This window comes from Garra rufa, chromosome 6 (genome assembly GCF_049309525.1).
Source record: "Garra rufa chromosome 6, GarRuf1.0, whole genome shotgun sequence".
Classification (NCBI taxonomy): Eukaryota; Metazoa; Chordata; class Actinopteri; order Cypriniformes; family Cyprinidae; genus Garra; species Garra rufa.
In genome coordinates, this window is record NC_133366.1 from 38,710,123 (window position 1) to 38,832,697 (window position 122,575).

General features: G+C 39.0%; 1 protein-coding gene and 1 long non-coding RNA gene across 2 annotated transcripts; one reads left to right on the forward strand and one right to left on the reverse strand.

The window, feature by feature from the left end:
* The first annotated feature begins 54,229 nt into the window (after positions 1 to 54,229).
* Positions 54,230 to 58,555, forward strand: LOC141337533 (uncharacterized). Its single transcript, XR_012355768.1, has 2 exons — positions 54,230 to 54,353; positions 57,548 to 58,555. It is a non-coding gene; the product is annotated as an uncharacterized lncRNA (long non-coding RNA).
* Positions 58,556 to 71,879: 13,324 nt separating this feature from the next.
* prss12 (serine protease 12) lies at positions 71,880 to 121,144 on the reverse strand. The gene is made up of 13 exons (XM_073842796.1): positions 120,827 to 121,144; positions 117,117 to 117,255; positions 113,185 to 113,363; positions 110,553 to 110,703; positions 106,624 to 106,802; positions 104,960 to 105,101; positions 104,679 to 104,875; positions 93,852 to 93,993; positions 86,966 to 87,168; positions 83,922 to 84,000; positions 83,651 to 83,773; positions 75,784 to 76,082; positions 71,880 to 72,409 (listed from the first exon to the last, which is right to left on the reverse strand). Exons 1-13 carry the CDS (start codon positions 121,137 to 121,139, stop codon positions 72,102 to 72,104), a joined length of 2,454 nt encoding a protein of 817 aa, XP_073698897.1. The 5' UTR covers positions 121,140 to 121,144; the 3' UTR covers positions 71,880 to 72,101.
* Positions 121,145 to 122,575: the final 1,431 nt, after the last annotated feature.

Below are 122,575 nucleotides of genomic sequence, written 5' to 3' on the forward strand. Positions count from 1 at the left end.
CAGTAATTTTAAAATTGATTACTCCTGATTTTAATATTGATTGCTCCTGCCCTGAGAGCAGAACACAGTTCAGTAAAAATATCAGTAATTTTAAATATTGATTACTCCTGCCCTGAGAGCAGAACGCAGTTCAGTAAAAATATCAGTAATTTTAATATTGATTACTCCTGCCCTGAGAGCAGCACGCAGTTCAATAAAATATCAGTAATTTTAAAATTGATTACTCCTGATTTTAATATTGATTACTCCTGCCCTGAGAGCAGCACGCAGTTCAGTAAAAACATCAGTAATTTTAATATTGATTACTCCTGCCCTGAGAGCAGCACGCAGTTCAGTAAAAATATCAGTAATTTTAAAATTGATTACTCCTGCCCTGAGAGCAGCACGCAGTTCAGTAAAAATATCAGTAATTTTAATATTGATTACTCCTGCCCTGAGAGCAGCACGCAGTTCAGTAAAAATATCAGTAATTTTAATATTGACCTGCCCTGAGAGCAGCACGCAGTTCAGTAAAAATATCAGTAATTTTAATGTTGATTAAACCTGCCCTGAGAGCAGCACGCAGTTCAGTAAAAATATCAGTAATTTTAATATTGATTACTCCTGCCCTGAGAGCAGAACGCAGTTCAGTAAAAATATCAGTAATTTTAATATTGACCTGCCCTGAGAGCAGCACGCAGTTCAGTAAAAATATCAGTAATTTTAATGTTGATTAAACCTGCCGTGAGAGCAGCTCGCAGTTCAGTGAAAATATCAGTAATTTTAAAATTGATTACTCCTGTCCTGAGAGCAGCACGCAGTTCAGTAAAAATATCAGTAATTTTAATATTGATTACTCCTGCCCTGAGAGCAGCACGCAGTTCAGTAAAAATATCAGTAATTTTAAAATTGATTACTCCTGCCCTGAGAGCAGCACGCAGTTCAGTAAAAATATCAGTAATTTTAATATTGATTACTCCTGCCCTGAGAGCAGAACGCAGTTCAGTAAAAATATCAGTAATTTTAATGTTGATTAAACCTGCCGTGAGAGCAGCTCGCAGTTCAGTGAAAATATCAGTAATTTTAAAATTGATTACTCCTGTCCTGAGAGCAGCACGCAGTTCAGTAAAAATATCAGTAATTTTAAAATTGATTACTCCTGATTTTAATATTGATTACTCCTGCCCTGAGAGCAGAATACAGTTCTGTAAAAATATCAGTAATTTTAATATTGATTACTCCTGCCCTGAGAGCAGAATACAGTTCTGTAAAAATATCAGTAATTTTAATATTGATTACTCCTGCCCTGAGAGCAGAACGCAGTTCAGTAAAAATATCAGTGATTTTAATATTGATTACTCCTGCCCTGAGAGCAGCACGCAGTTCAGTAAAAATATCAGTAATTTTAAAATTGATTACTCCTGATTTTAATATTGATTACTCCTGCCCTGAGAGCAGCACGCAGTTCAGTAAAAGTATCAGTAATTTTAATATTGATTACACCTGCCCTGAGAGCAGCACGCAGTTCAGTAAAAATATCAGTAATTTTAATGTTGATTACTCCTGCCCTGAGAGCAGCACGCAGTTCAGTAAAAATATCAGTAATTTTGAAATGGATTACTCCTGCCCTGAGAGCAGCACGCAGTTCAGTAAAAATATCCGTAATTTTAAAATTGATTACTCCTGATTTTAATATTGATTACTCCTGCTCTGAGAGCAGCACACAGTTCAGTAAAAATATTAGCAATTTTAAAATTGATTACTCCTGATTTTAATATTGATTACTCCTGCCCTGAGAGCAGAACGCAGTTCAGTAAAAATATCAGTAATTTTAATATTGATTACTCCTGCCCTGAGAGCAGAACGCAGTTCAGTAAAAATATCAGTAATTTTAATATTGATTACTCCTGCCCTGAGAGCAGAATGCAGTTCTGTAAAAATATCAGTAATTTTAATATTGATTACTCCTGCCCTGAGAGCAGAATACAGTTCAGTAAAAATATCAGTAATTTTAAAATTGATTACTCCTGATTTTAATATTGATTACTCCTGCCCTGAGAGCAGAACGCAGTTCAGTAAAAATATCAGTAATTTTAATATTGACCTGCCCTGAGAGCAGCACGCAGTTCAGTAAAAATATCAGTAATTTTAATGTTGATTAAACCTGCCGTGAGAGCAGCTCGCAGTTCAGTGAAAATATCAGTAATTTTAAAATTGATTACTCCTGTCCTGAGAGCAGCACGCAGTTCAGTAAAAATATCAGTAATTTTAAAATTGATTACTCCTGATTTTAATATTGATTACTCCTGCCCTGAGAGCAGAATACAGTTCTGTAAAAATATCAGTAATTTTAATATTGATTACTCCTGCCCTGAGAGCAGCACGCAGTTCAGTAAAAATATCAGTAATTTTAAAATTGATTACTCCTGCCCTGAGAGCAGAATACAGTTCTGTAAAAATATCAGTAATTTTAATATTGATTACTCCTGCCCTGAGAGCAGAATACAGTTCTGTAAAAATATCAGTAATTTTAATATTGATTACTCCTGCCCTGAGAGCAGAACGCAGTTCAGTAAAAATATCAGTGATTTTAATATTGATTACTCCTGCCCTGAGAGCAGCACGCAGTTCAGTAAAAGTATCAGTAATTTTAATATTGATTACACCTGCCCTGAGAGCAGCACGCAGTTCAGTAAAAATATCAGTAATTTTAATGTTGATTAAACCTGCTCTGAGAGCAGCTCGCAGTTCAGTAAAAATATCAGTAATTTTAATATTGATTACTCCTGCCCTGAGAGCAGAATGCAGTTCTGTAAAAATATCAGTAATTTTAATATTGATTACTCCTGCCCTGAGAGCAGAACGTAGTTCATTAAAAATATCAGTGATTTTAATATTGATTACTCCTGCCCTGAGAGCAGAACGCAGTTCAGTAAAAATATCAGTAATGTTAATATTGATTACTCCTGCCCTGAGAGCAGAACGCAGTTCAGTAAAAATATCAGTAATTTTAATATTGATTACTCCTGCCCTGAGAGCAGCATGCAGTTCAGTAAAAATATCAGTAATTTTAAAAATGATTACTCCTGATTTTAATATTGATTGCTCCTGCCCTGAGAGCAGAACACAGTTCAGTAAAAATATCAGTAATTTTAATATTGATTACTCCTGCCCTGAGAGCAGAACGCAATTCAGTAAAAATATCAGTAATTTTAATATTGATTACTCCTGCCCTGAGAGCAGCACGCAGTTCAATAAAATATCAGTAATTTTAAAATTGATTACTCCTGATTTTAATATTGATTACTCCTGCCCTGAGAGCAGCACGCAGTTCAGTAAAAACATCAGTAATTTTAATATTGATTACTCCTGCCCTGAGAGCAGCACGCAGTTCAGTAAAAATATCAGTAATTTTAAAATTGATTACTCCTGCCGTGAGAGCAGCTCGCAGTTCAGTGAAAATATCAGTAATTTTAAAATTGATTACTCCTGTCCTGAGAGCAGCACGCAGTTCAGTAAAAATATCAGTAATTTTAATATTGATTACTCCTGCCCTGAGAGCAGCACGCAGTTCAGTAAAAATATCAGTAATTTTAAAATTGATTACTCCTGCCCTGAGAGCAGCACGCAGTTCAGTAAAAATATCAGTAATTTTAATATTGATTACTCCTGCCCTGAGAGCAGAACGCAGTTCAGTAAAAATATCAGTAATTTTAATATTGACCTGCCCTGAGAGCAGCACGCAGTTCAGTAAAAATATCAGTAATTTTAATGTTGATTAAACCTGCCGTGAGAGCAGCTCGCAGTTCAGTGAAAATATCAGTAATTTTAAAATTGATTACTCCTGTCCTGAGAGCAGCACGCAGTTCAGTAAAAATATCAGTAATTTTAAAATTGATTACTCCTGATTTTAATATTGATTACTCCTGCCCTGAGAGCAGAATACAGTTCTGTAAAAATATCAGTAATTTTAATATTGATTACTCCTGCCCTGAGAGCAGCACGCAGTTCAGTAAAAATATCAGTAATTTTAATATTGATTACTCCTGCCCTGAGAGCAGAACGCAGTTCAGTAAAAATATCAGTGATTTTAATATTGATTACTCCTGCCCTGAGAGCAGCACGCAGTTCAGTAAAAATATCAGTAATTTTAAAATTGATTACTCCTGATTTTAATATTGATTACTCCTGCCCTGAGAGCAGCACGCAGTTCAGTAAAAGTATCAGTAATTTTAATATTGATTACACCTGCCCTGAGAGCAGCACGCAGTTCAGTAAAAATATCAGTAATTTTAATGTTGATTACTCCTGCCCTGAGAGCAGCACGCAGTTCAGTAAAAATATCAGTAATTTTGAAATGGATTACTCCTGCCCTGAGAGCAGCACGCAGTTCAGTAAAAATATCCGTAATTTTAAAATTGATTACTCCTGATTTTAATATTGATTACTCCTGCTCTGAGAGCAGCACACAGTTCAGTAAAAATATTAGCAATTTTAAAATTGATTACTCCTGATTTTAATATTGATTACTCCTGCCCTGAGAGCAGAACGCAGTTCAGTAAAAATATCAGTAATTTTAATATTGATTACTCCTGCCCTGAGAGCAGAACGCAGTTCAGTAAAAATATCAGTAATTTTAATATTGATTACTCCTGCCCTGAGAGCAGAATGCAGTTCTGTAAAAATATCAGTAATTTTAATATTGATTACTCCTGCCCTGAGAGCAGAATACAGTTCAGTAAAAATATCAGTAATTTTAAAATTGATTACTCCTGATTTTAATATTGATTACTCCTGCCCTGAGAGCAGAACGCAGTTCAGTAAAAATATCAGTAATTTTAATATTGACCTGCCCTGAGAGCAGCACGCAGTTCAGTAAAAATATCAGTAATTTTAATGTTGATTAAACCTGCCGTGAGAGCAGCTCGCAGTTCAGTGAAAATATCAGTAATTTTAAAATTGATTACTCCTGTCCTGAGAGCAGCACGCAGTTCAGTAAAAATATCAGTAATTTTAAAATTGATTACTCCTGATTTTAATATTGATTACTCCTGCCCTGAGAGCAGAATACAGTTCTGTAAAAATATCAGTAATTTTAATATTGATTACTCCTGCCCTGAGAGCAGAACGCAGTTCAGTAAAAATATCAGTGATTTTAATATTGATTACTCCTGCCCTGAGAGCAGCACGCAGTTCAGTAAAAATATCAGTAATTTTAAAATTGATTACTCCTGATTTTAATATTGATTACTCCTGCCCTGAGAGCAGCACGCAGTTCAGTAAAAGTATCAGTAATTTTAATATTGATTACACCTGCCCTGAGAGCAGCACGCAGTTCAGTAAAAATATCAGTAATTTTAATGTTGATTAAACCTGCTCTGAGAGCAGCTCGCAGTTCAGTAAAAATATCAGTAATTTTAATATTGATTACTCCTGCTCTGAGAGCAGAATGCAGTTCTGTAAAAATATCAGTAATTTTAATATTGATTACTCCTGCCCTGAGAGCAGAACGTAGTTCATTAAAAATATCAGTGATTTTAATATTGATTACTCCTGCCCTGAGAGCAGAACGCAGTTCAGTAAAAATATCAGTAATGTTAATATTGATTACTCCTGCCCTGAGAGCAGAACGCAGTTCAGTAAAAATATCAGTAATTTTAATATTGATTACTCCTGCCCTGAGAGCAGCATGCAGTTCAGTAAAAATATCAGTAATTTTAAAATTGATTACTCCTGATTTTAATATTGATTGCTCCTGCCCTGAGAGCAGAACACAGTTCAGTAAAAATATCAGTAATTTTAATATTGATTACTCCTGCCCTGAGAGCAGAACGCAGTTCAGTAAAAATATCAGTAATTTTAATATTGATTACTCCTGCCCTGAGAGCAGCACGCAGTTCAATAAAATATCAGTAATTTTAAAATTGATTACTCCTGATTTTAATATTGATTACTCCTGCCCTGAGAGCAGCACGCAGTTCAGTAAAAACATCAGTAATTTTAATATTGATTACTCCTGCCCTGAGAGCAGCACGCAGTTCAGTAAAAATATCAGTAATTTTAAAATTGATTACTCCTGCCCTGAGAGCAGCACGCAGTTCAGTAAAAATATCAGTAATTTTAATATTGATTACTCCTGCCCTGAGAGCAGCACGCAGTTCAGTAAAAATATCAGTAATTTTAATATTGACCTGCCCTGAGAGCAGCACGCAGTTCAGTAAAAATATCAGTAATTTTAATGTTGATTAAACCTGCCGTGAGAGCAGCTCGCAGTTCAGTGAAAATATCAGTAATTTTAAAATTGATTACTCCTGTCCTGAGAGCAGCACGCAGTTCAGTAAAAATATCAGTAATTTTAATATTGATTACTCCTGCCCTGAGAGCAGCACGCAGTTCAGTAAAAATATCAGTAATTTTAAAATTGATTACTCCTGCCCTGAGAGCAGCACGCAGTTCAGTAAAAATATCAGTAATTTTAATATTGATTACTCCTGCCCTGAGAGCAGAACGCAGTTCAGTAAAAATATCAGTAATTTTAATGTTGATTAAACCTGCCGTGAGAGCAGCTCGCAGTTCAGTGAAAATATCAGTAATTTTAAAATTGATTACTCCTGTCCTGAGAGCAGCACGCAGTTCAGTAAAAATATCAGTAATTTTAAAATTGATTACTCCTGATTTTAATATTGATTACTCCTGCCCTGAGAGCAGAATACAGTTCTGTAAAAATATCAGTAATTTTAATATTGATTACTCCTGCCCTGAGAGCAGCACGCAGTTCAGTAAAAATATCAGTAATTTTAAAATTGATTACTCCTGCCCTGAGAGCAGAATACAGTTCTGTAAAAATATCAGTAATTTTAATATTGATTACTCCTGCCCTGAGAGCAGAATACAGTTCTGTAAAAATATCAGTAATTTTAATATTGATTACTCCTGCCCTGAGAGCAGAACGCAGTTCAGTAAAAATATCAGTGATTTTAATATTGATTACTCCTGCCCTGAGAGCAGCACGCAGTTCAGTAAAAATATCAGTAATTTTAAAATTGATTACTCCTGATTTTAATATTGATTACTCCTGCCCTGAGAGCAGCACGCAGTTCAGTAAAAGTATCAGTAATTTTAATATTGATTACACCTGCCCTGAGAGCAGCACGCAGTTCAGTAAAAATATCAGTAATTTTAATGTTGATTACTCCTGCCCTGAGAGCAGCACGCAGTTCAGTAAAAATATCAGTAATTTTGAAATGGATTACTCCTGCCCTGAGAGCAGCACGCAGTTCAGTAAAAATATCCGTAATTTTAAAATTGATTACTCCTGATTTTAATATTGATTACTCCTGCTCTGAGAGCAGCACACAGTTCAGTAAAAATATTAGCAATTTTAAAATTGATTACTCCTGATTTTAATATTGATTACTCCTGCCCTGAGAGCAGAACGCAGTTCAGTAAAAATATCAGTAATTTTAATATTGATTACTCCTGCCCTGAGAGCAGAACGCAGTTCAGTAAAAATATCAGTAATTTTAATATTGATTACTCCTGCCCTGAGAGCAGAATGCAGTTCTGTAAAAATATCAGTAATTTTAATATTGATTACTCCTGCCCTGAGAGCAGAATACAGTTCAGTAAAAATATCAGTAATTTTAAAATTGATTACTCCTGATTTTAATATTGATTACTCCTGCCCTGAGAGCAGAACGCAGTTCAGTAAAAATATCAGTAATTTTAATATTGACCTGCCCTGAGAGCAGCACGCAGTTCAGTAAAAATATCAGTAATTTTAATGTTGATTAAACCTGCCGTGAGAGCAGCTCGCAGTTCAGTGAAAATATCAGTAATTTTAAAATTGATTACTCCTGTCCTGAGAGCAGCACGCAGTTCAGTAAAAATATCAGTAATTTTAAAATTGATTACTCCTGATTTTAATATTGATTACTCCTGCCCTGAGAGCAGAATACAGTTCTGTAAAAATATCAGTAATTTTAATATTGATTACTCCTGCCCTGAGAGCAGCACGCAGTTCAGTAAAAATATCAGTAATTTTAAAATTGATTACTCCTGCCCTGAGAGCAGAATACAGTTCTGTAAAAATATCAGTAATTTTAATATTGATTACTCCTGCCCTGAGAGCAGAATACAGTTCTGTAAAAATATCAGTAATTTTAATATTGATTACTCCTGCCCTGAGAGCAGAACGCAGTTCAGTAAAAATATCAGTGATTTTAATATTGATTACTCCTGCCCTGAGAGCAGCACGCAGTTCAGTAAAAATATCAGTAATTTTAAAATTGATTACTCCTGATTTTAATATTGATTACTCCTGCCCTGAGAGCAGCACGCAGTTCAGTAAAAGTATCAGTAATTTTAATATTGATTACACCTGCCCTGAGAGCAGCACGCAGTTCAGTAAAAATATCAGTAATTTTAATGTTGATTAAACCTGCTCTGAGAGCAGCTCGCAGTTCAGTAAAAATATCAGTAATTTTAATATTGATTACTCCTGCCCTGAGAGCAGAATGCAGTTCTGTAATAATATCAGTAATTTTAATATTGATTACTCCTGCCCTGAGAGCAGAACGTAGTTCATTAAAAATATCAGTGATTTTAATATTGATTACTCCTGCCCTGAGAGCAGAACGCAGTTCAGTAAAAATATCAGTAATGTTAATATTGATTACTACTGCCCTGAGAGCAGAACGCAGTTCAGTAAAAATATCAGTAATTTTAATATTGATTACTCCTGCCCTGAGAGCAGCATGCAGTTCAGTAAAAATATCAGTAATTTTAAAAATGATTACTCCTGATTTTAATATTGATTGCTCCTGCCCTGAGAGCAGAACACAGTTCAGTAAAAATATCAGTAATTTTAATATTGATTACTCCTGCCCTGAGAGCAGAACGCAATTCAGTAAAAATATCAGTAATTTTAATATTGATTACTCCTGCCCTGAGAGCAGCACGCAGTTCAATAAAATATCAGTAATTTTAAAATTGATTACTCCTGATTTTAATATTGATTACTCCTGCCCTGAGAGCAGCACGCAGTTCAGTAAAAACATCAGTAATTTTAATATTGATTACTCCTGCCCTGAGAGCAGCACGCAGTTCAGTAAAAATATCAGTAATTTTAAAATTGATTACTCCTGCCGTGAGAGCAGCTCGCAGTTCAGTGAAAATATCAGTAATTTTAAAATTGATTACTCCTGTCCTGAGAGCAGCACGCAGTTCAGTAAAAATATCAGTAATTTTAATATTGATTACTCCTGCCCTGAGAGCAGCACGCAGTTCAGTAAAAATATCAGTAATTTTAAAATTGATTACTCCTGCCCTGAGAGCAGCACGCAGTTCAGTAAAAATATCAGTAATTTTAATATTGATTACTCCTGCCCTGAGAGCAGAACGCAGTTCAGTAAAAATATCAGTAATTTTAATATTGACCTGCCCTGAGAGCAGCACGCAGTTCAGTAAAAATATCAGTAATTTTAATGTTGATTAAACCTGCCGTGAGAGCAGCTCGCAGTTCAGTGAAAATATCAGTAATTTTAAAATTGATTACTCCTGTCCTGAGAGCAGCACGCAGTTCAGTAAAAATATCAGTAATTTTAAAATTGATTACTCCTGATTTTAATATTGATTACTCCTGCCCTGAGAGCAGAATACAGTTCTGTAAAAATATCAGTAATTTTAATATTGATTACTCCTGCCCTGAGAGCAGCACGCAGTTCAGTAAAAATATCAGTAATTTTAATATTGATTACTCCTGCCCTGAGAGCAGAACGCAGTTCAGTAAAAATATCAGTGATTTTAATATTGATTACTCCTGCCCTGAGAGCAGCACGCAGTTCAGTAAAAATATCAGTAATTTTAAAATTGATTACTCCTGATTTTAATATTGATTACTCCTGCCCTGAGAGCAGCACGCAGTTCAGTAAAAGTATCAGTAATTTTAATATTGATTACACCTGCCCTGAGAGCAGCACGCAGTTCAGTAAAAATATCAGTAATTTTAATGTTGATTACTCCTGCCCTGAGAGCAGCACGCAGTTCAGTAAAAATATCAGTAATTTTGAAATGGATTACTCCTGCCCTGAGAGCAGCACGCAGTTCAGTAAAAATATCCGTAATTTTAAAATTGATTACTCCTGATTTTAATATTGATTACTCCTGCTCTGAGAGCAGCACACAGTTCAGTAAAAATATTAGCAATTTTAAAATTGATTACTCCTGATTTTAATATTGATTACTCCTGCCCTGAGAGCAGAACGCAGTTCAGTAAAAATATCAGTAATTTTAATATTGATTACTCCTGCCCTGAGAGCAGAACGCAGTTCAGTAAAAATATCAGTAATTTTAATATTGATTACTCCTGCCCTGAGAGCAGAATGCAGTTCTGTAAAAATATCAGTAATTTTAATATTGATTACTCCTGCCCTGAGAGCAGAATACAGTTCAGTAAAAATATCAGTAATTTTAATATTGACCTGCCCTGAGAGCAGCACGCAGTTCAGTAAAAATATCAGTAATTTTAATGTTGATTAAACCTGCCGTGAGAGCAGCTCGCAGTTCAGTGAAAATATCAGTAATTTTAAAATTGATTACTCCTGTCCTGAGAGCAGCACGCAGTTCAGTAAAAATATCAGTAATTTTAAAATTGATTACTCCTGATTTTAATATTGATTACTCCTGCCCTGAGAGCAGAATACAGTTCTGTAAAAATATCAGTAATTTTAATATTGATTACTCCTGCCCTGAGAGCAGAACGCAGTTCAGTAAAAATATCAGTGATTTTAATATTGATTACTCCTGCCCTGAGAGCAGCACGCAGTTCAGTAAAAATATCAGTAATTTTAAAATTGATTACTCCTGATTTTAATATTGATTACTCCTGCCCTGAGAGCAGCACGCAGTTCAGTAAAAGTATCAGTAATTTTAATATTGATTACACCTGCCCTGAGAGCAGCACGCAGTTCAGTAAAAATATCAGTAATTTTAATGTTGATTAAACCTGCTCTGAGAGCAGCTCGCAGTTCAGTAAAAATATCAGTAATTTTAATATTGATTACTCCTGCTCTGAGAGCAGAATGCAGTTCTGTAAAAATATCAGTAATTTTAATATTGATTACTCCTGCCCTGAGAGCAGAACGTAGTTCATTAAAAATATCAGTGATTTTAATATTGATTACTCCTGCCCTGAGAGCAGAACGCAGTTCAGTAAAAATATCAGTAATGTTAATATTGATTACTCCTGCCCTGAGAGCAGAACGCAGTTCAGTAAAAATATCAGTAATTTTAATATTGATTACTCCTGCCCTGAGAGCAGCATGCAGTTCAGTAAAAATATCAGTAATTTTAAAATTGATTACTCCTGATTTTAATATTGATTGCTCCTGCCCTGAGAGCAGAACACAGTTCAGTAAAAATATCAGTAATTTTAATATTGATTACTCCTGCCCTGAGAGCAGAACGCAGTTCAGTAAAAATATCAGTAATTTTAATATTGATTACTCCTGCCCTGAGAGCAGCACGCAGTTCAATAAAATATCAGTAATTTTAAAATTGATTACTCCTGATTTTAATATTGATTACTCCTGCCCTGAGAGCAGCACGCAGTTCAGTAAAAACATCAGTAATTTTAATATTGATTACTCCTGCCCTGAGAGCAGCACGCAGTTCAGTAAAAATATCAGTAATTTTAAAATTGATTACTCCTGCCCTGAGAGCAGCACGCAGTTCAGTAAAAATATCAGTAATTTTAATATTGATTACTCCTGCCCTGAGAGCAGCACGCAGTTCAGTAAAAATATCAGTAATTTTAATATTGACCTGCCCTGAGAGCAGCACGCAGTTCAGTAAAAATATCAGTAATTTTAATGTTGATTAAACCTGCCGTGAGAGCAGCTCGCAGTTCAGTGAAAATATCAGTAATTTTAAAATTGATTACTCCTGTCCTGAGAGCAGCACGCAGTTCAGTAAAAATATCAGTAATTTTAATATTGATTACTCCTGCCCTGAGAGCAGCACGCAGTTCAGTAAAAATATCAGTAATTTTAAAATTGATTACTCCTGCCCTGAGAGCAGCACGCAGTTCAGTAAAAATATCAGTAATTTTAATATTGATTACTCCTGCCCTGAGAGCAGAACGCAGTTCAGTAAAAATATCAGTAATTTTAATGTTGATTAAACCTGCCGTGAGAGCAGCTCGCAGTTCAGTGAAAATATCAGTAATTTTAAAATTGATTACTCCTGTCCTGAGAGCAGCACGCAGTTCAGTAAAAATATCAGTAATTTTAAAATTGATTACTCCTGATTTTAATATTGATTACTCCTGCCCTGAGAGCAGAATACAGTTCTGTAAAAATATCAGTAATTTTAATATTGATTACTCCTGCCCTGAGAGCAGCACGCAGTTCAGTAAAAATATCAGTAATTTTAAAATTGATTACTCCTGCCCTGAGAGCAGAATACAGTTCTGTAAAAATATCAGTAATTTTAATATTGATTACTCCTGCCCTGAGAGCAGAATACAGTTCTGTAAAAATATCAGTAATTTTAATATTGATTACTCCTGCCCTGAGAGCAGAACGCAGTTCAGTAAAAATATCAGTGATTTTAATATTGATTACTCCTGCCCTGAGAGCAGCACGCAGTTCAGTAAAAATATCAGTAATTTTAAAATTGATTACTCCTGATTTTAATATTGATTACTCCTGCCCTGAGAGCAGCACGCAGTTCAGTAAAAGTATCAGTAATTTTAATATTGATTACACCTGCCCTGAGAGCAGCACGCAGTTCAGTAAAAATATCAGTAATTTTAATGTTGATTACTCCTGCCCTGAGAGCAGCACGCAGTTCAGTAAAAATATCAGTAATTTTGAAATGGATTACTCCTGCCCTGAGAGCAGCACGCAGTTCAGTAAAAATATCCGTAATTTTAAAATTGATTACTCCTGATTTTAATATTGATTACTCCTGCTCTGAGAGCAGCACACAGTTCAGTAAAAATATTAGCAATTTTAAAATTGATTACTCCTGATTTTAATATTGATTACTCCTGCCCTGAGAGCAGAACGCAGTTCAGTAAAAATATCAGTAATTTTAATATTGATTACTCCTGCCCTGAGAGCAGAACGCAGTTCAGTAAAAATATCAGTAATTTTAATATTGATTACTCCTGCCCTGAGAGCAGAATGCAGTTCTGTAAAAATATCAGTAATTTTAATATTGATTACTCCTGCCCTGAGAGCAGAATACAGTTCAGTAAAAATATCAGTAATTTTAAAATTGATTACTCCTGATTTTAATATTGATTACTCCTGCCCTGAGAGCAGAACGCAGTTCAGTAAAAATATCAGTAATTTTAATATTGACCTGCCCTGAGAGCAGCACGCAGTTCAGTAAAAATATCAGTAATTTTAATGTTGATTAAACCTGCCGTGAGAGCAGCTCGCAGTTCAGTGAAAATATCAGTAATTTTAAAATTGATTACTCCTGTCCTGAGAGCAGCACGCAGTTCAGTAAAAATATCAGTAATTTTAAAATTGATTACTCCTGATTTTAATATTGATTACTCCTGCCCTGAGAGCAGAATACAGTTCTGTAAAAATATCAGTAATTTTAATATTGATTACTCCTGCCCTGAGAGCAGCACGCAGTTCAGTAAAAATATCAGTAATTTTAAAATTGATTACTCCTGCCCTGAAAGCAGAATACAGTTCTGTAAAAATATCAGTAATTTTAATATTGATTACTCCTGCCCTGAGAGCAGAATACAGTTCTGTAAAAATATCAGTAATTTTAATATTGATTACTCCTGCCCTGAGAGCAGAACGCAGTTCAGTAAAAATATCAGTGATTTTAATATTGATTACTCCTGCCCTGAGAGCAGCACGCAGTTCAGTAAAAATATCAGTAATTTTAAAATTGATTACTCCTGATTTTAATATTGATTACTCCTGCCCTGAGAGCAGCACGCAGTTCAGTAAAAGTATCAGTAATTTTAATATTGATTACACCTGCCCTGAGAGCAGCACGCAGTTCAGTAAAAATATCAGTAATTTTAATGTTGATTAAACCTGCTCTGAGAGCAGCTCGCAGTTCAGTAAAAATATCAGTAATTTTAATATTGATTACTCCTGCCCTGAGAGCAGAATGCAGTTCTGTAATAATATCAGTAATTTTAATATTGATTACTCCTGCCCTGAGAGCAGAACGTAGTTCATTAAAAATATCAGTGATTTTAATATTGATTACTCCTGCCCTGAGAGCAGAACGCAGTTCAGTAAAAATATCAGTAATGTTAATATTGATTACTCCTGCCCTGAGAGCAGAACGCAGTTCAGTAAAAATATCAGTAATTTTAATATTGATTACTCCTGCCCTGAGAGCAGCATGCAGTTCAGTAAAAATATCAGTAATTTTAAAAATGATTACTCCTGATTTTAATATTGATTGCTCCTGCCCTGAGAGCAGAACACAGTTCAGTAAAAATATCAGTAATTTTAATATTGATTACTCCTGCCCTGAGAGCAGAACGCAATTCAGTAAAAATATCAGTAATTTTAATATTGATTACTCCTGCCCTGAGAGCAGCACGCAGTTCAATAAAATATCAGTAATTTTAAAATTGATTACTCCTGATTTTAATATTGATTACTCCTGCCCTGAGAGCAGCACGCAGTTCAGTAAAAACATCAGTAATTTTAATATTGATTACTCCTGCCCTGAGAGCAGCACGCAGTTCAGTAAAAATATCAGTAATTTTAAAATTGATTACTCCTGCCGTGAGAGCAGCTCGCAGTTCAGTGAAAATATCAGTAATTTTAAAATTGATTACTCCTGTCCTGAGAGCAGCACGCAGTTCAGTAAAAATATCAGTAATTTTAATATTGATTACTCCTGCCCTGAGAGCAGCACGCAGTTCAGTAAAAATATCAGTAATTTTAAAATTGATTACTCCTGCCCTGAGAGCAGCACGCAGTTCAGTAAAAATATCAGTAATTTTAATATTGATTACTCCTGCCCTGAGAGCAGAACGCAGTTCAGTAAAAATATCAGTAATTTTAATATTGACCTGCCCTGAGAGCAGCACGCAGTTCAGTAAAAATATCAGTAATTTTAATGTTGATTAAACCTGCCGTGAGAGCAGCTCGCAGTTCAGTGAAAATATCAGTAATTTTAAAATTGATTACTCCTGTCCTGAGAGCAGCACGCAGTTCAGTAAAAATATCAGTAATTTTAAAATTGATTACTCCTGATTTTAATATTGATTACTCCTGCCCTGAGAGCAGAATACAGTTCTGTAAAAATATCAGTAATTTTAATATTGATTACTCCTGCCCTGAGAGCAGCACGCAGTTCAGTAAAAATATCAGTAATTTTAATATTGATTACTCCTGCCCTGAGAGCAGAACGCAGTTCAGTAAAAATATCAGTGATTTTAATATTGATTACTCCTGCCCTGAGAGCAGCACGCAGTTCAGTAAAAATATCAGTAATTTTAAAATTGATTACTCCTGATTTTAATATTGATTACTCCTGCCCTGAGAGCAGCACGCAGTTCAGTAAAAGTATCAGTAATTTTAATATTGATTACACCTGCCCTGAGAGCAGCACGCAGTTCAGTAAAAATATCAGTAATTTTAATGTTGATTACTCCTGCCCTGAGAGCAGCACGCAGTTCAGTAAAAATATCAGTAATTTTGAAATGGATTACTCCTGCCCTGAGAGCAGCACGCAGTTCAGTAAAAATATCCGTAATTTTAAAATTGATTACTCCTGATTTTAATATTGATTACTCCTGCTCTGAGAGCAGCACACAGTTCAGTAAAAATATTAGCAATTTTAAAATTGATTACTCCTGATTTTAATATTGATTACTCCTGCCCTGAGAGCAGAACGCAGTTCAGTAAAAATATCAGTAATTTTAATATTGATTACTCCTGCCCTGAGAGCAGAACGCAGTTCAGTAAAAATATCAGTAATTTTAATATTGATTACTCCTGCCCTGAGAGCAGAATGCAGTTCTGTAAAAATATCAGTAATTTTAATATTGATTACTCCTGCCCTGAGAGCAGAATACAGTTCAGTAAAAATATCAGTAATTTTAAAATTGATTACTCCTGATTTTAATATTGATTACTCCTGCCCTGAGAGCAGAACGCAGTTCAGTAAAAATATCAGTAATTTTAATATTGACCTGCCCTGAGAGCAGCACGCAGTTCAGTAAAAATATCAGTAATTTTAATGTTGATTAAACCTGCCGTGAGAGCAGCTCGCAGTTCAGTGAAAATATCAGTAATTTTAAAATTGATTACTCCTGTCCTGAGAGCAGCACACAGTTCAGTAAAAATATCAGTAATTTTAAAATTGATTACTCCTGATTTTAATATTGATTACTCCTGCCCTGAGAGCAGAATACAGTTCTGTAAAAATATCAGTAATTTTAATATTGATTACTCCTGCCCTGAGAGCAGCACGCAGTTCAGTAAAAATATCAGTAATTTTAAAATTGATTACTCCTGCCCTGAGAGCAGAATACAGTTCTGTAAAAATATCAGTAATTTTAATATTGATTACTCCTGCCCTGAGAGCAGAATACAGTTCTGTAAAAATATCAGTAATTTTAACATTGATTACTCCTGCCCTGAGAGCAGAATACAGTTCTGTAAAAATATCAGTAATTTTAATATTGATTACTCCTGCCCTGAGAGCAGCACGCAGTTCAGTAAAAATATCAGTAATTTTAATATTGATTACACCTGCCCTGAGAGCAGCACGCAGTTCAGTAAAAGTATCAGTAATTTTAATATTGATTACACCTGCCCTGAGAGCAGCACGCAGTTCAGTAAAAATATCAGTAATTTTAATGTTGATTACTCCTGCCCTGAGAGCAGCACGCAGTTCAGTAAAAATATCAGTAATTTTGAAATGGATTACTCCTGCCCTGAGAGCAGCACGCAGTTCAGTAAAAATATCAGTAATTTTAATATTGACCTGCCCTGAGAGCAGCACGCAGTTCAGTAAAAATATCAGTAATTTTAATGTTGATTAAACCTGCCGTGAGAGCAGCTCGCAGTTCAGTGAAAATATCAGTAATTTTAAAATTGATTACTCCTGTCCTGAGAGCAGCACGCAGTTCAGTAAAAATATCAGTAATTTTAATATTGATTACTCCTGCCCTGAGAGCAGCACGCAGTTCAGTAAAAATATCAGTAATTTTAAAATTGATTACTCGTGCCCTGAGAGCAGCACGCAGTTGAGTAAAAATATCAGTAATTTTAATATTGATTACTCCTGCCCTGAGAGCAGAACGCAGTTCAGTAAAAATATCAGTAATTTTAATATTGACCTGCCCTGAGAGCAGCACGCAGTTCAGTAAAAATATCAGTAATTTTAATGTTGATTAAACCTGCCGTGAGAGCAGCTCGCAGTTCAGTGAAAATATCAGTAATTTTAAAATTGATTACTCCTGTCCTGAGAGCAGCACGCAGTTCAGTAAAAATATCAGTAATTTTAAAATTGATTACTCCTGATTTTAATATTGATTACTCCTGCCCTGAGAGCAGAATAGAGTTCTGTAAAAATATCAGTAATTTTAATATTGATTACTCCTGCCCTGAGAGCAGCACGCAGTTCAGTAAAAATATCAGTAATTTTAAAATTGATTACTCCTGCCCTGAGAGCAGAATACAGTTCTGTAAAAATATCAGTAATTTTAATATTGATTACTCCTGCCCTGAGAGCAGAATACAGTTCTGTAAAAATATCAGTAATTTTAATATTGATTACTCCTGCCCTGAGAGCAGAACGCAGTTCAGTAAAAATATCAGTGATTTTAATATTGATTACTCCTGCCCTGAGAGCAGCACGCAGTTCAGTAAAAATATCAGTAATTTTAAAATTGATTACTCCTGATTTTAATATTGATTACTCCTGCCCTGAGAGCAGCACGCAGTTCAGTAAAAGTATCAGTAATTTTAATATTGATTACACCTGCCCTGAGAACAGCACGCAGTTCAGTAAAAATATCAGTAATTTTAATGTTGATTACTCCTGCCCTGAGAGCAGCACGCAGTTCAGTAAAAATATCAGTAATTTTGAAATGGATTACTCCTGCCCTGAGAGCAGCACGCAGTTCAGTAAAAATATCCGTAATTTTAAAATTGATTACTCCTTATTTTAATATTGATTACTCCTGCTCTGAGAGCAGCACACAGTTCAGTAAAAATATTAGCAATTTTAAAATTGATTACTCCTGATTTTAATATTGATTACTCCTGCCCTGAGAGCAGAACGCAGTTCAGTAAAAATATCAGTAATTTTAATATTGATTACTCCTGCCCTGAGAGCAGAATGCAGTTCTGTAAAAATATCAGTAATTTTAATATTGATTACTCCTGCCCTGAGAGCAGAACGCAGTTCGGTAAAAATATCAGTGATTTTAATATTGATTACTCCTGCCCTGAGAGCAGAACGCAGTTCAGTAAAAATATAAGTAGTTTTAATATTGATTACTCCTGATTTTAATATTGATTGCTCCTGCCCTGAGAGCAGAACACAGTTCAGTAAAAATATCAGTAATTTTAATATTGATTACTCCTGCCCTGAGAGCAGAACGCAGTTCAGTAAAAATATCAGTAATTTTAATATTGATTACTCCAGCCCTGAGAGCAGCACGCAGTTCAGTAAAATATCAGTAATTTTAAAATTGATTACTCCTGATTTTAATATTGATTACTCCTGCCCTGAGAGCAGCACGCAGTTCAGTAAAAACATCAGTAATTTTAATATTGATTACTCCTGCCCTGAGAGCAGCACGCAGTTCAATAAAAATATCAGTAATTTTAAAATTGATTACTCTTGATTTTAATATTGATTACTCCTGCCCTGAGAGCAGAACGCAGTTCAGTAAAAATATCAGTAATTTTAATATTGATTACTCCTGATTTTAATATTGATTACACCTGCCCTGAGAGCAGCACGCAGTTCAGTAAAAATATCAGTAATTTTAATATTGATTACTCCTGCCCTGAGAGCAGAACGCAGTTTAGTAAAAATATCAGTAATTTTAAAATTGATTACTCCTGAATTTAATATTAATTACTCCTGCCCTGAGAGCAGAACGCAGTTCAGTAATAATATCAGTAATTTTAATATTGATTACTCCTGCCCTGAGAGCAGAATGCAGTTCTGTAAAAATATCAGTAATTTTAATATTGATTACTCCTGCCCTGAGAGCAGAACGTAGTTCATTAAAAATATCAGTGATTTTAATATTGATTACTCCTGCCCTGAGAGCAGAACGCAGTTCAGTAAAAATATCAGTAGTTTTAATATTGATTACTCCTGCCCTGAGAGCAGCACGCAGTTCAGTAAAAATATCAGTAATTTTAAAATTGATTACTCCTGATTTTAATATTGATTGCTCCTGCCCTGAGAGCAGAACACAGTTCAGTAAAAATATCAGTAATTTTAATATTGATTACTCCTGCCCTGAGAGCAGAACGCAGTTCAGTAAAAATATCAGTAATTTTAATATTGATTACTCCTGCCCTGAGAGCAGCACGCAGTTCAGTAAAAATATCAGTGATTTTAATATTGATTACTCCTGCCCTGAGAGCAGCACGCAGTTCAGTAAAAATATCAGTAATTTTAAAATTGATTACTCCTGATTTTAATATTGATTACTCCTGCCCTGAGAGCAGCACGCAGTTCAGTAAAAGTATCAGTAATTTTAATATTGATTACACCTGCCCTGAGAGCAGCACGCAGTTCAGTAAAAATATCAGTAATTTTAATGTTGATTAAACCTGCTCTGAGAGCAGCTCGCAGTTCAGTAAAAATATCAGTAATTTTAATATTGATTACTCCTGCCCTGAGAGCAGAATGCAGTTCTGTAAAAATATCAGTAATTTTAATATTGATTACTCCTGCCCTGAGAGCAGAACGTAGTTCATTAAAAATATCAGTGATTTTAATATTGATTACTCCTGCCCTGAGAGCAGAACGCAGTTCTGTAAAAATATCAGTAGTTTTAATATTGATTACTCCTGCCCTGAGAGCAGCATGCAGTTCAGTAAAAATATCAGTAATTTTAAAATTGATTACTCCTGATTTTAATATTGATTGCTCCTGCCCTGAGAGCAGAACACAGTTCAGTAAAAATATCAGTAATTTTAATATTGATTACTCCTGCCCTGAGAGCAGAACGCAGTTCAGTAAAAATATCAGTAATTTTAATATTGATTACTCCTGCCCTGAGAGCAGCACGCAGTTCAATAAAATATCAGTAATTTTAAAATTGATTACTCCTGATTTTAATATTGATTACTCCTGCCCTGAGAGCAGCACGCAGTTCAGTAAAAACATCAGTAATTTTAATATTGATTACTCCTGCCCTGAGAGCAGCACGCAGTTCAGTAAAAATATCAGTAATTTTAAAATTGATTACTCCTGCCCTGAGAGCAGCACGCAGTTCAGTAAAAATATCAGTAATTTTAATATTGATTACTCCTGCCCTGAGAGCAGCACGCAGTTCAGTAAAAATATCAGTAATTTTAATATTGACCTGCCCTGAGAGCAGCACGCAGTTCAGTAAAAATATCAGTAATTTTAATGTTGATTAAACCTGCCGTGAGAGCAGCTCGCAGTTCAGTGAAAATATCAGTAATTTTAAAATTGATTACTCCTGTCCTGAGAGCAGCACGCAGTTCAGTAAAAATATCAGTAATTTTAATATTGATTACTCCTGCCCTGAGAGCAGCACGCAGTTCAGTAAAAATATCAGTAATTTTAAAATTGATTACTCCTGCCCTGAGAGCAGCACGCAGTTCAGTAAAAATATCAGTAATTTTAATATTGATTACTCCTGCCCTGAGAGCAGAACGCAGTTCAGTAAAAATATCAGTAATTTTAATATTGACCTGCCCTGAGAGCAGCACGCAGTTCAGTAAAAATATCAGTAATTTTAATGTTGATTAAACCTGCCGTGAGACAAGCTCGCAGTTCAGTGAAAATATCAGTAATTTTAAAATTGATTACTCCTGTCCTGAGAGCAGCACGCAGTTCAGTAAAAATATCAGTAATTTTAAAATTGATTACTCCTGATTTTAATATTGATTACTCCTGCCCTGAGAGCAGAATACAGTTCTGTAAAAATATCAGTAATTTTAATATTGATTACTCCTGCCCTGAGAGCAGCACGCAGTTCAGTAAAAATATCAGTAATTTTAAAATTGATTACTCCTGCCCTGAGAGCAGAATACAGTTCTGTAAAAATATCAGTAATTTTAATATTGATTACTCCTGCCCTGAGAGCAGAACGCAGTTCAGTAAAAATATCAGTGATTTTAATATTGATTACTCCTGCCCTGAGAGCAGCACGCAGTTCAGTAAAAATATCAGTAATTTTAAAATTGATTACTCCTGATTTTAATATTGATTACTCCTGCCCTGAGAGCAGCACGCAGTTCAGTAAAAGTATCAGTAATTTTAATATTGATTACACCTGCCCTGAGAGCAGCACGCAGTTCAGTAAAAATATCAGTAATTTTAATGTTGATTACTCCTGCCCTGAGAGCAGCACGCAGTTCAGTAAAAATATCAGTAATTTTGAAATGGATTACTCCTGCCCTGAGAGCAGCACGCAGTTCAGTAAAAATATCCGTAATTTTAAAATTGATTACTCCTGATTTTAATATTGATTACTCCTGCTCTGAGAGCAGCACACAGTTCAGTAAAAATATTAGCAATTTTAAAATTGATTACTCCTGATTTTAATATTGATTACTCCTGCCCTGAGAGCAGAACGCAGTTCAGTAAAAATATCAGTAATTTTAATATTGATTACTCCTGCCCTGAGAGCAGAACGCAGTTCAGTAAAAATATCAGTAATTTTAATATTGATTACTCCTGCCCTGAGAGCAGAATGCAGTTCTGTAAAAATATCAGTAATTTTAATATTGATTACTCCTGCCCTGAGAGCAGAACGCAGTTCGGTAAAAATATCAGTGATTTTAATATTGATTACTCCTGCCCTGAGAGCAGAACGCAGTTCAGTAAAAATATAAGTAGTTTTAATATTGATTACTCCTGATTTTAATATTGATTGCTCCTGCCCTGAGAGCAGAACACAGTTCAGTAAAAATATCAGTAATTTTAATATTGATTACTCCTGCCCTGAGAGCAGAACGCAGTTCAGTAAAAATATCAGTAATTTTAATATTGATTACTCCAGCCCTGAGAGCAGCACGCAGTTCAGTAAAATATCAGTAATTTTAAAATTGATTACTCCTGATTTTAATATTGATTACTCCTGCCCTGAGAGCAGCACGCAGTTCAGTAAAAACATCAGTAATTTTAATATTGATTACTCCTGCCCTGAGAGCAGCACGCAGTTCAATAAAAATATCAGTAATTTTAAAATTGATTACTCTTGATTTTAATATTGATTACTCCTGCCCTGAGAGCAGAACGCAGTTCAGTAAAAATATCAGTAATTTTAATATTGATTACTCCTGCCCTGAGAGCAGAACGCAGTTTAGTAAAAATATCAGTAATTTTAAAATTGATTACTCCTGAATTTAATATTAATTACTCCTGCCCTGAGAGCAGAACGCAGTTCAGTAATAATATCAGTAATTTTAATATTGATTACTCCTGCCCTGAGAGCAGAATGCAGTTCTGTAAAAATATCAGTAATTTTAATATTGATTACTCCTGCCCTGAGAGCAGAACGTAGTTCATTAAAAATATCAGTGATTTTAATATTGATTACTCCTGCCCTGAGAGCAGAACGCAGTTCAGTAAAAATATCAGTAGTTTTAATATTGATTACTCCTGCCCTGAGAGCAGCACGCAGTTCAGTAAAAATATCAGTAATTTTAAAATTGATTACTCCTGATTTTAATATTGATTGCTCCTGCCCTGAGAGCAGAACACAGTTCAGTAAAAATATCAGTAATTTTAATATTGATTACTCCTGCCCTGAGAGCAGAACGCAGTTCAGTAAAAATATCAGTAATTTTAATATTGATTACTCCTGCCCTGAGAGCAGCACGCAGTTCAGTAAAATATCAGTAATTTTAAAATTGATTACTCCTGATTTTAATATTGATTACTCCTGCCCTGAGAGCAGCACGCAGTTCAGTAAAAACATCAGTAATTTTAATATTGATTACTCCTGCCCTGAGAGCAGCACGCAGTTCAGTAAAAATATCAGTAATTTTAAAATTGATTACTCCTGATTTTAATATTGATTGCTCCTGCCCTGAGAGCAGAACACAGTTCAGTAAAAATATCAGTAATTTTAATATTGATTACTCCTGCCCTGAGAGCAGAACGCAGTTCAGTAAAATATCAGTAATTTTAAAATTCATTACTCCTGATTTTAATATTGATTACTCCTGCCCTGAGAGCAGCACGCAGTTCAGTAAAAACATCAGTAATTTTAATATTGATTACTCCTGCCCTGAGAGCAGCACGCAGTTCAATAAAAATATCGTCTAGGTTACGAAGGTAACCCACGTTCCCTGAAGGAGGGAACGGAGACGTTACATGGGGATCTCGCCTGAGAGACCGATCATCTCTGAGCCTTATATAAAAAGGCCAATTGCAAATTGGCGAGTGGACGTGCGCGTCGGCCACTCCCCCGTACATACGGGTATATAAGATGGCGGCGCGCATCACTCAAACAGGTTTTCGCTGAAGAGCCATCAAGCCGGCGTCAGCGCGACGCCAGGGGCGTGGCAGGGGAATGTAACGTCTCCGTTCCCTCCTTCAGGGAACGTGGGTTACCTTCGTAACCTAGACGTTCCCCTTCAGTCGAATCACTTCGACGTTACATGGGAACTAGCCCTATGGAAAAGGCCACGACCCTGGCGCCGCATTACGCAACAACTTCACGTGCTGACAAGTATACGTGCCGGCAGGCGAAGTGTAACGTAACCTTCCCAACGCCCCGAGGCCCAATAAGGGGGCCCTTCCAGGGATGCCAGTTGTACTGAAGCATGGGTTGGGGGGGCGGAGCACATGAAATCTTTACATGTGGAAATGAGAATAATTCAATATATCCATAAAGGTTTTTAGGGATACACGAGGGAAACAGCGGTCTCCTCCGCTGGAATAATAAAAACTAAGCCACAACCTGCGGGGCGAAGGAGACCCAGGCAGGATCACAGTGCAGGACTACTCCGCGTCTAGCCTTGACTGCGGGGCAGGAGGACCCAGGGTTCGCCGGAGGGAACATTCTGGGAAATAGCGCCGCAAACCGACACCAGCCGGTCTTCCCGCTCACCTGTGAGTCCTCATGTTAGGACACGGGAGAACGGCCTCTGCGCAAGGTTGTAGAACCAAGCGAAGGTAGGGTGTCGCCCAGCCCGCAGCTTCTGGTTTTTACATCTGCTGGTGAGGTGCCGTGACCCAAGGATCATAGCTGTCCCTGAGTATAACAGGGAGAAGGCATCTATCACCCATTTAACCAACCTCAGTTCGGGGAGCATTCCCTTTCTGCTGAATCCCGAGGCAGATGAAGCTGCTTGGTGCGGCTGAAGTGCCGAGTGATTCAAGTTTCACATATTTAACGACACGACATCGCAAGGCTGGGTCTGCCTCCTCCAGGGCAGAGCTTGCAGGTTCACCACCTGATCGCGGAAAGGCGTGGTGGGAACCTTGGGCACTGGGCCGGGGTCTCGACGGTAACGTGGAAGACGCCGGGCCGAATTTCTCGACACACTTTGCTGGCAGAGAAGCTTGTAGGCCCTCTTGATGGGAGCCAGGGCAGTCAGGAGCGCTGTCTTAATGACAGGAATTTTAGCTCGACTGAGGCCAGTGGCTCCAATGGAGCGACCGCGGCCCTGAAAGGCGACGGGGAGGTCCAAGAGGTATGAGGTGCGTTCTAAGCACCTCTGAGGAACCTCAGCTTTAAGCACCTCTAAGGAACCTCAGCTTGTCGATATCCTACCCTCTTAATGGAAGCCAGGGCAGTCAGGAGCGCTGTCTAAATGACAGGAATTCTAGCTCAACTGAGGCCCGTGGCTCCAAGGAGCGACCCGTGGCCCTGAAAGGCGGCGGGGAGATCCAAGAGGTATGAGGTGTGTCTTTTTGAGCACCTCTGAGGAACCTGAGGCTGTCGGTATTCTACCCTCTTAAAGGAAGCCAGGGGAGTCAGGAGTGCTGTCTAAATGACAGGAATTTTAGCTCGACTGAGGCCCATGGCTCCAAAGGAGCAACCCGCGGCCCTGAAAGGCGACGGGGGGGTCCCAGAGGGTATGAGGTGCTACTTGACAGAGAAAACTTGTAGGTCTCCTGCCCTCTTGACGGGAGCCAGGGCGGTCAGGAGCGCTGTCTTAACCCTCTGGGGCCCAAGGGTGTTTTGGGGCCCTGAAGAAGTTTTGACATGCCTTGACATTTGTGCTTTTTTCAGTATGTTAAAAACATATTAATATCCTAAATCTAAATACATTGTATTTAGCACAAATTGGACTACAAAAATATGTAAGCAACATGAATGTACACTTTTAAGTTTTTGAGAAAACAATGTTTATGCGTGCATTTTGAAAAACTAAATTTTTGAAGTCACTGAAATAAGGTCATCTAACACATACAGAATATTTATTCTCGGGACTTTCGAGAATTGGATGTGGTAGGCTTGGTTTTTTTCTACCAAATGATGTGAAAAATCATCTAGTTCACTTGTTTTCACAAAACAGTATATAGATTTAAATTTTTGAAGACACTTTTTGTTTAGAATGGCTGTATGCGAGAAGGCGTGAATGATCATGAATAATGCTGTGATTTACACCTGAGAAGACAAAGACCTGCATAATGAGCCGCATAATGAGCCATTCAGTCGGATGTTGACTGAGAGGAAACAACAGAAAGAATAAAGGAAAAATGAAAGGACAAAATAAATATATATTTAGTTTGAAGCGTATTTTGAATATATTTAACTATCACACAAAATAACTTGTCTTTCACTTGTGAGTGCAGTTAAACTTTTTATTAGGAACAAAAGTAATAAACAACACAGAAGTCAAGATGTCGAGGGTGCAATATCCAAATCACTTGCAGGAAACTTGAACACAGGAAAACGGGGAACAGCAGAAACTGCAAAGAAAACAAGTAGATGTGAGCAACACAGTGATCTGACAAAGACAGAGCTAACATGGAGAAAACACATACACTACCAGCCAAACTTTTTATTATTAAAAGTTTTTTTTTTTTTTTTTAAGTGAGCAGTTTTTTTTACATAGTAAACCTATTTCACAAAATTAGATAATTATTTTTCTTTAAAAAAGTACCTTTGACTGGTAGTGTATAGCATAGGCGTATAACAGTTAGGTGCAAATAAAACAGTGTGAGATAAATACAGGTGTAAGGTTTGTAATGAAGTGATACAGGAGAAACCATACATCTTCTACCTTTCATACAGATTACTTAAAAAGAGAATAGTAGTTTTTTATTTGAATTGGTTTATGTAAAAAGTAAACATTTCAAGCTTTCTACAAGTAAATGCATTATGTCTGTGAGGCACGTAATCACTTAGATTTAGGTTTCATGCACGTTAGTTTCATTTATGTGTCTGTGAAAAGATATAACAGAGACAGTGAAGGCAGAGCGCGTGCCCTGACTGTTTTCTTATTTTCATAAAAGCACAGTGTATACAAATAAAAATATACCCTCTACAGTTTCGAATGATGTATTGGTTGTATTTGTACGATCAAAACTGACGGAGAATTTTACATTCTTTTCGGAGTTATTACAAAAGCGTGCCTCAAATGCGCCAGCGCGTTTTTCGACCAAAGTTGAAACATCCTGTCATCATGAGACATTTAGATGCAGTGAAATGAAACATACTTTATAATGTTTCACTTGCTGTAGTCAGGAAATACAGTTGGCAAAAAGTCTTAACTGGTAAAATGTGTGCACATTCTGTCACAGTAACAATTTACAAATATAAAAGAAAAAAACTTACTTGTGTAAATATCTCATCTGCTGGTTCACGCCATGTCTCATTTAATGTTCATCTTCTGAAGTAAGTTTTATTCCTGACAGCCCGTCTTCCAGAAAGGACTAACTTGAAAGAAAGGAAACTGCTTTCTCCTTTGTTTACTGTGATGTGGGCGTCTACTTTTGGCGCGGCGCCCTCACGTGGACGATTTGAATATGAAAAGATCGAATCGCTCTTGGGCGTGATCTAATTAAAACTAATGAAGCAGACAAGAGAGACTGGACATCGTGTTGGTTTCATACGGATTACTTTATCACAGAATATTTGATTTCAATAAACATTACTTTATTTGAAAGTATAGATATCAAGCTTTCTCTAGACATATTGCTCATGTCTCTGTGTTGTGTATTGGCTGAGTTATAGTCTATTTTAATGACGCGTTTCTGAATGAAGATCACGGAGATCAACGCGGCAGACAGCACACCCTTTTTGTTTTCTTTATTTTGTAAAATCACAATATTTTTTTGGCTTTGTGAGTATATACAAATAAAAGTAGACCCTTTACAGATTCGATTGATGTACTGCTTTTATCTGTACAATCAGAAATGACAGAGTAATTGAAGTTCCTTTTGGGAAACTGCCACAAAACGCGTATACGCGTGTTTGGACCCCAGGGGGTTAATGACAGGAATAGTAGCTCGACTGAGGCCAATGGCTCAATTGGAGCGTCCCGCAGCTCTGAAGGCGACGGGAAGGCCCCAAGAGGGTGAGGGGTGCGTTCTGGGCACCTCTGTGAAACCTCACGGTCAGTGAATGCTTGCCTACTTAGCTCCATCTACTGCATGTGATACGCGGCGAAGCAGCGGCATATACTTGGAGAGTCGAGGGGACAGCCTGCGCTCAACTCTCCTGCAGGAAGGGAAGCATTACTGCAGTCGTGTATCTCTGTGGAAAGCCAGCAAAATAGACCTCATCTCAGTGCGCAAGCCTGCCTAGTAAGGGAGCTCGGTACTGAGTGATAGTTGTATCACGGTCTGTGAAGGCCGGAGAGGTCTGGGGTGTCATACCGTGCCCTACAGGGAGGGACTGCCGCGAGGGAACGGTTACTAAGACCTGAGTCCGGGTGGGCCATTGTTGTAGCGCAACCAACAGACTTACTCCTCGTCCTCCCTGGACTTGCACATTGTCTGTGCAAGGAGGCTCGCTGGGGAAGGGCGTACTTGGGCCCCGGAGGTCAGCTGTGAGCCAGCGTTACTCAGAAAGAGGCAGCTGGCAAAGGGAGGAATCGGAAGACGAGCGAATGTGGCTGGCCTACCGATATTCTCCAAACTAGCTGCATCACGGGGTGGAGTCGCCATCCTGCAGGTGGGTGGACTGCCGTGAGAGCCGAGAGGCTGCACGGTTGAGTTTCCCTGCTTCAAGTGAATGGCAAGTAGCAAATCTGCCACGTTGGACTCCATGGGAGCAGATGGGGAGGTTGTAAACCTCTGTCGTACATGGCAACCCAACCCGTGGTAGCCACGGGCTGGCTTGACGGCCAAACTGCGGGAAAACGCCAGTCCGGAGTGGGCCGAGGTGCCATGCCCATCATGGGACTCGATCGTGCTGAAGCGGTCTCACATGAACAAGCTTAGCGGCTCTAAGCGGCTTAGAGCTGTCATGTGCCCCAGGAGCCTCAAATTTGAGAGGACCGCTATGTTGTGCCTGATTGACTCAGGAACTACAGCACTGACTGCGCGCTCCTAGTAGTAAGGCGGGCTGTCTTGTGGACCGAGTCGGGCTCCCGACCGAGGGAACGGATTCCTTCGGTTGGCCTGAAGGACCAGATGGCGGGGGTGCCGAAGCACCAGGTCCCCAAGTTCGCACAACGGAACTCACGAGTGGGCTGGCAAAGCACCAGTCGAAGAGACGGTTGATGATGCGAAGTCCTGTCTGCCGAAGAGGAGACAGGGGAGCTCCCATGGCCTAAAAAAGGCAGGAAGGAGGGGGACTGGCCAAATGGAAGCACCCCACGCTGAAGAGCTCGACCCCCGGAGCAGACCGCCGAGGGGGTGTGTGTCGGGGGGAAATCGAGACGCGACAGCGGGTGCCCTTCAGGCAGATGGCTGCAACCCAGCCCTGGAGACGGAAACATACCTGTATGTGCTTCGTCGTGAGCGAGTGTGCCGACAGCCTGAGAAGGGATCGGGACAGAGCTCCATCCAGGGCGGATATTAACCCACCACACTTAACTGGACACGTGAAGTCGGGACTGAGAGATCCCGACCTCGTCCCGGGGGAGGGACAGGCTGGATCGCGTCCTTCGCCAATAGGAACGCGACCTCCGCAGGCAGAACAGAGGCACACCTGCCCGAATAAGAATGTAAGGGGTACCTCTGAGTCTGGGCGGACGCCTGGGGCCGGGCCGTACCGTCCGTATCAACCAGCGTAGTGGTATCAAGGGAACGTTGACCGACGTGACCGTGGTGGGGCAGCCTAAGGGGAGACAGGGAAGGGGACAGAACCCAGAAGGATGAGCGTCCTGGGGAAGTGTCTAAGAGCACTAAGCAGTGCTTACCTTCTTCCCTGGATCCCGCGCTGGCGAAGACCAGCCGCGAGTCTGGTTCCGAGGAGTGTAAGTGCTGCTCAGGAAGGAAACTCGAGGCCGAAGCCAGAGGTGAGAAATTTGCTCTTTTTGAGAAAATGTGGGTACCGTCGACCGTTGGCCGACGGCAGCATTGAAGCACACAGTGGCTCCCGGCCCTCCACCGGGAGCGGGGAGCGTAGATGTTAGCATCCCCTAAGGAGCAGTCTCAATCACCTCTGGAGGCCCGCGTCAGGGACGTTTCGCAGTTTCCTTGCGAGTGTTTCGGGCCGGTCCCTGTGCCGCGGGCGGCGCCACTCTCCTGCGGCTGGCTCTGCGCTTGCGGGCCCTTCTCGCCGACCTGGCGTCGTGGGCCTCCGCAGGGGGGCGAGCCGTAGATGTTACGGCCGCAGGGGGGCGCCCTCGGCGACGTGCAGGCGGAGGCGGTGCCTCCGGCGGCGGGATGGAAGCATCGCGGCGGGGCAGGATGTGAAGCGCCTCCGTCTGTCTCTGGGCTGCCGAGAACTGTTGGGCGAAGTCCTCGACAGAGTCGCCGAATAGGCCCCTCTGGGAGATGGGAGCGTCGAGAAAGCGTGCTTTGTCGGCATCTGCCATCTGGGCCAGAGAGAGCCATAGGTGTCGCTCCTGGACCACAGCCGTGGACATCACCTGACCAAGGGCCCGCGCCGCGACCTTCGTCGCACGAAGGGCGAAGTCGGTGGCAGCGCGGAGTTCCTGCATCGTACCTTGGTCAGGACCACCCTCGTGCAGCTGTTTCAACCCCTTGGCCTGGTAGACCTGCAGGGTCGCCATCGCATGCAGGGCCGAGGCGGCCTGGCCCGCAGCGTGAAAAACGCAGCCCGCAAGGGCGGACGAGCGCTCACACGCCTTGGACGGGAGACGCGGCCGGCCCCGCCAGGTGGCAGCGCCACGCGGGCAGAGTTGCACCGCCATAGCGCGCTCGACCTGGGGAACCGACGCATACCCCCTGGCCGCCCCGCCATCAAGGGTGGCGAGGGGAGAGGAGCTGGGCAGCGGGCGAGATGAAAAGGGTGCCCGCCAGGTCTTAACCAGCTCCTCGTGCACCTCCGGGAAGAATGGCACCGGGGGAGGGCGAGGCGATGCCGCCGGAGCCGTCCCCAGGAACCAGTCGCCCAGCCGAGAAGGATCGGCCGATGGAGTAACCTCCAGGCCGATCCCCCTGGCGGCTCGGAGGAGCATAGCCGAGAGCTCGGAGTCTGCCTCCGACGGGGCAGCAACCGCGGAGGGGCGCCGCGCCGCCGGAAGAGCGTCCTCACCCCCTGACTCTCCCTCTGACGCAGCGTCAGACATCTCTTCCTCCTGAGGAGCGCCAAAGGAGACGCCCAGCCCGGCTGGCGGGGAGGCGTACTGCTTTGGCATCTCGACGGGGGTATGCTGGCGGGCGGAAGACCGCAGGGCTTTTGGAGCCGGCGGAACGTTCGGCACCGTGACTCGAAATTCCCCCTCGTGCCTCGCCACAGCGGCGGAAAAATTTCGCAGGCCGTGGGGCGCGAAGGGGGGCCTGCCCGCGAGCGAGCGGCGAGTCCTCAGCATTCCCATGGTCATGCTTTCGCAATGAATGCATGAACCATCCGTGAAAGCTGCCTCAGCATGTTCGATGCCCAGACATGTGAAGCAGCTTTCATGTCCGTCCAGTGAGGTGAGGAAACTGCCACACCCAGAAGCGCACGGCCGGAAAGACATTCTGAAAAGAACGTCTTTACACAGCCGTGAGAAATTGCTCTTTTAGTCCCGGTCTACCCAGGGAGGAAACCGCAGCACCACTGTGCACTCAATGGGGCTTGCTCGCTGGAACGCAGGAGGCTTTTATGGCCGTGAAAACGGCCGCCCGCGGGACCCCGCTGGCGGCGCCGAGAAATTCACTCTTTCAGTAAAGCTTTGTCTCTTATTCGATCGGCGCACGCCAGCAGAGAAGAACAGCAGCAGGAACGTGAAGTCTTTCTCTTTGAAGATTCTTCTTCTGGAGAAGGGAAGGCTTGAGCATGAAGGCTCTGAAAGCGAAAGTCTGTTTGAGTGATGCGCGCCGCCATCTTATATACCCGTATGTACGGGGGAGTGGCCGACGTGCACGTCCACTCGCCAATTTGCAATTGGCCTTTTTATATAAGGCTCAGAGATGATCGGTCTCTCAGGCGAGATCCCCATGTAACGTCGAAGTGATTCGACTGAAGGGGAACAGTAATTTTAAAATTGATTACTCTTGATTTTAATATTGATTACTCCTGCCCTGAGAGCAGAACGCAGTTCAGTAAAAATATCAGTAATTTTAATATTGATTACTCCTGATTTTAATATTGATTACACCTGCCCTGAGAGCAGCACGCAGTTCAGTAAAAATATCAGTAATTTTAATATTGATTACTCCTGCCCTGAGAGCAGAACGCAGTTCAGTAAAAAATATCAGTAATTTTAAAATTGATTACTCCTGAATTTAATATTGATTACTCCTGCCCTGAGAGCAGAACGCAGTTCAGTAATAATATCAGTGATTTTAATATTGATTACTCCTGCCCTGAGAGCAGAATGCAGTTCTGTAAAAATATCAGTAATTTTAATATTGATTACTCCTGCCCTGAGAGCAGAACGCAGTTCAGTAAAAATATCAGTGATTTTAATATTGATTACTCCTGCCCTGAGAGCAGAACGCAGTTCAGTAAAAATATCAGTAGTTTTAATATTGATTACTCCTGCCCTGAGAGCAGCACGCAGTTCAGTAAAAATATCAGTAATTTTAAAATTGATTACTCCTGATTTTAATATTGATTGCTCCTGCCCTGAGAGCAGAACACAGTTCAGTAAAAATATCAGTAATTTTAATATTGATTACTCCTGCCCTGAGAGCAGCACGCAGTTCAGTAAAATATCAGTAATTTTAAAATTGATTACTCCTGATTTTAATATTGATTACTCCTGCCCTGAGAGCAGCACGCAGTTCAGTAAAAACATCAGTAATTTTAATATTGATTACTCCTGCCCTGAGAGCAGCACGCAGTTCAATAAAAATATCAGTAATTTTAAAATTGATTACTCTTGATTTTAATATTGATTACTCCTGCCCTGAGAGCAGAACGCAGTTCAGTAAAAATATCAGTAATTTTAATATTGATTACTCCTGATTTTAATATTGATTACACCTGCCCTGAGAGCAGCACGCAGTTCAGTAAAAATATCAGTAATTTTAATATTGATTACTCCTGCCCTGAGAGCAGAACGCAGTTCAGTAAAAATATCAGTAATTTTAAAATTGATTACTCCTGATTTTAATATTGATTACTCCTGCCCTGAGAGCAGAACGCAGTTCAGTAATAATATCAGTAATTTTAATATTGATTACTCCTGATTTTAATATTGATTACTCCTGCCCTGAGAGCAGCACGCAGTTCAGTAAAAGTATCAGTAATTTTAATATTGATTACACCTGCCCTGAGAGCAGCACGCAGTTCAGTAAAAATATCAGTAATTTTAATATTGATTACTCCTGCCCTGAGAGCAGAACGCAGTTCTGTAAAAATATCAGTAATTTTAATATTGATTACTCCTGATTTTAATATTGATTGCTCCTGCCCTGAGAGCAGAACACAGTTCAGTAAAAATATCAGTAATTTTAATATTGATTACTCCTGATTTTAATATTGATTACTCCTGCCCTGAGAGCAGAACGCAGTTCAGTAAAAATATCAGTAGTTTTAATATTGATTACTCCTGCCCTGAGAGCAGCACGCAGTTCAGTAAAAATATCAGTAATTTTAAAATTGATTACTCCTGATTTTAATATTGATTGCTCCTGCCCTGAGAGCAGAACACAGTTCAGTAAAAATATCAGTAATTTTAATATTGATTACTCCTGCCCTGAGAGCAGAACGCAGTTCAGTAAAAATATCAGTAATTTTAATATTGATTACTCCTGCCCTGAGAGCAGCACGCAGTTCAGTAAAATATCAGTAATTTTAAAATTGATTACTCCTGATTTTAATATTGATTACTCCTGCCCTGAGAGCAGCACGCAGTTCAGTAAAAACATCAGTAATTTTAATATTGATTACTCCTGCCCTGAGAGCAGAACGCAGTTCAGTAAAAATATCAGTAATTTTAAAATTGATTACTCCTGATTTTAATATTGATTACTCCTGCCCTGAGAGCAGAACGCAGTTCAGTAAAAATATCAGTAATTTTAATATTGATTACTCCTGATTTTAATATTGATTACACCTGCCCTGAGAGCAGCAAGCAGTTCAGTAAAAATATCAGTAATTTTAATATTGATTACTCCTGCCCTGAGAGCAGAACGCAGTTCAGTAAAAATATCAGTAATTTTAAAATTGATTACTCCTGATTTTAATATTGATTACTCCTGCCCTGAGAGCAGAACGCAGTTCAGTAATAATATCAGTAATTTTAATATTGATTACTCCTGATTTTAATATTGATTACTCCTGCCCTGAGAGCAGCACGCAGTTCAGTAAAAGTATCAGTAATTTTAATATTGATTACACCTGCCCTGAGAGCAGCACGCAGTTCAGTAAAAATATCAGTAATTTTAATATTGATTACTCCTGCCCTGAGAGCAGAACGCAGTTCAGTAAAAATATCAGTAATTTTAATATTGATTACTCCTGATTTTAATATTGATTGCTCCTGCCCTGAGAGCAGAACACAGTTCAGTAAAAATATCAGTAATTTTAATATTGATTACTCCTGATTTTAATATTGATTACTCCTGCCCTGCGAGCAGAACGCAGTTCGGTAAAAATATCAGTGATTTTAATATTGATTACTCCTGCCCTGAGAGCAGAACGCAGTTCAGTAAAAATATCAGTAGTTTTAATATTGATTACTCCTGCCCTGAGAGCAGCACGCAGTTCAGTAAAAATATCAGTAATTTTAAAATTGATTACTCCTGATTTTAATATTGATTGCTCCTGCCCTGAGAGCAGAACACAGTTCAGTAAAAATATCAGTAATTTTAATATTGATTACTCCTGCCCTGAGAGCAGCACGCAGTTCAGTAAAATATCAGTAATTTTAAAATTGATTACTCCTGATTTTAATATTGATTACTCCTGCCCTGAGAGCAGCACGCAGTTCAGTAAAAACATCAGTAATTTTAATATTGATTACTCCTGCCCTGAGAGCAGCACGCAGTTCAATAAAAATATCAGTAATTTTAAAATTGATTACTCTTGATTTTAATATTGATTACTCCTGCCCTGAGAGCAGAACGCAGTTCAGTAAAAATATCAGTAATTTTAATATTGATTACTCCTGATTTTAATATTGATTACACCTGCCCTGAGAGCAGCACGCAGTTCAGTAAAAATATCAGTAATTTTAATATTGATTACTCCTGCCCTGAGAGCAGAACGCAGTTCAGTAAAAATATCAGTAATTTTAAAATTGATTACTCCTGATTTTAATATTGATTACTCCTGCCCTGAGAGCAGAACGCAGTTCAGTAATAATATCAGTAATTTTAATATTGATTACTCCTGATTTTAATATTGATTACTCCTGCCCTGAGAGCAGCACGCAGTTCAGTAAAAGTATCAGTAATTTTAATATTGATTACACCTGCCCTGAGAGCAGCACGCAGTTCAGTAAAAATATCAGTAATTTTAATATTGATTACTCCTGCCCTGAGAGCAGAACGCAGTTCTGTAAAAATATCAGTAATTTTAATATTGATTACTCCTGATTTTAATATTGATTGCTCCTGCCCTAAGAGCAGAACACAGTTCAGTAAAAATATCAGTAATTTTAATATTGATTACTCCTGATTTTAATATTGATTACTCCTGCCCTGAGAGCAGAACGCAGTTCAGTAAAAATATCAGTAGTTTTAATATTGATTACTCCTGCCCTGAGATCAGCACGCAGTTCAGTAAAAATATCAGTAATTTTAAAATTGATTACTCCTGATTTTAATATTGATTGCTCCTGCCCTGAGAGCAGAACACAGTTCAGTAAAAATATCAGTAATTTTAATATTGATTACTCCTGCCCTGAGAGCAGAACGCAGTTCAGTAAAAATATCAGTAATTTTAATATTGATTACTCCTGCCCTGAGAGCAGCACGCAGTTCAGTAAAATATCAGTAATTTTAAAATTGATTACTCCTGATTTTAATATTGATTACTCCTGCCCTGAGAGCAGCACGCAGTTCAGTAAAAACATCAGTAATTTTAATATTGATTACTCCTGCCCTGAGAGCAGCACGCAGTTCAATAAAAATATCAATAATTTTAAAATTGATTACTCTTGATTTTAATATTGATTACTCCTGCCCTGAGAGCAGAACGCAGTTCAGTAAAAATATCAGTAATTTTAATATTGATTACTCCTGATTTTAATATTGATTACACCTGCCCTGAGAGCAGCACGCAGTTCAGTAAAAATATCAGTAATTTTAATATTGATTACTCCTGCCCTGAGAGCAGAACGCAGTTCAGTAAAAATATCAGTAATTTTAAAATTGATTACTCCTGATTTTAATATTGATTACTCCTGCCCTGAGAGCAGAACGCAGTTCAGTAAAAATATCAGTAATTTTAATATTGATTACTCCTGATTTTAATATTGATTACACCTGCCCTGAGAGCAGCAAGCAGTTCAGTAAAAATATCAGTAATTTTAATATTGATTACTCCTGCCCTGAGAGCAGAACGCAGTTCAGTAAAAATATCAGTAATTTTAAAATTGATTACTCCTGATTTTAATATTGATTACTCCTGCCCTGAGAGCAGAACGCAGTTCAGTAATAATATCAGTAATTTTAATATTGATTACTCCTGATTTTAATATTGATTACTCCTGCCCTGAGAGCAGCACGCAGTTCAGTAAAAGTATCAGTAATTTTAATATTGATTACACCTGCCCTGAGAGCAGCACGCAGTTCAGTAAAAATATCAGTAATTTTAATATTGATTACTCCTGCCCTGAGAGCAGAACGCAGTTCAGTAAAAATATCAGTAATTTTAATATTGATTACTCCTGATTTTAATATTGATTGCTCCTGCCCTGAGAGCAGAACACAGTTCAGTAAAAATATCAGTAATTTTAATATTGATTACTCCTGATTTTAATATTGATTACTCCTGCCCTGCGAGCAGAACGCAGTTCGGTAAAAATATCAGTGATTTTAATATTGATTACTCCTGCCCTGAGAGCAGAACGCAGTTCAGTAAAAATATCAGTAGTTTTAATATTGATTACTCCTGCCCTGAGAGCAGCACGCAGTTCAGTAAAAATATCAGTAATTTTAAAATTGATTACTCCTGATTTTAATATTGATTGCTCCTGCCCTGAGAGCAGAACACAGTTCAGTAAAAATATCAGTAATTTTAATATTGATTACTCCTGCCCTGAGAGCAGAACGCAGTTCAGTAAAAATATCAGTAATTTTAATATTGATTACTCCTGCCCTGAGAGCAGCACGCAGTTCAGTAAAATATCAGTAATTTTAAAATTGATTACTCCTGATTTTAATATTGATTACTCCTGCCCTGAGAGCAGCACGCAGTTCAGTAAAAACATCAGTAATTTTAATATTGATTACTCCTGCCCTGAGAGCAGCACGCAGTTCAATAAAAATATCAATAATTTTAAAATTGATTACTCTTGATTTTAATATTGATTACTCCTGCCCTGAGAGCAGAACGCAGTTCAGTAAAAATATCAGTAATTTTAATATTGATTACTCCTGATTTTAATATTGATTACACCTGCCCTGAGAGCAGCACGCAGTTCAGTAAAAATATCAGTAATTTTAATATTGATTACTCCTGCCCTGAGAGCAGAACGCAGTTCAGTAAAAATATCAGTAATTTTAAAATTGATTACTCCTGATTTTAATATTGATTACTCCTGCCCTGAGAGCAGAATGCAGTTCAGTAAAAATATCAGTAATTTTAATATTGATTACTCCTGATTTTAATATTGATTACACCTGCCCTGAGAGCAGCACGCAGTTCAGTAAAAATATCAGTGATTTTAATATTGATTACTCCTGCCCTGAGAGCAGAACGCAGTTCAGTAAAAATATCAGTAGTTTTAATATTGATTACTCCTGCCCTGAGAGCAGCACGCAGTTCAGTAAAAATATCAGTAATTTTAAAATTGATTACTCCTGATTTTAATATTGATTGCTCCTGCCCTGAGAGCAGCACGCAGTTCAGTAAAAACATCAGTAATTTTAATATTGATTACTCCTGCCCTGAGAGCAGCACGCAGTTCAATAAAATTATCAGTAATTTTAAAATTGATTACTCTTGATTTTAATATTGATTACTCCTGCCCTGAGAGCAGAACGCAGTTCAGTAAAAATATCAGTAATTTTAATGTTGATTACTCCTGATTTTAATATTGATTACACCTGCCCTGAGAACAGCACGCAGTTCAGTAAAAATATCAGTAATTTTAATATTGATTACTCCTGCCCTGAGAGCAGAACGCAGTTCAGTAAAAATATCAGTAATTTTAAAATTGATTACTCCTGATTTTAATATTGATTACTCCTGCCCTGAGAGCAGAACGCAGTTCAGTAATAATATCAGTAATTTTAATATTGATTACTCCTGATTTTAATATTGATTACTCCTGCCCTGAGAGCAGCACGCAGTTCAGTAAAAGTATCAGTAATTTTAATATTGATTACACCTGCCCTGAGAGCAGCACGCAGTTCAGTAAAAATATCAGTAATTTTAATATTGATTACTCCTGCCCTGAGAGCAGAACGCAGTTCTGTAAAAATATCAGTAATTTTAATATTGATTACTCCTGATTTTAATATTGATTGCTCCTGCCCTGAGAGCAGAACACAGTTCAGTAAAAATATCAGTAATTTTAATATTGATTACTCCTGATTTTAATATTGATTACTCCTGCCCTGAGAGCAGAACGCAGTTCAGTAAAAATATCAGTAGTTTTAATATTGATTACTCCTGCCCTGAGAGCAGCACGCAGTTCAGTAAAAATATCAGTAATTTTAAAATTGATTACTCCTGATTTTAATATTGATTGCTCCTGCCCTGAGAGCAGAACACAGTTCAGTAAAAATATCAGTAATTTTAATATTGATTACTCCTGCCCTGAGAGCAGAACGCAGTTCAGTAAAAATATCAGTAATTTTAATATTGATTACTCCTGCCCTGAGAGCAGCACGCAGTTCAGTAAAATATCAGTAATTTTAAAATTGATTACTCCTGATTTTAATATTGATTACTCCTGCCCTGAGAGCAGCACGCAGTTCAGTAAAAACATCAGTAATTTTAATATTGATTACTCCTGCCCTGAGAGCAGCACGCAGTTCAATAAAAATATCAATAATTTTAAAATTGATTACTCTTGATTTTAATATTGATTACTCCTGCCCTGAGAGCAGAACGCAGTTCAGTAAAAATATCAGTAATTTTAATATTGATTACTCCTGATTTTAATATTGATTACACCTGCCCTGAGAGCAGCACGCAGTTCAGTAAAAATATCAGTAATTTTAATATTGATTACTCCTGCCCTGAGAGCAGAACGCAGTTCAGTAAAAATATCAGTAATTTTAAAATTGATTACTCCTGATTTTAATATTGATTACTCCTGCCCTGAGAGCAGAACGCAGTTCAGTAATAATATCAGTAATTTTAATATTGATTACTCCTGATTTTAATATTGATTACTCCTGCCCTGAGAGCAGCACGCAGTTCAGTAAAAGTATCAGTAATTTTAATATTGATTACTCCTGCCCTGAGAGCAGAACGCAGTTCAGTAAAAATATCAGTAATTTTAATATTGATTACTCCTGATTTTAATATTGATTGCTCCTGCCCTGAGAGCAGAACACAGTTCAGTAAAAATATCAGTAATTTTAATATTGATTACTCCTGATTTTAATATTGATTACTCCTGCCCTGCGAGCAGAACGCAGTTCGGTAAAAATATCAGTGATTTTAATATTGATTACTCCTGCCCTGAGAGCAGAACGCAGTTCAGTAAAAATATCAGTAGTTTTAATATTGATTACTCCTGCCCTGAGAGCAGCACGCAGTTCAGTAAAAATATCAGTAATTTTAAAATTGATTACTCCTGATTTTAATATTGATTGCTCCTGCCCTGAGAGCAGAACACAGTTCAGTAAAAATATCAGTAATTTTAATATTGATTACTCCTGCCCTGAGAGCAGAACGCAGTTCAGTAAAAATATCAGTAATTTTAATATTGATTACTCCTGCCCTGAGAGCAGCACGCAGTTCAGTAAAATATCAGTAATTTTAAAATTGATTACTCCTGATTTTAATATTGATTACTCCTGCCCTGAGAGCAGCACGCAGTTCAGTAAAAACATCAGTAATTTTAATATTGATTACTCCTGCCCTGAGAGCAGCACGCAGTTCAATAAAAATATCAATAATTTTAAAATTGATTACTCTTGATTTTAATATTGATTACTCCTGCCCTGAGAGCAGAACGCAGTTCAGTAAAAATATCAGTAATTTTAATATTGATTACTCCTGATTTTAATATTGATTACACCTGCCCTGAGAGCAGCACGCAGTTCAGTAAAAATATCAGTAATTTTAATATTGATTACTCCTGCCCTGAGAGCAGAACGCAGTTCAGTAAAAATATCAGTAATTTTAAAATTGATTACTCCTGATTTTAATATTGATTACTCCTGCCCTGAGCAGAATGCAGTTCAGTAAAAATATCAGTAATTTTAATATTGATTACTCCTGATTTTAATATTGATTACACCTGCCCTGAGAGCAGCACGCAGTTCAGTAAAAATATCAGTGATTTTAATATTGATTACTCCTGCCCTGAGAGCAGAACGCAGTTCAGTAAAAATATCAGTAGTTTTAATATTGATTACTCCTGCCCTGAGAGCAGCACGCAGTTCAGTAAAAATATCAGTAATTTTAAAATTGATTACTCCTGATTTTAATATTGATTGCTCCTGCCCTGAGAGCAGAACACAGTTCAGTAAAAATATCAGTAATTTTAATATTGATTACTCCTGCCCTGAGAGCAGAACGCAGTTCAGTAAAAATATCAGTAATTTTAATATTGATTACTCCTGCCCTGAGAGCAGCACGCAGTTCAGTAAAATATCAGTAATTTTAAAATTGATTACTCCTGATTTTAATATTGATTACTCCTGCCCTGAGAGCAGCACGCAGTTCAGTAAAAACATCAGTAATTTTAATATTGATTACTCCTGCCCTGAGAGCAAAACGCAGTTCAATAAAAATATCAATAATTTTAAAATTGATTACTCTTGATTTTAATATTGATTACTCCTGCCCTGAGAGCAGAACGCAGTTCAGTAAAAATATCAGTAATTTTAATATTGATTACTCCTGATTTTAATATTGATTACACCTGCCCTGAGAGCAGCACGCAGTTCAGTAAAAATATCAGTAATTTTAATATTGATTACTCCTGCCCTGAGAGCAGAACGCAGTTCAGTAAAAATATCAGTAATTTTAAAATTGATTACTCCTGATTTTAATATTGATTACTCCTGCCCTGAGAGCAGAACGCAGTTCAGTAAAAATATCAGTAATTTTAATATTGATTACTCCTGATTTTAATATTGATTACACCTGCCCTGAGAGCAGCACGCAGTTCAGTAAAAATATCAGTAATTTTAATATTGATTACTCCTGCCCTGAGAGCAGAACGCAGTTCAGTAAAAATATCAGTAATTTTAAAATTGATTACTCCTGATTTTAATATTGATTACTCCTGCCCTGAGAGCAGAACGCAGTTCAGTAATAATATCAGTAATTTTAATATTGATTACTCCTGATTTTAATATTGATTACTCCTGCCCTGAGAGCAGCACGCAGTTCAGTAAAAGTATCAGTAATTTTAATATTGATTACACCTGCCCTGAGAGCAGCACGCAGTTCAGTAAAAATATCAGTAATTTTAATATTGATTACTCCTGCCCTGAGAGCAGAACGCAGTTCAGTAAAAATATCAGTAATTTTAATATTGATTACTCCTGATTTTAATATTGATTGCTCCTGCCCTGAGAGCAGAACACAGTTCAGTAAAAATATCAGTAATTTTAATATTGATTACTCCTGATTTTAATATTGATTACTCCTGCCCTGCGAGCAGAACGCAGTTCGGTAAAAATATCAGTGATTTTAATATTGATTACTCCTGCCCTGAGAGCAGAACGCAGTTCAGTAAAAATATCAGTAGTTTTAATATTGATTACTCCTGCCCTGAGAGCAGCACGCAGTTCAGTAAAAATATCAGTAATTTTAAAATTGATTACTCCTGATTTTAATATTGATTGCTCCTGCCCTGAGAGCAGAACACAGTTCAGTAAAAATATCAGTAATTTTAATATTGATTACTCCTGCCCTGAGAGCAGAACGCAGTTCAGTAAAAATATCAGTAATTTTAATATTGATTACTCCTGTCCTGAGAGCAGCACGCAGTTCAGTAAAATATCAGTAATTTTAAAATTGATTACTCCTGATTTTAATATTGATTACTCCTGCCCTGAGAGCAGCACGCAGTTCAGTAAAAACATCAGTAATTTTAATATTGATTACTCCTGCCCTGAGAGCAGCACGCAGTTCAATAAAAATATCAATAATTTTAAAATTGATTACTCTTGATTTTAATATTGATTACTCCTGCCCTGAGAGCAGAACGCAGTTCAGTAAAAATATCAGTAATTTTAATATTGATTACTCCTGATTTTAATATTGATTACACCTGCCCTGAGAGCAGCACGCAGTTCAGTAAAAATATCAGTAATTTTAATATTGATTACTCCTGCCCTGAGAGCAGAACGCAGTTCAGTAAAAATATCAGTAATTTTAAAATTGATTACTCCTGATTTTAATATTGATTACTCCTGCCCTGAGAGCAGAACGCAGTTCAGTAATAATATCAGTAATTTTAATATTGATTACTCCTGATTTTAATATTGATTACTCCTGCCCTGAGAGCAGCACGCAGTTCAGTAAAAGTATCAGAAATTTTAATATTGATTACACCTGCCCTGAGAGCAGCACGCAGTTCAGTAAAAATATCAGTAATTTTAATATTGATTACTCCTGCCCTGAGAGCAGAACGCAGTTCAGTAAAAATATCAGTAATTTTAATATTGATTACTCCTGATTTTAATATTGATTGCTCCTGCCCTGAGAGCAGAACACAGTTCAGTAAAAATATCAGTAATTTTAATATTGATTACTCCTGATTTTAATATTGATTACTCCTGCCCTGCGAGCAGAACGCAGTTCGGTAAAAATATCAGTGATTTTAATATTGATTACTCCTGCCCTGAGAGCAGAACGCAGTTCAGTAAAAATATCAGTAGTTTTAATATTGATTACTCCTGCCCTGAGAGCAGCACGCAGTTCAGTAAAAATATCAGTAATTTTAAAATTGATTACTCCTGATTTTAATATTGATTGCTCCTGCCCTGAGAGCAGAACACAGTTCAGTAAAAATATCAGTAATTTTAATATTGATTACTCCTGCCCTGAGAGCAGAACGCAGTTCAGTAAAAATATCAGTAATTTTAATATTGATTACTCCTGCCCTGAGAGCAGCACTCAGTTCAGTAAAATATCAGTAATTTTAAAATTGATTACTCCTGATTTTAATATTGATTACTCCTGCCCCGAGAGCAGCACGCAGTTCAGTAAAAACATCAGTAATTTTAATATTGATTACTCCTGCCCTGAGAGCAGCACGCAGTTCAATAAAAATATCAATAATTTTAAAATTGATTACTCTTGATTTTAATATTGATTACTCCTGCCCTGAGAGCAGAACGTCTAGGTTACGTAGGTAACCCTCGTTCCCTGAAGGAGGGAACGGAGACGTTACATGGGAATTCGCTTAGAATCCAATCATCTCTGAGCCTTATACAAAAGGCCAATGAAAATTGGCGAGTGGCATTTGCATGACGCGCCACGCCCCGTACATACGGGTATAAATAGCGACGTAATGCGCCAGTCAGACAGGTTCTTCGCTGAGGAGCCGGATTGAGCCGGCGTCAGCGCGACGTCAGGGACGTGGCAGGGGATGTAACGTCTCCGTTCCCTCCTTCAGGGAACGAGGGTTACCTACGTAACCTAGACGTTCCCCTTCAGTCGAATCACTTCGACGTTACATGGGAACTGACCCTATGGAACAAGCCACGTCCCTGCGCCGCGTTACGCAACGACCACGTGCCGGCAGGCGGACGTGTCAACAGGCGGACGTTAACGTAACCTTCCCAACGCCCTGGGGCCCGAGAAGGGGGGCCCCAGGGATGCCAGAAACTGAAGCAGGGGTTGGGGGGGCGGAGACATGAATTCTGTCCATGTGAAAGTAAGAAATTCAATATATCCATAAGAGGGTTTTAGGGATATACGAGGGAAACAGAGGCCTTCTGGTTGACCCCTGGAAAAATATAGAGAAAAATAGCCACAACCTGCGGGGCGAAGGAGACCCGGCAGGAGCACAGTCAAGAGCTACTCCGCGTCTAGCCCGGACTGAGGGGCATGGAGGACCCAGGTTCGCCGGAGGGAACAAACTGGGAGATAGCGCACGGATCCACGTGGGAATGGCGCAGCAAGCCGACACTAGCCGTCCTCCCGGTCACCTGTCAGAACTCGGGAAGAGACGGCCTCTAAGCGAAGGTTGTAAAACCTGGCAAAGGTATTTGGTGTCGCCCAGCCGGCAGCTCTGCAGATGTCCGCTAATGAGGCGCCATGTGCCAACGCGTAGGAAGATGCAACACTCCGTGTGGAGTGGGCATGCAAGCCTAAGGGGCAAGGCTCTCCCTGATATAAGTAAGACAGGGAGATGGCTTCTACCACCCAATGCGCCAACCTCTGTTTGGAGACAGCATTCCCTTTCTGCTGACCTCCGAAGCAGACAAAGAGCTGCTCGGTGCGTCTGAAGTGCCGAGTGCGGTCTACGTAGGTGCGCAGAGCACGGACTGGACACAACGATGCTATAGCTGGGTCTGCCTCCTCCAAGGGCAGAGCTTGCAGGTTCACCACCTGATCGCGGAAAGGCGTGGTGGGAACCTTGGGCACATAGCCGGGCCGGGGTCTCAGGATGACGTGAGAATCGCCGGGCCCGAACTCCAGGCACGCTTCGTCGACAGAGAAAGCTTGCAGATCCCCCACCCTCTTGATGGAGGCCAACGCAGTCAGGAGCGCTGTCTTTAATGACAGAAACTTAAGCTCAACTGAGGCGAGGGGCTCGAAGGGAGGTCCCCGCAGGCCCTGGAGGGCGACGGAGAGGTCCCAAGAGGGTACGAGGCGCGGTCTGGGAGGATTGATCCTCCTAGCGCCTCTGAGGAATCTAACGACCAGAGGGTGCTTCCCTAGGGATGATCCATCCACTGCATCGTGATGTGCGGCAATAGCGGCAACATACACTTTGAGAGTCGAAGGGGACAGCCTGCGCTCCAACTTCTCTTGCAGGAAGGAAAGCACTACTGCAATCGTGCATCTCTGAGGGTCCTGTTCTCGTGAGGAACACCAGTCGACGAATAGACCCCACCTCAGTGCGTACGCCTGCCTTGTAGAGGGGGCTCGGGACTGAGTGATGGTTTCTACCACGGCCTGTGGAAGGCCGGCGAGGTCTGAAGCGTCCCGTCCAGGAGCCAGACGTGCAAGTTCCATAGATCGGGACGTGGGTGCCAGATAGTGCCCATCCCCTGAGAAAGAAGGTCCTTCCTCAAGGGGATTTTCCAGGGAGGGGCTGCCGCGAGGGAATTGAGTTCTGGGAACCAGGTCCTGGCAGGCCAGTATGGGGCGACCAGGAGAACCTGCTCCTCGTCCTCCCTGATCTTGCACAGGGTCTGTGCAAGGAGGCTCACTGGGGGAAAGGCGTACTTGGGCCCCGGAGGCCAGCTGTGGGCCAGAGCGTCCCTGCCGAGGGATACCTCGTTGAGGGAGAAGAACTGCTGGCAGTGGGAGGATTCGGGGGAGGCAAACAGATCTATCTGGGCCTCCCCGAAATGCCTCCAAATCAGCTGGACTGACTCGGGGTGGAGTCGCCATTCTCCAGGGAGGGTGGACTGCCGTGAGAGCTGATCGGCTGCACGGTTGAGTTCCCCCGGAATGTGAATGGCACGTAGCGATTTCAGCCACGTTTGACTCCAGAGGAGCAGACGGCGGGCGAGTTGTGACATGCGACGAGAGCGGAGGCCGCCCTGGCGGTTGATATAAGCCACAGTCGCAGTGCTGTCGGTACGCACAAGTACGTGCTTCTGACGCAACGTCGGTCGGAAGCGACGAAGGGCCAGAAGCACAGCCAGCAACTCGAGGCAATTGATGTGCCACTGCAGTCGAGGTCCTGTCCAGGAGCCCGAAGCTGCTTGCCCGTTGCACACAGCACCCCAACCCGTGGTGGAGGCATCCGTGTAAACCACGATGTGCCTGGACACCTGCCCCAGGGGTACTCCGGCCTGGAGAAAGGCAGGGTCTGACCACGGGCTGAACAGGCGGCGACACTGCGGGGAAACGCCAATCCGGAGTGTGCCACGGTGCCATGCCCGTCTCGGGACTCGGTCGTGTAGCCAGTGCTGAAGCGGTCTCATATGAAGCAACCCCAGCGGCGTTACCGCGGCCGCAGCTGCCATATGCCCCAGGAGCCTCTGAAAAGTTTTTAGAGGAACCGCTGTCTTGTGCCTGAATAAATCTAGACATCTCAGCACCGACTGAGCGCGCTCGTTGGTGAGACGGGCTGTCATGGAGACCGAGTCCAGCTCCACACCGAGAAAAGAGATCCTCTGCACTGGGGAGAGTTTGCTCTTTTCTCGGTTGACCTGAAGGCCCAGGCGGCTGAGGTGCTGAAGCACCAGGTCCCTCTGGTCGCATAGCACCTCTCGAGAGTGGGCTATCAGAAGCCAGTCGTCGAGATAGTTGAGGATGCGGAAACCTGACAGCCAAAGAGGGGCCAGGGCCGCTTCCGCAACCTTGGTGAAAACGCGAGGAGAGAGGGACAGGCCGAATGGGAGAACTTTGTACTGGTATGCTCGACCCTCGAACGCAAACCGAAGAAAGGGCCTGTGGCGAGGAAGAATCGAGACATGGAAGTACGCGTCCTTCAGGTCGATGGCTGCAAACCAATCCTGGGGACGAATGCATGTGAGCATGCGCTTCGTCGTGAGCATCTTGAACGGCAGCCTGAGAAGGGACCGATTCAGGACTCTGAGATCCAGGATGGGTCTTAACCCACCACTCTTTTTGGGCACGATGAAGTAGGGACTGTAAAACCCTGACCTCATCTCGGCTGGAGGGACAAGCTCGATCGCATCCTTCGCCAGTAGGACTGCGACCTCTGCACGCAGGACAGCGGCGTGGGTGTCTGAGTGGACACGAGTGTGAAGGACACCTCTGTACCTGGGCGGAGCTTTGGCGAACTGAATCGCATAGCCGAGACGTACCGTCCGTATCAACCACCGCGAGGGGCTGGGGAGCTGAAGCCAGGCCCCCAAGCGCCTCGACAGGGGTGTCAAGGGAACGTTGACCGACGTGACCGTGGTGGGGCAGCCTAGGGGGGGAACAGGAAGGGGAGACAAGCTGCTCTGAGCAGGGCCTACCTTCTTCCCAGGTTCCCGCGCTGGCGAAAGACAGCTCCGAGTCCGGCTCCGAGAGGGCATCCTGGTGCCGCCCGGAACGGGAACACGGGGCCGAGGCCCCGGAGGTGAAGGAAATTGCTCTTTTATTGAAGTTGTGGGTACCGCCGACCCGTGGGCCGGCGGCAGCGTTAAAGTGCACAACAACCCCCGGCCCTCCAGCGGGAGCGGGGACGTAGATGTTCTCGTCCCCTGAAGAACAAACTTCTCCACCTCCGGGTTGCCCGCGTCAGGGACGTTTCGCGGCTCTTTTGCGGGTGTTCTTTGCAGGTCCCTGAGAGGCGGGCGGCGCCGCACCCCCGCGGCCGGCTCGACGTCGGGCCGTCTCCTTCTTGGGTTCAGCAGGCGACGGAGCAGGTTTGGTGGGGGCCGCGGGGGGGCGCCCTCGGCGACGAGCGGGGGGAGGCTGAGCCACCGGCGGCGGGATGGGTCTAGACTCGCGGCGGGGCAAGATGTGTTGAATGGCCTCCCTCTGCTTCTGGACTGCCAAGAACTGCTGGGCAAAGTCCTCGACAGTGTCGCCGAATAGGCCACTCTGGGAGATAGGAGCGTCAAGAAAGCGAGCCTTGTCGACGTCTGCCATCTGGGCCAGAGTGAGCCATAGGTGTCGCTCCTGGACCACGGCTGTGGACATCACCTGACCAAGGGAACGCGCCGTGACCTTCGTCGCCCGTAGGGCGAAGTCGGTGGCGGCGCGGAGTTCTTCCATAACCCCCTGGTCGGGACCACCCTCGTGCAGCTGTTTCAGGGCCTGGGCCTGATACACTTGAAGGATCGCCATAGCATGCAGGGCGGTGGCGGCCTGTCCAGCGGCGTGGTAAACGCGGCCCGCAAGAGCGGACGAGCGCTCGCACGCCCTGGACGGGAGATGCGGACGATCCCTCCAGGTGGCGGCGCCGCGTGGGCACAAGTGCACCGCCACAGCGCGCTCGACCCGGGGAATCGCTGCATACCCCCTGGCCGCCCCGCCATCGAGGGTGGCGAGGGGAGAGGAGCTGGGGCGGGGCCGTGATGAGAAGGGGGCCCGCCAAGATCTGGTCAGCTCCTCGTGCAACTCCGGGAAGAATGGGACCGAGGGGGGGCGAGGTGGAGCCGCGGGGGCCCTCCCCAGGAACCAATCATCCAGCCTAGAAGGATCGGCCGGGGGCGCCTGGGGCACCTCCAAACCGATCCCCCTGGCGGCCCGGAGGAGCATAGCCGATAGCTCGACGTCCACCTCAGACGGAGCGGCCACCTCTGGAGGGGGCCGCGCCGCCGAAGCGTCCGCCTCGCCAACCGACTCTCCCTCTGATGCTGCGGTCGACATCTCATCCTCCGCAGGAGCACCGAAGGAGACGCTCAGCCCGCTGGGCGGGGAAGCGTACTGCTCCGGGAACTCGACGGGACCACGCTGTGTGACAGAAGACCGCAGGGCTTTCTGGGCCGGCGGTGCGTTCTGCACGGTGACAGTTAAGTCCCCCCCGCGTCTCGCCGCGGTGGCCGAAAAGCATTGACGGCTTAACGACAGACCGCGAGAGGAAGGCGGGGGGAGCCGCCTCGCGAACGAGCGGCGGGACTTCAGCGTGCTCATGGTCATGCATTCGCAATGAATGCATTCACCATCCATGAACGCTGCCTCAGCGTGCTCACTCCCCAAACACGTGAGGCAGTGATCATGTCCGTCCGCAGGAGGGAGGAAACTACCGCATCCTGAAGCGCACGGCCGAAAAGCCATTCTGAAAAGAACGTCTTGCGGCCGCGAGAAATTGCTCTTTTAGCTCCCGGTCTGCCCAGGGAAAAAGCCGCGGGGCGGCTGTGCACTCAACGGGACTTTCTCGCTGGAATGCAGTGCGGCTGTAATGGCCGTGAAAACGGCAGCCCGCAGGAGATCGCTGACGGCCGCCAAACAGAAAGCTCTTTTAGTCTTGGCAGCACGTCAGGAGAGAGAGCAGGAACTCTTTTGAAGAACTCTTTGTAGTAGAAGTCTCGTAGAGAGAGAAATAGCAGGCTCAACATCAGACGGATCTGAAGCGAAGAAGCTGTCTGACTGGCGCATTACGTCGCTATTTATACCCGTATGTACGGGGCGTGGCGCGTCATGCAAATGCCACTCGCCAATTTTCATTGGCCTTTTGTATAAGGCTCAGAGATGATTGGATTCTAAGCGAATTCCCATGTAACGTCGAAGTGATTCGACTGAAGGGGAACTCCCATCTTATTTCCTCCCTCAACTTCAAAAATCATTTCAGCACTACCGAAGATCAAACACTCTTTACAAAAAAGGTAAAACAGCGATGTAGGGTGATTTTGAAGTTGAGGGCGAAAATTAGATGGGAGTTTTTCAACATATCCTTGTCTTGAACTGTCTTGAACTGGAAAAAAAACAGACTTCAGGCAGAGCAAGACAAGATATTTCCTCGCCTAGAATCATCTACAACCGCATTTGGGATCACTTGAAACCGTATTTAAACTGCATTTTGAAAGTTCAAACTCGGGGCATCATAGAAGTCCACTATATGGAGAAAAATTCTGAAATGTTTTCCTCAAAAAACATAATTTCTTCTTGACTGAACAAAGAAAGACATGACATCTTGGATGACAAGGGGGTGAGTACATTATCTGTAAATTTTTGCTCTGGAAGTAAACTTTAATGCACTGTGAATTAATGAACGACTGTATTTTTGTTAACTAACATTAACAGAGATACATAAATAGTGTTATAAATGTATTGCTTATTGTTCATTCGTGCTGGTTAATGAATTAAATACCATTAACTAATGGAACCTTACTGTAAAGCAGCGGTCCTCAATTCCAGTCCTCGCGCCCCACCGCTCTGCACATTTTGCATGTCTCTCTTAGTTAACACACCTGATTCAAATAACCAGCTCGTTGGAAGTGAACTCCGTGCAGGAACTGTGTTCCGACTGACATGGTCCCTGCACAGTGTTCATTGCTCCCTACTCCCTGAGCGGGGAGCGCATGCAGCGTCTTCACACACAGATGAAACTTACTAGAGAAGTGTGACATAAATGCATCTGTAAATAAATACATTTTAAATTTACGTCTCGAACGCTTTAATGACCTTCACATGGAACATATACACTCGCTTCAAACTAATGAATAATGTCGGAATATCCTGTGATGTCCACTTCGAAGGGCAGTAATGTTGGAATAGAACAAACGTCTGAAGCGATACGTAACACACAATAAATATGCAGAGCGGTGGGGCGCGAGGACTGGAATTGAGAACCGCTGCTGTAAATTGTTAGTGGAATTTGTGGTTAAATGAATTTGACAGAATATACCAAAAATTAATAATAAAAAAATGTCCAGTGAGAAATGTTTGCAGGTACATTTTTCACCTATTAACTAATGGAACCTTACTGTAAAGTGTTAGCGTTTTTATTAAAAATGGGAAATTGACGGTTAAATGAATTTGGCAGAACATGCCAAAAATGAATACTAAAAAATGCCCAGTGAGAAATGTTTGAAATGTTTGCAGGTATATTTTTCACCTATGACTGGCAAAATGTTGATTTTAGAAATTAAATTTAGTGATAATTACATTCACTCATCTCAACTTCGAAACAGAAAATAAAATAAAAAAATGTAATTTAATGATGTAATTATTACAAATTATATAAAAGTATATTATAATTATTTTTAATTATAAAAATAAACTTTTCCCTAAAAATAGTGCACACTACAATTAAATATATATATATAAATATATAAATATTTGAGTGGATCCTGAACAAATTTAATTAGAACTAAAATGCTTTGTGTTTAAAAAATAAAAAATAAATGGTATTTTGAAATGAAGCCATGGTTGTGTTAGATTTTGATTCTACAGCCATTGATATAAGAGGCCAAAACATTGAACTCAGTATTACCTGTGTCAGATGTAGTCTCTTTCTCTCTCTTTCTCTCTCGTTTGAACGTTCTCTGCATGTGTTCTCTAGTGCAGACAGCTCCATCAATCTTTGGCTTTTATTAATAACCTCCCTCTGTTTGAGTCTTTCTCACTTCATCTCTCCACACATCTCTTCTCCTTCTCTCTCTCTCATCATGTCTGTTTCTACTTTTTCTTGTTTTCTGTCAGTTTCAGTTACTATCACTTCTTTTTGTGGCTTCACGTTCCTCATTTCATATTTTGGTTCAGTCTCTGTCTTTCAACAATTTTCTTTTTGAGTTCTCTCATCTCGTATGCCATATATCAGTACCTCATCCTCTCTGGTGCTTTCATGTCTTTTATAGGCATTTCCTGGGTACAGTTTTATACAGTGTTTAAGTTTTAACAAATAGAGTTTTATCAGTACAATTTTATTTAATTTGTCCACTAACAATGCTCAACAGGTGTTATCTCCGTCTCTTAGGATGTAGTGTGTTTGATAGCATTCTGTGATTGAAATGACATTTTAAATGTTCTCTTTTGGATAATTTAATAGCTTACAATTTATTTATTCTAAATGCACAAAATTCAGTTATATTAAAATTTTTGTTTGCATATCAAAACACAAAAAATGCACTCAGGAAAATACAATTTTGCAGTATAAAGCTATTTTAGCCAGCGGCCTGCAGTCCTCAACTGGTGCTGGTTGATTCTATCGCACAAAAAAAAATCCACAGGATTTATTTTTTGGCCTTTTCATGCTTTTAACAGACGAGACAGTGGATAATGACAGGAAAGTGTGGGGCTCAGCTGTCAGATTGCCAGAGGTGCAGTTGCACCACAGTCAAACCAAAATTTATTTAGACACCTTCAACATTTCTTACATTATCACAGTTTATTCACTATAGTATAATGGTAATAAAATATGACAAGAACTCAGAGTTAAACTGTGTCAGAACAAAATCTTGATAATGTCAGATAACTTTGATAGAAAGGTATGGATTACAATCAACTAAAAATTCAGACAACTGTTAGTATGACAATATTTACACAACTATCAATACTTGGTTGACCAATTACCAAGCAATGCCTAATTTTGTTCAATCTGTGGTTTAAAAAGGTCACATTAGCAATTAAAATACTTAAGCAAAACATGGTCAGGCCAAAGTGTCTAGATAATTTTTGGTCCCAAATGTTTATCAGCTTAACTGGTTGTCCACTGTATGAGGAATTTTTGGGTATAATATGTCACAATTTACTTGATTTTGCTATCCTCACTTACATTAATGAACTATAGTGTCCTGTACTCACTAGTAAAAAAATATACAAATTTATCTGGTGTCTGAATAATTTTTGGTTTGACTGTATATGTTATTTGGCTGAAGCCAAATGTTTGTTAAACATTGTGTCTGGCTTTGATTTATAAATTACAAATAAATAATACATTTACTAAGCATTCTGAATGTTCCCAAATCAGCTTTGAATGCATAATTGCAGCAAATTATGGATGATTAAATATTATTCTTGATAAAATTTTATAAATATTAATTATTGTACACTGACTTAACTTTTTGATAAGATTATCACTTAATCACTTGAGAAAAATAACAATATTTTAAGCAACCAAGGCATTTCATATAACATTTTTTTTTTTTTTTTTTACCTTGCTGAAAAAAAAGCATACAGTAGGAAAAAGTTTTCATGGCATTTTTTAATATGACATGCATAAAGCAAAAAGGAAAAACAAATCTTAAGTTTTAAAATAAATCACTCTGGGGATATAAAAGTGCCCAGAGTTAGAAAAAAAAAAAGGCTCTTATGTTATTTATTCTCTCTGTATTTTCTGGGACTGAGACGAAAGACTGAATATCTGATGAAAAAAATGTAGAGCAGGAAAAAAGAAGTAGGATTGAGTGAGAGCAAAAAAAGAAAAGAAAGACAGTGAAGATAGAGAGTAAAAAAAAACACATTGTGTCACAAATGTGTCGTAGTTCATGTTTCAAAGTACCCGCTGCTTACTGCTTTGTCAAAGAACGAACACTAACACACACACACACACATTTTCTATCACATTTTGCTGAGAGCTGTTAGAGATTGCTGATGTGTTTCTGAATGCTTATCAAACCAGCCCATGTCTCATATGACAGACAGACAAGGTTACAGCAGACATCGGTCGTGTGTGTGTGTGTGTGTGTGTGTGTGTGTGTGTGTGTGTGTGTGTGTGTGTGTGTGTGTGTGTGTGTGTGTGTGTGTGTGTGTGTGTGAACATTCTGGAGTTTTCCAGATTTCCTCCATTACTGAGTGTAAAAATCAAAAAGCCGTTGAGAGATCAATACAGTGGTGGCTAAAATTATTATATCACCAGCTAAAAAATGCTTTTAAGTCAGTTATTTCTATCTTTTGCTGCAGTGTGTCAATAGAAAATATCAGTTTACATTTCCAAATATTCATTTTGCCATTAATTGTAATAATCCAGTTAGATTTTTGTTTGCACAAGGAGTCTGACAACAGCCAGTGCTCCACACAGAGATCTGATCTCATCATCATCCAGTCTGTCTGGAATGACATGAAAAAACAGAACAAACTGAGAGAGATTAAATCCAGAAAGCTGTGGCAACGTCTCCAAGATGCTTCAAGAGACCTACCTGCAAAGCTACCTGAAAAATGATGTGCAAGTGCACCTAGAGCAAAAGCTGCTTTAAACATAAAGGATGGTCACACCCAATGTTGATTTAATTTAGTTAATTGAAGTTAATTGATAAAGATAGATAAAATCTATTTTTGACAGCATCCTTATTTGACAGCATCCCCAAGTGTCTAAAACTTTTAACAGTACTGTAGCTTTGCAGGTATGTTTATTGAAGCATCTTGGAGACGTTGCCACAGTTCTCCTGGATTTAGTCTGTCTCAGTTTGTTCTGTTTCTTCATGTATTCCAGACAGTCTGGATAATGATGAGAACAGATCTCTGTGTGGAGCACTGGCTGTTGTCAGACTCCTTGTGCAAACAAAAATCTCACTGGTTCATTAATGGCAAAATGAACGTTTGGAAATGGAACTGATATTTCCTACTGATACACTACAGCAAATGAGAAATAACTGATTTAAAACCATTTTTTAGCTAGTGAAAATACTAGTGTTCTAATCATTTTGGCCACCACTGTATATCACAATGAACACACAAATTCGAAAGATGTTGGAAAGAAGTCTTTAAGATTGTAAATAGCTCTCTTCTTGTTTACAGGTTTGATCCTCAGAAGGGCTTTTGGTGTCAGCTGTTGGAAGGGGGCAGGACTAAATGTTTGGGGAAGAGCAAGGGCCGCAAATACCCACCCATGGACTCCGAGGTACCACCTAACAACAGTAAACTCTGAGCAAAATGGAGCCTTTAATCTTTAATGATTACAGCTGCATTGCCATCACTGAGTAATATGGGTCACAGAGAGAGAGAAAGAGTGAGAGAGAACTCATTCTGACCTCTGACTGTTCAATTTTGCAACAGCTAACATGTCTGTGGCTCATGTACTGAATAACTGATACCTATAGAACAACTCTCACTGTTGCTTCATATTTCTCTATTTTTTCGGACAAAAAGTTCTCCCAAGAAAAAAAAAATCTTACATTTATTCACCCTTGTGTCATTCCAAACCTACACTCTCAGAAAAAAAGGTACAAAAGCTGAGAAGGTGCCTAAAGGATCTATCCACCTTATTCTTTAACGTGGAAGAAGGCCTATGAGTGAGACTTCTGATTCATTAGCCACGATAGGGAAATAACGAAAAGTATAACAACGTGCAGTAAACGGTAATACTGTTTGGACTACAAACCAGTGTGTTAATAATTAAGATAATATATTAAAATAATATGATAAGACACAACAATTTGCAATATCAAGAAGCAAAGCTGTTTTTGTACAGCTAAAAATAGGATGCAGATGACACCGGAAGCCAGAACCATAAAATTTACAAATGACTCTTACGGTGGTAGCTTGAAGGTACACATTAGTACCTCAAGTGTACATATTAGTACCCAAAATGTTAAAAAGTGTACCTTTTGAAGAGACAGCACCCCAGTGAGAGCCTTTGTACCTTATTTGGCTGAGATACGGCTATTTGAAAATCTGGATTCTGAAGTTGCAAAAAAATCTAAATATTGAGAAAATCACCTTTAAATTTGCCCAAATGAAGTTCTTAGTAATGCATATTACTAATCAAAAATGAAGTTTTGATATATTTACAGTAGGAAATTTACAAAATATCTTTATGGAACATGATCTTTACTTAATATCTTAAGGATTTTGGCATAAAAGAAAAATCAATCATTTTGACCCATACTTTGTGTTGGCTATTGCTACAAATATACCAGTGGTCCAGGGTCACATACTATTATGTACCTCAATTGTGAAATCATAGTTTTCGGTACAGCAAAAAACTAAACGTAAAATTGCTTTGTTGTTCCTTTTTTATCAAACAGTGGATTACTAATCAGAGGTCTGAGGTGCTTCCTTTTTGGATGCAAAATATTTGTTCAAAATGTATTTTAGCCTGAATTTGAAATGTGTGCATCAGCGCTTAGTGGAAAAAGTTTAAAGGATTAGTTCACTTCCAGAATAAAAATGACCTGGTAATTTACTCACCCCTATGTCATCCAAGATGTTCAAGTCTTCCTTCAATCAAGAAATTAAGGTTTTTGAGGAAAACATTCCAGAATTTTTCTCTATATAGTGGACTTTAATGAGAGTCAACAGGTTGAAGGTCTAAATTGTAGTTTCAATGCAGCTTTAAAGGGCTCTACACGATCCCAGCCGAGGAATAAGGGTCTTATTTAGCGAAACGATAGGTCATTTTCTAAAAAAAAAAAATATATATATATATATATATATATATATATATATATATATATATATACTTTTTAACCACAAATGCTCATCTTGCACTAGCTCTGCGATGCATGTCTTACAAGTACTTTCTTAAAAATAAAGGTGCTTTAAAAGTTTCTTCAAGCAGTGCCATAGAAGAACCATTTTTGGTTCCACAAAGAACCATTCAGTCAAAGATTCTTTAAAGAACCATCTGTTTCTTACCTTTTTATAATCTGAAAAACCTTCTTTTGCCACAAAGAACCTTTTGTGAAACAGAAAGGTTCTTCAGATGTTGAGGTTCTTTATCGAACCATTTAGACAAAAAAGGTTCATCTATGGCATCGTGAAGAACTTTTATTTTTAAAGGAGAAGTCCGGTGTGATATTGACCTAAAGTGTAATGAATCATGATACCAAGTGTGAACTTACCTTTCATAGCTCATCTCGACTTGTCCCCTGCACTACAAAATCTGGCACTAGTTAGCCGATGCTAACAACAGGTTGTCGTTGAGGGTGCATCGGGCATCGGACTAGCCATGTAAATAAATCACTGTTTTACACCATTTACGAGGCACACAGTAGCTCCACACTTCATTGGTAGACTTCCAAGGGCCCTGACATTTAAAACGAGACATTGAGAACTTTGAAAAAGCACCGGTAGTTTATTTACAAGAAGATTTATACAGACAGTAACTTTAGGAAATTTACTGTTCGCCGCCATCTTGAATTTAGTCACGATAAGTCGAGTGTCGAGCAGGAAGGACAACCTGTTGTTAGCATCGGCTAACTAGTGCCAGATTTCGTAGTGCAGGGGACAAGCCGAGATGAGCTATGAAAGGTAAGTTCACACTCGGTATCATGATCCATTACACTTTAGGTCAATATCACACCGGACTTCTCCTTTAAGAGTGTAGTTGTGCTGAAAAGTCATGCGTGGTAGTTCTTCATCTGTGTACATTGGTACAAAAATGTAGGGTAGGACGAAAAACACTCCTACAACTTCAAAATTGTCAGGCATCGTTGTTTTACCTTTTTTTAATTCTTTGCACATTCACTTGGTAAACACTGGGTCGGTACTTTCACCTACGTCACACGTGTGTGATTATGTAATGCGTGAGGTCAAGCTAGTCCAAGACGAGTATTTGTGGTTCAAAAAGTATTTACGTTTGTTTTTTGTTTTTTAAGAAAATGGCATATCGCTTCGCTAGATAAGAGATTCCTCGGCTGGGATCGTGTAGAGTCCTTTGAAGCTGCATTGAAACTGCAGTTTGGACCTTCAACCTGTTGGCTCCCATTTAAATCCACTATATGGAGAAAAATCCTGCAATGTTTTCCTCAAAAACCTTATTTTTCCTGAGGCAGTTCACTCTGTGTCCTTTGTTATTTTCTGCTCGCAACATCAAAGTATATCAAAATAAATGGTCCCATCTTTCTTGAAATACCGTCCACCCTATCTAGCTGAACCAACAATATCCTTTGTCCTTTGAAAAAGTTGCTAGAGGGGAAACTAAGTTCCAAAATTGAGTTGATCAAACCACCACTGCATTTGTTCGGTGCAGGTGCATGCCAAACCAAAAGACCTGTACCGAAAATGAAGTTGTGTCCTATTTCACACTTATATTCTTTACAAAAGTCTGTTCTGCTCAGTAAAATGTGTTCTTTTTACTCTTTCCTTTTCTAGTCACGAGCGTTTCTCTCCAGATTCTACAGGGATCAGAACATTGAATTATCTAAGCTGCTGCACAGACTGGGTCAGCCTCTACCGGCCTGGCTCAGAGAGGAACTACAGAAGGTCAGGTAGCCCTAACCAAACCACTGCTCCTCCGGGTCAAAGATCCAGATTCACCCCTCAATGGAAACTAGACACTTGAACAGTACTCAATGCCACCTACCTGCAAGCTTGCAGAGCAAAGGTCAGAAATTCAACTCACCATTCATTGGTGCCTCTGGAAATCCAAACAAAGCAGTGTGGTGTGTCCATGGCAACATTACATTTTTGTTGCAAAAGGTCAGTTTTTTTTTTTCAGTGAGATACGGTGATGTAACTGTGACCCTTGAACTTCAGATGCAGCTGAACAAAGACTGCATGAAGACTGTAACTGAAAAAAAAACATAAATGTCCACAGACTTCCTCCTATATATACTTTCCCCAATCAGACACTGGATATAAAGGTACGGCTTTAGATTTTATACGTCATTGAGAGATTTAGAACTGCACAACCACTGTTCGTAACCTCACCCTTGCAAATATATCAGTCAATCAATCTGTACGCCAGTCAAAGGTGAAAGATGCAAAATGTCAATATGGAGAAATAAAGAGCACAGTCAAGTTTTCTGCATCAGCTTTAAACCGGTCAATGGAGTGATGTCATTGTGATGTCAATGTCTCAGTCCACGTCCCAGTTACTGTTGTTCTAGACACAATGGCCTGAAGAGCGGAAATGATTTTGGTTTGTGTGTGTGTGCTTGTATGTGTGTGTGCGCGAGTGTGTGTGTCTAGGCATATGTCTGTAGCCAGGTAGCCTTAGCCCCGCCCACTGGACTGCAACTGGTTGGCTGATCAATTTGAAATGTGACTTTTATTTTTGAAAACAATTTGCCTCAATAAGGTAAGAAAGTGCTTTGAGAAATATGTAAATAACTATATATATTCAATAAACACTGGAGAGATTCATGTTTCCGTAAAACACTTCTTGCAAAGTTGTCTCTATTTATGCATGATGTACTTACACACACAAACATATAGTCAAAGTAAAAGGTTCTTAATTTTATTAATGCACTCTATTAAGGTGCACGGGATCAATTATATAAAACCTTACTGCTAAACTGTGTAGTCATCTTGTTTTTAATAAAACACTTCCCTCTAGTGGTCACAGACTTCACTAACATACAAATTAAAGGGATAGTTCATCCAAATATGAAAGTTCTGTCATTAATTACTCCCCTCATGTTATTCCAAACCTGTAAGACATTTGTTCATCTTCAGAACACAAATTACGATATTTTGGATGTAGTCCAAGAGAACGCAACTACCACGTTCAAGGCCCAGAAAAGCAGTAAGGACTTCATTAAACCAGGATTTCCTAAACTGGGCTTAATGTAAGAACTGCAGTGGGTTTGTGAGTTGATAAAAAGTTAACAATAAATTAAATCCTACAATGTCAAATAAAAATTATTTAAACACTTGAACACTAAAAATAGAAATTTTAGATGGTTTTGACCAGCTAAAATGTTTGGGAATCCCTTTTTTATGCATGGTCTAAATGGTCTAAATTCCCCCCCCCCCCAAATTCAGAAGCATAGATTGTGAAATTATTTATATTACATTTACATGTGAACATAGTCAAAGTTAGATAGTATGACACACAGTGAATTTTTTAGAAAGGAAAATTTAAAAGAGAAAAAAAAATTAGGGAGAATCAATAAATTATAAATGATTTAATCTCTTTATGTTAATAATATGTAATCATGTAATCCATAAAAAAGTAACTGTAATCTGATTATGAGCATTATGTAATGTAATATACTCTATTTACAAGTACTTGATTTTTGGAATCTGATTACGTAATTCATAGATAAATCATATAAGATTTAAGGTTTAAATCAGACGTGAGTCCTTTGAAAAAAAATCTAAATGTAAAATGGGTTGAATCTTGTTTTGGTGTTCTGTTAAAATGTAGAATTTAATCAGCTTCAGTTATAATACGGGTTTTCATTGTTGTGGTGAATGTCTATTTCTCAGATCATAAAAAGTGTGTCCCCTTATGAAAATGCCCTGGTTGTGGCCCTGCTACGTACCATATTATTACCATATGACACAACATTATTGCACTAAAGTACTGCCATACTGCCATAGAAGGTTTTTCTGAGGGGGTAGTCAACAAGCTTACTTCATTATATGGGCCATTCTACAAAACTGGTTTAAAGTCAGAGTTGGTAACATCTTTTTAAAAAGTGCCTTTTCCCACAAATTTTGTATGTATGCAAATTGTATCATTTCCAAGGTACACATTTCTAGTAATAGTGCAGTTACGTCTCATATTGTATTTTCAGCAAGTTTTGGAATATTTGTCCTCCCCCAAAATTTGTCACTACCGAAACAGTAACATGTACTTTAATAAGAAGGGTTTAACTATTAAGATTTGCTTACATAATCCTTGTAAATATATTTTTGCTATTTTATTGAAAAGTTGAGGTAAATCTATAACAATTACAATTTTAACAACAGTTTAAGCGTTATATATGAGATTTGTTGTATTTCGAATTCAATCCTTCTTTGTAAAAGGCAAAAAGTTGATCATACTGATTTCAAACTTAAAGATTCATTAGTTTGAATATACACTGATCCAAACACTATAACATTTTAGTTGATAATTCAGTATAATTCAGTGTCGGTCGTGACTGCACATTTTGGGTAGTGACAATGTTTTGGTAGCGAACACCTCACATTACAGAATTTTAACACTAATACCAAAACACTACTAAACCATACTAAAACTGTACTAAAATGTTGTTTATTTCGCTCAAATAAACGATTATGTCTTCCCTTTTGTAAATACTGAAACAATGATGACTTTTGGTTGTGACTGTTTCAGTAGTGACAATTTTAGATACTTTTGGGCCCAGCTCAAAGACGCTAATCAGCACATAGTTAGCCTAGCACAATTCTGAAAACTTGTACACATATACAAACTAAATGTTATGGAATAACTCAATAAAGTGTGCTTAATTGCAGAAAAAAGGCGTTTGGAAGTGCCATTCCTTAAACTTACACACAGATTTTCAGACTTTTCAACTCATTTGCGTCAAAATGATAGGGCCTGTCTACTCAACAAGTAGCTATGAGAGCGAGGAACACATGAATATTTCCCGATCATAAATGTAGGGGCGTAGTTAAAATCAGTCTCTGCCAATGGTCTAAAACACATGAAAATGTGTAACCGACCACATCACTGCATATATACATTTTCTTTATATACAGTTTCATTTTTTTTCCAAAAATCAAAAGAATATTTTCAAAAAGAACAATGGAATAAAATGCAAAAATTATTTCAATATCATTTTCATAAATTGAAATTTACGGTTTAGGGTTCGACATAATTGAAAGTAACTCAATAAATGATCATTTGATGTATATTGCTTACTAGTATTTTTAAAACGTGAGTAAACATCTAAGATTTGAATTCTTAAATGCTTTTCAAGTATGTGTTTTTGTTGTGGAACAGCAGTTCGCACCAATTCTGTAGAATGGCCCAGTTTATATTATACATTTCTGTTTTTGTGATACCTTTAGAGACATCATAAAGTAACTAAATTAAATGATAACTGCTTTCTGTCATAGTAAATAACCCTATAATCATAATGAAAAAAATAATTGCGAAAATGCTTACATTTAGATAGTTCCACAATTTCGCAATTAGGACAGTTATTTTATTCATAGGTATCCTCCAGGTGGCGCTACAACACTCAATCTCAATCACTGTAACACATCTCTCCCTCAGTGAGCTGTCAGGATTGATCTTCCACGCATGAGAACAATGTCACTAGATCAACAATCTGTGTGAAACATCTCTCCCTTCCTGCCTATGTAACTGCAGACTTATTCACATGTCCCCAATTTTACATGTACTCACTGTATTTGTGCTTCTGGCAAAACTAATGCATTTTCATTCAGATTTACTTCAAGTGAATCACAATGTTTACTGCGGAAGTAGTGGATGAATACTAACAAATAATCTACATGCATTTCTAAAAATGAATTTAGCTCTTTCCCATGACACAGTAAACTTGTCTCCATAGAGATGAGCTCAAAGGAGGCGTGTATTTGAAATGCAGTGTCAACACACATATACACACAATGGACCTGTGGTACATTGTATGTAAACAAAAGGCTTTCTGAAAAGGCTACGCTAACATTGCACTGTCAGGTCTGTACACAGTTAGTCCACTGTGTGAACAAAACAGCTAGGTGGACTAACAATTTTGTCAGAAACATCCTCAAATAGAAAATATAGACGTGCCTTCACACAAACACACCACAAAACCAGTCATAAGTAGCACGGGTATATTTCTAGCAATAGCCAAAAATACATTGTGTGGGTCAAAATGATCGATTTTTCTTTAAAAAAATCATTAGAATATTCAGTAAAAATCATGTTCGATGAAGATATTTTGTAAATTTCCTACCGTAAATATATGAAAACTTATTTTTGGTTAATAATATGCATTGCTACGAACTTAAACTTAAGGCGATTTTCTCAGTATTTAGATTTTTTTTTTCGCACCGTCAGATCCAGATTTTCAAATAGTTGTATCTTGGCCAAATATTGTCCTATCCCAACGAATCAGTAAAACGCTTATTTATCAAATGTTGTATAACAATAAAAAATAAATGACCCTTATGACTGTTTTTTGGTCCAATCTCACTTGTTCTCAAACTGGTTTTAGTATTTCCTCTCACGTTTTCTCCAATAAAATCTTTCGATTTAAGCAGACAGTACTACTTTATTCCAACAAGTTTTCTAATGACCAATATTTGACCATTTATCAAATGTTAAATGCTCCAAACTGAGGTTGTAAGACAACGGTGTAGCTCTTTGATTTGAAGTTCCTCTAAATATTATTTGCAGCCCTCGTGAATAGCGCATCACTTGAAGTACACTTTTTAGGCAATAATAAAAGCGCCACACCATGTTCAGAAATATTTAAACATACATTACAGCGATACTAATCACAATTAAACAGAATTATTGACCCTGTGTGAACAAATCAACACTTTTTACAGTTTTCATAGTACAGAAGATTACAATGAATGGTACATTAGAAAAACATGAATTTACAAGTCTAAACTGCAACGCCTTAGTTTGTGCAAAATAATTGAGTTTGTGGTTGGTCAGCTTTTTTATATACTGTACACAGACCAGTAATGAATTGTGTTAAAAAAGGGGTGTAGTCTGTATAAAGACAACACGCATAAATCATGCTCATTGAGGTGTAACCTAGACATAAATCACAAAAACACATTATTTAAGCTAACATGAAATATCTCCACACTAAAACAAAGAGGTACAAACAGCTTTGCATTGCACATAAATTCCCATATCCAACTGGCTTCTGGAAGTGATTGTGGCACTGCAGAAATATTAAGCAAATGTATGATTTGCTTTTTTGTCCCAGTATTGAGATATGGTGAGCCTCAGTCCAGTTATCATCACGAACATCTGAACTGTAATACATGATGTCATGCTTCCTGTGGAGGAATATGATGTCATTTAATGTGTCGATGCAGTGATGTGGTCGGTTACTTAGCAATGGCATTGTAACCATATCCCAGGAGTTAAGAATCACCATACGTTTCTTGGCAGGAAATCCAGAATCTTCTCATTTCAGCATTGAAGCTTGATGTGATCTCAAGCCATTGGAACGTTCTTTAATCCAATATGTATCAAATTGGGACTTTACTCGTCCCACTTTACAGGCTCAAACAGTTTCTGTCTCTTAATGGTATATACAGTCACATAGATACGCTTTCATTATCGCATTCACCAAAAAAAAAAAAAAAAACACATTAATTCCACACTCAACATTGTGGTCTATTCAACCTAGACGTGCTCATTATAAAAAAAAAGAATTAGGACTTGAAATAATGCCAATTTAAGACCAATCGACACATCGCTATTATGATGGGCCTACTTTTTTTCCCAGTAAAAATATATAAACATTGTTAAAACAAGTTACTGAAGCAAAAAAAAACAACAACTGACAACTTGTTTTGTATTGTTTTAAGCATACATTCCAATTAATTTTAAATGATAAACAAGTCTTAAGGCCCTTCACACCAAGAGCAATAACGATAACTATAAATACAACGATAACTGTGTTTTTGTTGCATTTACACGACTTCAACCAGTAGATGTCCTCGGCACGCACGTTGTGAGAGCATCTAAACCAGGGGTGCCCAACCCTGTTCCTGGAGATCTACTATCCTGCAAAGTTCAGCTCCAACCCTGAAGAAACACACCTGAACCAGCTAATTAATCTCTTTAGTAGCACTTGACAATTACAGACAGCTGTGTTGGAGCAGGGCTAGAACAGAAATCTGCAGGTAGGTAGATCTCCAGGAGCAGGGTTGAGCAGCCCTGATCTAAACCAAAGTCCCTTTAAGGCAAGTCATGTCACTCGGCGGCCATCTTTGAAACGCCTCACCGGCATGCAAGTGCAGCTTCTATCTCTTTGAATGGGGAAACATCAAATTCTCCAAAAATGTTCACCAAGCTAAGGATTGAATTTCATATTTGAAATCACCAATGAAATCTGACAAGAGCTGCCTCATAAATATTGTTCCTTGTGCTGCAATATCGTTAAAAAAGCGCACATCTCAGAACGCTGACTGTTTCGATAGCAACCGGGACTTCTGCAGCTGCAGTGCCGCGCTAACTTTACTAATCAACAACTGGCTATTTTATTAAGAAGGAGGGGCTTCGCGGTCATAATGAGCGGCCATTTGACTGCAAGCATCTCAGCGGGACGAGCCACTGAAGCTGCTGGCCACGCCGCCTTCCGTGCCTTCCTGCTGCGCTTTCCGGCGATTATATCCTTTCAATAAATCGGTCATAAAAGAGCAAAAGCGTCGGGGACCGCCACGATATCTGCATTTCCTGCCTGGGTGAGGAGCACGCGGTGATCGCGCTCGCTGAGGGCGGCTGCCTCCGCTTGCGTCGACGCTGCTGACGAAGGGACTGTCATGGAGGAGGAGGAGGAGGATTCCTGCTCTATCCTGGCGTCGTGCAGTGAGGATTGGGAGAGCTCTGCGGACCTCGCTCCCCCCGCACACGCCCCGTCAGGTACGAGAGCATCAATTGAGGCAGAATTGATGAGATTCCTCACACAGGCCACGGCGAGCCTTGGCCTCGAGTGGTCCTCACCAGAGCAGCCCGCTCGCAACCGGCTGGACGGCTGCTTTCTGCCAAAAGGGGAGCGCGCTTCAAGCGCATCGAAACCGGCGCCTTTTCTTCCTGAGCTACATGAAGAACTGGCTAAGTCCTGGAGCGCCCCCCACTCGACGAGAGTGCGCCCTTCTTCTTCTCTTGCGTTCTCTGCTGTAGACGGCGCCGAGAAGAGAGGATACCTATCGATGCCGCCGGTCGAAGAGGCGATTGCAGCCCACTTGTGCCCGCCCTCCGCTGGACGGCGTGCTAAGTCGGCGCTGCCCTCAAAAGCCTGCCGCCAAACGTCTAGCCTGCTCCGCCGCGCGTACACCGCCGCTGGGCAGGCCGCGTCAGCGCTGCACACTATGGCCACGCTGCAGATCTTCCAGGCTGACCTCCTCCGAAGGCTGGATGAGGAAGGCTCTGAAGCGATCTGTGTGCCGGACTTAAGAAGCGCCACGGACCTCGCTCTCCGCGCTACAAAGTCCGCAGCACAAGCCATGGGACGTAACATGGCCGCACTTACGACAACCGAGAGACATCTGTGGCTGACGCTTTCAGAAATGGCCGAGTCCGAACGCACCGCGTTCCTTGACGCCCCACTCTCACCTGCTGGCTTGTTCGGATCCTCTGTCAAGGATTTCACGGAGAGATTCGCAGAGGTACAGAAAGCGTCTCAGGCGATGAGGCACTTCCTGCCGAAGCGTTCTAGTTCTGTTGCCGGCCGTGGAAGACCGCCCGCGCAGAACTCACAAACTCAGCCTCAGCCCACCGCAGCAGCTTCGCAGCGTCACCGAATGCAGGGCGCGAGACCGCGTTCCCGCTCTTCAGGCCGCCGTCCCGTCGGACGCAGCCAGAGGCCCAGAATTGAATTGAAACCTGAGCCTCCAAAGCTGTCCTAGCAAAGCTAGGAAAAAGACGGTGCACGAGTCCCGCTGTCGCCGGACTCCCACCAAAGGTATTCGCTCGTCCAGTTCCAAGAAATGTGACTGTTCCAGTGTATTTTGCAGCCAACAAACCGGCTCTGTCGCCCGTTTGCCTGTACTCAAAAGCCGTTCTCACGGCTACCCAGATAAATCCAAAAAAGAGTGTATTTTCTGGTGTCCCGGCCACGGCCGATGGTGTTTCACGTGTAGTCAGAATGCCCACTTCCCAGTGCCCATCTCTACACACAAGCACACCCTGTCACACAGGTCACGCGTACATAAAATCGACTCGGATCGATTGCGCTTCACAACCGGCCACGGCCGATGGTGTTTCACGTGTAGTCAGAATGCCCACTTCCCAGTGCCCATTTCTACACACAAGCACAACCTGTCTAGAGTGCGGATCGGGCCGCATTTTTCTGTCCGAGCCCGGCCCGCGTCCGACAGAGCAGTAACCGAGCCCGACCCGAACCCGACAGGCATTAAGATATTTATGTCCGAGCCCGATCCCAGCCCGACACAGTTAAAATCTTTTTTTTTTCTCATACTAATGACACGTGCAGTTTTTTGTGTGGAAAGCCCGCTTTTATTAAGCAACTGTAGGAAGGCGTTCGGAAATGTCAACAGATGAGCGCATCAGTGCACACGGGGCAAAAAGCGCTGTTATAACACAGGCGCACTATCGCGCTGATGTAATCGAGCCCGACCCGAACCCGAGCATCCTTTCTAAATATCTGTCCGAACCCGGCCCGGCCCGTCGGGTTCCGTCGGGTACTGTCGGGCTCGGCTCGGTTATCCATCCTCTAAACCTGTCACACAGGCCCCGCGCACATAAAATCGACTCAGATCGATTGCGCTTCACATGTGGTAAACGTGCCCACTTCACAGTGCCCACAGACATCACATTATGCACGTCAAAAGGTTTCTGTAAAAACGAAACTAACGTGCATGCAGGTGAACGGTGTTTGCAGTGTGTTAAATGTGCCTGTTGCCACACAACCACATCCACACACAGACATAATAGTTCCCGCTATCAGTGTGCCCCACACCCCGAATGTCACGAGCACGTCTCTGGTGCCACAGCACACCGAAACCACTCCGTTACTGAAAGAACGGAGCACGCTTCGTATTCAACCTCTAGCTATTCATGCAAACGCATGGGAAAAGCTTCCAGGGGTTTCGAAATGGGTGCTGGACATTATAAAAGGAGGCTATTCGCTACAGTTTCACCGACGCCCGCGCCGCTATACAGCGCGCGTCGAGACCACAATGCAGACAGAAACAGCACACCTGCTTCGAGCCGAAGTGGCAAAACTATTGAGCAAAGGGGTCATAGAGCCCCTTTCTCAAGCTCAAAGCGAAGGAGGGCTGTACAGCAGATATTTCCTGGTACCGAAAAAAGACGGTGGTCTCAGACCCATATTAGATCTAAGGCGACTGAACAAAGCGCTGGTGAAGCGTCGGTTCAGGATGCTCACGACCAGAAAAATCCTCGCGCAAGTTCGCCAAGGAGACTGGTTCGTGTCAGTGGATCTGAAAGACGCATATTTTCAAATACAGATAGCGTCACGTCACAGGCGATTTTTGAGATTCGCCTTCGAGGGCCAGGCATATCAGTACACAGTCCTGCCGTTCGGTTTGTCCCAGGCACCCCGTACATTTACGAAGTGCATGGACGCAGCGCTCGTTCCTCTCAGACTGAAAGGTGTGCGCATACTGAACTATTTGGACGATTGGCTGATTCTAGCGCAGTCTCGCTCAGTGCTTGTACAGCATACGACCATGTTACTCGATCACCTCGAGAATTTGGGTCTCAGAGTCAATTGGGCGAAGAGCTCCCTGTCCCCCAGTCAGAAAACTTCCTTCCTGGGCACAGAATTGGACTCGCTGTCAATGATAGCGCGGCTGTCATCACAGCGCGCAGCGGACATTCAGCACACAGCGGGCTCGTTCCGCTGCGGCGCGTCCGTCCCGCTCAAAAAATTTCAGAAAATGCTGGGTCTCATGGCCTCAGCATCATCAGTTCTGCAGCTGGGTCTGCTATGTATGCGCCCACTGCAGTTCTGGCTGAAAGCGCGCGTCCCGCGTCAAGCGTGGGCGTCCGGTCGGCTTCGTCTCACGGTCAATCAGAAATGTGTCACAGCCCTGAAACCGTGGAAAGCAGTCGACTGGTACCAGTCAGGTGTAAGCCTGGGGACTTCCTCGAGAATAAAAGTGGTGTCTACGGACGCGTCCACCTCGGGATGGGGGGCTCTGCTCGAGGGCAGACCGTCTTTTGGCCAGTGGTCAGAACGGGAAAAGCTCCTGCATATCAACTGCCTCGAAATGCTGGCAGTACAGAACGCGCTGATGCGCTTCTGTCCCCAAATAAAAGGAAACCATGTACTAGTCCGCTCGGACAACATGTCAGTGGTTTCCTATATAAATCGCCAGGGCGGTCTCAGGTCCAAAAACCTATACAGACTTGCAGAACGCCTCCTGGTATGGGCTCAGCGCAACCTGCGCTCGCTGAAAGCAGCGCATGTGCCGGGGCTTCTAAACATAGGGCCAGACAGACTGTCCAGGAACAATGTTCCAGCAGGCGAATGGTCTCTACACCCACAGACAGTACAACTACTGTGGAAAAAATTCGGCAGAGCGGAAGTAGACCTGTTTGCGTCTCCGAACAACGCTCACTGTCTGGAATTTTACTCAAAAAGCAGAGACGCGCTGGCCCACGAATGGCCCAGCCGTCATCTCTATGCTTTTCCCCCCGTCTCTCTCCTACCTCAGGTGATAGAGAGGGTCAGGGAAAAAGGATGTTCAATACTGCTGATAGCGCCGTTTTGGGAAAACCAGCCCTGGTTCCCAGCGCTGATGCAGCTGACGAGCACTGCCCCGTGGCCGATACCAGTGAGGAGAGACCTTCTCTCTCAGGCCAGCGGCTCGATTTGGCATCCTCACCCAGAGCTGTGGTCCCTTCATGTCTGGGCCACCAGCGAATATATGATGAACTCCCTAAAGGAGTATTAAACACGATCACGCAGGCTAGAGCCCCTTCTACGAGACGGCTCTATTCCTCAAAATGGTCAGTGTTTTCCGGCTGGTGCGCAGCCCGCGGCTCGTCACCCACTAACTGTGGTGTGATGGAGGTGCTTTCCTTTCTACAAGAGCTGCTGGACAAGGGCAGAACCCCGTCCACGCTCAAAGTCTATGTGGCGGCCATAACAGCGTTTTCGAGCACAACGCTAGGTCAGTCAATAGGAAGGAACGATTTAGTTATTCGCTTCCTGAGGGGAGCTAGAAGACTAAATCCCCCCAGACCTCCCTCAGTCCCCGTATGGGACCTTTCTGTGGTACTAGAGGCCATGAAAGGTGGACCATTCGAGCCTCTGCAGACGATTGATTTGAAATACCTGTCTCTTAAGACTGTGTTTCTGCTGGCTCTCGCTTCAGTGAAGCGCATAGGGGATTTGCACGCACTCTCTGTGAGCGCGACGTGCATGGAATTTGGACCTAATGACTCTAAAGTCATACTCAAACCCAAACATGGTTACGTTCCAAAATCACTCAACACACCGTTTAGGGCACAGGTCATCGCGCTGTCAGCCCTACCGGTCAATGATGAGGAAGCGGACACAAACCTCCTATGCCCAGTCAGGGCATTACGAGCTTACGTGTCTCGCTCGTCTGCTTTTAGACAGACAGAGCAGCTTTTTGTTTCGTTTTACGGGCGTCCCAAGGGACTGGCCGCGTCGAAACAGAACTTATCCAGATGGATAGTTGATGCTATTGTGTTGGCATATGCTTCCAAGGGCATGCAGTGCCCGCTAGGTGTCAGAGCACATTCCACGAGGGGCGTGGCCTCATCGTGGGCTTGGTCGAGTGGGATTGCCTTGCAAGATATTTGTACGGCGGCGGGCTGGGCCTCTCCGTCTACATTTATAAGGTTTTACAACCTGGAGGTTCCCGCCTTACAGGCCAGATTGCTGTCAGTCTAGATGTTCAGTGGTGTCTGACCTGATGTTATCAGCTCGGAATGCTGCATCTACTGAGCACAGCTCTAGGGTCGACAGTGAAAGTAATAGCACAAGATGTGTCTGGGCAAACTGTGTGAAGACCCTTATTCTTACGTCAGCTCAGGCCGTAACCCCGCCCTGTATGTACGTTTACTTAGCGTCTGAGTGACGCTGCACTATGTGGAAGAGTGCGGCGTTGCCCCTCCCTCTTCCCCGGACTCCCTGTGAGTTCTATAGGTGATTATGAACTGTATGAACCCCGGGCTTCGCCCTTGGGTCTTTGGTGTCAGATCTCAGCATGCACGGCGTTTTACACTGGATCCCCTAGTGTAAGATACTTACGCAGTACGAGAGACCTCTCGTAAGAGAACGTACTCGGTTACTAACGTAACCTCTGTTCTCTCTAGAGAGGGAACGAGTACTGCGTATCTTGCCGTGCATGCGCACGCTCTGGTTGCTTCGATGATGAAAAACCAGATAATAGCTGCCTACGAGCGGTCTTTATAGGTCTGGACCACGCCCTTTTAGGCGGGAAGCTACGAAAAGGGCGCGAAGCGACGCAAAGGGCACGAAATGCCCCCATTGGATCTGGCGTCGCGTCAGGCCTCGCTCTAATAGGCTGCTGCAGTTGCCGCAGAGCAGCCAATAGGCGCGCAAGCTGTTTCGCCTATGTCTGTATGCTGCTGCAACGCGCTTTACATTATTTCAAAATTAAGGATAATTTTTGGCTTCAATATCTCGCAGAAAAGGATTTTCCCCAGCGTAAGATACTTACGCAGTACTCGTTCCCTCTCTAGAGAGAACAGAGGTTACGTTAGTAACCGAGTACGTTTTATGTTACTCTGTTTGCTGTGCAATGTCTGTTTGCTCCTCTACAATGTTGTCTTCTATTTTAAAAGTGCAAGCCCTTTAAATTTGAATGAAGTCTGATTAGCTGTCAGTGTTTTATCGTTCATCAGCTGTAAAAAAAAAATCATTCTGAAAGTGATCCCAACGATTTCGTTGCCCTGTATCGTTATCGTTATAGTTGTGGGGTGAACACTGCTATTCTCTTACATTTAAAACGATTTTTAGAACGTTATCTTTATAGTTATAGTTATCGTTATCATTCTTGATGTGAACGAGCCTTTAAAGGAGTAGTTCACTTTCAGAACAAAAATTTACAGATACTGTACTCACAACTGAAGAAAGAAAGACATGCACATCTTGGATGACAAGGGTGTCATCTTTTTTGACTAACAAGCATCTCTGAGCCACAACCTGTAAGTACGACTGATACGTTAAGTGAGTGCTCAAAATATCTTTTTTTTTTGTGTGTGTGCTAATATGTGATGTATACCTAGTGCAGCTTTAGGTTTCCAGGTAAACCAGGATATTACTGCCTAACTGAAATAGTTTTGATAATTTGCTGTGAACCCACCATTTCCTAAGAATGTGTAGATTGTAGACTGTCATTGTTCTAATTACTGCGTTTAATAGTAAAGAATGTAACTTAGACATTGGTTTTGGTTTACAAACTGTGTTGTTTCATCAGTTAGTCATGCTAGCACTTGGCTAACATATCCACCATTATTGTTTTGTTATGTGTTCACAGTTTAGTAGCTAAACTTTAGCTATGGCCATAATTTGCATGTTTTTATGTCATTATTTTAAGAACGGATTGGACCACTATATTATTGTTTTATGTAAAGGTGCATCAGGGTTGCCAGGTTTACACAACAAAACCCACCCAATTGCTACTCCACACTTTTTGTCGGGGTTCCCCTGGTAAATTCGCATTCCAGGGGCTACATATGATGTTAATAGTGCAGCTTCAATCCACAGACTTGGCAACACAGATGGTAGCGTTTGCTAACTTGCTCAAATACTCCTCTTTGTGCCAATCACAACAGACTTGGCCAGCTGACCAATCAGAGCAGAGTAGGCTTATGGAAGGGAGGGGTTTACACACATTACGCTCAAAACTGATTCGAAAATCAAAATCATTGACAAATGACTATGTATAAATGTATATTCTGAGAAAATAACAATGTTTTCCGACCCTAGATGCATTTAAATCTGTTGTAGGAAAATCCAACACAATATTTGGACATTTTCCAAAAAACATGACCTGCTCTTTAAACTTTTTTAAACCAAAGCTGTGCTATCTCATACCCTCTCTCTCACAAGCGCTCTGTTGTTATTGCAGTCTCCACTATATGTTGTTGTTCCATCTCTTTAGTTTCGTTTTGTACTGTGAAACAATGGCCCTGGCCCTGTTCACAAAATTTGCGTCACACACACTGTACGCTGAAGTGAAGTATACTTTGTGCTTTACTCTAAAAGCGTGCTTCATTTTTCTCTCTGCATAGTCAGAATGTGTTATTGGTTGATTTTTCTGGGTCCTACTTGCCAATGACCTTCTTAATCCAGGGCACGAAGACAGAGACTTTAGTGTAGACGCCAGGTGCGTCTTGCATCCGACATGCGTGACCCCATGATGTGACCCCATATACAACCCAACTTCCACTTGGCTTCTCGCACACCAACGGACCGCCGCTATCTCCACGGCAACTGTCCACACGGTGGTCTTCATTTGAAGAGCCGGCGCACAGCATGCGGTTGGTAAACTGGTCAAAATAGCGCTGCTCACACTGACGCTTGCTCAACACAGAAATCGAAGCCTGCTGGAGAGTTTTTGAATATGCACGACCTGAGAGAAAGAAAGAAAAAGAAAATACAGGTTTTACTGGACGTCTGGAAGTGATCAAAGTTAACTATTCACGTATGCAGTGGAGTGTGTAGTCGCTTTTCTTTTAATGTCATCACACACTTCGTCCATCATGCACTGCTAAGAATACTGAAGTCCACTTACTGAGAGAAGACACAGGTGATTTACAACACAACCTGACCATTAGAATGAAAGCCCACTATTAACATGTCACTTGATAATCTGTAGATGCTTAAAACTGACATCATAATTACAGCCTGTATGGTTTCTTGATGATTTCCTCATGTTCTGTGATTACAGGGCTGTATGGATGTTACTACTGTCATGAATGTCCTTTTTGATGAGACTAGACAGCTGGACAGATGTGGCCGTGTCTTCTATGTGTGTGTATCCTTATAAAAAAGAAGTGTCCTTACAAGGAAAGTTCACCCAAAAATGAAAACTCTGTCATTAATTACCCACCCTCATGTTGTTCCAAACCCAGACCTTCGCTCATTTTCAGAATACAAATGAAGGTATTTTTGAGCTTTCTGACCCGGCATAGACAGCAACGAAACCACCACATTCAAGACTCAAAAAGGTAGTATAGACAATGATGAAATAGTCCATGTGACATCAGTTGTTTAACCATAATTTTTTGAAGCTACGAGAATACTTTTTGTGTGCAAAGAAAGAAAACTTCCTCTCACTTCCTCTCGCTTACTACCTTTCTGGGCCTTGAACGTGGTAGTTGCGTTGCTGTCTCTTTAAAAGTCTAAAAAAAGTTCTTATCTTTTATATTACAAGTGTTCTACACCTATTTATATTACTATAATGTTAAAATCCACCAATAAACATTTGTGTAAAAATATATTATGTGTTACTGTATATGTAACTGTTGCAATCTGCTAATATTTTTCTTATCTCTGTCTCTCTGGACATCTAATTGGAAAAATGTACAGATGACATCATTTCACAGCCCATAATTCCACAGAACACTAATAAACACACTTTTGTGATTATGAACACATTAATAGGGTGCTCACGCCATGTGCTCACATATAAACTAGTGCTTACAAATAGCCTTTAACTAATACACAGCCTTGTTTGCAAATACGACCAAAAATACAAATAATTACTACATTTCTGAGATAGATGATGCCTATTTGTTGTAGAAAAACAGCTGTTTTACAGATAAAATTAACTATGATCAACAAACAGACAATCAGGAACGCAACAAATTATTTTGTGTATTAAGCAGTTTCCTACAAATGCTGACAAATGTTTAATTGTTTAAAAATTCCATACTTGTTGCCTAAATACAGATGTGTATTGTTCAGGTTGAAGTGAATCGAGTTCCGTGTCAAAACACTGAACTTTGCACTCTAAACAACTTCATAAGAACATATGTTAGTTATCCTTTGTTATGTTATGTTATGGCAGAAAAACATTCTATTGTATAACAAAAAATTCAGAATCTAAATTCTGAATCAATGGATCCAACGCTATCTCGCAGCCAATTTGGATGTTTTTTTATGAGTGGATAATTCATACGACCTTACTATGATTTTGTAAGATTTATGTGTTAATTAATTATTAAGAATTAGCCACCTTGTCAAATATGTACAATCTGTAGTTGTACAATCGGGTTGGATGAGTACATCTGTAATGTGCTTCAAATCTTAAAAGTGTGTTAAATAAAAAGACTACCTACAGAAAATAAAATATAATAATATAATATAAGTGTACACTTTCATAACTGCTTCTTAACACACTTTTTAAGTACACAAAGGTGCACATTTTAATAATGTCAATTAAACATTTTTACTTTCAAGTACATTTTAAACCATTATTATTATAATCTTAATATATTTTATATGTACTAAGTTCATATATTTTAAATGTACTAAACTGCAATTTCATCATTACAAATATGGTATGTAACAAATATATTTCACAACATTCAAGTTTCAGTATAAATTACATTATTTAAAATATATTTTAGTTTACCATTAATGTTTGTCAGCAGTCCTCAGCACATTCGCCAGTACACTTTAACCATATTTAAAAAAACAAATGTTGATTTAATTTAGTTAATAGAAATGAACTGCTAAAGAAAATCTATTTATAACATTATTTTACATCTTTTTTACACATGTGCTTAACAGTACTGTAGCTTTGCAGGTAGGTTTCTTGAAGCATCTTGGAGACGTTGCCACAGTTCTTCTGGATTTAGTCTGTCTCAGTTTGTTCTGTTTCTTCATGTCATTCCAGACAGACTGGATGATAATGAGATCAGATCTCTGTGTGGAGCACTGGCTGTTGTCAGACTCCTTGTGCAAACAAAAATCTCACTGGATTATTATAATTAATTGCAAAAATTAATGTTTGGAAATGTAAACTAATATTTCCTACTGGCACACTACAGCAAAAGATAGAAATAACTCATGTAAAACTATTTTTAGCTGCTGAAAATACTAGTGTTCTAATAATTTTGGCCACTGTATATAATTTTAAAGATGTACTTAAGTCCTACATAAGTGGGTCAAAAAAGCACTCTAAAGTTCAGCTAATGCTTTTAATATAAATTTTAATTATAATACATTTTCATTTAATTGAAATCTAAACGCAATTGTGTCCAAAAACATGGACACACAGTTTGCAATTACTGTACATATATCATTTTAAAGTATATTATTTCTGCAATAAGTACTCTTTTCAAATGTATGCTAAAGTGTGCTTCATTTTAAGAAAGCTGAACACTTATAATCATATAAATACAATATATAATCAAATAAATGCACTTCCCATTGAACTGTTTTTCTTCATACTTCAGATTTTGTACTACTTTGGCTTACTTTCTAAAATTCAGTACTGCTGAAATTGCTTGTGCTTTTCCTCCTTTGTACATATTTCGGGTAAAAGCATCTGTTGAATGATTAAATTGAAAATGTCATTACACGATTTTACCAAAAACTTTAACTGGTATTTTCTATTTGCATGCCTGTGGATGAGAGTGATACAGTGATTGTTTCAGACAGAACACAGAACAAAGATTCTGCTATCTTACAGTGTGTGATTATCGCTGTCAGTTCTGCTTTCACACTGTCTGATCACATCTTATGCCCGTCAGCCTGTGCTATTCAGTCAAAAGCACCTCCATTTCACAGACACAGCCTTAGTTCTTCCTCTAAATGTGCTCAAACAATTCTTCATTTCAAGAATGACAGCTTGAGGCAGTTCAGTAATCTTTTATAATTGTTTCTGAATCAGATCTGCATCCATTTCTTTAGTTTTCAAAAGGTATGTATGGAGAATGCATGAATGAGTGTATGAATGAGTGTGTGTGTGTGTGTGTGTTTCATGGCATCTCCAACCTGTGTCTCCCCAGCCTGTGATGTAGCAGTTGGCAATGCCCTTTGGCACTTTCTCCCTCCGCATTGGCAGGCAGGAGGGCAGCACGAAGCGGCTCAGCGTGACGCATTCGCCTGTGACACCCCTGTGAGCTCTGTGGCCAGACAAACGCACCAGTGCCAGGTCGTAGTCATTGCTGTCAGCGCGGTAGCGCGGGTGAAGGACGATCTTCTCCACTGCGTACTCTTCCTCATACTCCTCAGGAACCAGAGAGTGATAATCACCCACACGAACTTTATACAGCCCAGTGCTGTTACCGTATCTAGGAAAGAGCACATAACAGACCCATAACTAATATACAGTTGAAGTCAAAAGTTTACAAACACCTTGCAGAATCTGCAAAATGTTAATTATTTTACCAAAATAAGAGGGATCATACAAAATAGATGTTATTTTTAATTTAGTACTGCACTGAATAAGATAAAATAATAGTTGAATTCATAAAATTAACCCTGTTCAAAAGTTTACATACACTTGATACTTAATACTGTGTTGTTACCTAAATGATCCACAGCTGTTTTTATTTTTATTTTATTTTTTAGTGATAGTTGTTCATGAGTCCCTTGTTTGTCCTTAACAGTTAAACTGCCTGCTGTTCTTCAGAAAAATCCTTTAGGTCCCACAAATTCCTTGTTTTTTCAGCATTCCAACAACTCTTTCCAACAATGACTGTTTGATTTTGAAATCCATCTTTTTACGCTGAGGACAACTGAGCTACTATTACAGAATGTTAAAATGATCACTGATGCTTCAGAAGGAAACACGACGCATTAAGAGGCAGGGGGGTGTAAACTTTTGAACGGAATGTGTTCATTTTTCTTATTTTGCCTAAATATATTTTTTGTTTAATTCCGTACTGCTCTTTAACAGCTATAGAAGAAACTTACATGTTTTCCACAAAACAAAATAAGTTCAATTTACCCTGATCTTCAAATTAAAAAAGTTTTAACCCCCGGGTCTTAATGCATTGTGTTTTCTTCTGGAGCATCAGTGAGTGTTTGAACCTTCTGTAATAGTTGCACATGAGTATCTCAGTTGTCCTCAGTGGGAAAAGATGTACCTCAAAATCATACAGTCATTGTTGGAAAGGGTTCAAATACACAAAAATGCTGAAAAACCACAGAATCTGTGGGACCTGAAGGACTTTTCTGAAGAACAGCGGGCAGTTTAACTGTTCAGGACAAACAAGGGACTCATGAACATCTATCACTAAACAAAAAAACACAGCTGTGGATCATTCAGGTAACAACACAGTATTAAGAATCAGGTGTATGTAAACTTTTGAACAGGGCTAATTTTGATAAATTCAACTATTATTTTCTCTTGTGGACTATATGTGAACGTCTTGTATGTGAAATATCTTATTCAGGTCGGTACTAAATAAAAAATAACATGAATTTTGTATGATCCCTCTTATTTTAGTAAATTTGCAGATTCTGAAAGGTGTATGTAAACTTTTGACTTCAACTGTGTGATTCTATCTAATTAAGGCAAAAAGCCCCAAAAAGACAATAAAAAAGAGAGAGGGCACACAAATAGGACACATTTAGCAAGACAGAATGCAACTGAACCGTACAGTGTGAATTTATTGTCAAATATGGATAAGGGACACAGTACAGCAGTGTAATACATTATCAGAGGATGATTTATGACTTCTCTATGTGCCACTCACAAACGCCCTCACACATGACAAATCAGGTCCCTTCCCCAGGAAGTTCATGTCAACCGATCTTATAGACCCAAAGCCAAACCATGTGCACTCACATACACAAACACACACTTAGAAAACCACACTCACGATCAGTTGGTGAAAACAGAGATATACAGGAAGCTCTCTTTTTCCATAAACCCAACACCATGACATCACACTCACAAAGGTCTTTGCATGAAACAAAAAGTCTCCTGTGCTTGCCAGTCTTTAATATACTATAAGGTTTCTTCACTGAGGTGAGACTGACATATCGCTTCAGAGAAACTTTTCAAACTGAGGTCTGAGGACCCTGAAGGGGCCACAAGGGGACTCACGGAAATGGACAAAGGAAGGATTAAGTTATACAATAAAATAAAATTAAAAATATATAATACATAATGTTTTTTGGTGTATAAATGCTTGTTTATATACGTGATTAGTGACCCTGGACCACAAAACCAATCTTAGGTAGCACGGGTATATTTGCAGCAATAGCCAACAATCACTGTATGGGTCAAAATGATTGATTTTTCTTTTATGCCAAAAATCATTAGGATATTAAATAAAGATCATGTTCTATTAAAAATATTTTGTAAATGTCCTACCGTAAATACACCAAAACCTAATTTTTGATTAGTAATATGCAATGCTAAGAACAATTTGGACAACTTTAAAGGTTTTCTCAATATTTCGATTTTTTCGCACCCTCAGATTGCAAATATTCAAATAGTTGTATCTCAGCCAAATATTGTCCTATCCCAATAAACCATACAACAATGGAAAGCTGTTCTAATCTTTCAAAAAAACTACCCTTATGACTGGTTTTGTGGTCCAGGGTCATATTTTTTATTTTATTTATTTATTTATGAAAACCCATTATAGAATATAATAAAGAAAAAGCCTTACATTAACAAGTAAAGCCATAAAGATATATGAATCTTGACAGACTTAAAGGGGTAAACAGAAGCAAACAGAAGTTAGCACATGATTTTTTGTTTCTAGTGTAAGTGACTGTGTGTTTATGTGTATGTGCCCTCCTGTCTGCTTGTTAGTGATTGAAGCCATTGCTGTGTAACGGAAATATGTATGTGGTGCCAGAGAGAGAGACAGCAGTATCCCGTTACACTGTTAGGTCTTTTCTGGAAAAAGGATCTGCCCTGTCCGGAATGACACTCTTGGTCTGGCAGTAGTCAGCAGCAGGATCAGCACCACATTCCCAAAGCCTCGTTCTGGAAAGGGCAGTTCTGAGCCTGACACTGTATATATTAAGCTTCTGAGACTCACAATCAATATTAATCCTTACTGTAGTACTGATCTCAATGAGGTTATTAAAAGGTTATACTTTCTGAGACGCGGCCAAGTGGGTAGTGCTCCGACATGCTGCACTTGAATCCAATTTTGAATCTCAATTATTTTCCAATAACAACCACCTCTCATTCTCCCTATAGTTTCCGGTTGCCTCTCTGCCATCCTGCTCTGTTAAAGAGTACTCTATTATAGAATGTATTTTACTTCAATAATGCTAAATAATCGGTTGTTAATAACTTACAGTTATGAGTTTATTTTCAACAGCCATTACTCCAGTCTTTGGTGTCACTTGAGCTTTCAGAAATCATTCTAATATGCTGATTTGCTGCTCCAATAAAAAAAATATTTCTTTTCAGTTGTAATGCTTAATATTTTTGTGGAAATTGTGACACATTTTTATTAAAATTCTTTGATGAATAGGAAGTTCAAAACAACAGCATTTATTTTAAATTTATACTACGGGCCTTTGAATGCTTGAATCTGATTGGCTGACTAGCATTCTAATGGAGTGCATTATTTTCAGGGAAACGCACAGCGAACGTAGTTCCAGGCAGCCCTTGATTGCATTACATGTCTATATCACTTCATTATTTCAAAGGTCCTTATAGCCCACAACAGCAAAATAACCAAAACCCATGATGCTGCCAGTCACTTTTAAGAGACGCACAGACTTGAGAGGATACCTTGAGAGGTAATTCACAAGCTTAATCTCTCTCTTCCTCTCTTTTTCTGTCTGTCTGCCTGTCTAAACTTCATTATTAACTGCATTAGTTTGGTATCAACAATTCAAGTGCCGTTACTAGGTCTAAAATGACGTTTTGGAATTAGCAACGAAGGCTTTGAATGAACTGCGTAAGAAATTAATCCTACTCACAAAAGCATTTTAAGGACAAAAATTGGACGAATGTCTTGAAATATACCATCTGATCGATGTCTTGAGTTGTGGTAACTACTCTTAATAGAGAGATTTCCACCTGATTTAACCTTCAAATATTAATTTTGTTGGTATAAATTTTTGTATTTAGGTTTATACAGTAATACTAATATTTTTGACTTGAATAAAACCACTCATCTGAGATTTCATGATTTTTAGGTTTCCTTTTTTGTGTGTGTACATACATATATCATTTTTATCATGACTTTTCTTTCTTTTACTTTACTTTTAAAGTTTGTAATTTGACTAATGACTATCTTAGGCCTGGAAATCACAACTTTACTGTTAATGTTAAACTCTAACATTAAATTATTAAATTATTATCTTTTTTAAATGATTATTATCCAATTTAATCTGATATGAAAATAAAGCATTTCTATAAGTGGCCAGTAACTGATAATGTACACTACCAGTCAAAAGTTATCCATAGAGTATGGAAGCACACCACCAGTCAAAAGTGTTTGAACAGTAAGATTTTTAATGTTTTTAAAGAAGTCTCTTCTCCTCACCAAGCCTGCATTTATGGAGTAAATGCAGGCTTGGTGAGCAGAAATGACTTCTTTAAAAAACATTAAAACCTTACTGTTTAAACACTTTTGACTGGTGGTGTGCTTCCATACTCTATGGATTGTTAACTCGCCACACATTTCCTCACTAACCTAATAAAGTTCCAGAAGCTAGAAGCTGGATCTGTTGACAGCTCTCAAACCCTTAGGTTGTACATTAAGGCAGTTCCGTCATTAGGACTGACTTTAGAATATTGCTTTCTCAATCCTTTAATTCCAAGCCGGTTGTAACCCCAGAGCTTAATTAACGCTGGCCAACACCCGGGCACACAGCATAAAAATAGTTTAGCGCGAATGCATGTGTGTTAGTACATGCTATTTTTGCACAAATGTCATGTTACCCTCCGTAAACTCGGAAGTGAGAGACTAACTTTAGTCCTCTCGAGCTAAACGATATCTAAATGATTTAAAACCACTGTTATGCTGTCCTGCATGCTATTAACTGCATTCTTGAAAATATGAGTGTACTTGTCTGAGGAAAAAGAGGGTGGGGGTCACAAAGGTATCTAGATTTATAGCTCTGTGTGTGTGTGTCTGTGAAGGAGAGCATGTAACTAGAGGAAACTTTAGCAGTAGTCTGATGTCATGGATCATATTTTGAAGGCTCAGTGCTTGGACTGGTTGATAAAAAACAGATCCAATATTACTTAAACCTCTCACTCCGCCAAAGTATTTCTACTGAGACCATTTTTTTTTATAAAACCCTTAATGGTTCAGGAAACTACCACTAACATACATTCTTCACAGTAATGTGGAAATGCAGCACAGGACTGAACTAAACTAAAGACAGATCATTTACCAGACTGATCCTTAAGGGAAGTGAGAAGTGTTTGTGTGAACATGTTTTTATTGCTTTTCCTCTGGCCTACTATTATTATTCTTCCTTAATGTGAACAGCTATAACGTTTTATCCCCGCGGTGAAAACTCATCAAACGATGCATGAAGGGTCTGCGGCTAATTGCATGTGGTGTAATTTTGGAATGGATGGGACGTATCACTGCCTAGCAACAAGAGCTCTAATTTTCAATATTTAAAACGTCAGAGCTGCTAGAGACTTAAAATTCCACATGAGAGTTTGTCTTTATGAGGAACAAATTTGTTTTGAAGGGCCAGGTTGTAAGTCGTTATTTTTGTTTTCTTTGCACAAAAAAAGGATTCTATTTTAACCATGTCCTTACTACCTTTCTGGGCCTTGAACGTGGTAGTACTGTTGTTGTCTATGCAGGGTCAGAAAGCTCTCAGATTTCATCCAAAATATCTTAATTCGTGTTCTGAAGATGAACAAAGATCTTACTGGTTTGGAACGACATAAGGGTGAGCAATTAATGGCAGAATTTTCATTTTTGGGTGAACCAACCCTTTTAACAGGTAATTCCTTATACAGATCTACTTCCATTATCTTTACTTAATAGAGAATACTTTGGTTTGCTTGCTCTGCCTCTCTTGAATTTGAATTATTATTTAAAGGAGAAGTTCACTTCCCAAACAAACATTTACAAATAATTTACTCACCCCCTTGTCATCCAAGATGTTCATGTCTTTCTTTCTTAAGTCATAAAGAAATTATGTTTTTTGAGGAAAACATTTCAGGATTTCTCTCCATATAGTGGACTTTTTGGAGTTTGAACTTCCAAAATGCAGTTTAAATGCAGCTTCAAAGGGCTCTAAACCCAGCCAAGGAAGAAGGGTCTTATCTAGTAAAACGATTGGTTATTTTCTTTAAAAAAAGGCCATTTTATATATTTTTTAACCTCAAATGCTCATCTTGTCTAGCTCTGCGGGAACTCTGTGTATTGCGGTTCAAGACAGTTAGGGTATGTCGAAAAACCCCCATCTCTTATTTCTCTCTAAGCCCATTTCCGCCACTGAATAAGAAATGGTAATTGCGAGTTTTTATCTCACAATTCTGACTTTTTTCTGGCAATTGCAAGTTTACATTTCACAAATCTGACTTTTTTTTCTCAGAATTTCATGAATCAAACTCACAACTCTGACTTTTCTTTTGGTAAACCAAAATGATGGAAAATAAATTCACAATTTGCGAGTTATTGCAAAAAATTGGGGGGAAAAAACTCTGAACTGCAATTCCAAGAAGAAAGTCAGAATTGTGAGATAAAAAGTTGCAATTGTGAGATATAAAGTTGTGAGATGTAATAAACATGTGTATGCTATTCTGACTTTATAACACGCAATTGCGAGTTAAGTCAGAATTCTGAGATATAAAATCACAATTCTAAAAACATATCGGCCTTTTTTTCCTCTCATAACTAGATATTATGCAATTCTGAAAAAAAAATCTGAATTGTGAGTTTATATCTTACAATTCAGACTTTATAACTCAAAATTGCAAGTTTGTATCTCACAATTCTAAGAAAAAAGTCAGAAACGTGAGTTTATATCTTACGATTCAGATTTTATAACTCACAATTGAGTTTACATCTCACAATTGTGACTTTATAGCTCACAATTCGGAGAAAAATGTCATAAGTTTATATCTTAATTCTGAATATAACTCGCAATTGAGAGTTTATATCTCGCAATTCTGACTTTATAACTTCAACATTACCCTACATCGCTGCAGAAGTACCGAGCCAAAGGAGATCAAAAGCCCTTTTTAAAGTTGGAGGAGAAAACGAGATGGGAGTTTTTCGACATACACCTAACTGTCATGAACCGGAATGCAGAGAGTTCACACAGAGCTAGACAAGACGAGCATTTGAGGTTAAAAGTATATAAATTCTTTTTTTTTTAGTAAATAACTGATCGTTTCGCTAAATAAGACCATTCTTCCTTGGCTGGGATTGTTCAGAGCCCTCTGAAAGCTACGTTTAAACTGCAATTTGGAAGTTCAAACTCTCAGGCACTATAGAAGTCCATTATATGGAGAGAAATCCTGAAATGTTTTCCTCAAAAAACATAATTTCTTTATGACTGAAGAAAGAAAGAAATGAACATCATGTATGACAAAGGGGTGAATAATTGATCTGTTCGTTTTTGTTCTGGAAGGGAACTTCTTCGTTAACTATGTTTGTTTTGCTGCTGGAATGATGAAGAGTGTTTATTTGCAAGTCTCAAATAATGATTACCTCATTAGACAGGATACAGAGGAAGTGTGGGAAGAAGGTATACTGTTTAAAATGACAATTAGAAATATGTTTTGTTTGTATTTCAGGCTATTTTGTGTTATCTAACCGTGTGAGTCACAGTAGAAAATTGGAAACGCAACAAAGACGTGTGAGTATGTATTTGTGTATGTGGGTGGACTTTATTTATGCCTTGCAGATGTGATCCTTGAGAATGAAGATGTACCTGTCTGTATTTATGTGAGTACCTCTTAAAGCAGTGAGCAGAGGTGAGGATCCAGCAGCTGCTGATCAAAGTGGCTCCGCATACCAGGCGTCCATCTGCCTGAGACCCTCGCAAGCGCACAGCTGCCTGCCACGGCCAGCCCCCACTACACCACACACACACAAACACTATCAATTTGCATTTAAACGCTCTGCACATTCATTTTCTCATTCCGACCACATAATCAATTATTCTGAGATATGTAATTTGTTGTGTCAGAGATGTTTGTATACATTTTGACCCTCTCTGCTTACCGTAGCGAGTTCTCCCCTCCTATTATTCTCTTCTGACGGGTATGAGAGGGTCTTAGACCACACATGGAGCCCACTGCCTCTGCAACGCAATGTATACACATATTTCTATAAAGCATGTATGGATGAATCTCACCAAATCTGTTAGGAACAACCGACTTAGTCTTATTTCTATGGAAGCCCATTTCAACCACTGAATTAAAAAAAAAGGTAATTGTGAGTTTTTATCTCACAATTCTGACTTTTTTCTTGCAATTGCGAGTTTACAGTTCACAATTCTGACTTTTGTTTCTCAGAATTTCATGAATCAAACTCACAATTTTGACTTTTCTTGTGGGAAAACTAAATTGTGGGATATAAATTCGCAATTGCGAGTTATAAAGCCAGAATTGTGCATTTCGAGATTTAAACACGCAATTCCAAGAAGAAAGTCAGAATTGTGAGATAAAAAGACGCAATTTTGAGATATAAATCTGTGAGATGTAAAAAACATGTATGCAATATAAAAAGATTTGTGAATTTGTATCATGCAATTGTGCAAGATTATCCCTCGCTATTCTGACTTTATAACACGCAATTCTAAGTTCATATCTGTCTTTTTTTTCGTCTCATAACTAGATATCATGCAGTTCTGAGAAAAAATCTGAATTGTGAGTTTATATACCTCACAATGGAGTTTTTATCTTGCAACTTTGACTTTATAGCTCACAATTGAGAGTTTGTACATCACAATTCTGAGAAAAATGTCAGAATCGCGAGTTTATATCTCACAATTCAGAATATAACTTGCAATTGAAAGTTTATATCTCACAATTCAGAATATAACTTGCAATTGAAAGTTTATATCTCACAATTCTGAGAAAAAAGTCAGAATCGTGAGTTTATATCTCAAAATTCTGCTTTTATAACTCGCATTTGAGAGTTTATATCTCACAATTCTGACTTTATAACTTGCAGTTGAGAGTTTTTACCTCGCAATTCTGACTTTATAACTCACAATTGCAAGTTTGTACATCACAATTCTGAGAAAAACATCAGAATAGCAAGATAAAAACACAATTCTGACTATACTTTGCAATTGAGTTTTTCTATATCCCAATTCTGACCTTATAACTCACAATTGCAAGTTTGTATCTTACAATTCTGACTAAGTAACTCGCAATTGAGAGTTTCTATCTTGCAATTCTGACTTTATAACTCAAAATTGCGAGTTTATATCTTACAACTCTCACTATAACTCACAATTGAAAGTTTGTATATCACAAGAATTCTAGTTTCCCAAGAATTCTGAGAAAAAAGTCAGAATCGCAAGTTTATATCTCACAATTCTGACCTTATAAATCGCAATTCCGAGTTTGTATTCAGCAATTCTAAATCGTGAGATGTCAGAATTGTGAAGTTTTTAAATTTGATATTTTTTATTCAGTGGCGAAAACAGGCTTTCATATATATCACAGCAAATTAGAATAAATATATATTTTTAAAATAGATTTTGCATATAGAGAATGAATTGCGTGATATCTCCTCATTACTGTAATTTATTTATAAAATACTAATTATGTATTGAAATTATTTATATAAATAATATTATTTAGTTTTACAGTATTTTTACTGTAAAAAGAAACAAAAATATTACTGAAAATAACTGAACATTATAGTAAATGAGAAATAATAGGCTTCATTTTCTGTATGCACAATTTAATTTGATATCTTTTTGATTTGGTGTGAAATAAGACATTCATCTTTATGGATCTAGGAGAGTTCAGAGACTGTTCATCTGTGTTTGTGTGTACTACAGATGTGCTTAATAGACCTAAGAATGTAGACTAGTATTACATAAAATAACACAAAAAGATTGTGCGTTTGTGTGTGTAGTTTATCTGTCCTTAGGGTTTAATGGAGAAAGCAGGCTGGATTAACTAGCATTAGCGTTATTAGATTGATAAGAATAACAAAGCATAAGCGAAGCATAAGTGCCAGTGATCACGAGATGGCGAGCCAAACCACATCCTTTAGAGCAGACATAACACACACTGCATTTCAGCATAACTAGAGCACATACTGCTCAGGTGATAGTTTCCATCTTTCACTCTTCTTTTAGGTGGTTTCAAGTATTTTTACAGGTGTGAGGATCCCTAAATCTATCCATCAGAACCACTGTCCAAGTGCTTCATCTATAAAACATGCATACACGCGATTGATCTAAGAGTGTGCGTATGCTAAAATCCATGCCAATGTTGATTTATTAAAAATGATCTTTGACATACAAAAGTGCTTTTCCAGGTTCGAAGCAGACATTCACACTTTTTCTCGTGGCAGAGTCGGAGTACTGCGAGTATTTGGAAATCTATGCAATTCTTACCGCTCACCGATTCTCAAGTTAAATATTTGGATGTTGACTGGTGCTCTTTTATATGCTAATGACATTAATTATGGGGCGTTTACAAAGCTGAGATCTGAAACCATTCAGCTGGGCACAGTTTCAAGACCAAATTATAGATATCACATCTGGAAGAGGGGCGTATGCATGTTTTTTGGCGTGCGTTTATTTCTCGGAAGCATATTTTACAAATGATCTTAGATCAAATGTACGATGGTTTCTATGCAACATTTTATAAATGAGGCTCCAGGACTCTATATTTACAATGAAGTCAGTGATTTTGATACTCTTGTGATGGTCATTTAATTGCAGTTCCTTTAATGTGTCTTAAAGAAACAGATCATCCTAATATGAGAATTTTCTCCCCTTTATGTCTTTCCAAAACCATATGCATATCTTTCTTGTAAGAACTCAAAAAGAGATGTTAGACAGGATGTATTTGCAGTACATACAATAATATCTATCATTATTTGTTTCTGTCCTTTATTTATTAATTTGTTTACTTTCCATTTTTAAGGCCCTAATCCCAGCAAAAACATTCACGGGTGAGCTCATGGGCCGGATGTGCTGGATTTGTCCAAGGCCAAATTTTAGCCCCAGTCCAGCCCTTGCCGGTATCACATATTTGAATGTTGTAGCTATGAGAGGATGAAGGAGAATGTCCCACCTTTGACCTCAGGAGAATCCTTCTGTAGCCCATAGTTACAAATAACGCCAGCATCTTCGCTATGGCGACAGTTGTGTGTCCCAAACGGTTGTTTGATGCAGTCAATGAGGGAATGTTCCCCACCTGTGCACTTTACATTGTCAGTGTGAATAGGCCCCTCACCTTCTCCAAAATATGCCATTACACGAGCTTTAGCCAGCCCACTGCAAAAGAATGACAGAAAATTTTGTAACTTTTTTGTATATTTCAAAACCGGTTGTTGTTGTTTTCATTCAAATTTGGTGTCAACATGTCAAAGCATTGCAGAGATACAGCCTCAGACATAGCCTCAACTTTGTTGCATTCCTGATAACTGTTTTGTATATCAACATGAAACCCATAACTTTTTGTCAGCATGGTCTGAAGATGATCAGAGCAAAATTTTGTGAAAATTGGACCAACAGTCTAGGAGGAGTAAGAAAAAGTAGGTTTTCAACATAAATCAAAATGACGTATAGAAAGTTTGGCTGACCATGGCAAAATTGAAATCTATGTTCTCAGCATGACCCAAGGAATATATTGATCTCACTTTCATTATAATAGGCCAATTTTTTTCCCAACATTTTTTGTTCTTTATAACTTTTGGCCACAAGGTGGCACTGCCCCCAAACTTTTTGAGACCTGTCAGAGCATGGTGCTTAAAGGAACACTCCACTTTTTTTGGAAATAGGCTCATTCTCCAACTCCCCCCGAGTTAATAAGTTGATTTTTACCGTTTTGAAATCCATTCAGCCGTTCTCCTGTTCTGGCGATATCACTTTTAGCGTAGCTTAGCATAGATCATTGAATCCTATTAGACCAATAGCATCACGTTCAAAAATGACCAACGAGTTTCCATATTTGTTGTATTTAAAACATGACTCTTCTGTAGTTATATCGTGTACTAAGACCGGTGGAAATGCAAAGCTGCGAGTTTCTAGGCTGATAAGATTAGGAACTACACTTCCATTCCGGCGTAATAGTCAACGAAGTTTGCTGCCGAAATATGGCCGAAACAGGCGGAGTATTATCAGAAATGAGTTCCCAGCTAGTTTAGCATTTGCACATGTGCTGCGTGGTATTACTGCTCCTGCTTCGGCCATATTACTGCAGTAAACTTCCTTGACTATTACGCCGGAATGGAAGTGTAGTTCCTAATCTTATCAGCCTAGAAACTCGCAGCTTTGCATTTCCAGTCTTAGTACACGATATAACTACAGAAGAGTCAAGTTTTAAATAGGACAAATATGGAAACTCGTTGGTCATTTTTGAACGTGATGCTATTGGTCTCATAGGATTCAATGATCTATGCTAAGCTACGCTAAAAGTGATATCGCCAGAACAGGAGAACGGCTGAATGGATTTCAAAACGATAAAACTCAACTTATTAACTCGGGGGGAGTTGGAGAATGAGCCTATTTCAAAAAAAAGTGGAGTGTTCCTTTAAGACACACACCAAGTTTCGTATGTGTGTGTGTGTCAATGTGTTCATAAAATATAGCATTTTACAACCAAATTTAAAATGGCCGACACCTAAAATGACTGACATGGGAAAATTTGGGTATGGTTCCACTCGGCATGCTTCAATAAATCTAAAGTTTTGTGATTTTCAGCCAAACCATTCAGAAGTTTTAAGCAAAAAGAGCTATTTTTCATATCTCCTGACGACTAGTTCGTGCTATGCAGAAACAGTGCAGGTAGCCTCAGGTAATGGTTGTTATAACACACACCAAGTTTGGTCTTAATATGCCAAACCTTCACAGAGATATAGCCTCACATCCATTTGTGCGTGCTTTCATCGAATTCGTTTGCACATTGTTCAAGAATGGTTTGACCAATCAACTTGAATTCTATAAACAAATTAAATAGGCTAAATAAATAACAAACCATCTGGGACGAATTTAAAAAAGTAAGCTTTTTGAACTATAAAAAATAGCAAAAAATCTTGACTTTAAATTTTAAATCTTGATTTTAAATTCTGGTGTCCATTTTATTAGCATAAACATGAGTGGAAATTTGGACAAGTGGTGGCGCTAGTGAGTTTGAGTTAGGGACTCCAAACATGCTATGTTTAATGTTAAGACTAACCTCTATCTTTGTGCCAAATTTCATAACTTTCCTGCAAGCAGTTCTATGGGCTGCCATAGACTTCCTGAGTGGAAGAAGAAGAAGCACCTTCAGTGCTTGGCCCCTAATAACTAAAACGTAAAATAAAATAAGTTGAAAACTGAAAATAGAAATAAAAATGAATTTAAAACATTGATAAATATTATAATATATAAATAATACTAAAATAATTGGCTTTTATAATTGATGTATAAAAGCCAATTACCCAGAACCAATTAATTATTAATTGGTTCACCAATCAGAATCACACTGTTAAGCTAGGTTTAGTTTGATTCTCAGTCTGAAGTGTGAATGATATTTTACCTACAAACATATTTAAACACTGAACAATAAGAGATCTGTGTAGGCTCTGGGTGTATTCTCTCAAGAGGAACATATATCTTAACACACACACATACACAGGCAAGCACAGAATACCAAACATGACACAAGAGCAAAGTGTCGCCCACTCCAGCAGAGAAAAGTGAGCTCATCAGATATGAGCATCAGTTACAGTGTCATAACCTGACCTCTGACCCCCCCTCAGGAGGTAAGCGTGAGGGAAGGTGTTGATCACATTAGCGTGTGTAAATCTGAAGGTCTTCTCGGTTTTGTAACCCGAACTCAACAATAACATATATGTGTGATTCATAACTGAACTTATAAGATCCTAAATCAGTTCCTAACATGAAATAGACCAGAACCTATTGCTTAATAAATCTATTGTGAAATCAATTGTCTATTGTAAAGGAGGTGAATTCTTTCACTCTCTCTGTTCTCCTGAGTGTATTCTCCTCAAACACAATACAGTACAAGGTTTTACATTCTTTATCAAAATGCTTCAGTAATCATGAATGATGAATAATAATCATTATCATTATAATCATGCTATCTATTCAGGGTCACAAAGCTCTCGGATTTCATAAAATTTCGTAATTTGTGTTCTAAAGATAAACAAAGGTCTTGCGGGTTTGGTATTACATGACACAATGACAATGAATTTTGGCTGAACTATCCGTTTAAATTGGTCTTAAAATGGTTTAATATGGTCTTTATTTGTTTTCCTGTCTTCATCTGACTAATTTTCTGACAATAAAACCTTCAAACCTAAACTTTTAAAACCATTTCATACTTTTAAGCCAGGCTTTGTCAGGCCAATATCAAAGTTTGTCATCAAACCTTACTCATTTATTTTGTTTACTTCACTTTTACTTAAGGTTGCCCTTGACTAAAAAGTTTTCTGGTCGACTAGCAGTCGTTCATTTCGAGCATTAGTCGACTTTAAGGCTTTAATTGCCTACATAGCCTAGTAAGTGCTCAAGTTCAAGCATAAAGCTTGCCACAGCGCACCGGCAGACATAATAATTATGAATGTCTCAAGGAAAAACAGCAAGTAGACTGCATTAATGTTTTAATAATTTATTGATAAATTAGTGCTTTTGTTGTTTTCAGCTTAAGAGATAAAGTCGTCTGCATTGACTCGTCATCTCCGCAGTAGTGGATGTGCCTGTATGCATGATTCATACGGATTACATTATCTGAGAATATTTGTTTTCTATTTGAATTGGTTCATTTAAAAGTAGAAATTTCACTCTCTATAGATATATTTTCATGAATGTAAGGCAAGCACAGAGTTTTCGAGTTTCACGCTCAAGTTCACAGAGACTGAGACGACAGTAAGCGTATCCTGTTTGCTTTCATTATTTTACAAAAGTGCAGTGATTCGTTGTTTTTCTTCGTGCACACAAATAAATGTAGATTCTTTACAGATTTTAAAAATGTATTACTCTTATTTGTATGACCAAAAATTATATTTTAAGAGCAAGTGATCGCACCGGCGCCTCCATCAGTCATGCAGAAAGTGCGCTAGTATTCAGCTTCCACACTCCACACAGACACTTCAACAGCTCACATTTTTCTAGGTTAACATTAGATTGAGCGACCATGTAAAGTTACTACATACTCCTTTCAGATGAATGATAGGTGAGCATTTAGATGTCCTGTCCAATGTACTGTATAACCACAAAGACGAGTTGTCAACGATCTGTCCGTCACGGACTGCGTGACTTCGACACTTACTGTGGAATTTTTATTTCTGTGACTAAGCAACTAATAAAATTTTGGTCAACCAAGCCTCTTTTCGTCGACTAACGGTTAGTCGACTATTAGGGGGCAGCCCTACTTTTATTTTACTTTAGTGTGTGTATTTAAGTGTGGGTACATGAAATTTCATGTTAACCCTTTAACGTGCATTGTAACCGTGCGGTTGACCTTTTTTCGTGGTCAAATTTCTGTAATTAAAACTCGCCAAACCCCATTTTTAGCTGTTTGTTCTTCTTCCTCTCACTGAATAGAATGTGTAATGGCAATTATATCCACTAGATGGCAATGTTGTACTAAAATATTTGTTGCTGAGACGAGCTGAAAATGAACCGGAAATGTATTGTCGTGACCTCTCTTCAAACAATGGCTGCCAGTGACGCTAAAATTAACGTAAGATATTTTTTTGGTTGGATTTCGTGTTCTAGACTTCCTAATGATTATATTTTTGTTGAATGGAAGAAACGTGATGATAAGATGTATCTCTCTGTTACATCAGAAAAGTTGTGTGACTGCTCGGTTGAGTTGCCCATTTAGGGTAAACTGAACTGGACGCTAACGATATGTACTATATTTCTAATTTATTACATTGTCAAGTTGTCTATACCATACATCTTGTCAGATATTGACATTTAGAGTAATTCAAGGATAAGTTGTTTGAACAGAAAACTGTTCTTTGTTACGTATCACCCATCAAATCAAAAGATATGTACTATATTTCTAATTTATTACATTGTCATGTTGTCTATACCATACATCTTGTCAGATATTGTTACCAGAGATTATTTATTTATTTTATTTATAGTATATATTTTTTAATTATTTATTGTTTACAGTTATCATAATTATTTATTTAGCTTTGCATTTGTTACATTTCTTGAATTCTATTATGTTTACTGTTGCACTTTACAATGTTTTTATTTTATGTGTTATAATAAGAACATGTTTTTAAAATAAATTGATGATATTGTTAACATATTCTACTGTCTGCAATGTTTTATATGAAAAAAAAATCAACTTCAGATGCACACAAGAAAGAAAATCCATGAATGCCAAATACTAGTTACTTAATGCTGAGAATTACCCTAAATGGGCAAGTCAACCGGCTGGTTGACCTGTTTATCTGCTTCCTGATTGGGTCATTAAAAAAAAAAACACTGAAAAGTTGCTAAATGTGGACCAAGGAACACCATTTTATCAAAAAATATTTTTTTGCATATTTATTTCTTAGTGTGACTGATAAAGGGTTAATGACACTGTCAACATTAAATAATTCTACCTATATTTTATCAGGTAATCTTTTAAGATTCAAATTCTGAAAGACTTGACATAACCCTGAAATGTCGATGTCACCTGTAACTAGGGTTGTTCCGATTCCGATACTAGTATCGGAAATGCCACCGATACCACAAAAAAATCTAGCATCGGAATCGGCGAGTACTTGAACCCACGTACCGATCCGATACCATTTTCTTAAGATATGTTATTCCCGCTAGCAAATCAGTAGCCAGTTCTTCTTCGCGGCTCAGAATGCAAACAGTTGCCACAAGCAACCACTGTTTAGAGCAGCGAAGAAGAAATACAAATGTGCTAGCAGTTTGTCCGCTAAAACGGCGGCATGTCTCATATGTAGGGCTTTATGATTTCTGCGATGCGGAAAACACGGACGGAATCGCGGAATCCAGTCAAAATGGAACTTACAGTTTAACGCGGAACGTCACGGAATTTGTCAAAGTTTGATGCATTAATCAAAGGTAGTTCATTACACTTAAATCAAATCGTGATATGGACTAATATTAAGCCAAAAACCGACTGTTTAAATATGAATTAATGCGTGGTTCTGTGTTAATGAATTGTACAGGCGCGTGGTTTGTTTACTCCTTGTACTGAAGCGCGCGGGACACTTGCGGTAATATTAAAGGGCTCCAGACTGTGACCAATTTTTCTGCCAGTGTTACTAATTTTCGTGAGCGGTCACACTGGCGCGACCACCGCGTTGTTCAACTCATAAGCTCTGCCATTTCTGTCTCAGATGAGAAACATAAAATGGCACGCGAAACGAAAGTGAAACTAACACGACACGTTTGAGCTGCTCAGCGCTGACCGTTTATCAGCTTGGACTGCAATGCAAACAAACTTGCACAAACCCCGAACAGCTTTATTCGGGAGCCAACGTTGATTTTGCAACACTGTTACTGCTGCGAGATGCAGTGAGGAGCATTTGAAAATGCCGCACAATGAATAAGGTTGCTGCGAGATCTAGTGAGAATCTTTCAAATTCTGGCCAAAATTCTCTGTTATAAACAGGGCTGATGTACGTCAGAAAACCAGATTAGTAATACTAACTATATGAAAAAATATTACTGTCAAATGTATGTCATATAATAAAAATACTCTAGTTCACTGTATATGTCATATAATAAAAGTTCAATGTATGTCATATAATAAAAATACTCTAGTTCACTGTATATATCACTGTATATTTGTTTTATTAAGGAATAAGTCTGAAGCACACAATAAAATAATTTATTAGTATTATCTACAGCTGTATATACAATTACACACCCAGGTATCGGATTAGTACTCGGTATCGGCCGATACCCCGAGCCCAGGTATCGGAATCGGTATCGGGAAGGAAAAAAGGGTATCGGAACATCTCTACCTGTAACCCAGCTGTCTGCACACCACTTCTGCATCCCGATCTGTCCATCCATCATCACAAACCGTCCCCCACTGGCCAGCCACCAAGATCTCGACACGACCCTCTCTCTCATTCTCTCCGCCCACAAGTCTCACAGGTACACCTGATAGAAAGGTAAAACAAAATATATGAATGCACACATGCTGCATTTCGATTCTTTGATCGGCAGTGGTTAAAGGGATAGTTCACCCAAAAAGGAAAATTCTGTCATTAATTACTTATCCTCCTGTCGTTTCAAACCCATAAGACCTTCTTTTATCTTCAGAAGACAAATTAAGATATTTTTGATGAAATCCGAGAGCTTTCTGACCCTGCATAGACAGCAATGCAACTACCATGTTCAAGGCCCAGAAAGGTAGTAGGGACATTGTTAAAATAGTCCTTATGACATCAACTTTATTCAACAATTTCTTCTCTTCTGCGTCAGTCTCCATCACAGATTTCGACAGAGGATGCAATTTTTTGCTCAACCTTATTTATTTGAACCAGAATATATAGACAATGAACTAAAAGAGATGGAATTTTTACGTCAGAACGCTGCACCACACGCAGCACCACACACAGCAGAGACTGACATGGAAAAGAAGATTTTTTTTTAATAAAGCCATTATTTTTGTTTTCTTTGCCACAGAAAGTATTCTAGTAGCTTCATACAAATTAAGGAACCGCTCATGTCATATGGACAATATTATCAATGTACTTACCAGCTTTCTGGGCCTTGAATGTGGTAGTTGTGTTGACGTCTATGCAGGATGAGAAATGTCACGGAAAGATAGGGAGGTCTGGGTCCAAATGCAGGGAGTAGATGTTTTAATGAAGAAAATAACAAAACAAACATAAACCAAAAGCCAACACGGCAGACTAAACATAAACTGAAACATAAACTGAACAGGAACACGATCAGAGCAGAATAGGGACACAAAATAACATGTATGACAAAAGACAATGCAGACCTGAATCCAGAGTGAGCAGAAAGAGTTCTTATAGTCCAAATGATAATTGTGAACAGATGTGGGTGATCAGTGCAAATGACAAAACAGACGTGAAGAATCAGAGGAGTGAGTGCAAACAGCGACCTCAGGTGGCTGAGGGAAAACCCACAGCCCCGATCATGACAGTACCCCCTCTCTAGGGAACGGCTACCAGACGTTCCCAAAACAAAAATTCTGGAGGGAGGAGGAACGGTGGAAGGTGCATCAGGGGGAGGGATGGCGGGCCAGGCCCGTGCAGCGGAGGAACGTGAGCGGACACCGCCGCCAGAGGAACGTGAGCTGGTCTCGCCGCCAGAGGAACGTGAGCTGGCCTCGCCACCAGTGGAACGTCCGCGGGCACCGCAGTCAGAGGAACGTGAACTGGCCTCGGCGCCAGAGGAATGTCCGCGGGCACCGCCAGAGGAATGTCCGCGGGCACCGTCGTCAGAGGAACGCGAGCTGGCCTCGCCGCTAGAGGAACGTCAGCGGTCACTGCCGCGTCAGGAACAGAGAGCGCGGTCACCGCCGCGTCCGGAACAGAGAGCGAGGTCACCGCCGCGTCCGGAACAGAGAGAGCGGTCACCGCCGCGTCAGGAACAGAGAGAGCGGTCACCGCCGCGTCAGGAACAGAGAGAGCGGTCACCGCCGCGTCAGGAACAGAGAGCGCGGTCACCGCCGCGTCCGGAACAGAGAGAGCGGTCACCGCCGCGTCCGGAACAGAGAGAGCGGTCACCGCCGCGTCCGGAACAGAGAGAGCGGTCACCGCCGCGTCCGGAACAGAGAGAGCGGTCACCGCCGCGTCAGGAACAGAGAGAGCGGTCACCGCCGCGTCAGGAACAGAGAGAGCGGTCACCGCCGCGTCAGGAACAGAGAGAGCGGTCACCGCCGCGTCAGGAACAGAGAGAGCGGTCACCGCCGCGTCAGGAACAGAGAGCGAGGTCACCGCCGCGTCCGGAACAGAGAGCGAGGTCACCGCCGCGTCCGGAACAGAGAGAGCGGTCACCGCCGCGTCAGGAACAGAGAGAGCGGTCACCGCCGCGTCAGGAACAGAGAGAGCGGTCACCGCCGCGTCAGGAACAGAGAGAGCGGTCACCGCCGCGTCAGGAACAGAGAGAGCGGTCACCGCCGCGTCAGGAACAGAGAGAGCGGTCACCGCCGCGTCAGGAACAGAGAGAGCGGTCACCGCCGCGTCAGGAACAGAGAGAGCGGTCACCGCCGCGTCAGGAACAGAGAGAGCGGTCACCGCCGCGTCCGGAACAGAGAGAGCGGTCAACGCCGCGTCAGGAACAGAGAGAGCGGTCACCGCCGCGTCAGGAACAGAGAGAGCGGTCAACGCCGCGTCAGGAACAGAGAGAGCGGTCAACGCCGCGTCAGGAACAGAGAGAGCGGTCAACGCCGCGTCAGGAACAGAGAGAGCGGTCACCGCCGCGTCAGGAACAGAGAGAGCGGTCACCGCCGCGTCCGGAACAGAGAGAGCGGTCACCGCCGCGTCCGGAACAGAGAGCGCAGTCGTCTCCACCCCCACCGCAAAGCAGGTGCGCTTCTGCATAGCCTCGGCGATACGAGCATCCACCGCCAGGCAGGCGTATATGTACTCAAAGCGCGCTGCCGATGCCGCCTCAAATGACATCCCCTCCGTCATTGGAGCAGAGGGAATGGTCGCCGCCTCAAAAAAAAAATTCCTCCCTGCTGGACCCATTATCGAGGTCTGCATTCTGTCACGGAAAGATAGGGAGGTCTGGGTCCAAATGCAGGGAGTAGATGTTTTAATGAAGAAAATAACAAAACAAACATAAACCAAAAGCCAACACGGCAGACTAAACATAAACTGAAACATAAACTGAACAGGAACACGATCAGAGCAGAATAGGGACACAAAATAACATGTATGACAAAAGACAATGCAGACCTGAATCCAGAGTGAGCAGAAAGAGTTCTTATAGTCCAAATGATAATTGTGAACAGATGTGGGTGATCAGTGCAAATGACAAAACAGACGTGAAGAATCAGAGGAGTGAGTGCAAACAGCGACCTCAGGTGGCTGAGGGAAAACCCACAGCCCCGATCATGACAAGAAAGCTCTTGGATTTAAACAAAAAATATCTTAATTTATGTTCCGAAGATCAACAAAGGTCTTACAGGTTTGGAACGACATGAGGGTGAGTAATTAATGACAGATTTTAATTTTTGGGTAAACCATCCCTTTAAATTAAAAGTCATTTCAAATCTGTATGCATTTATAGCCCTTGACTTCCATAGTCATCGATTATTGTTAACTGTTTGGTTACCAACATTCTCAAAAATAGCTTTTTTTGTGTTTAACGGAAAAGAAAACTCAGATTTGGAACTTGAAAAAAAATTCACAGATTATTTGAAACTCAAAATTGTGCATTATGCTTTGACAAGCGTTAAACTCGTCCGAAACTTATGAACTTATCTCTGAATGATGAAGACCTAGGGTCACTCAAGGATGACTAAACCCCTGACAAGTGTACTGTGAGTGACTCTGGATAATAAAATGTCTGCTGAATGACAAATATCCAATAGACAAATGTGATTCCTATTGTATACGTAACACTTCTCTGGTTTCGAACTCATTCCAAAACCTGCATGATATTCTATCTTCTGTGGAGCAGAAAAGAAGACATTCTGAAACAGCTTTCTTTTTTTTATATCCATACAATGAAAGCCAATTCGGTCCTATGTTATTTTGGATGACATTGACTTTAATCATGATGATTTTTTGGGGGGTGAACTATTACTTAAACTCACTATCTGAAATGAATTTAAACAACAGATGAAATGAGAGGGTATGGAAGGACAACTTAGGTCCGTATACATGTGTGTGTGTGTAACCTGCGTCGCGGCGACAGTGCAACCCTCACTTACAAACAGTGAAATATGCAGGTGAGCGTGAAGTGCACCGCTTCAAAATTTGGACCAGTGATCAGAAGACCAGGTTCGCTCAAGAGACTGCGTCAACAGCAAGGGGAGAAAGAATTTGTGACAAACACTCGTTGCGTTAGAAAATTTAGTATGATGTATTTAAGGAATTTGAATAATGAAGCAGTGAATTTTGAAACATCACATCACACAGGAGGGAAAGAAAAAAAAAAAAAATATATATATATATATATATAATGACCAGGAGAACAGCAAGAATTTGCCGTGGAACAATTAAATGTAACCTTATTATAGCCCTTATTTATATTTCCTATTTAATTTATAATTATTATTGTTTTTTATTACCTATTTAGTTTCAAGCTAATAAATTTAATTGACCCTTATTCTATTAATATATGTATATAATTTATTTGTTTACCTATTTATTCAGTTCGTTTCTAATTGGCTCATTTAGGTTAAGTATACGTTTTAAATTCAAATACAATCCTTCCAAATGATAATCCTTTAAAAATACCCTTTTTACTCTCGTTCTCCAAGAAAAATAAATAAATAAAATATAAAAAAATGAAATGAAATACAATAAAACTTGAAAGGGAAAAAAATAACAGTAGAGAAAATAAAATTACAGGTCAAATTACAGCCTAATTAGCAGTCTCAATATAATTCAGATTCCTCTTTATATATATATACACACACTAATTCTCAGTTCCAGTTCGAATGCCGCTCCCACGAGATCCTTCTTCCGCAATGTATCTCAGATCAACACAGTTCAATTCAGATGTGTGCTCAATCATACCACTCTGTTCGTTCCTTGATTCACAAGCTCGGTCCTTCCTTATATGGGCAATTGGCTCGCCAGTTCCCGCTCGCAACGGTGTTTCCGATGTGAAGCAAGCAGGGACAATTCACATACAACTCTTCTTCAAAATCATCAGGTGTCCAGGAAATGTGCAGCATCCGACTCAGAAATGACAAAAAGTAGAAAAGAAGAAGAAACAAAAGGAAAAGGGAAGAAAGAAAAGACCCAACCTTGCAAAGACAAGGCCAAAAATACAATTAGACATTCCTTTCAAAAATATACATCATTAGAGCAGTTAGTCCGCAAATAAACACCTTTCAACATTTTTCCTTTTACTGAAATTCCGTCTTACTTTAGCACATCTAGTTTGTATGTGCAAAGAGCTATTTTTCTGATGACGCACTAGGCCTCATCTGCCCGTATTACATGTGCGTCATGATCGCGTATTAACTCATAGCTCAAATACACGACGAAATTCAGTAAAATAACCTCTATTAACCACTCAAGGTGACTTTTAACTCTGAAACATTAATTATTCAACACATACATGCAATAGTATTCTCATTATAAACAAAAAGGGTCAACTATTTTACATACAACTGCATATAACATCAGAATTTAGTAGGATTCAACCCCATTTATCAAGCATTTTACCCACAAAAAAAATTATTTAATTACAGCACTCACCAAGAGAACTCAATTCTCGGGTATGAAGAACAAAACTCCCAACTTTGGATATGTATTCTCTTCGTAGCAATCAATAACACATTCACTCGTAAAGTTTGACTGATCAAACTCAATTCGCACTTTAATCTAAAAGTCTGTCTATTGTTTCTCTGATTTAACTCTTGGTTTGTTCGTTCTAATTCTCTTGTTTCTTTCTTTAAGATCGCACCAGCAGTTTCTCTGACTCGAACTAGCCGCTTCGCTGTCTCGTCAAAAGTGTTGCATCACCCTTGCCCTGAAACCACCTTTTAAGGCAGGGCTAACTCCCACTCGTTGAATTGAACCAATCTTCGTCTTGCTAAATAGGATAACTTTTCTAAATGAGTTTTATGATTTTAGTTTATGCATTTTCTCTTAGAATCTTAAACTTTCTATTTTTTTTTCTTTCCCCACAGATATTAATAAAATAACTGTTTTATATGTATATATATATATATATATATATATAAATATATTCACAAGTGTTAGTCCTTATATATTTTTTTCTCTCTCTCCTTACATCAACAGAATCTCTTCAGCGATCTGGGTTACATGTGCGTAACACAGTAAGAGACATAAAAAACACCTGGTGCTGGAGGAAGAGTTTTAGGTTTCCACTCATGGAACACCTGCCTCCACTTACACATAAGACAGACACACACACACAATCGCAATCAATCACCAGCTACAGACCCGTCAGCAATATCAGCAACACACTCTGTGCAAGAAAAAGAAAACATGACTAACCATACATTCAATCACATCTGCAGCCAAGGTTAAAATATAGCGACATTTGTTCATAAAACTGATTCTAAATAAGTAATTTATGCAAAGTCATGACTGCACAATAGCTGAATCTTACATGAATGTGCCAAGTTGCTTTATTGCGTGACAACCGTACACAGCCTACAGGCTTGGATTATTTTAGATTTACAGTTTGATTATTATTACTACCACCTGAGTCAGTTTATAGTAACTTAGTGCACAGCTTCTCATGGCTTACTGCTCTGCTACATATTCTATATGTTAACAAAACATACAACTTTATGAACATCTGCAATACTAATCATTCCTAAAGCTTGAAGGTCAGTTCTCAGTCATGTATCACTTGTCAGCAATTATTCTAGTACTTTTTATTAAATAAAATGTGCTTCATAAAGCCTTCAGCACCAGCAGCACACACATACATTCACATATGATAAACATCCATGCTGAAATGGTTTTTTCAGATGGTCTCTACTTTTCATCAGCTCTGTCGATGAGATGTCATGAAAACGCTCCAAAAATCACACTCAGAAAGGTTTTATTTATTTGGACTGCATGTTGGGACTGAGAACTTGAGTGATTGTATATATATATTGGCAATCTTTCACTCTTATACACTACTATTCAAAGATTTGGGGTCTGTAAGATTTTTTAAGGTTTCTGAACGAAAGTCTCTTATGCTCACCAAGGCTGCATTTCTTGGAAATGGTAAAAAGTTATATTATATTATATAATATTTCATTTGTTTGTTTTTAAATACACTACCAGTCAAAAGTTTTTGAACAGTAAGATTTTTTCCTGTTAATCACATCACACATCACTGTGCTGATTGAGGAGGGGAATTGATTTCTGCAGAACGCATTTAAGCATGATCAAATGTGTTAAATGGAGCTGAGAGTATTACTAACTGAAATGAATGACTCTGTGAAGGACGGGTGTTCCTGTCCTGTGGAAACCTGAGTTTTGTGGGCACAGACCCTTATGGATTCCATGTGGCTCACAAGCGAGTAGGAACTACATTTAAGCTCATTCAGTGAAAAGGAAACATTATTTAAGCTCTGGGAGTTTCCCATTGAGCTACACTCACCACATTTTCATAAAGCCATCAACTTGACAGAGGAAGTCTAATATGTGTGTGCGTGCACATGTAAGATGAATTCAAGAAGCAAATCAGGAGGAAACGCTTAGGGTAGTAATAAAAATGGTAATACACAACAAATTGTCCCCAGAAGGTAGCTAAATCTCACAAAAACTCCATTCGGAGACATCCAAAGGGAAAAAAGGACTAAAACTGTTATATTTTACTTTTTAAAAAATGCAATAACAAACCAAAAATAGTCTATAGTATTTAAAATGAACTTCATCTATTAATTAAAAGAAATACAACAGAAGTCTATCGCATACGGCCATTTAGATTGATTACTGTAGATTTGTGTGTGTGTGTGTGTGTGTGTGTGTGTGTGTGTGTGTGTGTGTGTGTGTGTGTGTGTGTTTGTGTGTGTTTTTGTGACATATCAGGACACAAATTTGTGTAATAACATGGGTATGACATAGGTATTACAAGGAGAGGGTGACTTATGAGGACATTGCCCATGTCCCCACTTTTCAAAAGGCTTATAAATCATACAGAATACGTTTTTTTGAGAATGTAAAGATATGCACAGTCTCCTGTGAGGGCTAGGTTTAGGTGTAGGGTAGGTGTAGGGCGATAGAAAGTACGGTTTGTACAGTATAAAAACCATTGCGCCTATGGAATGTCCCCATAAAACATGTAAACCCAACATGTGTGTGTGTGTGTGTGTGTGTGTGTGTGTGTGTGTGTGTGTGTGTGTGTGTGTGTGTGTGTGTGTGTGTGTGTATGTGTGTGTGCATGTCTGCCCATATAAAAAATACTGAAATGTGTTTGATGAGAATACTAAAGAATACTTCTTTAGTTTTAAGTTTATACACACACAAAAAACATTGATCTGAATCACTTTGAGTAAGATGAATTGAACAGGAAGACCTGCTCAGTGAAGTCTCTTGAGCATCAGCTTCTCTGTCCAAAGTCAATAAAGTTAAATCAGACAGAGAGTGCAGGAAAAACGACTGCAGCAAGGCATTTACACACAGACAATAGTGTCTAGTGTGTGTATGTGTGAGAATGTGTAACTGACACACTCCTCACCGTTTCCCAGTTCCAGTGTTGTCACTCATTCTGTTATTCACACTCTGTCTGGCCTGCTGCCCATTAGATCTATTACCCACACACACACACACACACACATTCTCATCTGCTGCATTTAAAGTGTTCTAGGATAGTGGGGAAGAGTGGAAAACAACTTGGAAAGAGCAGCAAAATAACGCAAAATCATGTCACACTTATATCTTATTCCCAAGGGTGAACATGGGTTATATTAAAAAATATTCTGGCTCTTTCAAGCTTTATAATGGCAGTGAATGAGGGTAAAAATTCTGAAGCAAAATAGTGCATCCATTTATGATAAATTGTCACCTGCTGGAACACCACTTTCTCATGAATGTGTGTACGCCAGTAAGTGGAAGTAAGAGATTACAGTTTATAAAGTTTTAAATATGGATATTTTTCTTACAAAAATGCATCGATTCACTTCAGAAGGCCTTTATTAACCCCCCAGAGTTGTGTGGAGTACACTTTAGGATGGATTTGCACTTTATTGAACTTCAAAATCTCTACCCACATTCACTGCCATTATAAAGCTTGGAAGAGCTAGGACATTTTTCAATTTAACCCCGATTGTATTCGTCTGAAAGAAGAAAATCATATACACCTAGGATGGCTTGAGAGTGAGTAAATCATGGGGTAATTTTCATTTTTTGGTAAACTATCCCTTTAATGTCATTGCTTTTTTTACTAAATACCATTGCTTTCATTTATAGCTGTTAATAAATGCTAAATGAATTTAAGTTCATTTTAGTCTGACGTACAGCTATAATAATGAAAACGAAGTGAATTCTGTCATCTGGATGTGTAGGAGTGTTTTCCATATGTATGTGTAACTGTATGTCTGACTGGATCCGGTAAAATCATCCGCTCTTTATGAAGCTCAGCAGGAGTCAGGCATGATAGGTCTAGTGGCAGCTGTACTTGTTAAACGTCTGACTTCATGCCCTCTGACCATTAGCAGAACTCGTTTGCTCTGTCTTAACGCAGCTGAAACACAATGCTGAATCAAAGCTGAGTCCTAATAAAATACCAGAGAGAACTTTCTACTGATGATCCGTCAGATCATAATTTCTTTGTGGATTTTGCATACATATTTACATATTCATATATTTAGTAGTGCATGTCATGTTACTGACAGACAAATAGACTTCCTCACAGGGAGAATTCAGGTTTTATGTGTGTGTAAATGGGCCAATCCTTGTGCCACATGGGCTACAGGTGTAGAGGGATCACCAAAGCAACCCCATAATAGTCAGCATAACTCTAAAGTGCTCACACAAAAGTATATTACCTCATATATTAGAACCATATGGTGTGCACATTAGAGTATTTTAAGCAATGTAATCCATTCTACAAAATAGATATCATTTTTATGCCTGGTTTGTGTAACACAGCAGTTAAAATTACTTACAAATAAATAGTGTATTTTTTCATTAATAGTGTTTTAGTAATAAATAAGAAAAAAATTTAAATATTCTTAAAACTGACTGATGGTACAATCAGAAGTTTGACTTTAATACCAGTATATCTGAACATTAATTTAAATAGTGAATTTTGTAAATAATAGTGATTTATTTTTTTCATTGACTGACAGCCCGCATAGATAGTAATTTCATTGCTAAATATGGTAACATTTTAGAATAGGTAACACTTATTCACTATTAACTACAACTTATTAGCATGCATATTACTAGAATATTGGCCATTTATTAGTACCAATTAAGCATATATTAATGCCTTATTCTACATCCCTAATCCTACCCAATACCTAAAACCTAACAACTACCTTACTAACTATTAATAAGCAGCAATTTAGTAATTTATTGAGGGAAATGTCGTAGTTAATAGTGAATAAGTGTTACCTATTCTAAAGTATTACCCTAAATATTTTTAAAATGACTGATGATACCCACTGAAGTTTCTAATAGCATTCAATTTTACATTACTGTCAGGGAAGATGCGAGCAACAGAAGAGACGAAACATAATTGTTACAAAGATGTTTGATGAGAAAAATACTAAAACAACTGATATTTCAGCATGTTTAGGTTTCAAACTTTCAAATGGTGTCTGGATTTCACAGGTCATGTCAGATGTATTGCTGATGTACTGTGTTTTTTTAATTGTTCTAGAGTAAAGAGAATGTATCCACATTTTTCTTTAACATGTTAGTAAGCTTATAGATGAGACTTCTGCTTCATTAGCCAATAGCCACTATAGGGAAATAACGAGAAGAATAGCAACGTGCAGTAAATGGTAAAACTGTTTGCACTACAAACCAGTGTGCTCATAATTAAGATAATGCAATAAAATAATATGGTAAGACACACCAATTTGCAGTATCAAGCAGAAAAACAAGCTGGATGAGACCGGAAGCTAGACTCATAAAATTCAAACCCAATCTTGCTGGAAGAAAAAAGTGGATAAGGCACTGTTAAAGTGTGTGTGTCAGAGCTCTTACTGGTGGGCACTCCGTGTCTGGAACGTTGGGGGTTGCACACAATGGCTACGTCTTGGTGGTGAGTGCAGTCATGTTTTAACCAGCCCCTCCGGCTACAGTGTGTGACTGTGGGCTCTTTTCCTGTACACCTGACATCGTCCAGGAGAATGGGACCTGTGGCCACCCCGAACTTCCCTGCTGACACACTCTCCCCTAACCTGCATTAATTAGCAAAACAGTCAATAATAAACACACCGGCAACCAAATCAATAATCCATATTATGCATGTGTCTGTGTGCTACCTGAAGCCCAGCTGCCTGCAGACAACCTGTGTGTTGGTCTGTGTCCAGCCATCATCACACACAGTCCCCCACTGACCTCTATAATGAACCTCCAGTCTCCCCTCATAACCTTTCACACCCCCAACCAGACGCACTGCACCATCTGAGAGAAAGAAAGAAAGAGAGAGGATCTCTTAACACCTGGTACTAACATCAACCACAGATGGACATAAATGTAAAACAATTCCTGCAAAATATGTGTTTTAATAAATGTCTCATAAGGATTAGGCCATTGTCAGAATAAAAATTTCCTGATAATTTACTCACCCCCATGTCATCCAAGATGTTAATGCCTTTCTTTCTTCAGTCGAAAAGAAATTAGAGTTTTTGAGGAAAATATTTCAGGATTTTTCTCTATATAATGGACTTCAATGGGACCCAACAGGCTGAAGGTCCAATTTGCAGTTTTAATGGCTCTACACGATCCCAGCTGAGGAATAAGGGTCTTATGTAGCAAAAAAGGTTGTAACATGCTTTTTAACCACAAATGCTTGTCTTGTATTAGCTTGCCTTCACACAACACATAGTGACCCACAAAGCGAACGTGCAAAGAAAGTCAAATGTCCTTTACAAAAAAAGGTAAAACTACAATGTCAGACGATTTTAAAGTTGGAGGAGAAAATGAGTTAAAATTCTTATCCCTACCCTACCTTTTTGAACCAATGTACACAAACAACTAACCACGCGTGATCTTTACAAAATGCGTGATATCGCAGACATGTGTCGCAGAGTCAATACAAAACAAGCATTTGTGGTTAAAAAGTATATAAATTTTTATATTTTTTTAGAAAATGAAAATTATTGTTTTGCTATATAAGACCCTTATTCCTCAGCTGGGATTGTGTAGAGCCCTTTAAAGTTGCATTGAAACTGCAATTTGGACCTTCAACCCATTGGGTCCCACTGAAGTCCGCTATATTGGAGAAAAATCCTGGAATGTTTTCCTCAGAAACCTTACCTTTTTGTTTTCTAATGAAGAAAGAAAGACATGAACATCTTGGATGACATAGGGGTAAATTATCAGAAAATTTTTATTCTAGAAGTGAACTTTAAGTTTTACATGAAGTGTTTGAATAAAAAGGTCATGACATGAAATCTTTTTTTTTCTTAATCTTTAGACAAAAGAGGTCTTTGTACCACTGAAACATCCTCCAAGTTTCAAACCTTAAAATGTCCTCCCAAGAACAAAAAGTATTTGACCAAGACCAAATATATGACCATTACATATACATAAATAATAAATAAATATGACCTTGGACCACAAAACTAGTCCTATGCGTTTGTTAGGATAGGACGATATTTGGCCGAGATACAACTATTTGAAAATCTGGGATCTGAGGGTGCAAAAAAAAATCTAAGTACTGAGAAAAGCGCCTTTAAAGTCGTCCAAATGAAGTTCTTAGCAATGCATATTACTAATCAAAAATAAAGTTATGATATATTTACGGTAGGAAATTTACAAAACATATTCATGGAACATTTACTTAACATCCTAATGATTTTTGGCATAAAAGAAAAATAGATAATTTTGACCCATACAATGTATTTTTGGCTACTGCTACAAATATACCCATGCTTAAGACTGGTTTTGTGGTCCTGAGTCAAAAATAAATAATTATGTGTACCTGTAAGTGGGATGCAAGACACTCCAGCATCCTCTGTGTGGTCACAGTTGTGCTCCCCCCAGGCAGTTTTTGGACACTGCTCTATGGAAAGCTCATTTCCTGTGCAGCTCACCTCATCCAACAATACTCGCCCTGAGCCTGCGCCGAAATACGCTCCCACCCAAGCCTTAGCAATGCCCCTGTACACATACATCAGAAAATAATACAAAAGAAAAACAATACTTTAATGTAAAATTCATATCACTGAAATTCTTAACGACAAAGTAAAACAATCACTTTGTAGATAAAGATTAAAGCATCCCACAACCCTGATTTTTCCAGCTGATTTGTAGTCATTCATTTACATAGTCATTAGAAAATCAGAGGGAGTTGTTTGTGTTGTGCATCTCGCAGCAGGAGGCCGCAGCGATTCAGCGTCCTGCTAAGTTCCTCCTGAAGGTTATTTTGATTCAGATGAGCTTCTTCAAACACTGAAGAACTGATAACTTTGTGAAAAATAAGTGCAATAAGTAATCGCACTTACAGTTTAAAAGTGCACTTTCTGTGTTAAATGTCAAAAGTATTTAACAAAAATTGTATTTGTAGATAAACAATATTAATAATTATTAAAAGAAAAAGTCACTGAAGTTTATCTTAACACACTTAAGTACACATTTAAAATGTGTGCTTGCTAATTGTCACAAGGACGGTCGGAGACGAGCGGATCCATTCGCAGCATATTATTGGAACAGACAAACACACAGGGGCAAGCAGAAATCGTCGTCAAACACAGGCAGAAAGGTCGGAGCTGGCAGCGAGAATCAAACACAAGAGGGAGTCCAGGAATCAAAAACACGGGAAAGAAACGCTCAGAATGTAGCCGGGGCAATACAAGACTTCGCGAAGAAGTTGAGTGTGAGAGTGGCTTAAATGCAGTCCTAGAAATGAGGTGCAGGTGTGAGCGGTAATCAGTGCAGTGAGAAACAAGGAGCAGGTGAATGCAGTGATTAGTGCAGTGGCTTGTGGGGAATGAAGTCCATGATGTGAAGTGCAAGAGTTTATGATGACAGGACGACTCAATTCCTGACACTAATAATGTCCAATTATGTTTTAATAATCTTTTATTGTGCTTTAAAGAAGTAGATTTATTTTGATGTGTTGAACTCAAAACATATTAAAGCACATGTAAAGTATTTGATAATTTTTGTAACTGTAGTGTAAATTTAAATGACATTTTTTACATTTATAGTTAATATATTTGAATTGTTCTAAATTATAAGTTTCAAGTTTCAACAGTGTTTCAAAATTGACATTAAAGCATATTTTCTTTTACCACAAATGCTTGCCAGTACATTCTAAGGTACACTATAACCCAATTTCAAAGACAATTCAATTTGAAAATACATCTAAAAATAAGTGGATCAAAAAAGAACTCTATAGTTCAGCTAATTGTATTTGTTTTAAATTTATACCAAGTAATGCAATTTTATTTCATTGCAAATAACATACAATTTAATGTCTATAAACATTGCATTAATTTCACTCTTAAGTATATTATTTTAAAGTAAATTTTTTCAATAAAAAAAAAATCCTTTTTTTAAATTCAGCAAACACAAAGCTACATTCCACATCGTAAACATTGTGATTGTGTAATTTTTTGAGGGGTTACACTTGCAGTAAATGACTAATAAATTTAGGAATAGTCTATTGTTTAATGAAAGTTAATATTTCTTACTGAAATTGCACATGAATATATATTACAGCCCTGAAGGATAAAATTGCTCCTTGATTCAGTCTATTACAATTTTTTATGTTAGTATGATACCTCTTTTTAATTTGATGAGCTTCACATTGATTTGCAGAAAAAAATGGGCCACTGCAGTACATAACAGGAAATGAAAGAGAAAAGTAAAAACAGACTCTAGATGCAACACTCATGTCCAAAATCGAATTAATTCAAGTACTCCAGTGGGCCACATTAAGAGTGTGCAATGAGATTATATATTTTTAATCCTTTCTGTGATTAATAGGCAATCAAGCACAAAGTTCAGCAATCAATAATCAGTGAAAGGCAAAATGAGGCAAATGAAGTGGAACTGCAGTCTCTGACATGTGCACGAACCCACGCGTTTTATTCCACAGGAGTTTTTCCGCTCAATAGAGAGCCCTTCACAGGAGTGATTATTATACAAACTCACACACACCTGCAAAGCTCACTTTTGGGCACCATTTGTTACGCTCGTCGGTATAATATAGTTGAAAAGCTTGAAACAATCAACCTGATTCACATCTTGATCTTTCCATTGCCTCTTTCCGTTCCTCTGCAATTCCTTTCCTCCCTCTAAATCAGCCTTCACGCCTCTTTGCCCTCTCATTCTGTGTTCCTCTGGCTCTCATCCTCTCATTATCTCCATTTTCTGTCTGTCTCTCACACTCTCTCTTTCTTACTGAGAACACTTTGGCTTTGTGTGGCAGGAACCTCCCAAGAAAATATTTCACATTTTTATGCAGAGAAGACACTTTACTCCTCTCTTTGCCTCTCTCCGTCTAACACTCCTACCTCCTCTCTATCTTTCTTCTATTTTCACACATCTCAGTTGTAAAGAACGCCCTGGTGTTCCTCTAAATAGACAGTTTGTTCCCAAGAAACCAGGTCAGGCCTCTATGCTTTTGTTCAGACAGGCAGATATGTTTAGTCATTTTTGTAGGGCTGTCAGTTAATAATGAATTAAAAATAAATTAAAATTAAAAATAGAAATCCAATTAGTCAAAAGTTTTTGAACAGTACGATTTCTTATGTTTTTTTTTTTTAAAGAAGTCTGTTCTGCTCACCAAGCCTGCATTTATTTGATCCAAAGCAAAACATCACAATTTTTTTACTAGTTATTGTTATTATTATTATTATTATCAATATTATTTTCAGGATTATTTAATGAATAGAAAGATTATAGAAATTAATACTTTTATTTAGCAAGGATGCTTTAAATTGATCAAAAGTGACCATAAAGGCATTTATAATGTTAGAAAAGATTTATTTTTCAGATAAATGCTGTTCTACTGAACTTTCTAAAAAATATTCAGCTGTTTTCGACATAATAAAAATATTAATGTTTTTTGAGCAGAAAATCAGTATGTTATAATGATTTCTGAAGGATTGTGTGACTGAAGTAATGATGCTAAAAATGCAGCTTTGAAATCACAGGAAGAAATTACATTTTAAAACATATTCAAATAGAAAACAGTTATTTTAAATAGTAAAAACAGTTCAAAATGTTAGTGTTTTAGCTGTACTTTGGATCAAAATAAACACAGGCTTGGTGAGCAGAAGACACTTCTTTAAAAAACATTAAAATATTACTGTTCAAAAACTTGAACTGATAGTGTCAAATAAATATTTGATTTAATTGTGATCAATTCATCAGCATATCTTCTAAATAATATAATTATTAATTATTATATTAGATTAAAATTATAATAGAATTATTATAGATTAAAAACAATACAAACCATACATGGTTTGAAATGTGATTCAACACATTCCAGTCCAAAGTGTCAGATCGTATTTCAAGCATTTTCTTCGTAATATGAGACACAACATGAATGTAATGGCATACACAAAGCTCAGTAGCGTCTTCTGAATTCATTCATTCTTTCTCATAAGTGGCATTCACAATGTATTGAATGGCAAGTAAGCATATGCATGAATCTTATTTGAACAGGCTTATAAATCATGCACAATGAGTTTTTTTGAGGAAGTAAAGGTGTGCACAATCTCCTGTGAGGGCTAGGTTTAGGTGTAGGGTAGGTGTAGGGCCATAGAAAATACGGTTTGTACAGGATGAAATCCATTACGCCTATGGAATGTCCCCATAAAAACATGTAAACCAACATACGTGTGTGTGTGTGTGTGTGTGTGTGTGTGTGTGTGTGTGTGTGTGTGTGTGTCTTACCCCAACCCCAGCTGCCTGCAGACCACCTCAGCGTCATTATCGTCCCATTGGTCATCACACACTGTTCCCCACTGTCCTGCATGATACACCTCCACTCTGCCCTCATACGCTGATGACCCACCAGAAAGACGTACCGGGACAAACACTGAAGCTAAACACACACACACACACAAACATGTAAGTTATTTTCTCTTAAAAAAAATAAAAATAAATTAAAATAAAAATTTCATGATAATTTACTCACACCCAAGTCATCCAAGATGTTCATGTCTTTCTTTCTTCAGTTGCAAAGAAATTAAGGTTTTTGAGGAAAACATAGTGGACCTCAATGGTGGCCAATGGTTTGAAGGTCCAAATTGCATTTTCAATGCAGCTTCAAAGGACTCTAGATCCCAGCCAAGAAATCAGGGTCTTATCTAGCGAAACGATCAGTTATTTTCTAAAAACAATTACAATTTATATACTTTTTAACCTCAAATGCTCGTCTTGTCTAGCTCTACAATGTGCATGCACTGCAAAAAATGCTTTTCTTACATAGATTTTTTGTCTTGTTTCCAGCCAAAATATAAAAAAAATCTTAAATCAAGAAGGATTTTCTAAACGAGTAAAAATGGGGTAAGAAGAATAATCTTGTTTCCTGTTTGAAATAAAAAAAAATTCTTACCCCATTGCCAGATTATTTTGATTGTTCTAAGCAAAAACTCACTTACTTTTGACTTGTTTTTTCTGAAAACAAGAATATAATTTTTACTCATCTAGAAAATCCTTCTTGATTTAAGAATTTTTAGATATTTTAGATAATCTAAGTAAGAAAAGCTTTTTTTGCAGTGTGCACTCCGGTTCAATACAGTTAGGATATCTCGAAAAAATCCCATTTTATTTTCAACTTCAAAATCGTACATTGCTGCAGAAGTATACCGACCCAGTGTTTAAAATGAACATGCAAAGAAGATCATACGCTCTTTACCAAAAAAGGTAAAACAGCGATGTAGGGCGATTCTGAAGTTGAAGGAGAAAATGAGAGGAGTTTTTCAACATACCATAACTGTCTTAAACCGGGGTGCACTGAGTGTGCATGTGCTTCGCAGAGCTAGACAAGACGAGCATTTGTGTTTAAAAAGTGTATAAATGTGAATTTATTTAAGAAAATGACCAATCGTTTCGCTAGATAAGATACTTATTTCCTCAGATGGGATCATTTAGAGCCTGAATGGAAATTCATTTTTAACCTTCAATCCTTTGAGCACCATTTAAGTCTACTATATAGAAAAAAATCGTAAAATATTTTCCTCAAAAAAATTATGCTGCCTTCACGCCATGTCATAATTACCGTAATTCCGAGGTGAAAACACAGGATATTTTACTCATAGCTTTCCATGTTGTCGGACTCAAAGGTAGCGCCTAAGTAGCACCCAAATTAACCTGACGGAGGTTACGTGGTACATCTGTTACTGGTTTAAGTCGTAACTCAGAAGATTCCAAGTTTACAAGTTTACGAGTTCGGGAACACATGAGGGCTTTGGCGTTGATAGTGTTGCCATTGAAACACATAATTAAGATAGCATAGAATGTCACATGTTTTGATTTCAGAATTACGACATGGCGTGAATGCATCATTAATTTCTTTGTGACTGAGGAAAAAATGACGTGAATATCTTGGATGACATGGGTCTTTCTTTCTTCAGTTGCAAAGAAATTAAGGTTTTTGAGGAAAACATTCCATGATTTTTCTTAGTATAGTGGACTTCAATGGTGCCCAACAGTTTGAAAGTCCAAATTGCATTTTCAGTGCAGCTTAAACGAGGCCTACACGATCCCAGCTGAGGAATAAGGGTCTTTTCTTGTAATACTATTGGTAAATTTTTTTTTTATTATATTTATACACTTTTTAACCACAAATGCTCATCTTGCACTAGCTCATGCGTCTTCACACATTACGTAATCACATTGGAAAGGTCACGCGAAGTTAATTCTTCGTCTGTGTACTTCGGTTTAAAAAGGTTGGGTATGACTGAAACTCCATCTCATTTTCTCCTCCAACTTCAAAATCATCTGACATCGTTGTTTTACCTTTTTTTCTAAAGGGTGTTTGACATTCTTTGCATGTTCACTTTATAAACACTGGCCTTCGTACTTAGGCCTACGTAACGCGTGACCTTTCCAACATTGTGTAATGAAGACGCACATGTGCATCACAGAGCTAATGCGAGCCAAGAATTTGTGGTTAAAAAGTGTATAAATATTAGTTTTTTTAAGAAAATGACAGATTGTTTCGCTAGATAAGACATTTATTCTTCAGCTGGGATTGTGTTGAGCCCTTTGAAGCTGCACTAAAACTGCACCAAAACAGTGATAAACTGCAGATTGGTCCTTCAAACTGGTGGCCACCCTTGAAGTCCACTATATGGAGAAAAATCTGGGAATGTTTTCCTCAAAAACTTTAATTTCTTTGTGACTAAAGAAAGAAACACATGAACATCTTGGATGACATGGGGGTAAGTAAATTATCAAGAAATCTTTATTCTGGACGTGAACTTCTCCTTAAATTTTAAATTACTGAGTAAATTTTTGTGATTACTGATTATTTTTGTGTTTATGTACAGACTGTGTGAGCAGCGTGTACTGTACATACCCTCCACTGGCGTGCAAGAGACGGCAGCCGCTTGCCGGTTAACACACCCTCCCCCGTTCCAGACGGTGTGTTTGCACTGCAGTAAGTCCTCTTCCTGTCCATCACAGCCCACAGTCTGCCAGTGAACTACAGACACCACCAGACGTGACAGAGGACTCACACGTGCACGCGCTCTATAGCTGAAACAGAAAGGGACATTATCATTATTGCTTTTATTTGCTTTCTGTACATTAAGTCTTCTCAGCTATTCATTTATTTATTGTTTATGGTGTTTTAACTACTCATCTACCTTTGTCGAAGTCTGTAGATGGTAGATCATATGTACAAACAAGAGGATTACTAGCAAAAGAATGGAGCAAAAAGTTATCAAAACTAATTTTTCAAAGCTGAACTACATTGTTATATAAAAACTGACAAAAAATGTCTAATATATCAATGATAATGAATGCGTTTTTACTCCTAAGAACATCATTTCCTGCCTATCGATCTTAATGTGTACTGCTTCTGCTATGTGGGTAGTGTGCGGAGCAAAAAAGCTTGAGAACCCCTGTGGTAGACAGACAGATAGAAGACATAAATCAAAGTCTGTGAAGTCTATCTGTCTCTCCAGCTTTTAAATAATTCATGTCTATTCATCTATCAAAGTTGAGACACCCAATGAATTATTCACAAATGACAAATGGGTTCTAAGCTCCTGAGGTCAAATGATGACAGGTCCACAAATGTGCATTTGTCTGTCTGTGTTTTAATAGTAAAATAATACTTTTTGTCAGACTTATAACTCTTGCAGTTGCGTCATGTGATCTACGAGACCCTGCGGTCACCTCTCTCTAAGCACGCTCGGTAATGATCTCAGACAAACGCTCTCAGATAGGCATGCGTGAGAGTGTGATAGACACAAACCACATGGGTGTGTTCGTGACAAAGATTAGAAGTCTCAAGAGAGATCGCCAATCTTTTAAAACACCAGCACACACATATTCACTGCTGGACAACTCACTAAGCATATGCCGTTTTTAAAGGTGAAAAATTGACCTTTGACCTTTGGCCCACTGGGGTCAAATACCAAAGGATTCCATGCACAACCTTACAAAGGTTGTTTTGTGTATAGGTAATAAACAAACGGGCAGCATAGGGTCATCAGAGCACAATAGCTATCCCAGCAATGACAATGTGGCTTCGAAAAACTGATGTATTTTAAATTTGTCTCTCTGTGCATGCTTTACCACTGTATAGCTCACTGAGGACAGACATAATGTTTGCTGAATATTTCAGCAGTACATGGACTGTCCTGTTTGTACTTAGGTGTTGGGAAAAATACTCATACTCTGTTCTTACTCTGTATACTGCCTACTATTTTTAGTGTGAAACTGTATGCATTATACAACACTAGTGGTATAAGACATTATTGTTACATGAACTCACCACATTCAATGTTTAAATCAGAAGCTGGCATCCTTTTAGAATCTCAAGGATGGTTATTTAGAATTTTACATTTTTGATATTTGTATTTAATTGCTAAAGAATTTAGAATAACATTAGAGTTAGTAAGTTATGGGGGAATTACATTTTTTGGTTTAAATATTCCTTTAACTCTTGATAGTCCTGTTAAATAAGCCAAGAAGGAGATGTTTCAACTGACTCTATTCACGGTCACATGTGCATTTAGCCTCAAATACATTACAGCATAGTGTATGGAAATTGTGAGAAAATTAAGCATAAAATTAAATATTGCAGAAATGTTACATTACTGGACAAAGTAATGTTTTCATATGCTAATTCATAGTAAAGTTTATGCTTATAATAGGTAATATATATATTGCCGTTAAAATGTTTGGGATCAGTAAGACTTTTAATGCTTCTTATGCTTATCAAGGCCACATTTATTTGATCAAAATCCAGAAAAAACAGTATTATTGTGAAATATTATGTTATGTAAAATAACTTTGTTTCTATGTGAATATATTTCGAAATGCAATTTCGAAATAAATTGCAGAAATAAATTCTATTTTAAAATGTATTCAAATGGAAAATCATTATTTTAAACTGCAATATTTCACAATATTACTGTTTTTCTCTGTGTTTATAAACACAGCCTTGATGAGCATAAGAGAACTCCTTAAAAAACATAAAAAATCTTTTGAACAGCAGTATGTGTATATATACAGTCGTGGCCAAAAGTTTTGAGAATTACATAAATATTGGAAATTGGAAAAGCTGCTGCTTAAGTTTTTATAATAGCAATTTGCATATACTCCAGAATGTTATGAAGAGTGATCAGATGAATTGCATAGTCCTTCTTTGCCATGAAAATGAACTTAATCCCGAAAAAAAACTTTCCACTGCATTGGCTTCAGGGTATCCAAGAAAGTCCAGTAAGCGCCAGGATGGTCTCCTAAAGAGGATTCAGCTGCGGGATCGGAGTGCCACCAGTGCAGAGCTTGCTCAGGAATGGCAGCAGGCAGGTGTGAGCGCATCTGCACGCACAGTGAGGTGAAGACTTTTGGAAGATGGCCTGGTGTCAAGAAGGGCAGCAAAGAAGCCACTTCTCTCCAAAAAAAACATCAGAGACAGATTGATCTTCTGCAAAAAGTATGGCGAATGGACTGCTGAGGACTGGGGCAAAGTCATATTCTCCGATGAAGCCTCTTTCCGATTGTTTGGGGCATCTGGAAAAAGGCTTGTCCGGAGAAGAAAAGGTGAGCGCTACCATCAGTCCTGTGTCATGCCAACAGTAAAGCATCCTGAGACCATTCATGTGTGGGGTTGCTTCCCATCCAAGGGAGTGGGCTCACTCACAATTTTGCCCAAAAACACAGCCATGAATAAAGAATGGTACCAAAACCCCCTCCAACAGCAACTTCTTCCAACAATCCAACAACAGTTTGGTGAAGAACAATGCATTTTCCAGCACGATGGAGCACCGTGCCATAAGGCAAAAGTGATAACTAAGTGGCTCGGGGACCAAAATGTTGACATTTTGGGTCCATGGCGTGGAAACTCCCCAAATCTTAAAACTTTTGGTCAATCCTCAAGAGGTGGGTGGACAAACAAAAACCCACTAATTCTGACAAACTCCAAGAAGTGATTATGAAAGAATGGGTTGCTATCAGTCAGGATTTGGCCCAGAAGTTGATTGAGAGCATGCAGAGGTCCTGAAAAAGAAGGGCCAACACTGCAAATACTGACTCTTTGCATAAATGTCATGTAATTGTCGATAAAAGCCTTTGAAACGTATGAAGTGCTCGTAATTATATTTCAGTACATCACAAAAACAACTGAAACAAAGATCTAAAAGCAGTTGAGCAGCAAACTTTGTGAAAACTAATATTTGTGTCATTCTCAAAACCTTTGGCCATGACTGTACACAATGTTTACTTTACAGTGTTTATATTGTAATATTACAATAGATTATAGATGGTTATAGATGGTTTTAAGAGTGCATACTTTATCTTCCACATCTTTTTAAATAAGCAGCCAGAAACAGTCACATTTGGTCTTGTTATTTTGGTCTTGTTTACAGCTAAAAGTCCTGTGTTGTGCATTTAATTACATTATGTGTAAAAATGAACTGTTTAAACCCTAGTGTACCTTTGGTATTCTAATAAATTAAATAATTGTATCCCTTTATTAGATAAAAAACATTTTTTCAACTTAGGGGGAACTTGTGCCCTTTAGGAAAAGGTAAGCATCAAGCCCTGCATTGCAGGCGATAATACTTTAGGTCATTCATCACACTAGAATTGGAAGGTCAAGTCCAATGCATTACATTATGGCATCTAGTATTCTGCACCATGTGCTCTGTGGTATACTGCATATTTGGCAAATGTAATAAGTCATCACACAGTATACATAACTGCAGAAATAGTACAAGTGGTATGACAGTATGTTATACATACTGTATGTACTGTATATGTGTGTATGTGTATTACCCCTGTCCCAGCTGTCGACACACCACAGCGGCATCTCGGTCATCCCAGCCATTACTGCAGATGGTTCCCCACACTCCATTCAGATACACTTCTACCGTACCATCCAGCTTAGATTTGCCTCCCTGCAGTCGCAAAGAACCTGCAAACGCACAAAGTTAGTGAGTTAAACTTGACAGTGTTGTTGACTTTTCCTGCTTATGCAGGTGATATATATATAAGTGAATATACTTAAGTGAATGTTCTGCAGACATTTGGTTCTGCTGGTCTCCATAATGTTGATAAATGTACACATTATGAATGTTCCCACAGTTACACAGCAAGAAAACATAAATCCATGACTTGCTTTATGTGATGACAGAATAATGCTTTAACCTCCACATGAGTTCTAGTCAGCTCTATGTGTATGTTTGTGCGTGTGAAGCTGCAAATTACTGCCAGCTATAATGTATGTCATGAAAACAATGTTAGCTATTGAGTACAGCAGTAAAATCAGGTCTATTATAAAGCCAGTGAGCAGAGATGAGAAAAAACATTTCTTTACTATTAAAGTTTATCTTTCCATTCTAACTGGACATTTAATAATATATTAAAGTATATTAATTTCCAGTTGTGACTATTATAGTTCTCATTTAGAGTTTTGGATGTGAATAAACTTAATTCAGAGATAATAAGTTTATCAAATTACAGCAGACTGGCACAAAACAGTGAAATCATTTAAATTTTTTAAGTTGTATAAACCAAAGAGGTACCCAAAATACCACCTAAAATTAGACACATAAAGTAGATTCATGTAAACTTGCATTACAAATACTTTTTCAGTATTAATATATATCCACTTGCTACTGGAACAGATGTCTCTGTGTGTGTGAAAGCACTTTTCATGCATTAAGTGTTTACAGTATGTGCAGCCCAGCTGCTGCATTCAGAGCAGTTATAAATCACACACACAACCACGCATGATGCCAGCACATGTTCTTCAAACATTTCAGCGGATCAAAACATTCACAGAACGTTTGGAAATTGATAGGCTGCTGATGTGCTGGAAATATAAACTAATATATTACTAAAATATTTAAATAAACTCATCCGGTTTCCATTTAATACACATTAACACATTGATCAAATGTTCACAAAGTGCTTTTTAACTAATAAAATTGAAAAGATTGTAAACAAATGTCAAAAATAATAAATACAAAAAGATTATGGAGGAACTTAGACAGCAGTTTTAGCCATCTCCAAGTTTTCTTTTCAGGGCCAATATTAGACCCCATTGGTAACATCATTAGACAATTTGTGTCTGTATTTAAATTTTCGAGATAAGTTCTTAGAAAGGTCAGTGTGTGTTCCATGAACATTTTTTCTTGGGAAAACCTATGGAAATTTGAGCTTTTGTAGCCTAGACTTCTGTACAGAAGGCATTAAAGACAAAAAAAGGATTTTACACAAAACTTGTTATAAAACAAACATCTGCCTACTGCTTATGTGTCCCTCATACCAATTTAATGCTAACAAATGTAACATCATAATTTGTTTTTTTATTTATTTAACTAAAACATTTTGTTTTAACATGTCAGATGGTAATCAGCAAGAAATGCTTTCATTGCTGTCCCTCAAATTCTTTGGTTTTTCAGATTCTTTGTGTATTTGAACCCTTTCCAACAATGACTGTATGATTTTGAGATTCATCTTTTCAAACTGTGGACAACTGAGGGACTTGTATGCAACTATTACAGAAGGTTCAAACACTCACTGATGCTTCAGAAGAAAACACGATGCATTAAAGCCAGGTGGTGAAAGCTTTTTGAATTTGAAGATCAGGGTAAACTTATTTTGTCTCCCGGTGAACATGTAAGTATCTTCTGTAGCCTCTGAAGGGCAGTACTAAATGAAAAACACATGATATTTAGGCAAAATAAGAAAAATGCACACATCATTCTGTTCAAAAGTTTTCACCCCTTAATGCATCTGGTTTCTTTCTGAAGCATCAGTGAGCGTTTGAACCTTCTGTAATAGTTCCACATGAGTCTCTCAGTTGTCCACAGTTTGAAAAGATGTACCTCAAAATCATACAGTCATTGTTGGAATGGATTCAAATACACAAAAACGCTGGAAAAACAAAGAATTTGTGGGACCTGAAGGATTTTTCTGAAGAACAGTGGGAGGTTTAACTGTTTAGGACAAACATGAACAACTATCACTAAACAAAAAAGCACAGCTGTGGATCATTCAGGTAACAACACAGTATTAAAAAACAACTGTATGTAACCTTTGAACGGGGTCATTTTTATACTATTTTTTTTTCTTGTGGACTATATGTAAACATCTTTTTTGTGAAATATTGTATTAAGGTCAGTACTAAAAAAAACAACATGCATTTTGTACGATTTTGCAGATTCTGCAAGATGTATGTACACTTTTGACTTAACTGTATATTTGTGACGGGGTTGAGTGTGAAAAGGTTGTGGTTTTTCACTTAAAATGGCCACGGCTTCTCATGTAGTGTAGAAGAGTAGACCACATATGGCAGCAATAAAATAAGTACATATAGTATATACAGTATATACTTACTGATTAAAATGCAAAAATTAAAAATTATTTTCCATCTTAATTGTATTGTATTAAAAAAGACCCCATGACTATAATACACCTCAAAAATATGAATGTATGTAAATATGAATGATACTACTAACCATTTTCTGCACCACTATTAAAGAGACCTAAATGATGTAATTTCTGGTAAATGATGTCATATATGTGAAGAGTATGGGCATAGAATGGTTAGTGTGACAGGGTTGAGTTCAGACAGAGGGACATAACTTAATCTGTTTTTTATAAAATACCTTGCAAAATGCTTGGTTTAAGATAGATATTAGACATTATTTTATGCTAATATATATTATAATGCAATCATTATTTTTATTCATTATATGGGCAAACCAAAGTGTTATAAAAAGCTTCTAGCAATTAATTTTGGAGAACCACCACTTAAAAAACTTTGGGAGACTGAAATATTACCGAATTCCAGGAATGACCCAGAAAATGCCTTTTAAAAACAAACCTACCTTACTCATTAGAGTAAAAGGTGTGACACTTCCCCGCTCTCCCGTACAGTAAACCTTATGTCTCTCTCAAAACTATTTATTCTCTCACGTTGTCGCAAAGGTCGTAATTTCAAATACTAATTGTCAAATTAAATCGTACTAGTTTTCTCATTAGCGCATTGACTCTTAATCTCGCGCTCCAGAAATAACTAAACGCAGGAGCGAGCAAGACGCGCTCGTGCACAATATAACTTCTGAAGAGCCACTTTTGCAACAGAAATTATATTAAATTACAAAAACTGCTGTTGGAGATGGTTGTCTCAAAGTAGGATACGACCAAAATGATAAAACAACTTCGTGCGTCGGATGAGAGTGACCGCTTTGTTCTCAGTTTAGGTGCTACCTGAGGCGTATACCTTTCCCACGCGTGGATGCATTGAAGTTTGAACATGTCTTAGCTTGCCCGCACGTTTTTTGACCTGACTATGACTTAATTCTTAATCATAACTTTAGCAGATGTAAGAATACACATAATCTTAATATCTTTAACAACTAAGGCTCGTTAACTCTTTTGTCTAAAAAACTGAATCATGCTTGACGCACAGTCTCACATAAGGTAATATAAATGGCTGCTTTTGCAAATTAAATAGTTTATCTGGTATAGCCTACCTTGCTTGCAGTCACAGTACCCCCAATCTATGCGTCCTCGGCTGTTTGGGAAGAAACACCACGGACGAATTCTTCCGTCCGGATTCCGACAGAAGCTGTGATCCCCAAGCCCTTTCCCCGGATACCGCTCTATAACACCGGGCACATCGCTCCAGTTCATGCATTTAACCCCTGATTCGGTTGAGTCTATGGATCCCTCATAAAAACCCGCTTTCCCTTTGCTCTGAATACAGTCGGTGAACAGAGACCCGTCACTGTACGCGATGAGCTGAAGCGAGCAGACGATGAAGAGTAATCGACATCTCACATCCATCTCGATCAACCTGTCTGTCACTGTCACCATATCCTACATAACAATAACAGCTCCTCTCCGGTTCCTCTATGTGGAGACATGGTCCTTGAGTTGTCTCATCTTGTCTTTAGGCTGTTATCGGAGCAGCTCAGACGCGGATCAATAAAAGAGAAACCGGGGAAATCCGCGGCTTAATGACTCATGCATATTGATGATTGAGTCACCAGAGATATGAAGTTGTACAAAAGAAGGTCAGAAATAGTTTAGTAATGATGTCTTAGTCAAAATGTGCAGTAACCACAGTGGTATTGCATATAAATTAAAAAAAAAAAATCCTTTCACTATAAAATCACAAGCTTCTGTGAGATGTTCCACGATCTATACGTGCCGAACCTCACAAAATCTGAACTTAAACAAGAGTCTGCCACGTTATCACAGCGCTGGCATTATTTCAGTAGAGTCTGGTCATCAGTTTTTGTCTCTCCGGGGCTCCGGTGTGAAATCTTCTGTTCACGCATTCAAGGATATAATCGCAATGACAAGCAGCCAAAACAAGGTTCATGTCTGCCCTCTTGTGTCAGTATTTTTTTTAATTCCACACTTTCGTTCAAAAAGCTTGGGGTCAGTAAGATTTTTTTTTTTTTTTCAAGAAATTAATACTCAGCAAGGATGCATCAAACTGATTCAAAGTGATAGCATTTGTAAAAATGTATTTATTTAACTACACATTTTTATTAAAAACTATTAGGCATCACAAATGTTTTGACTACGATGATATAAATAGACTAATGTTTTATCAAATCATTAGAATAATTTTTGAAACATCATGTAACACATGGACGCTAAAAGTTAAAATAGAAAACAGTTGTATTAAATTATTATAATAGTTCCTGATATTACTGGTTTACTATATTTGTAATTGAGTAAATGCAGCCATGGTGAACATAAGAGACTTCTTTTTAAAAAAGACCCCAAATGTAACACGATATTGGAGGTGTCTGTTTACTAAAGTCTCTCTTGAGAACCTTAAAAAAAATTCTGTGGATTTGAGTCATTCTGTCATTTCACTTCCCTAGTTATTATTATAATTTTAAAATAAATTGTAGCCTAGAGATTTTAATAAAATTGTTAATTTAGGATTAACAATATATACAACTAAATATGTGTAGTACAGTCAAACGTTTTTAAACAGTTATATTGTAATAAGGCTCTTCTGCTCACCAAGTCTGCATTTATTTGATCCAAAGTACAGCAGAAACAGTACAATTTTGAACTACTTTCTATTTGAGTATATTTCAATGGGAATTATTCCTGTGATTTCAAAGCTGATTTTTTAGCATCATTATGCCAGTCACATGATCCTTCATTATTCAAATATTCTGAGTTGCTGCTCAAAAACATTTATTATTATTATTATTATTATTATTATTATTATTATTATTATTATTATTATTATG

Excerpts from the sequence above, each read along its gene's own strand:
- prss12 (XM_073842796.1), bottom strand. The coding sequence starts at position 121,139 with ATGGATGTGAGATGTCGATTACTCTTCATCGTCTGCTCGCTTCAGCTC. Across the intron at positions 117,256-120,826 it reads GTACTGTGACTGCAAGCAAG|GTTCTTTGCGACTGCAGGGA; the intron begins GTAGGCTATACC and ends GTGCGTTTGCAG. Across the intron at positions 110,704-113,184 it reads CTCTTGCACGCCAGTGGAGG|CTTCAGTGTTTGTCCCGGTA; the intron begins GTATGTACAGTA and ends GTGTGTGTTTAG.